The sequence below is a fragment of the Panthera uncia genome, chromosome C2 (genome assembly GCF_023721935.1).
Source record: "Panthera uncia isolate 11264 chromosome C2, Puncia_PCG_1.0, whole genome shotgun sequence".
Classification (NCBI taxonomy): Eukaryota; Metazoa; Chordata; class Mammalia; order Carnivora; family Felidae; genus Panthera; species Panthera uncia.
The window spans coordinates 6904780-7048958 of NC_064810.1; the positions used below are offsets into that span (position 1 = coordinate 6904780).

The window sequence follows — 144179 nt, forward strand, 5'->3', positions numbered from 1 at the left end:
TTGTGGTAAATTACAATACGGTAACTGCATTCATTTAAATTGTCCTGGGTGTGTGTGTGTGTGTGCGTGCACGCACGCGTTTAGCTTGTTGAGGTATAAATGACGTACAAAAACAGAACCTATTACATGCATACATCTTTGTGAGTTTGGACATGTGCACATACCCATGATTCCATCACCACAACCAAAGTTCTAAACATATGCATTATTTCAAAAAGTTTCCCGATGTTCTATTTCATGGAGTTTTCTTTCTTTGTAAGATCACTTAACATGAGATCTAAACTCTTAACGTATTGTAGATGTTAAATGTTATGATGGTGTACTGTTAGTTACATATACTAGGTCATACGGCGGATCTCTAGGACTTAGTTTTGAGGTAGATAAACTATGCACCGTCACCAAAACAAAAATTCTGAACATGTCCATCACCCCCAAGAATTTCTTCATGCCCTTTCTGTTTCTCTATCCTTGACCAGGCTGGTTAGCATCGGATTAGTTTTCTGTTAATATAGATTATTTGGAATGTTTTAGAATTTGATAGGGAATAAATCAGTATGTATTCTCTTTATGTGGTTTCGTGTGCTCATTATAACATGACTTTGAGATCCAACGATATTGTCTTCATCAGTAGATCATTGATTTCTCTTGTATGCCATTATATAGGTAGATCACATTTTGTTACCCACTCACCCATTGATGAACATTTAGGCTGTTCACGGATTTTCTGGCTATTTCAAATAAAGCTGCTATTAGCAATGATGTGTGTGTCTTTGGATATACATTTTCATTTTATTTGGGTAATGACTAAAAATGCAATGACTGGGTCTCTGCTTGCTGGTACATTAGGCATTTCACATTATCCCACAGTTCCCTGGGCTATGTTAACTTTTTTCTCTCTGTTCTTTAGTTTAGATAATTCTACTGATTTATATTCAAGTTGACCCATCCTTTCCCTTTTCACTTCCATTCCGCTATTGAACCCATTAGCAAATTTGTTATTTCAGATATTTTATTTTTTCAGTTCCAAAATTTCAGATTGGCTTGTATACAATTATGTATTCTATATCACTAGTGAGATTTCTTTATTTTTTCATTCATCACCATTGTATTCTCTCTACCTCATCGAGCAGTTTTAACGACTGTCATCTCAGGGTCAGCCTCTGTTAATTGTCTTTTCTCTTGAGTCTAGGTCACGTTTTTCTGATTCTTCATATGTTGTTTAATTTTGGACTGTATCCTGAATATTGTCAAGGGCATATAGTAGAGACTCTGAATTCTATGTTCTTCTTACGAAGTGTGCTTATGTTTTTTCTTTTAACGGGCAATAACTTGGTTAGGGTTAAACTTCCAACTTGATCTCACCTGTGTGTATGCAGTGCCCGTAATTCTCAGTTTGGACTTTGCAGTCTGTCCTGTGTGTGAACGGTTCAGTGGTCACCCACAGATTTTTCTAGAGCTTATGCACAGAATTAGGGATTCCCACTCCATGTTCCCTCCTTTCTTAGATTTTTGCCACCCTCCAGTAACCCTGGTTGCCCCGGGCACCTTCCCTTTTCTCCAGAGCCAGAATAATGGTGACTTTTCATTGGAGTTTTAGTTGACTTATGACACCACGACTGCAATTGCCTTAGGGCAAAGCTACAGAGAAGGGAGCTTCCCCCATGCTTGCTGCTTCCTGTGAGTTTCAATGCTTCTTAAGAGCTTACTTGCTTCTGTTCACTCTGTAGAATCCTTGGGAAGTTGATTTTATGCATTTTTCGCAGAAGCTATATAGCTTCTATCTGTAGGAGCTTAAAATTGTTACCTCAAACAGAACTATTGTTTGTGTATTTTTTTATTTCATTGATTTCTATCTTGTTTTTGATATTTCCTTCCTTCCATTTATTCTTTGTCTCACTTCTTGAGGCTGGAACTTAAATCACTGATTTTAGGCTTTTCTTCTCTAAAATAAAGACCTGAAGTTATAGATTTTCCTTTGAGCATTCTTATTGATCCTATGTCTTTATTTAAATTTTTGATAGTTTGTCCATCATGGATTTCTTGCATTGATTTCAATTTTAAAAAACACTGCTTCAAAATATTTGTCTTGATTACTTGGCTTTTTAGCACCCCTTACATTTAGTACCCAAGGCAAATGCCTCACTATCTTACCTCACACCCCACCTAGTTTTATCAGAAGAACCAGTGTTGAGTCAGTTACAGAAGTGAACCAAGGATGGGAACTGCTCATTTGCAAGGCCTGGCTCTGGAGATACAGCTGGGAAGGTGTGGACTGTTATCTAGAGGCGTTGTAAAGCTCAGTCATGCATCAGGGAAGCCTCTGAGAGGTGAGAACTATGCCTTATGGGAAGTCAATAGCGTGGTCAGGAGCCCTCATCTGAGATATCATAGATATTTTCAAGAAAGCCATTTGTACAAAGCTGTCAGCAGACCTAGCAGGACTTGGCCAGGGAAATCCCAGACAGAGGGGGAAGCATAACCCAAATCCTAGAGGCTGGAGAAGCATTCAGGGGTTTGCAAATGTTTCAGGATGTTTGAAGATAGAACCCAAAGCACAGGGATGACGAGGGAGAAGGTTATCAGGAGCCAGATCTCAGAAAGCCATCAATGCCATGTTAGGACACTTGGCCTTTTTGAAGAGTCAGGTTTGGTGTGAGGGCATAATCCCACCAGATCTTAATGTCATCAGTTCTAGACAACCACTCTGGGCACACCATGAGGGGTGGATTGGAAGGGAAGAAGACTAGAGACAGTACAGTCAGTGTGAAACTTTTCAGAAAAACCAGATAAGGGACAATGGCGGCCCAAGTGAAGGGCAGAGCAACAGAATGGGAGCCCCGTCAGGGGTCCTGTGGGCAGGGACTGGCAATGGATTAGATGCTGGTGGAGGGAAGGTGGGAGAAGCAAGGTTGGGTCTCAGGTTTCCAGTGCTGGGGGAGAGACGACTTGGGGATGAAAACAATATACAAGAGCCTCATTCTCATAAACATGTGATGCCACCAGATTCAGCAAAATGATGCAAGTGTGGGAACCCAGCAGGCGTCCCTCAGCATCTAAAGGGCAGTCCTTGCAGAACCTCCTCCATGAAGCATGCCTTGATTAAAAGAAGAGTTTTTCCTAACCTTTGTAGTAGGAGACACAAAACGCCAAAAATGACAGACACAGAATTATGAAATGCACCTACATGTCAAGTACTTCCAAGTCTTGGGAAATCAGCAAGCTCTTTGTGATAGCAGTTGGGATGATGGGGAGCCCAGTATATGATTAACTTGTAGAGACTACAGCTAGCCTCTGACCATTTGAAAACCAGTGTCAAAAAAGCCTTCCTTTGTATGAAGCAATGGAGAGAATTCCCAGGAAGAAGACTCTTGGTTCTCTGCACTGAGAACCAGAAACCCTCTCAGAAGGAGCGTCTAAGAGTGTCCCCTGCCATAGATTCCCAAATCACAAGGGAACATCTGATAGAGGTCTGCTTTGTCTGTCCATTCTGCAGGACTGGGAAATTCAGGACAGTCACTATTACTGAGGGGAGCCTTTACCTCTTCCAAGAAGAAGGACAGGAGGAGGGTTGAGTGTGCACAAGCTGGCAATGAAGAAGGTAGGAAAGAATAGTTGTAGGGTGAATTGTCCTGTCAAAAAGCTACGTGGAGGTCCTAACTCTTGGAAGCTCAGAATGTGACCTTATTTGAAAATAAGGTCTTTACCAAAGTAATCAAATCAAGATGAGCTCATGAAGTGGTCCCTAATTCAACACAACGTGTGTGCTTAAAAGGGAAAGACACACACTAACGTGGCAATCACAGAACTCCAGAGGATGTGGCTTGGTAATCACGTGTTTATTAAAGTGTCTGGCTTGGCTGAGTAAATATTAAGCGAAGCGAGGAACCACGTTTTCTTTCAATAAAGGACACACCATGTCTAGAAGGGTGTGCTTGCTTCCTGGCCTCCTAAGCTTTGCTTAGGGAGCCCTGAGGCAGGAGCTCTGATTTCCACCTCTGACTCCTACTCAGGGAAAGGAAAGAGGCAACGGGCCATTGGGTCCTCACCAAGTCCACCTCGACTTAGGTCCTGCTCACTGCGAACCCTTCTTCCCAGGGAGGAAGCCACGATATTTTGCCCGGTTCCATTCCTACCTTGGCCAGCCTCTTTGTGGTGGAGTTCCAACCTCAGGATGGGTTTTTTTTTTTTTTTCCTCCAGAAATAAGATTTGCCTTGCTTTTGTTCTTCACTGACTCCCTCCTAGGGACAGGGCTCTGCTTCTGATTTGGACTCCCTAGGACTGGAGGCCTACTCCCGAAACTTCACCTCTTTGATCTCATCCTCTCTTGTGGATTCATACTGCCCTTGCCTCCCATATGCCCATGAAATGGTGTCGGGACCCATCCATCAGAACCGCCTTCCACAGTCAGCTTCCAGAGATTCCCTTGTGACCTTTGTCCGTGTTTCTAGCTTTTCTTGGTGGCTGGGTCTTGATCACTTCCACTCCGTCCCTGGTCACTATCACAGCAGGGTGCAGGGGCCACTCGCTTGTCCTCAGTAGGCCCCATAAACTTAGTATCCGGTTCCAGAGAGTTCTGCTGATTCTGTGGTGTTTGCTTCTCTCTATAAAACTCTCTTTGCCTTTTGCATGACTGGCCAAGACCTTGAAGTGATCACCTACCTGAGAGTTTCACTGAAGTTCCCAGTATCAATCCTTACGACTCATGTCTTCAGAGCCCAGCCAAACAATCAGTAGGAAATGTACCGCCCCATCCCCAGCGGGCAACACTCAGGCAAAATCCATATTTGTGCTGCTGTGGCTCAGCATTAATTTTGCACTCATGGGCCAGGTCTGTGGTGACACAGCAACTCAACCATGCTTGTGTTTTCACTTGGCAAAAACACTTGAGGGCCAAGCAAATGCAGCTTTGTTTGCTCCGAGAACATCAACCACTAAATCCCTTACGCTCCTTTGGACGCCCACCCGGGATGCAGGCTAGAGCCTGGGGAAGAAGACAGACTTTCACTTGGGTCCGTCCTGGGTTTTACCCCTGGCTCTGTCACTTACTGGCTGTGTAACTTTGGACAAGTTCCTTAATTTCTCTGAGCCTCGGTTTTGTCTTCTGTAAAATGGGAAATCCTAACAATGTTTACCTGTGTTAAGGAGATACGATGCAGTCATAATGAATGTAAGGAACTTTGAACCAAACAAGGTAGATTTGCTGGGTCACCACGACCTTCCTCCAGGATTTCTTGATCCTGGCCGCCCCCCACATCTCTTCTTCGGTTGACTGCTGGTCCCTACTTAGATGAGCAACAGCGGTGTGGATTCTGCTTCCGTCTTGGTGAGTGGCATTTGTACCGCTTTGCTCTTTCCTTCCAGGATGATTGCTGAATGTCATTTCTGCCTTCTGGATCCTTATCCCGTGTGCTCAGCTCCTGAATCATAGGCCCCTTGCAACATGTTAGGGCCGTCATGGAATTCACCCAGACTCCCAGCCTCATGCTCGCCCTGGATGGTCCCATGTTGACCTAGGTCACATAGAAATCAGCTCCATAATGACATTCCATGCTGTAAATTTAGGAGCAAAAAGGAAAAGTGTAGGTTACTGTGCTGGCCTGAGAGGTCACACAGGGTGTGACACTGAACCTCAGTGAACCGTCGAGTCTTCTGGAAAGTACAAGTAACCAGACACGTGCTACCTCCTTCCCCAGGTCTGCAGCACGCTATTAAATGTTCAAAGTTGTTAAAGTATTCAGAGCCCTACAAGTGTAGGATGGTTTCTTCTCTGCAAATTCAAGGTGTGGCCAGAAGTCCTGAGGCATGTATATGTGTGGTTGTACAAGCAGAAGAAGCATGCGGGGGGCGCCTAGGTGGCGCAGTCGGTTAAGCGTCCGACTTCAGCCAGGTCACGATCTTGTGGTCCGTGAGTTCGAGCCCCGCGTCAGGCTCTGGGCTGATGGCTCGGAGCCTGGAGCCTGTTTCCGATTCTGTGTCTCCCTCTCTCTCTGCCCCTCCCCCGTTCATGCTCTGTCTCTCTCTGTCCCAAAAATAAATAAAAAACGTTGAAAAAAAATTAAAAAAAAAAAAAAAAAAAGAAGCATGCGGGCAGCATAGTAGGTCAGCCATATTCATGGTGGGGGGGGAGGGTAAAGAAAAACATGCATTATTCTGTGTTTCTGTAAAACTGTGAGGCCGTAGTTGCAGCAGACATGTGGAAGATCCTTTTAAAAATTTTTTAATGTTTATTTATTTTTGAAGGAAAGAGAGACAGAGCATGAATGGGGGAGGGTCAGAGAGAGAGGGAGACAAAGAATCCGAAGCAGGCTCCAGGCTCTGAGCTGTCAGCACAGAGCCCGATGCGGGGCTCGAACTCGTGAACCGCGAGATCACCACCTGAGCTGAAGCTGGACGCTTAACAGAATGAGCCACCCAGGCGCCCCTGTGGTAGATCTTTAAATCACACATAAACAGAGTTTATAGGAAGGTGTACCTGCCAAGGGCAAGACTTTCTGACAGACTCAGTAGAGGCAAACCAAGAAATACAGACGGTGGCCCCTGAGACTGATGAAAAGACCTTGGGACACTCAAATATACTACGCGCTGAGTCCTGCGATGGATATGTTAAATCCAAGCAAAGATATAGAAAATTTGGGGAAAAAATTTCAAATGAATACAAATCTCCTGAGAAGAATGGGGACTTTTGCACGGAAAATTAAACCATTAAACTTGTTGGCCTGACAGTTTTGAAGGCAGGTTATCAAAAGCAAGGATTTTTGAGAAGAGAGATCACAGCTGCCAGGAGGCCTTGTTTTCAGCCCAGGAGCAAGGCTTCCCGTGCTGCTGTGACAAATGTCTATCTTCACTGCCCCAGAACGTGGTGTGGTGAAGGCAAAACTATCTTATGGCTTGGACACGGATAGCTCAGTTCTTGGCCAAGGTGACCCCGCAAAGACAAGGAGATTCTTGAGACAAAGGGTTAGGGAAAAAAATACGTATCAGCGCAAATTAAAATTAATAAAATATTTCCTTCTCCTGAGCCTCATTACTGTGTTCCAAAATACTGTGCGCTTTCTGGAAAACATTTTGTTTTCTTTCCCAAACAGCCTTCTCAAAGTTGACTTCTTACTATATGCGCTAGTCTTTTTTTAATTTCTAAGTCACATTCTCACGCAACGAACAGTCTTGCCACCACCGAGAAGGTGGCAGTGAAGGAGCCAAAACTCCACAAGGGAAGGTTCCAAAAGAGACACCTGTGGCAGGCTTAGGACCGCACCTGTTCCTTCGTTGTACGTGTGCGTGGTTTCCCCAGCAAAGCGCTTCCAGGAAGATAGCTTCCGTGCACGTCTCTGCCGTGTGGACTTTAAATCGTTGTGCCTTTAAGGGTTATGTAACTATGTGTTTTCTTTCTTTTAATCCATCAAAGCAGAAGAGCAATGAAACATAAGGGACTTTGGTAAGGGTTGAGGTGCAGAAAGGATGTTGTTAAATAGTTACTTGATCTTTAATCATTGATGAAAACGAAATGATCACTAGAGCATCAAGGCAAAAGAAAGAGATGAGACAGACCCTTCATCTTCTTTTCTTTGAGTAAAAAGGAAGAAAAATACATTCTTTCAGGCCCTGGCAGATAACAACATCTTAACAAGGTCTTAGGACCCACTCACTCCCAAATTATTGTAGTTACTATCATTGGTAGCAGCTGCTGAGCTCTCCAAGGGAATACTAGGTCCCTCTCCATCAGAGCACCCCTGTAACGCTGTTTCCGTTCCAACGAAATAAAAATAATTTTTTAAAAAGCTCAAGACTATAAAATTAGCCTTATTGGATTTGCTATTGTCTCACAGACGGGAGGGATTCCACACGTAAACAGGAAGAGGAGGAGATACTTACGAAAGCAAGAAATGGCTCGACACATAGGTGTGTGGCTTTTTAGAACATAAAGGGACGCATGCCAAGAACATTTACTGATCGGTCAGAGTTTGATTGGGCTTGGTGGTCACATAGTATACCTATATTAACACCCACCAGTAGCAACTCGATCTTGGGATCGATTGGGATCTTGGGAGTCACGATGCTGCTTAGGCAAATCCAAGCACAAGAGCGGCTCCAAAGTCACTGACAAGCAAGGACAGGCGTCCTGTGGCACGGTGCAGCAGTCAGACGTAACGCTGCATGTAGCAGGACACTGAGGCCTGATCGAAATTTTGCTTTGCACACACGGCCAGGGTTTATGAGTCGTGGGACTGTTTGCTTGTAAAATCCGCAGGTCATTGGGGATTTTTGCTCTCCATAACATTCTCGTGAATTTGATTAAGCGGTGTCTTGGAATGGGTCCTTTTGGAATGGAGCTGTCTGTTTACCAGAGTGAAACACACTTTTTGTAACTTATAATTCCATGACACCCTACAGAAATAATTCTTCCAAAATAGATCCAAGTTGGCTGTTATCCTGTCTTCCTGTCCCAACTGCTATTTAATACTCTGTGTCCGCACACAAACACAGCTTCCTCTTGCGATCTGGAAGTTTGTTTTTGTAAAAAGTCCCTGATACAGTCATACTTCCTGTAGTGATTTGATTTCATACAACATCCTTAATATTAAGATTTGATTAAAGATGAAAGAATAAAGTTAAATTACAGTGAATTTTTAAAAAATCCCTCTTTGAACTTCCCTATCACCTTCTTGGAAGCTTTTTACTTTTTCCATTATATTAAGGTCGTTTGCAATATCACAATAATAGTACTTACAAGCTAAGGGGTCACATTTCTTAGTTCAGAGTCAACAACTTCTGATTTTTTTTAGGCGATAAGTACCCTTTAATCAATTGTGGTAGCTTCCTTCGAGTCTAATATTTTAAAAATTTTTTAACGTTTTATTTATTTTTGAAAGACATAGAGTGAATAGGGGAGCGGCAGAGAGAGAGGGAGACACAGAGTCTGAAGCCGGCTCCAGGCTCCGAGCTGTCAGCACAGAGCCGGACGCGGGGCTCGAGCTCATGAACCATGAGATCATGATTTGAGCCGAGGTCAGATGCTTAACCAACTGAGCCACCCAGGCGCCCCCTTTGAGTCTAACTCCGGGCGGGTTCTACCTTTACTTGAATATTTTTGAGAGATGAAATTGGGTGTCCTCAGGGTGTGGGTGTGCCTGGATGCTAGACACGGTTTGGCCTTGAATGAAGAGGAGACCATGGTGAGTGGAGACCATCATCAGGTGGGCCTGCTGAGAAAAAGCTTGGAGATGGCCTTTGATGCCGACTTCCATGTCTTTGGCTTTGCCTCCCCTCCTCCGTACCCTGCCCCCCCCAGTGCTTGTGGAGAATCCACCCTAACCATAGGCCTGATTCTCTGGCACGGGCTTGGGAACTAGGATTCCTGTCCACCATGTGGCAGAGGACTTTGAAGCCATCATCCTAGGCCCTTCCTTGATAGCCTCGAAGAACATGCTGTTCTGCGCCACACGGAATGTATCGCTGACCCTTTGTGTTTTGCTGAAATGTACTCTTACTAAGGGGGCAAGCCAGGAAAATACCCTTCTGGAACACTCCCTTTCTTTACCGCCCGCTGTATGAAAACCATAGCTTCTAAGTGAAGGGCTCTTCTAGAGATGGGCATAGTTTGGGATTATGTGAATACTCTCTGCAGGACTGTCAAATTTAGCAAATAAATATGCAAGACATCCAGTTGAGTTTGAAATGCTTTTCTAATTGGTTGTGTGATTTTGTAAGTTTTTTGGAAAAAAGTGAATACAGGACTCTTAGAGCATCGTTTTTAAAAGTTATTATTTATTTATTTATTTATTTTGAGAGAAAGAGAGAGAGAGCATGAGTGAGGGAGGGCAGACAGAGAGGGATGGAGAGAATCCCAAGCGGGCTCTGGGCTGTCAGCACAGAGCCGCATTTGGGGCTTGAAAGCATGTACTTTGAGATCATGACCTGAATGGAAATCAAGAGTCAGATGCTTAAGTGACTGAGCTACCCAGGTGCCCCTGGACACTTCGAGCATCTTAATAAAGTCCATGCAGGATGTAGGACAAAAAGAAATCATTGAATACAAGACATGTTCTGTAGACACAGCATGCCTAGCATTCCTCACTCTGGTATGATTATTACTACTCACAGTTCTATGGCATTTACCTATCCATACGATACCTTTGGCTTTTGTACTCCTATATCAATTATGTCCATTGACTTCCACAATCAATTATTGTAATTTAATTAGGAATTAACTATCAACTGCAATTATCAGCTATTCCTTGGTCTTCTATTTTTTTTTTAAGTTTTATTTATGTATTTTGAGACAGAAAGAGACAGCATGAGTGGGGGAGGGGTAAAGGGCGAGGGAGAGAGAGAGTCCCAAGCAGTCTCCACACTGTCAGCACAGAGCGCGACGTGGGGCTTGAACTCATAAAACCGTGAGATCATGACCTAAGCTGAAACCGAGGGTCAGACGCTTAACTGAGTCCCCCGGGCATCCCAGTCTTCTATTTTTTATACACCAGCAAATGCCAACAGAAAAATAAAAATTCCTGTTCCCAAATTTTGGCCGTCGAAATGTTCACAAATTACTAATTTGAATCAATTATTAAAAAATAATTTTTTTTAATGTTTATTTTTGAGAGAGAGAAACAGAGACAGAGCATGAGCAGGGGAGGGGGCAGAGAGAGAGGAGACAGAGAACGTGAAACAGGCTCCAGGCTCCAAGATGTCAGCACGGAGCCGTATGCAGGGTTTGAACTCACGAACTGTGAGATCATGACCTGAGAGCCGAAGTCCGATGCTCAACTGACTGAGCCACCCAGGTGCCTCCCGAATCAATTCTTTTTAACCCACAGAATAAGTGGACTTGATAGAGTAGATAGCAAAGATGAAAAACAGCCAGTGAAGCACAAATTAAGTGGAAAGCAAACTGAGCTCAGCAGAACTGACAGAGGAGGAAGATGAAGTCAAGTGGCTAACACCTCATTTCCGCCTTCCGTTTCTTCTTCAGTAAGTATTTAGTGGAAAGCTTCAGGAAAGAGTTGGACTTCATTCATCAGTGTCTCTTAAAGGCTAGGAAAATCACTGCCCGCAGGCCCAAGTTGGGGTGGGCAACGCATTCTGATTCAAGATAAACTGAAGTTCACAGAGGGTTAAATGCAAATAATCAAGGAGGAGTGTGAGATGTCAAACTTTAGTCTTTCAAGTGTGTCTTCCAGGAGGAAGAAAATGAAGTGCATCTTGACTGTATCCAGAGTCAAATGCTGCAATTCAAGTGCGCACCACAGAACGTGGAAATCAAGACTCGAAATGCTAACATTTCATTTTAAAAAACACCATCCCAGAAAACTTTGAGAAAATAACCTGCATTCAGAATACATGTTTCAAATATGTAACAGGCGAAGAAAAATTCTGACAAGAGTGAAAACCAAGACTGTCGACCACACGGTCAAATGTCAACACTTTGACCACAGTGACAAACCCAAGCCTGAGGATGATGACCTTTGACTGAGCTACCAAAGCAAAGACCTACGGTCTTCTATGTTTTTTGTCTCTCTTTCCTTCTTTCTCCAGATGACATAAGTTCAAAGGATCCAGGCAAGGACAAAAGAATAATACAGGAGTAGAAGTGTCACTTTTTTAATATTTCTTAATTTGCATTTAATGGCATCAAAATCGCCATCAATTGAAATTGAAAATTTAATTAATTAATTAATTTATTTATTTGTTTATTTTATTTATTTTTGGGACAGAGAGAGACAGAGCATGAACGGGGGAGGGTCAGAGAGAGGGAGACACAAAATCGGAAACAGGCTCCAGGCTCTGAGCCATCAGCCCAGAGCCTGACGCGGGGCTCGAACTCACGGACCGCGAGATCGTGACCTGGCTGAAGTCGGACGCTTAACCGACTGCGCCACCGAGGCGCCCCGAAAATTTGATTTAAAGAAAAAGCAAATGAATCATCGTTTAATTTCATCTCAATACCTGATCCCCTTATTCATGGCATTTTTCACTTTTAGCCAGTTATTTTAGATTTCTGAAGTCTCATCTGGTGCTGTGATTTCCCCCTGAATGGGAAAGCAAACCAATGTGTGTCTCTACCCCGTCTCCAAAAGTGGCTTCTGAGGAGGGTCAGTGAGTGAATCTCGGCTCTGCTGTCTGGGACCATTGGCTACCAGGTACCAAGCAAGTACACTATATTTTCTTACTGAAATAAATCAGATTACACTGATTTGCCGCTATTGACTTTGTGGTTTTTCAAAGGGAACGTGACAGTTTGGAATGGTCTCACCGAGAAGGCCTGATGCATTGGACATGTTCCAGAACGCAGAAGGCTTTTTGGGTCAAAAACGTTGCATTAGCTGGATTTCTTCTCAGTTGGGTGTTGAGCATGAATCTGTTTCAGTCAAAAGACCGTCCAGATATAATCAAATAAGTTTGCCACCTACATCTTTGGTTAGTTTGTTAACACCAGAGTGCTGTGCACCAAGTGATAATAAGTAAGTATGCTTGGGAAATGCTAAGTTTCAACCAGATATAAGTATAGAACTATTTACAAAATATCGTATGATTATTTTGATTTGTCAAAATATTGTATGACTATATGATTTATCGACTTGAACAAGTATTGGCTTTTGGGATGCTGCTTCGGGTAGTGCAAAAGATCAGATGACCAAGTCTTCCAGATTTGGCTGAAATAGATAAGCTCAATGGACACACAAAAGATTTCTCCATCTCATGCTCCATCAATATACCAAATACTACGCAAGTATGCAGGATTCCTCATCTTAATCACATTTAAATTAGCACTGATGTAAATACCATGAAGAGAATTTAATAGTGCAGTAGAAAACCTGTAAACATGCCCGTGGCATTATTTTCCTGTCGATTACACCGCAATATACAATAAAAAAAACCCCATAAAATAACTAAAAGGGCTCATGTCTGTATATGCAATTTCGTTAAGAGAATAAAGATCTAAAACAATCTGCCATTAAATTATCAACAGAAAGAGAAAAAACAATTCCTGAATAATAAAAGAAAAGCCTCTTGTACATTGAGATTGTTCTTTAAACCCCCTCTATCACTAACTTTACCCCCGTTATTCTTACATCTGCATTAAGTGTTCAGCCCCCAGTCAGATGTGTGAGCCACATCTTCTCTTATGTGGAAGGACATTTGAAAATGTGGTAGCCTGAAGATAGGGCCGGATTTGCTGTAATCCGTGTCGTCATTTCCCTGATAACCCGAATCCAGATTGCTTTCCCTTTTTCTTCTGAGCCCCAGTGTCCCCATCTTTATAGAATAAAACATCTATGAGCATATTTGTTGAGGACTGGCTCTCTTCATTGCAAACATCTTTCATTGATCGTTTCCACAATTATGCTTGAAAAGCCAGGATGTGCGTGCGTGCGTGCGTGCGTGTGTCCGTGTGTGTACATATATGTGGGTTCGTGTGTATGTCTACACAGTGCCTCCCCACTTACAGTCACATTCTTCTTGAGTGAATACACAAACTGACCCCAGTTTGAATGAAATGAGAATTCACTTGTGGCACATTTAGCTAGTCCCGGCCCCACGTATATTCTTTGCCCCAAAGAAATGTGGTTCCTGGCCCCTAGATTCTTCCAAGAGCAAAATGTTACCCCTGTAAGACTCAGTTGTATGAGATTTATTTAAATGCTGGGGGCATTCTTTACACGTTATAAGATTACCAAAGTTCATGCCCCAAGGAGTCATCTGTATACAAATTCATTATCCTCACCCCTTGTGTTCTTCATGGCCCCATCCAACCCTGTGGACTTCAACATCTGACCAAGTTTCCGATTGTAATGTGGCTTCATTTTCTTTTGTGCTAACTAGGGTCAACAAGCATGTGCTTTAGCATGACAGCCGTTCCTCTCAAGTAACTTTTTCAATCTTGGAATATCAGTGGCACTTCCTTTGCAGACGAGGAAGGAGATGGCTGACAAAAATATTGGCCCATGATAACAAGCTGAAGAAAGAAGGATGGGTCCGGGGGCCAAATGGGTTTGGGACCCATGGGGTCCCGTGGCTTCAGAAAGTTCCCTTGAAAACTTTCAGAGTGGACATTTTTCAGACTTTCGTTTGTATACAAATCACTTGGAGGTCTTGTTAAGGGACAGCCTCTGATTCTCTAAGTCCGGATGGGGTCTGAGAGTCTATATTGCTAATAAGCTCCCAGATGGTGCTGATGTTGCTGGTGTTGAATAGAAAATAGCAGTACATTCCGACCAAAAAATTAATAGCATCAAGTCCATTTGTGTATGTTTTCTCAACTGTTTACCCCTGGTTTGATCAATTTCACTCCTACAATTCAATCCAACGAAGAAAGGCAAAAACGGAACTATGATTTTTGTGAGCACAGAGTCCCTTGCCCCTTTTTATGTATTACCAGTAGCTTCCATTGTATATATAGCATTTTCTTTCCTTGAAAAGAAGAGGGTGCTTTAAAGCAATGGTATAAAGGAATACCGAACCACATTTCAACTCTCGGCCATAACGTCTTTGATAATTGTTTTGAATAAATACCTTATATGATGGCTGATATCCTGTATAGAAATGCACTTCCTTTCAATACCAGCATTGCTAACTGTCTGTCCACCCGGCAGGACATTATTTCAATTGCCCTACATCAAGTTTGTGGAAATGTAGCCCCATTTTAGGAAATACGAATTTTGAGAGTTCGCGGCAGACAAAGCATTGGAAAAGGAACTCCTCAAACGTGGCGATGCTTGCTTAGGCACTAGATCCAAGGGGCGGGGGGTGATTTTGTATGTGTGTGCAGCTTTTTAGGGTGAATCCACACCTTCACGTTTTCACGGTGACCTCTGCATTCTAAGGGAGCTCGGACGCGGAAAGGGCTCCCAGGGTTCAACCCGGGGCGTTCACTGACATCAGACGTTGCTCTGTTGTAACAAAAGAGTTCTCAGCTCCCTTTCCCTCTGCTCCTCCTGCCTGTACTTCTCCTCAAGTTTCTGCTTCTCAGAATCCGCACAGTAAAAGGTGCAGTCTGGGCTCTTTCGGATCTGTTCGAACTGACTGAAATCAGCCACGTACTTTCCGTTCTTGGAGAGAGAAACTACAGGCACAAATTCAAAGCCCCAGTAGATCTCCTCTGGGATATAAGACGTGCGGCTCTGGCAGACCGCGCTGGTGGATTCCACGGTGGCATTGAGGAGGACGACGAGCTCAAACTCCTTTTCCTTCAGGTTTTGGGGCGTGAGGTCTCTCAGGGGGCTCGTCTCATCCAGCACGTGGTAGAATGTCATGGGCAAAATGAGGAAGGGGCTCTCCGAAGAGGAGTCCACGTGGAATTTGACGGTGGCTTGGTTGAGCAGGATCCGCTCCCCCTCCTTGGTGACGTGGGTCTGCAGGAGCTTGCCAGAGAGCTGGCATTGGATCAGGAGGCTCTTCCTCATGTTGGCCACCTGGATCACCAAACACAGCTTCCCGTTCTGCTTGGTGATGACCGCGCAGTGGCTGAACTTGATGGTCTCCGCCCGCTTTTTGGGTCTGGCAATCTTGGCCAGGAAGGTGCCTGTGATGAAGATCTCAATCAAGGTTGTGATGACCAGCTGAGCGACCAACAGGAAAATGGCATGAGGGCATTCCTCCGTGATGGAACGGACTCCGTAGCCAATGGTCGTCTGGGACTCCAGGGAAAAGAGAAACGCCCCAGTGAGAGAGTCCACCTTCATGATGCAGGGGGTGTGATTCGAAACGTCCTCGCTCGGCTCTAAGTCCCCATGAATGAACGCGATGGCGTAGTAGATCACTCCAAAAAGGAACCACGTCATCACAAACGTGGCGGCAAACAGGGTGAGCTTGTATCTCCACTTCATGTCGATGACGGTGGTCCACAAGTCTTGAAGGTAGAGTAAGTATATGCCATCCACTTTGTCAATTCGCACATTGCTGTGCCCGCTCTTGGACATGACTCGGGGCCTGTTGGTCTTGAGTCCAGCTCCTGAAGGTTGCCTCACGAGGGGAGCGCTGGACATGCTGAGGTGAACGGCGTCCATTGTCAGGCTCTTGGGACCACCTAAGGAGATGACGAAGAAAGATGTTCCATTATTGTCACGGGTGGTAGGACGCCCAGAAAACAGACACAGGATAATCAGGTGAAATATGTAGGAGTATATACGGACGTATATGAGAAAGGAGAATTTGGAAGGCAAGACTCGTCTGCTAGTTCTGGAGGAAGGCAGTAGGGTGGAGTGAGGGGCATGGAATCTGGAGATAAGCAAACCTGGGCTGAATGCTGACTCTCCAATTTATTTGCTGTGTGACCTGGGACAAGCTATGCAGTCTCTCTGGATCTCAGCTCCCTAATCTGTAAGATGGGAATACAACCTACTCCTCAGAGTTTGTGTGATGGTTAAATGAGATAATGACCAGAAAGTTTGCCAAAACGAAGCCTCACCCTCAAAAACGACGCTGAGCTTCTCGTTGTGAAATGACACACACATGTGTCTACCCCACAGAGTATGACGAATGTTTGTGTATACTCAGCTACCACAGATTTCCGATTCTGGAAAATTTAAAAATAAGTTGACCGAGCATAGGGTCGGTACTGATATAACTAAAACATACCATCTATAAGATAGTGTTGATGCAGCAATAGAGAATATTACTCCATATTTTTAAAACTTGGGTAATATCAATAAACTTTTTAAAAACTTACCCTTTCGTGTGGCATTCTCTGCAACAGAAATTCACTCCCCCCCCCCAGTGAATAATCTATCATCTATCACCTCTCCTACTTCTTGATTACATGGGAAAGCATTAAATTATCAAACAACCAACACCAACCACATAGTGAATAATTACACTTTCTTAATAGCTCAGTCGATACGCTGGTTATTCTTGGGAAAATGCTGTAAAATCCCACGTTAGACATGACATTTAGGTATGGCCCAAAATTTCTGCATTACTCCTTTAGAACCAACTAGAACCATCACAGGAACCTCTTTTCAAAAATTAAACAACAAGTAAGCAAGGGCAGGCATCCGACGCTGTGGCAGAACAGTCCCACCTAGAAGACACGTCAGGCTCCCGCGCTAAGTCCCAGGGAACGCTCCCCTCTGCATCAACAGACAGGAACAGACTGGGTGTGAGGCCACACGGCGTCTTATACTACCTGCCTGGTGACGGGAATAAATCACCCCTACCTTCCTTGAAAAAGATGTGAGGGAGTACGGGAGAACACCACCTGGTCGGCATGGGTTTTTCCCACCTCACTGGTATTTGGAGGATAAAGGAACCCTCCCCCTGTCTAAAAAGGAACTGAATACAGTGGTCTGTGATTCATGCAGGAATCTTTGCCGTTAGAGCAGCACTGTCTCCATAGAAGTTTTGGAAGCAATCTTCTGGGCAAACCCCTTCAAGGAAAGTGAAACCATCCATTAGCAGCTAACACTTGTTGGGGATTCAGTAAGTGGTTGCACTTTTTAATTTTCCTGTTTCATGAAGAGCGTGTCATTTCCAGAGCTGCCCTCGAAATGTTTCTTTCCCCCCCTTGGGAAGGAAAGCTACTTTTTCATTTTCACTGCAGAGAAGGGCCCTACGCTATTCAGAATGTCTTGTTCTTGCTGCAGCCTCTTCCTCGTATTTGGAGGTCGATTTAGAAGGAAAACACAGGATGAGCTTCGGCTTTATCAGCCCCTCAGCGGCATTTCTCAGTCAACTAAGAGGAAAGTGACCCCAACGAAAGTTTGGAAACAAAACGCCATGCTGCCATGCCGGGAGGCATAGCCACACTCAAAACACGAGCACCAGTAACACAAATGCAGCTTATGTGGAAGTAGACACATGCACCCCATGAGAGAGAGAGAGAGAGAGAGAGAGAGAGAGAGAGAGACTGCCAGGGGAAAGTGCATGCCATTCCATCCACTGGAATAAAAACAGAGGCTTAAGTTTTCAAGAGTGAGTGACACCCGAGTGTCCTGCGGGCATGAGCGGCGCTCCAAGCTCAAGCTCAGCTGTCTGCCAGATTCTGGAGAAGTTGGCCCCTGTGTACGTGAAGGCAGTGCCATGAAGCTTCTGTTTTAACCTCCCTTTAAAAGGGGCAACGGGCCAGGCTTGGGATGAGCTGGATCTTTTCCCTCTTTCTGCTGAGAGCTCTTTTCTGTCGCACTGCTGCCCATCTAGTGTTGGAGGTGACGACACCAAGAGCCATCGGAGATCGGTGGTCTTAAAAGGGAGAACGCGACCGACGGCCTCTGGGGGAGGGGTGGGGGTCTTGGGTTCAGCACCTCTCTGTGGGAAAGAGCCGCTGGGGGGGGCCACACTCACGGGGTGAACGCGTTTTCCCTCCCTCTCAATCTGCCCTCAGACTGTTTACTACCTGGTCACTCCCTCAGCAGGTCAGAAGGCGTCTTCTTCGAGGCAGGTGGAACGTGCTCGCTCCCCTTCGCCCACCTGGCTACCAGGGGATGCTGCTTCTGCCTGAAAGAGAGAGAGACGCGTGGCGTTCACAGGTGTTTACAAAGAGACTGACCCGGTGAGACTGACCCTTAACCATCGCCCCCCCCCCCCGCCCCAGGGCTAGGGCCCTAGCGTTCACCTTCCAATCCCTGGTATTCTGGCAAGGTGCCCAGAGTAGACCAAAGGCTGAAGGAGTGGTTTAAGAATTAAACCGAAGGCCCAACCACAGCCCTTCCTACAGAATTCCCACCCTGTGGAGGGAGCTCAATAGTAAAACACCCTGGAAAGAGTGGGTTAACTCACCCCCATTGAGGCCCACTCTCAACTGACCAGCAAACAGGGAGGCAGGAAGGGGAAGTGCAGAGGAAGTAAACACCGAGCACTGGAAGGGAAGAGTCTAGAATATTTTTACCGCCTGTGGAAATGCATTATTACTGTTGAGTCACAGAACATCAGAGCTGAAAAGATTGTCAAACCCAAGGCGTCTGACACACATTTTTCAAACGAGGAGACCGACCCGGGAGGTCAGAGCGACTGGTCTTCATCACACAGCTGGCTCACGGCGGAGAAAGAACAAAGCCCAAAGCCTTTAAAAACTAGACCGGAGCCCTTGTCCATACACCACACGTGCCCCTTCAACCTCCAAAGTGTAACGTAATCTGTTCGCACTTCGAAAGGCTCTTTTGCATCCTTCTCTTCTGGATTGCTTCTTCCGAAGGTAGCTATCTGCAGACCTCCCCACCTTTCTGTCCGTCTTACACGCAGGGGCACCCGTATGCCTCCCACTTCCTCTCTGGGCCGCCGGGTACTGTGAACAGTTACCAGACGTACCCTGTCCTCACGTCAGTGGCCCCGGTTATCGACCCGTACGGCCCTTTGCACACTCGATTCTCGCTGTGTGTCCGCGGGGCTCGGCAAACGCTCTCTTCATCACTGCCCCTATTGTCACCCGTAACCATCATCTGTGAAGATCCTGCGTCTCCTCCTTTGCACCCACCCATCTGACCCGTATGCTTCACCATTCGTGTTTCGTCACGCGCGCCCAACTGACAGCATTGCATTCTGCAGCAGACGTCGTCCTCGAAACTGACTCCGGGGTCCATACACACACTCGTTCCACATAATTTTATGTCACGGACTTAGGTATTCTTCCCCTAGTGGTTCTGCAATCTACCCGGCTTCACTTCTGACGCGTTAAGAAACAACAGCGGTTTCCAAAAGCTAAGGATGGAAAGAGCGATACAAGATACGCTCCCCTAACGTCCCCTCTTCTCATCCCACAAACAGGCAATATTCCATACAAACCATTAGAGTCTTCTTTAGTCTCTGGAAATCGTATATATTTCTCCGGTTTTCATTATCTTGTTCCGACATGTGGGCTGGGAATGTAATCTTAGCAGGGTGATATCTTTATAAAGTGTAGTCCTTGAAACTACTGAACGGAGAGGTCAACCTCCCTCTCTACTTCAAGCCAATAACGCACACATGGAATGAAGTCATTTATTGCTTATGGTGTGTAGCGTTTGTTTTCTGGAGATAAAGGAAAGAAAAACATATTTTTGAGACAGAACTAGACAGCGGGCACATTGAAAAAGGTATGTAGTGATATGACGAACTACACTTCCAGTCTTGAGGACGAAACAGTGAGAATGGAAAAAACTAAAGGGAGTTCCCATCACCTCCCCAGAGAGGAGAAAGTGCCAGCAGAGAAAGAGGGTCTTATAAGAATGGGTGATCAGGGGCGCCTGGGTGGCTCGGTCGGTTAAGCGTCCGACTTCAGCTCAGGCCATGATCTCACGGTCCGTGGGTTCGAGCCCCGCGTCGGGCTCTGTGCTGACAGCTCAGAGCCTGGAGCCCGTTTCGGATTCTGTGTCTCCCTCTCTCTCTGCCCCTCCCCTGTTCATGCTCTGTCTCTCTCTGTCTCAAAAATAAATAAACGTTAAAAAAAAAATTAAAAAAAAAAAGAATGGGTGATCAAAGAAATCAGCCACGGTGAGCTGGAACACTCTGTCCTATCAGAGAGAAGTCAGTCTATAAATGACCAGAAAGCCATCGACCAAGTAGAAGACATAGGTATGCATGTAATAAGCACGAAGAGAGTCCGAATAGAGTTAGAAGTGGTCCAACGTGGGAAAGATCCAGATGAATAATAACAAGGGCAATAATAAAACAAAGTTGCAGATAAATTATAGACATCGTCATCAACATAGATAACAGTACGGAGCCATGTGCCAGCCATCGTTCTCAGTGTTTTCCACGCGTGTACTCAACCGTCACACCAAGCCCACGAGGCAGGCGCCGTCATTAGTCCCACGAGGAGGAAACGGAGGCACAAAGAGGTTGAGCGACTCGCCCAAGTTCCCAACAGCTGACATGAGGCAGTAGTGGCCCTGTGAAGCTCCCGTGCCTGCCCTCTCTGCCACCTTGACGAAAGTGCTCCAGCTTTAGCTGCATCAGAATCACCTGGAGGGGTCAGAGTTTCCGGTTTCAGTAGCTTTGGGATGGAGCCCGAGAATCTGTGCATCCAACAATCTCCCAGGTGACGCTGCTGTTCCAGGAATGCACGGTTGAAAACGACCACACTGCGATAGGCGGGTGGAATGAGAGCGATGGCTTCTCCCTCTTGATGAAGACCCTTATCCCCTCACTCTCCCTGAACGTTCTGAAATAACACTTGCACACAGGCGCGGAGAACATCAGGTTGTTAGTTTCCAGAGATGTCCAGTCTCCACCGTGCTCGTAGATGAATGCCATCCACCTCGTGGGCCGGTGATAAGTACTGATTTTTTAAAGCATGAAAGAATGATTTTCCCCCTCCTACGTAGCACGCCACTGATTCCTTCTAAAAACTTAGCACTCCGTTGAGTCCAGCTTTGAGAGTTTTCAATTTGTCCGTCCTGATACTTCATTCTGTATTCCCTGGTGGGCAGAAAAAGAACTGATTTTCAGCCACAGAAAAGCAGCTGATAACAAAACAAGGAGGCAGCAGGGATCCCTCAACCAAAACTCAAGTGATGTCGCATACCTTCAAGGGGAATGGGCCCCAAATCAAACCATGACTTCGGATTTCCAGACGAAAACTGCAATTGGAGGGGATCTGACCTTAAGTTCTATCAAAACAGGTTCCTGTTTATAGGAAAAGTTGCTTTGAAAGCTTTCTTGGATATCAAATATTTCCAACAAAACATTTCTTGGACGATCTGTCTCCTCGCTATGAATCCAAAATACCTGGATTAAATTTCACTTTCAGGAACCACGGTTTTAACTAGTAACTAGAAAAAGACATGCTCGACAAGAATGTGCTTGGGGTTCACTGAACTCAAAAGGTTTAAAAATAATTGAAAATAAAATCAGTGAGGCTTGGCTTTCCTCTCTTTGGATCCTGTGACTGTGGCCACTCAAATTCATGTGCTGGGACCTTTGGCTTTGGCCTCATGCCATATTCTTCCCCGCTCTCCAAAGCAGCCTAGGACTCGCAATTCTCAACTCCATCCGTGTCAGCTGAGGACACACATGGCTTTTCCCAGGTGGTCTCAGCAATGGACATGTCTACCGAGAAAGAAGAAGGTGGACAAAGTTGACTCCCAGCAGATCCCAATGGGTGGCTCTTTGGTTCTTATCTGCCGAGGAAATGACTCTTCATTCTGAAAGCCCATTTTTCCCCTCAGGCCCTTGAGAACTGAGCTTGATTAGGAAGAATGATTGGTCTTTCTCCTCCATAAAAATCTGAAGGATCCGAAGGGCAGTGACGGTTGAGACTATGGGAAGTTTTCACCGAGTTTCCTCTGTCTTGATCTATATTTTGAGCATAAGAACTTGGATCCTAATCGACAAAGCTGTGGTTGACTACTGGTTGTTGTAGCTGATTGTGGCTTCCAGTTATGTGCTGTCCCTTTCGGCTGGGTCCGTCGAGAACGAATCTTTCCCTGGGTCTGTCCCTGGGAGTAGGAAATGGAGACTCCGTTTCCATCCTTTTGTGTCAGATGCGGTCATGTGACTGCATCAGCCAATGGAGTGTGAGCCTCAGTGACTCCTGCCCGAACAGAGGCAGCCGGCGGACTCCTGGCAGGGTCTCTGGTGGGTCTCGGATGGGGCAGCTCCTTCTTCTGGAGAATGGGAGAAGGGAGACACCAGTGGCTCAGCTACAGCTACAGCTACAGCTGAGCCAAGGCTAACTTGCAACAAGGGTGAGAAAAAAAAAAACTCTTGTAGCCTAAGTCACTGGATTCTTGGAACTGATTGGTACTGAAGCAAAGTCTAGTGAAAGCCTGACCACAGGGACACAGCTAGTGTAAGTTTTTGTCTTAGTATGACAGGAGGAGACAGGATTCAGTAGGCCGAGAGGGAAAGACTAGGACCTGAGGTCCCCGGGTGGGCAAAAACACCTGTTTTGGAACCATGCTGGGAGTGTCTGATCACTTCCCCTCAGGAGTAAGGTTCCTCTTAAGAATGGAACAGACCCCACCTACTCCCCCTCAGGTTTCCCTCAGGGATTTGACCAAAGACCTAAGTATGGCCATAGACCACCCCTCGTACAATGAGAGCCAATCAGGAACGGACACCCCAGCACCTAGAGCTATCAGGCCAATGAGGGAAGAATCTGAGAAGGAACCAGGGGGAAGAACGGGGGGAGGGCTGACCAGAACCTTACAAAACAAGGACCCTGGCCTCTAGTCCTCACACACTTTCGAATGTCGCCTCTCTGTAAAGACAGCTTTCCTACTATTCTTCTTTCTGATCTTACATTCTAATAAACTTTTGTCCGCTGCTCATTTTGTGGCCACCTCTTTGTTCTTCAAAGCCTCATGAGGCTTTGAATAATCTGTGATGAGAGACACACGTTATCATTACAGACAGCTTTCATTTGGGAAAGGGACTACTTAAAAGGAACCAGGAACCTTCCAAAGTAATGACAGACAGTATTGTATGCAATCCTTCCCTTTCCCTCATGAAGAAAGTATTTTCTTGATTTTCTAAAGGAGGAAACGAAGCTTAGTTGAAGTAATTGACACGTGTTCACAGAGTTCATTCATGGCGGACCTTGTTGGCAAACTAGACCTGTCTCCAGAGCTATGTTCCCACGTGGCCACTGTGGCCCTCGGTCATCAAATTCAACTCACAAAGAGCATCTCTACTCATGATGAACATTCATGGAGCATAATGGAAGTTCCTGCTCACTACATGTGAGCATCCATTACAGAATACATAGCTATGGTTGATTTATTGCTGATACCCTGTCAGACCGTATAGAGGTGTCACATATTAATTTGAATTCTGTCATTGATTCTGAAAGAGGGACTGCTATTATTTGAGGGTTCCAGGTTAGGAAACTGGGATACAGCACGTGGTTTGCTTGAGCCTGTGCTCCAAGCCTCTCGTCTCTACGCCATGACGTCTCTAGCTCCCGTGGGCCTCAGATCACCCAGAGGTCTGGAAACATGGCTGCGTCCCACCCCAAGCTCCTGATTCAGCGGGTCTAGAGTGGAACCTGAGAATCTGCATTTCTAATAAGTTGCCAGGTGATGCTGGCCCTGCTCCTCTTGAGACTACGCTTTGAGAGCGTGACCTACACTATGCACGGCCTAATGAATTGCATAAAATATGTAGGAAATTCCCAAGCACATAAATTGGGTTGTCTCAAACGTTCGTCGCTTTCAAACAAAGGAATGGGCCCTTTGGTGTAAGAACGAAGAGAAAGTTAGTGGGGTTAAATATACAATTATGGTAGCTGCCCAGTAGAGTTTTCAATCACCAGGAGAAGGGCCCCAGGGGATGGAAGTTCAGGTACATTGTCTTGGGGGAGGGGTGGGAATGAGAATCTGGGGGGAAAGGAAAGCAACTGATTGAAAGTTTCCCCGAAGTCTCCTCCCCGAATGGTGGGTGTCATTCTGTTCGTTGGCCAAGAATGTCGTGGGCCTAAGGAGGGAACCTAGACTCTATGGTCGAAAGAGTTGGAGCTGAAAGTTCTTAGCAGTCTTTTGTTAAGCCTTCCCCCAAGCACGTGGTGCAGGCGTGCCACACATAAAGGGGTTTGTGCTCAGATAACGAGGGGGAAGTTTTGCCTACCAAACAGCCAAACAGCTCACAATCTCTACCCCCTGGAGACGGACCCCTCATGTTTGTGTGTTACAGGGTCTGAGAAGTCCTGCTGAGCTATGCCCGGCATTTCTAGCACAGTCCGAGGAGTGCGGACTCAGTTTAAACTCTGCACTTTGTATCTGGGGGGAAACAGGATGGAAGCAAGCAAGGCTTTGTGCCTGTCCATCCATCTTACGGGCAGGTGTCTGTCTGTGTTGCCATGAGATCGGTACCGTAGAAGGGGGTGAATCCGCAACCCCCCCCAAAAGCTGCAGCATCAGTATCGCTTCGAAGTTCATTTGAAATATCAATTAAGCGACGAATGGATAAAGAAATTGTGGTTCATATACACAATGGAATACTACTTGGCAACGAGAAAGAATGAAATCCGGCCATTTGTAGCAACGCGGGATGGAACCGGAGGGTGTTATGCTAAGTGAAATCAGTCAGGCCGGGAAAAACAGATACCATATGTTTTCACTCTTATGTGGATCCTGAGAAACTTAACAGAGAACCATGGGGGAAGGGAAGAGGGGGGAAAAAGTTATAAACAGAGAGGGAGGGAAGCAAACCGTAAGAGACTTAAATACTGAGAACAAACTAAGGGTTGTTGGGGGTGGGGGAGAGGGGAAAGTGGGGGATGGGCATTGAGGAGGGCACCTCGTGGGATGAGCACTGGGTGTTGTATGGAAACCGATCTGACAATAAATTATATTTAATAAAAAAATAAAAAATAAATGAAATGTCAATTAAGTTTCACACTTCAGCTGCTGAATCACAATCTCTCAGGCGCTGCCCCCAAAACCTGGGTCTTAAGAAGAATCCAACTTCCCAAAGGATTATATGGCCAGAGCTTGTCAGCAATGGCTTGGTGGGTTGACGAGGTCTTTCTTGTGCCCTATTATCCATTGGAAAAGCAACAAGTACTCCTTCAAAGACAAATCCTGCATTTTGCATTGCATGTGAGTGTCTAATGATCCAATTTGCCGCTGTGGTCAAATACTTAGACTTTTCCCTATGTTTCCATTCCATTATTATTGTTTCAAATTCCATAAGTACTAAAAAAAATCCTTTTCCATCTCTAAATGTGGTTTGCATAGTTATACACTTTACCCCTCAATGCAGATTCTTTTTTTAATTTTTTTCATTCCATAGAACATCAACCTTTCTCTGCTCGGCAAAAACAAGTTTAAACAGACACAGGGTTCAACAGGAGACTCATTTTCCATTTTCCATGGCAAAGAATCTGAGCACTGGAATAAGGCAGAGGTATCATTTGCAGAATATTTTTGCAAAGACAGTTTAATTTCCAGCCCTTTATTTGTGAAAGAGCTGGCTAACCTAAATAAAACATTATACATCTGTCTGTTGTTACAAGTGACCAACTTAGCTGAACGTTATTACTTAATAACAGCTAACTTTCCTATAGAGTAAGAGAGTGCAGCAGCTAAAAAGCAAATGGAAATTTCCTTTGGTTTACCACCGTTCGTCTCTCCGTGCTCCGACATGTGAAGAACTTGGGTAATAGGCATACGCTCCCCTCTAATCACAGCATGGCTTGGATGTGCATTGTTGTGGAATGACTGGTAAAACAGGAAAATTTATGTCTGGGGGGAAAAAAAAACAACCAACCAAGACGAATTGTATTGCGTTAGCCTCCCTAACGCACTGCCCCCGGTTTTCTCTTCGGGGAAGAGATTTCTTTAACTCGTGGATTCTCACTCTTCTTGTCTGGATGAGCTCAAATGTAACACAGAGAAGGCGGCTCAACAGGGTCCCATTCAGATTTTAGCCAAAGAGAATAGAATGCCGAGCGTTTGGGTTTGTCTGACCGTAACCTGGAACACATTAGAATGAATGCGTCTGCTTTTGCCGACAGTACTCGTAGAGAAACAAATATTTTATTTGGTGTATTCTGTTTAATAAAACTCAAGCTGAGCATGGCTGGAGCATTAAAAGTGGAAGGAAAAAAAATGGGAAGCCAGCCAGGACGGTTCGTTTTCCGTAACCTTCATCTCAGCACTGTTTGCAGAGCACCTCAGTGTTGTTACAATGCATCATTACATAGTTGGCAAAATTTCACGTTGATTTGCCCCTTAATGAGTCTCTCACTCCCTCAGACTCTGAATTCACCACCTTTAACCCCTCCCATTTTCCTTGCCTCACACACATAATATTTTTACTATAATAAAGGCATAGAGATATAAAAAAGCGTATCACGTTATAAATCTACATACCGATTTCAGGCTGCCTTGTTTTTCTGGCTGCACGCGGACTACTTTTTCTTCTGTTTAGAATAAATTTGGAATTGTTGGTCTCTATCAATTGATGATTAATGGCCTCGGGGGTGATTCACCTGGACACAAGAGTGGAATTCTTCTCCTTGTTGTTTTCCACGCACACCATTATCATAATTGGAATCTCGTCCCAGACAAAGGAAATTAGGGCTTTTGCTTGATTTGGAACCTAGTTACTTAACAATGGGATCAGTGTCAAAAGATTTTGAAATTCAGTCTCACTGTCGGCTTAAACTTTGACCACGTTTCTCTGATAGAGAAACTGGATATCACAGGATCTCAGGGGAACACAGTTTATACCCAAATTCTTGGATTGTGGTCAAATGACTTGAAGGAATGGTCATATTTCTGAGCTGTCTGCCTGTTGCAAAGTTGAAAACATAGGAGCTTATGGTGACTGAGTGATCATAAGAAAATCTCAAACTTCAAAATCCCTTTCCATCCAAAGTCTGAGACCCTTGGCAGTTAAGTAATCTCCATCAGTAAACAGTATAAGAAGACACTTTCTAACCATCTATAGTTAATTAGCTGGAGGACTATCAGCCCAATTTTGGTGATTTTAGGGGTTGCCAGGTAGAATAGGAGATTCCCGGTCAAAAATGAATTTCAGGCAAACCACCAATGATTTTCTACTATAACTATGTCCCATGCAATATTTGATATATACTTACACTAAAATTATTTGTTGTGTATCTGAAATCCATAAATATGTACTATATAGATATAGTACAAAGGAGACCTATATTTTTTTTAAAAAAATTAATGTTTATTTTTGAGAGACAGAGAGACAGAGCACGAGCCGGGGAGGGGCAGAGAGAGAAAGACACAGAATCGGAAGCAGGCTCCAGGCTCCGAGCTGCCAGCACAGAGCCTGACACGGTGCTCGAACTCACAGACCGTGAGATCATGATCAGAGCTGAAGTCAGATACTCAACCGACTGAGCCACCCAGGTGCACCAAGAGACCTATATTTTTATTTTCTGAATCTGGCATCTCTAGGGAAGAACAAATGTATGCTCGTGGGTAGCTCAGAAGGTCAAAAAATGTAAAGACAAGTTTACTGCACAGACGACATTCTTAGAAGAGCAGCCGGTACTGGGAACCCTGCTGACTAATGTGACCATTGTAGGATGACAGAGAGTGGGGTCATTTCATGCCTGGTTCACCAGAAAGTATCAGAAAGTCTAGCTAGCCGGTCTCAGTTTTCATCTTTTAGCTCGGGGGTCCTTAACCACTTCTGCGTTAGGATCCTGGTGGTCAAACTGCCTTCCCAGAATGGGTTTACGCAGATGAAAATGATAGAAATATGATTACAGGGGCGCCTGGATGGCTCGGTCAGTTAAACGCCTGACTCTTGGTTTCAGCTCAGGTCATGATCTCACAGTTCATCAACTTGAGCCTCATGTCGGGCTTGACTCTGACAGCACAGAGCCTGCTTGGGATTTTCTCTCTCTCTCTCTCTCTGCCCCTCCCAAGCTTGTTCCCTCTCTCACTCTCAAAAAAGAAATAAACATTAAGAAAAAAAAGAAATATGATTACAAATGACACCGGTGACAGTAAAAGGCACTCATTAAAGCATTTACAAAAACAAAATTGGGCTTCTTTTTCAAGCATTATTTAATAAGCGCTAATGTTTTGAAAGTGCAGTGAGCAGAAATGGCGTTTCGAATCTTGGAAACAACTGTACATAAAGCGGAAATACTACGATTCCCCCTGTGAACGAATCCCAGTTGGGGGTAGAAGGGTTGCAAAAAAAGTATACATTTTGCTTACAGGTGATTGAGGGCGAACCGTGCCTCCCCCACGGACACTCTACCCCTAGCCTCCCCAGACTCCATGGACCTGGGTTTAAACCCTGCTGTGCATGAGGCCCCACGTGCTGGTCCTGTGGCAGAAATTAAGCCAATGTATTAAATCCTCCCCGACTGATTTCCCCAGTGACGCCCCTGACCCTTGTAACTGGATTTGCCTCTTCTAGAAGAGTAGCTGGGATACCGAACAACCAGAAGCACAGTCCATTCCTTATCCGGCGGGACATCACCGCACGGCCCGGGGTTGGCAGCGACCGGAACGATTCGTGTGACGGTCCCCGTGGGGAGACACCCCCCTCACCCCTTACTAGGAAGCAACCCTACGGTATCTTCTGACGAGGAAACAAAGGGGGAAATGACAGCTCAGAAACACACAGGAGCCGCTGTCTTCAGAGCCTGACACATTGCATTTCCCAGAATTGTGAAGCTGGATTTTTACAGTAAATGTACTATTCGGGCACATGCAACTTTATGTTACCATGATTTCATCATAACTCTTGCCAGGAAGAAAGAAAGCTTACTCATGCACAGAGTAGCTGTTCTGACAACACTCCTCTTTATAAATCCTCCCTACGGCTGCCAGGATAAGTCTTGCTCACCTTTGCAAAGCTAAAGTCTCCAGCTCTGCTCCCGCTTTACCTTTCTTCCCTTCAGGATGTAGCCTGGGTGCATCGTGGCCTCTTCCCCCGAGTTCAGTGCCCTCGGGGCTCCTGTCTCCCGCCTGCCACTCCTTCCTGAAGGTTCTCATTCTCCCCTTCTCGGGTTAATTTCCGCCTGTTCTTTAAAAGTCAGGTTGAACATTACCTCCTCTGGGCTTAAAAAAAAAAAAAAGCCTTTCTTCATAAACAGCATAAAGGTTAAGAGTACAGGGTCCTGCTTCTGTTAATAGTAGCTGTGTGACTTTCGACAGCTTACTTAACCCCTCTGGGCTCAGTTTCTCATGTGCGGAATAGTGACACTGAAAATTCTTACACATGATGGGGCCGTGTGAGGTTATAGTACATAAAGCACCATAGCGTGCTGCCTGCTCACACTAATTAATTATATAAGAGCTATTATCATTAGGTGCTTACAATAAACAAAATGTATGGAATATGAGGTACCAAAAGGAAATTCTGGTTCACACAGACGACTGCGGAGGGTTCTTACTTTGATTATAGCAAGTTCTTGTCAATGAATAAAAAACCATTGCTCCCCCCCGCCCCAAACAGCAACCTTTATAGACATACACTTCAAAAACATTTAAAAGGTGGAAAGTCTGAAGGTATTTCATTACTCGTTCCTTCATCTGAACGCCAAGAGATCACTGAGCACCTGTTATGTGCTAGGCTCGGCACCGGGTGCCGGAGCTCCAGCAGGGAATCAGAGACCAGCGTGGTTCTTGCTTTCAGGCAGTTGATGATAGAGCAGGGAAGGGAGGGATTAGATAAACCAGGAGAGGAATGTTTAAAGGTATTTGTGGGAAGCCTTAGGGAGAAATTCAGGACCGGATGGGAGAATCGAACCCGGGCTGTGTCATACATCCTAGTCTGGGGTCCCGGGAAGGCTTCCCTGGCGTTAAGGGGGAGACGTAAAGACTGAGGAGCACTCGGCAGGTAGGTAAGCGGGCTTGGAGTGAGAGGAGCGTTCCGGCCAGAGGGACACACGGTGTCTGCAAAGGCCCCGGGTGGCACGGAGCTTGCACCTTCCAGGGAGTAGGGGACTGGAGCAGAGTCAGGCAGGAGCTCGGGGCAGAGCCACGCCTCGCAGGACTTGGGGGCTCCTTGAGGACATCGCCTTCATCCTAGGGGAACGAGAAGCATCTCAGGGTTTCAGTCAAGGAAGAGAGGACCACCCTGGCTTTTAAAGTCACCGTGTTTGACACAACATGCAGAATCAGTTGGGAGAGGCTAGCATAGATGCTGGAAGGCTGGAGAGCTGGTGCTTTCGGTAATCCAAGCTATAAATACCGGTGCGTGGACAAGGACAGCGTCAGCTGACTGAGAGGAGCGGGGGGCTCTGAGTTACCTCTTCCAGACAGGGTCAATAGGCACTTGTAACAGGTGGGGGGCAGGGAGCAGGCGAGGTCTCCAAAATGACTCCTGACCTCCGGGCATGAAGATAAGGGGGATGGGATGTGGGGGGGAGGGGTGTTAAAATGAACATACTCATTCAGAGGAGACTGGATCTTCCACCAGAATTTAAAAATCATTCATAGATTCTCAGACACCCGTGCTGTTCAAACACTTGGATGGTATATGTGTGCGGAGCTCACCCCTGGTGACCCAGCCCCTGCAGGGGTGAGGTCTGGGGGAGCGCTCCGGGGTATGGGCAGGACAGACCTAAGCAGAGGTAAGACCTGGGGTCTGGGCTGATGTTCACAAGAGAGGGCTGGGCAGGAGGGATGCCTTTAATGTTTCATCCTGCAAATGGAATTTGAAACGTGTAAGTGGATGAGATTCTCCCGGACACGGAGTGTGGGAGAAGCAGTCCCCGTCTGAGCCTTGGGCAGCCCTGGGGACTGGCAGAGTTGGAGGCATTGGCAAAAGAGACCTAGAAGCCACTGGTCCAAGAAAAGTCATCACAGATTTTTAGAGACATGTCAGCCCATCTTGTCGCCCATGCAGAGATGAACGGCTTCATAGACGACTTCAGACAGGTCACTCGCCGTGGCTTTTTCTGGTGGAAACTGACAAAGTTACACCCAAAGTTTAAAATCTTTACTTAGGGGCGCCTGGGTGGCTCAGTCGGTTAAGCCTCCGACTTTGGCTCAGGTCATGACCTCACGGCTTGTGAGTTCGAGCCCCTCGTCGGGCTCTGGGCTGACGGCTCAGAGCCAGGAGCCCGCTTCGGATTCTGTGTCTCCCTCACTCTCTGCCCCTCCCCTGCTCGTGCTCTGTCTCTCACTCCTTCCAAAATAAATAAACATTAAATTTGTTTTTTAAACTCTTTATTTCTACCCTTTGACCCAGTGACTTTCTGTCTAAGAATTAATAAGAAGTACGAATTGGGATTAGGTACAAGAATGTCTTCTGCATTAGTCACAATATTGAAACATTCAGATCGAGCCGCATCACCAAAAAGAAAGAAACGATTTTACACGTGTAAAATATGTATAAGCTAAAACAGTGTGCAGTCTTTAAAAACCATGGCAAAACACTAAACGTGTCCCGTTGAAAACAGGAAGCTGATAAAGCTGGACGGACAGTGTGTTTGCTCCGTGTCTCCCTCTCTAGGTAAGATTAAAATGGAAATGCAGCTAACGTGTTAATAGCAGTTATCTCTTCAAAGGAGAACAAAATTAGGAGGGTTTGTCAACCAGACTTTCCATTTTATGGAGTTAATCTGAAAATTCAATTTCCCTAGTACAGACCTTTCCCAAACATTCCAGGTTTTACTGTAAATGAGAAGTACTCACTGTGCCCTACCGAGAAACTTTCCACATGCTGTGGTGGCCAAACCATACGAAATAATTTACTTTCAGAGACGTTTAGATTGTACCACCCCAAGGACCCAGTGTTCAGCAAGTGTCCAGGCTTATTATTCCACATCAGCTTCGGGCCTCATTTAATTGACTGGGTGGGAAGAGTTTGCATTCCACCCAACAGGTTTCCTGCCCCACGCCTTTGTTCAGGCGGGTCCCTTTGCCCCGAATTCCTTTCCTGTGCCCTATGTCTGGCAAACTCCTATTCATCCCTCAAAGCCCCGCTCAAACGCCACCTCCTTCAACTTCCAGGGAGAGTTCCCCTTGTTCCTTTCTGCTGCCTTTTGTAAGTCATTCACACCTCACAGTAACACTTAAGTGTGGCTGTACTGTTGTGTTTGGGACCCCTCTTTCTCCTTAAACCAGGCTCGGCGAGGGGGTGTTGCATTTAACTTTTTTTTTAATTTGATGTTTATGTATATTTTGAGAGTGAGACAGAGAGACAGAGAGACAGAGCATGAGCGGGGAAGGGGCAGAGAGAGAGGGAGACACAGAATCAGAATCAGGCTCCGGGCTGTGAGCCATCAGCACAGAGCCCCATGTGGGGCTCGAACTCATGAACCGTGAGATCGTGATCTGAGCCGAGGTCGGACGCTCAACCGACTGAGCCACCTAGGCACCCCATGGGTATTTCATTTAACTTTTAACCCCAAGGCCAACACAAGGACTGCCACATGGCAGGCACGTAATGTTGGAGGAAGAGTGGGGTGGCCGAAGATATCATGCAAGTGAACTCCCGGCCGTCCAGACTTAGTATCTGCTGAAGCTCATTTAAAGATATGCTGTCTGATATTGTGGGTCAGAGGGGAGGCCAGTCCAAGGCCTGGCATGTCAGAGAGAAGAGGGTACAAATATGCCAGTGACCTTGAATCACTGAACTACCAGTGAAGATTTAGACTTGAGTCATAGCTCAAAGAATAGCCTACAAGATCGATCCTGCCTTAAAGAGAAAATGGGTCTTAGGTTTCTCACGCTGATAAAATTGACAAGCATGAGGGCATAAATATATTCAGTTGAGCCTAACCAATTATTTCCTGTTCTGCACACTGGCCATCAGCGGTTAAATGTTTAAGACACCTTTGAGCGCTAGCCCTCTGTTTGAGTTCTCAGAGCAGGAGTCTCTGACGTTTTGTGCCTCAGGGATCCAAGAGCAAGGACAGAATTGAAGTATTCAAACTGAGTTTGTACTTTATTGTTTTCAACGTTTGTTTATATGTTGTGCATTTTAAAAAATGTGCATAATATATTAGTACCTACTTGTATATGTGTATTAGTACATATATGTACAAAAGTGTATGTGTTGTGCCTGTAAGTCCAAAGTGTTAGTGTGTGTGTGTGTGTGTGTGTGTGTGTGTGTATGCAGTGGGGGTGGGGGACTGTACATTTTTGAATCCAGTGCTTTATTATTATTTTTTCCTGTTTATTTATTCTTGAGAGAGAGACACAGAGAGACAGAGAGAGAGGGAGACAGAGGACCCAAAGTGGGTTCTGTGCTGACAGCAAAGAGCCCGATGCGGGGCTTGAACTCAGAAAGCAGAAGATCATGAGCTAAACCGAAGTTGGACGCTCAGGACCTCAAGACTGAGCCCTTCAGGCACCCAGAATCCGATGCTGTGGACGAGTGCTTATTAAACCTTCATGTGCAGACAGATGTCCTGGGGATCCTGTTAAAATGCAGATTCTGATTCAGAAGCTGTGTGCTGAGGTCTGAGAACGTGCATTTCCGCCAGGCTCCCGGTGACGAGGCCGGCCACTAGCTTTGGTTTGCAATCAGCATTTTGCAACCCGAGTTCCTCATCGAAACTACACAACACAGAACACAGAGCAATCTGAAACGGTTTCAGTGACCCTTTTCTCTCCCATGGGTGGCCGTCACCAGCTGATTTCGCTCGCAGAACTCTATGGAGAAGGAAGCTTTACCTCTGGGAGAAAGTTCAAAGTCACTAGCCTTTTTTTTTTAAAACCCTGCTTATAAATCACTGCGCAGCATCACACGTCAGTCCGGTGTTTAATAATTTTTTTCCAATGTTGGTTCTCCTTTACGAGAAGCAGAGCTAGAAACCAACGTTTTGACCACTCCTGATCATCCAGGCTCCCGTGGTACTGGTGTTAAGCAGAAGAAAGCTCAGTGGGAAGTTTCTGACTAGGAAGGGCTACCTCCGTGCACCCTCACCCTGATGGGAGGCTGGTGTTGAAAGTCAGTGGGTTGCAAACGTTCTTTGTCCAAAGGAAGAGGAGAAAAAGAACCCACCCACATCTGTAGCGCTCAGTGAAGATTTGTGAGTGAAAACACACGTGCACAGATGCACACGATATTGACATAATGATTCTCTTAATTCACAGAGTCTACCCGGCCATTCACGTTCGCGTGAATTTTCAAATATCTGCGTCTTCTCGGCTGCGGGGCTGGTATCCGAGTATTTCCATTCCCTGCGGAAAAGTGAAGTGTGATTGAATTGGAACAGCGCTTCCTCCGAATCTAGGCCCACGTCCCACACAAACACAACGCAACCCACAGGATTCAGACTCAGTGCCTGAGAGCACGTGTTCAGGATTAGCGAGGACAGTGGAGTGGACGAAGGAGAAGTCCTAAAGGGCCATTCCATTGGCCGTTTGACATGAGTTGGCCCCCAAATGACATCTGGTCGGCCAATTCTCAATGCTCTATCTTGGATCTGTCTTCAGCCCTGATTTCAGTCAAGAGATCCCGGTTTCAGAGGGTGGAATTGGGAGCCAGACCCTGGCTGCAAAAGTTGGACAATGCCCTTTTGACTTTCCTGCATGCCACCTCTTGTTCCTGTTTGGTCATAGGTAAATAAACCTCATGGAACAAGAAAGGCCAAATGACTGTCTTCGGGTGGTAAGGACAAAAGGTTCAGCTGAGAAGAATGTCTTGCATCACACAGCCTCGAGGACCCCTGGTTTACGTCAATATCCCTTGAAGCTGCCCCTCCCCTTCTCAGCCCCACTGCCTTGGTTTAGAGGCACATACTCTCTTTCTTCGGTGACCCCAGGAGGCTCATAACCAGGTGCCTGTCCCCAGTGACCATCCGTGTGAGGCATTCCCCACGGTGCAGCCTTGCCGATCTCCCGAAATCTCTCCTCCACTGCCCAGCTCAGCGGCCCCAGTTATCTACAAACCAAGGCCTGATCCCTTGACCTTATGACCATGGCGTGTGAGTCCTTTAGGAGCCGCCCCTCCTACCCCTGCCTTGGTGCCAGCTTTTCCGCGGCCTGTGCGAGCCATGCCGAATGACTCACGGTTGCCCAAATGGGTTGGTCCTCTGTTGACTGATTCGATACCTTCAAACATGTCAGGCCATCTACTAGAAAGCTCTCTCCCTTTCTTCACTCGCTTCCTCCTGTCTACCTTTGAGACCTGGCTCATTCTGGGGATGTGCTTTCCTTGTTCTCACAGGTTAGGCGCTTTCCCTACCTGCCCCCCTGTCCCTGTGCTTCTGTCTCTCGGAATATTTATCTCAGTGTGGTGGAACTGTTGGTGGACTTCTGAATATCTAATTGCAGTAACAATGATCAGATTAACAATAGCCATTAGCCGCGAGCATACACATGGCCAGAACTGTGTTGACAGCTCGTATTCCTGAACTCCAAACTTCAGAGCCACTCTGGCAAAACTCTGGTAAAAATAAGGGGCTCGGATGAGTCAGACAGTTCGCCTGAGGCCACACAAGTGGCCAGTAGTGGTGACAATATTTAGATCCTGGACTGACTCAAATTCCAGCTCGTGCATCACCCTCCATTGCCTCCTGTTGGAACATAAACTCTCATACCTTATGTTGCATGTGCCAATGTCGAGGTTCCAACAGGCCCTTAATGTTTATGAATGAATGAATGAATGAATGGGTTAATGAACAGAAGCAAAGGCATTTTGGAGTCTTCCGGTGCTGAGAAAAGCAGCCAAGGGTCTCAAAATGAGTGCTCCCATATATTGGTGTATTGATGAGCGAAGCAGAGAAAGAGTACTTTGCCTCTCTCGGTCCGCTCACTGCTGAAAGATGCAGGGGGGACCATGCCTATGAAGCCAGCGTTCCCTGCAAGGTCACGGTGCTGCCCTGCACCTGCCTGAAGCTGCTGCTATGCCTCTCTTCTTTCTTTCTGTGAGTGACTCCGGCCACCCAACCTGATGCCCGTCCGCCTCTCTCTCCCCACCTCCTTTACAATTAAAACACATCGTCTTCGGTTCTGCCTGCAGCTAAGTCTTGTTTCCATCCCCTGCTTCTCTCCCCTTTCAAGGCTCCACTCTGCTCACTGTCCCTGACCTCCTTTCGGCCCCTCTTTACTCCGACTCCCCTTTAGAGCCACTCTCCCTTTCAAAAATGATGACGTGTCTATGTCCGTCCCCTGAGTCAGCCCTCAACCTGGTTTTCATGTCTTACGTGATATAAAGTCTAAACTTTTTACCCGATGTCTGAGTTTTCTAGGTGAGACCCCCTGGCTGCCATTCTGGGCACATCTCTGGACGTTCACTCTGTCATCCATGCTTCAGTGATGGCGAAATGCACTTCTCCGCACACTGCGTGCTGCCCCACATCTTTCTACCTGCCTTTGCTCCCAGTGTGTCCACTGCCTGAAAGGCCCATGTTCGCACAGATCCCCCAGCCGAAAGCCCGTGATTCCCCTGCTAACTCCTCCCACCACAGGTTCATTTAAGACCTGCCTCTCCTTTACCGCTCTAAGGTATAGTTCTCTCACTTCTGTATCATGAATTCCTCTGAATGTATCTGTCTCCCCTTCTGGAAGGTGAGTTCTCTGAGAGCAGGGATTGGGCCATGTTCATCTCTGTAGCCACAGAAACACCGTCCCTGGCATATAGTAGGTGCTCAAAAAAAAAAACACAAACTTTTGATGGCTCATACTCAGGACTCTATAAATGAGTCAATAAATAGATTAATAAGCAATCCATAAATTAAAGGATGAATGAAGGTCAAAGACATGGCCCAAAACATATGAATGGTTTCAACATACTTATCATTACATGTGAAGCTTTCTAAATTCTTCCTTTGAAGGGACTTACAGTCACATATTGTCCTATCTCTGCGTGAAGTGAGTTTCCACTGTGCTACAGTTCACCGGGTTAAGGAATGCTTCCTTTCGTCTGTCCTGACTCAGACGCTCCCGGAAGCTGGGAGCTTCCTCCGTTGATGACCCTTCCTTGGTGATTCACTGATGTCCTCAAAGAGTACATACACGGATGTTCAGATACGGCTCTTCTCCCCAAGGATGGCTTGCTTTTTTCGGGAATGATTAATCATACCTGTAGTTACTTGAAGCGTTGGAGCTTTCCACTAAAGAAGTCTAATTACGTTCGCATGTGCTTTGTTTCCTTCCTTGTTTACCCCGCTCCCCGTACACACACATACACAAAATCAGCCTGGAAACTGTGGCAGAATCCTATTCTGCCTTTATTCACTTGGTGGCCTTTTTTGCAGCTTTCTCGACAACATCTTTCAAAATCCCAAGGATTTCACTGGAAGATCATGGTTAAGGTCAGAAGGAAAGGAGGGAAGGTTCATGAATCTACACGGCGGGTAGGGGTTTCTTCCAATCTCTCCCCTCGGCCCCCAGTCCTTCCTTCCATCCATCAAACCATCGCATTTGATTCCCAGGATTTACTTACTAAAATCAAAGGGGCTAAGCCTTATTTTGAGCAGCCCATCACCGCCTTCTCAGTCGTGAGAAATGGGACCTAGTTTTTAATGCTATTTCTATTACCATTCTGTAAAATATGCAATGAATGATTGAGGAAAACTAAAACCACACATAGCCTAGGATTAAAAATGGTGCCATGGCCTTCAAACTCCAGTGGGACAACCCCTCGCTCTGGGTCATTATTTCCTAGAAGCTGTGAGTATTCCTCAGTGTCTCCTAATCACCAATATATCATTCATTCACTTACTCACTCACTCACTCACTCACTCATTCAGCAAGTATTTAACACTATTATAAGAAAAATACAGTCTTATGCCTGGTCCTGGTCCTCAAGTTTTACCATCTAATAGAGGAGATGACATATACATGAAATGTTATAACACCAGGCAGAGTAGGATCCTTTCCGGCTAACTCTTAGGGACATGTAAAAACTCCTATAATACAACTTATGATGTTTACTGGTTCATGTGTTTCTCCCATCCCACAAGTCTGCAAGCTGCATAAATACAAGGACTGTGTCTTATTCTAAAGCTCTGTATTGTCCTGATCTAACAGTGTCTTCCCAGCTGACGTGAACGAATGTACTATATAGAAACATAGGGAAAACATCCAAGAAAGGATCGATTCTTTCCAACTGGAAGAATCACAGAAGTCTTCGTGCATTTTCTGTAGGAAGAGGAAATAGGAGAAAGGGAATTGTCTGTGAGGGGAACTTCCCAGGCAAAAAAAAAGGATGATGTGATGGCAAAATACTTTCTTGAGTAGGTTCATTTGATTGGACCATAGGTTATATCAATAATTCCAATTGTGGCTGCATATAAGAAACATCTGGAGAAGTTTTTAAATGTCTTAATCCCTTGGCTTCTCCACACATCAGCTGAATCAGAATCTCTCATCGGGGAGAGGAAAGGAGGGACATATTATCAGGAGCCTGAGTTTTGGTACTTTTTCAAAATTTGCCATTTGCTTCTAGTGTGTCCTGATGGTTGAGAATCACTGTGGTGCCTTAAGAGATTAAATATGAGGACGGATTAAAAGCTCGCGTGGCAATAGATTTTAAAGAGCTTTAAAACAGAAGAGTTTGATCTGTCGACAGGTAAAAAAAAGCCAGGCTCATGTAGCAAGACAGATTGAGATGAAGAGAGTAGATATAGAGAGATGAGATAAGATGCCGTTAATGCAATAAAAATGAAGCAATACACGAACTCCAGGGCATCACCACCTTGGCTTACCAACAGGTAACACTCACACACCTGTTAGATGTGAGGTGATGACAGGGGAACAGGAGCTGCTTTGTCCCTGGATGAAGAAGAAGGCTTGAACGACAGAGTATTGAAGGCAACGCCATGAGATTGGCTCTCCTCAAGTTTGCTTTGAAGCGTTCTTCTCTAGGAAGTAAATTTGGGGCTGGTGATGAAGATTTGGGAATCGCCGCCCGGGAGCAGACGTGAACCGCATGAGTCAATGAGATCTGTACCAAGGAAAAATACCAACGGCAGAAGGAAGCTGAGGGCTGAAGCTAGGAGACGGGCCACACTGGGGAGGACTGGAGGACTTTTCGGAAATGCGGCTGGGCAAGAGCAGCCAGACGGTTGGGCAACTGTGTAGCTCATCAGAGTGGACAACCAGGGAAATGAGATTTCAGGAAATAGGACATGATCTAGGAGTCGAAGATTTGAGGGTGGACAGGAGGCACTGCCGCTCCCAGGGGTGAGTCCTGGAAAGGAGGGGGGACCCCTGTTTCCCTAAGAAAGAAGGGAAAGAGGAAAGGTTACACCCACTGCTCGTGTACTTATTGAGCACCTACTATTTTCCGGACTCTTTCAAACACTGGGGACACCACGGTACAAGCAGATGCTTGTTCTCATGAAGCTTATGTTCCAGCTGAGGGGGAGGGGAAGGAAGGTAGGAAACGTTATGGGAAAATACTGAGCGGTAGAAGATGAACACTGCTGAACTGTGCCCTTGGTCCAGGGAACGGACTAAGTATGGTCCTTTGGGGAAATGTGAGCAGGGCAGAAAGATGTGGAAGAAACTGGGGCTAGCTCTCGAGAAGCCAGGAGACGAGACGAGAGAGGAAGGAGTCTAAACAGCCGCAGGACCCAGTCTCTTGGCTACACCTGCTGTGACTTCGCAGATGTCGATGCTGAGTACCCGGGAGCCCCGGCCGAGTACGGAAGAGGAGAGGTGCCCGGAGCTGGGGACCGGCGAGGCCTCAGCGGTAAAAGGTGACCGGGACTTGGGATTACAATAAACATAGAAACATAAACATCGAAAACCCGCAGAATGTAAATTCTCAAGGTCACGGCGCGCTCATCGGCTCGTGGAATCCATACGGTAATTGAGCACATTAAGAAGCCTACTAACTCTGCTATTGAGTTTTAGAAGGGCTATAATTTAGTATCGCCAGCTATCAATTAGGCCTGTTTTCCTCATCTGTAAAATGAAAGGGTTGGGCAAAATGGCCTCCAAGCTCTCTCCGGTATGGGCAGCCAGTGAACATCAGAGAAAACGCGAAAATCTGAAACTCGGTTTACTTCTTTAACGTGTACATTGAATGTGTGACTCTCGTGTCAGCTGCACAGCTAACACGGCTCTGGGCTGACTAGGCCCTTGGTCTCCAGGACCATCGTGGTTTTAAAGATTAATCGCCCTGTGAACATACACAGCCTAAGTTCTGCTGGGAGAAATCTCAGGTGTCACGGGTAATTGACAAGTTGTTGATAGGACATTGGAACAGACTGACAAGAAAATTCTTAGAGACCAAGGGGTTCTAGTTATTTGCAAGCTGGGGAAATTGATTTGTCAATATCGGGGGAAAGGGGGAGACACTGGTTAAAAGACGCCAAGGAAAGAAGGAAGGAAGGAAGGAAGGAAGAAAGGAAGGAAGGAAGGAAGGAAAGAAAAGGAAGGGATGGAAAGGAAGGGAAGGGAAGAAGCTTTGCAAATATTAGAATGAATAGCTAGGTATATGAAATAGAGTTATACACATATGAGTCATCTCTCAGAGCTAAGATGAATTTACAGCAGTCTATGTAGGATCTTTCTCACGCCCAAAAATTGTGAGTTAGAGTTAACCAGGCCTTAAGCAGATCCTAAAAGCCTAAGGTAGAATGCTGCCAATTGGACAGTCGGTAAGGAGAACTAGACTACTAGCTAGCTATCATCACTTAATATTTTAAATACCTTCCCCCTCTTCACAAGCCATGCGGTTTGTGGATAATACAATACACAACATTGGAAGAAGTAAGCCTCCGTATGTGCTTGTTCAAACAGCTGCATTTGTTAGACACCTTGTCGTTGAAATCGAGGTCTTTAAGGCTCAAACATCAGTGCTAATGCTGCAAGTTATTTATTTGTGAATTTAATCTGAATTAAGAGCTAATTGCTATTTTTAGAAGCATGCCTGTTCTTTACTAATAGTTGTATACCCAAAGCCTTCGTTCAGGAAAATAAACTGGGGCTTCAGTCTCTACAGCATAGGGTACAAGAATTCATCACTCTTTTCCCTCACGAGGTTAAATACTGTCTTTTATTTGCAGTCCCATAGCGTAGTGCCTACTCACATTTAAGCACTAGAAGTTTCAAACACGGGAGTTTTCTTCAAATCAGGAAGATACATATTAGTTGAAATGAAAAAGAGTGGAGAGTAGGGGAAAAAAAATCATGCCTGAGGTCACGATGAATCATTTTGGTTGGACCTTCCAGAAATTCCCTAGTCTTTTGAGGTTTGGATGTTTTACTTTTCCCTTCCCTCCGTGGCACCCTGGGTGGCCAGCGGGAAGCACTCTGGGGGCCTTACCTTGAGTCCAGGTGCTGGGACCCAGCTCAATCGAAGGTCCTGGAGATCTGGGGCAGTGACCAGGGGGCCCGGCTCTGCAGGAAGGACCTGGGACGGGGGGTGCAGTCCAACCTTGGGCCGCATGCTCACGGGATGGCCAAAGCTGGGTAATGGAGCCTTCCTCACCCACTGCCATGGTGGATGAACAGCAGAGCCTTGGCCCACAAGAAATTCCAGCCCGGGACTTTGGATTTTATGGGTGAACGACAGCCCCCTTGCAAAAAAAAGAAAAAAAGGTACTTGTATCTGACCTGGCTCCAGATTCTTTTATATGCTATTTGAGGGGTGCCTGGGTGGCTCAGTCGGTTGAGCGGCCGACTTCGGCTCAGGTCATGATCTCACGGTCCGTGAGTTCGAGCCCCGCATCGGGCTCTGTGCTGACAGCTCAGAGCCTGGAGCCTACTTCAGGTTCTGTGTCTCCCTCTCTCTGACCCTCCCCTGTTCATGCTCTGTCTCTCCCTGTCTCAAAAATAAATGTTAAAAAAAAAAATTATATGCTGTTTGACAACAGAAACTGCCAAGCAGAACCACCGCCTGGAAGGAGGCACAGCATTTTCTCATGCTTCATGGGTCCTGGGGATGCTAGCAATTCTCCCTCTCGCCTGGATTCTCTCCCACGGGGCTCTGGAGCCTTTGGAGGTTATCTGATCAAGAATCACATTTCAATCACTCTCAAAGCTGTCGTGGGCCTCACACTCTCGGTCACGGGCCCGATCGCGGTGCTAAGTCACAGGTTGCGCGGTTGGTTTTCAAGACACCCAGCTACTGGGGCGCCTGGGGGGCTCAGTCAGTTAAGCGTCTGACTTCGGCTCAGGTCCTGATCTTGTGGTTTGTGAGTTCGAGCCCCGCCTTGGGCTCTGTGCTGACAGCTCAGAGCCTGGAGCCTGCTTCAGAGTCTGTGTCTCCCTCACTCCCTGCCCCTCCCCCAATCTCTCTCTCTCTCTCTCAAAAATAAACATTAAAACACCAAGCTACCAAGCAGCCCCTAGTGGTGGAGAATTATTGTAAACAGATGAGAACACACTAGAAATTTCCCGTGACTTTGGATGGCTCTCATGTGCCATCATTTTCGATGACCTCCATATGCATTTCTCCAGATGTTTCTTCTCTGCCAGTCTGTTCCCATAATGACCTCTGGACAGGATGTGGAGTACCTGCCCGGAATAATAACGACCAGGCCCGCAGCCAGGTTGTGGACAGTTGTATTGGGGAAGCATTCTAGTGCACAGGCTCACTACTTCCTGACTAGAAAATACTGACATGGTGTTCAGCTCAGTCCTCAGAACATTCTTTATAGGACCATCCTTGGGAATGACAGTGTTCAGGGAAGAACTATTAACAAATGTCAACATTTTAGGGACAGCAGGGATTGTTTTCCTGTGTTCAACCTGTCTTCTCTTTCTCTGTCTCTCTCTCTGTCTCCCCCCACCCCGCCCCGCCCATACACACACCCTGGTCCAATTTACAGTTTTTGACAAAATCGGGTGAATCATCACATATTCAGTCAATATTATTCCATGCTTAGCTTTGTCTCGAGCATTTTGGTGATAGAGATGCAACATGAAATAGTGAAAAAATATGGGGTTGGAGCCAGACAGACTTGGGTTCAAATGTCAGGTCTTCTGATATGACAGTGTGGGGAGAGGGGAGGCCCTTAAAGTCTGGAAGCTTGTGCCAAGCTCAGGAGGGACTCATCCCGAGGACAAAGGGAGATGCCTTGTGGAAAGTACTTGGGAAAGTGACCTTGGACAAGTATTCAGTCTCCCTGATTGTCAGATTCCTCCTTTCAAAAAAGGGGCGCCTGGGTGGCTCAGTCAGTCAGTAGAGTGTCAGACTCTTGATTTCGGCTCAGGTCACGGACCCAGGGTCATGGGACCGAGCCCTGTATTTGACTCTGTGCTTAATGTAGAGCCGGCTGAAAAGTCTCTCTCTTTTCCTTTGCCCCTCTCCCCTGCTCACACTCTCTAAATAAATAAATAAATAAATAAATAAGGGAGATAATAAGGCTCACCTCGCATTAGGATCACAAACAGCCAGTTGAATGCACCCAACACGGTGCAAAGCAGGACCCTGAGAAGCATGGCTGGCTGTCACTCGGTCAAGGGCGAGAGGCCCCCAGCCATCAAGGGCTTGTCATCTGATTGGGGTGGGAGGCAGCACCTGTGCCCAACAAACACCCACTCGGGGACCCAACATATGAAAAGGGCTTAATTGCCCAGAGACATTCTGGGTTGGGTTCAGCCCAGAGAGAAGGAAATTCAGGGAGTCCAGAAGTGATGAGGCCCCTGTGGGAGGGACAACCGAGCCTCATGGGCCTTGAAGGGAGGGTGTTGAAGGCGGATAACAAGACCGGAAGCATAAGGAAAGAACGGCGGCCTTGGGGAAAGCGGCCACACCGGCAAAGCCAACAAGGTGAGGTTGAATGCAGAGCAACTGAACAGGGGGCCTGGGTGAGGAGGGGAGCTTGGGAAACGGAGGTCAAGTGACAGCGTTGGCGATAAGCAGGTCGGCTAACGGATGCCCTGGTCTGCGCTCGTGACCATCCGATTCCGGAAATCTGGGTAAGACGGCTGCCAACCGCACACGTCCCCAAGTCCTAGGGACACCTGGTGTTTCGGTGCCAACCTTCCTCTCTGTCTCCTTTCCCCTGATTTTAGAGAGCACTGTGGTTTCTTTCCCGACCAGCCTGTGCAGTATGTACTCAATTTATAGTTTACAGGGATTTCTCACACACCCATGTATGTTTTCCACTGAAGTCTGTACTTTTTCCTAGACCCGCCCGAATTCCAGAGCATGGCTCATTTGTACGCCAAGTTCATAGTATTTCTCTTTGTCACTCTCCTCTTCTTCTAAAACCTAGGAGAAAGTTACCTTTTTAATGTTCCTGCGTGTTTTTAACAGCAAAAAAAAAAAAAAAAAAAATGAAGGATGTCAAAAAAATAATTACAAGGGTAATTTCTGATTCAATCTGCCTTGAAAACAACCCCGTCAACGGGCTTCTGCCAAGTCTAAAATCTTGTTCATCAGAGTTTGAGTAGCTACAGGGGCATGATCCCGTTTATAAGTAAAAGAATAATAAAAAAAAAAAAATCTGGTTGAAGATTTTGTAAGAGTGATGACCTAGCCTCTGGAATTCTGGGCTCCTTTACAAAGTAAGGAAAACAGAACCATATAAAAAGGGAATTAGGTCCCCGGGGAGGAAAGTCAGCTCACGTGGGTCATTTTGAGAGTGGTTCTCTCTACTGATGCCTAGAAGACAGAAGAGCCTTCCCTGCCACGTTCGTCCAAAGCGTCTTCTCTGACTCCCTGGTGTCTCTATGGCAGGCATTCCTCCAAGTTCACGGACGAGAAACAGGGAAGTTGGGGACGAGGCAGAGGCTCACACAGCCCGGAGGTGGGGGCTCCAGCCCAGGATTTTCACCTCCTTTCACTACCCTTCTTCTTGCCAGCCATCCTAAGGAAGTGTGCTCACCTCGGGCTGGGCGGAAGGGGGTGCTGAAGAATCTGTTCGGGAAGTGGGGCCCTGGGGTGGAGACAGAAGGAACCAGTCTCTGTTGTTCGATGGCTTCCCGTGTGCCCCAAATATGCGAAGACACCGGGGCTCATAACACCAGTGCACGTTACCCTGGGGCTCCGTGGCTGGGAGTTCACACACTTGGATTTCACATCCGGAATGTCTGCTTCCAGAATCCAAAGTCTCTCGTCGTGAGAGCATCCTGCCTCTTTCTTTTTGAAAAATTTGTTTTTAATGTGTATTTATTTTTGACAGAGAGACAGAGCGTGAGTGGGGGAGGGGCAGAGAGAGAGGGAGACGCAGAATCCGAAACAGGCTCCAGGCTCTGAGCTGTCAGCACAGAGCCCGATGCAGGGCTCGAACTCACAAACCTCGAGATCACGACCTGAGCCGAAGTCGGACGCTCAACCGACTGAGCCACCCAGGCGCCCCTTGCCTCTTTCTTAACAGAGTGAACTTCTTTTTGTCAAGCTTCCACCATTACCTGCCAGGGGCTTTTTCTCTCTCATCTTTTGTTTCTTTCAGGCTTCAAGAATTCTTATCACATATGTATATTCTCCTCTCCAGAAGTTTCTGAAATATTACTCATTTGACTTTTGCTGAGAAAAATTAAGGCCTCCACTCTTTGAATCCACGTATCCATTTTTCAAAAGGGCTATAATACTGCACTTTGTGTTTTGCTGAAGTTTTGTTTAATCACAGCACAGCACCAAAAACCCAGAAGGTATTCCCCGCAAAATAAACTTCAAGCTGTAGGTTCAGTGCCAACAACAGCTAATTGTTCTGAGGGAACTGGCATTGCTTGCTCGTTCTCTCTCCCTCGTTATGACTGTCTTTGTCAGATCCTGCTTGTGTTCACGAGGTCGCTGATCTTAAGAAAGAATAAACTTGAAAAGTCTTGCTTTAATCATTGCAGTAATTAGCAAATTTGGACACTGCATTATCTTTCCCTTTTTACTGGAAACACATTCAAGCATGGGCTTGTCGCTTTTCCAGGGCGTCTCGGGAAGACTGAAGCTCATAACTTGCAAAAACCAGGTATCCGTCCAGGTACGAAGGAGCCTGAGCTGCTGGAAACTTCCTTCAGGAGCCCATGTCAGTGCCCCTCCCCGCTAAACCTATACGTTTATAATCGTGATAGAGGTCGATTTATCGGATCACTTGGTTGACTTTCAGGAGGGGAAGGACCGGGCTCACCACCCTTAGAACGCAGAATGGAAGAGAAGAGACTTTCGCCATCGACGGGCTCAGAAGGGGCCATCCTGCGCCCCTGAGGACTCCGATTTGCCAGCCGCAATAATCTCTCGGTCCTCTGAGCTTTTACCTGGAGTGTGAGTTGGGAAGAGTCTACCGAGCCCTCTCCACCCCCTTGTCTTGTTGGCATTGTCAGGCCACCTGCTGCTTCTTTTCCTCTCGTCTGCGTCCGCCCCCGCCCCCCACTGGTCCCCAAGGTCCTACGCTCACCCTCCTGTACTGCTCTTTATAGCACGTCTCGTGTCCTCTACCTGACGCTCTTGACCGCGCCTGGTCCCGTTACGTTAACTGTTGTTGACCGACAGCACCTCCTCTGAGAACAACTCTGTCTTTCCCTGGGACGCCCCTCCTAGGGAAGTGCCCAGAACTGACTTGTCCCAAACAGAAATCATATTATTTATCTTCCCCAAATGCAGTTACTCTTCCTGGTGTTTGGTCCCAACAACGGCGTCCTCGTTCTGCCACCTGTGAAATCCTTCCCTCCTGCCTAATGTAGTGCGAGCCCTTCTAATGGACCCTGCCAGTGCCTCCCTTTCCCCTTCTATTACCGCGCCGGGCCCCAGGTCTTCAGGCTCTCTACTGGCCTCTCAACACCCCGTTCCGGCAAGTCACGTGGCCTGCACGGCCGGCCTGATATCCCTAGAGTGCAGCTCAGAACCCCCAAAACCAAAGCGTTCGGTGACCCCTCACTGCTTACCAAACCGGACCCCAGACAGTCCTTGGCAACCCGCCTGCCCCTGAGTCTCATCTCCGGAGGCTCGGCCCTTAAGGCTCTGGCCACTAGAGGCCCATGACCTTGCATCAGAGCTGGCTTCACCCCTTCTGAAGCAAGCCGCACACCCTCTGCACCCTGTTTTCCTCCTCTCGAAAACAAGGCTGATAGCAAAGCCCGCCAGGTAGGAGAGACAGTTGTTGTGAAGATTCAGGAGGACCTAGAACCAAGTTGTCTTTAGTGAGCTCTCAGCATCGCCTTGACCGTTGCCATCACTCCCCACCCCCACCCCCCTCCTCCCTGGTGCACCTGCCATTCTGCTCGCTCTGATGGCTCCTCCCATCCTGACTTTCAAAGTCCTGTCCACTCGCCTACGCTCTCTCAGATTCCCCAAGGCCTTTCCCGACCGTCCCAAACAGATCTGGTCTCTCTCTTGACTATCCCCGACCGCCAGCCTGGCTCCTTGTGCAATTCTGTTCTGCCTGATGCCACAGACATTCTGCTGCACGAGTGGTTTCTACTATTTCTTCTCTTCTGTTCCCACCCACACATCATCACAGAAGCCGACTGGGGGGATCCCTGCGATCAAGGACCGCATCTTCTCCCGCGACCACCCAGCCTCCTGCCCAGTTAGCCAGCAGCACACACTCACTGGGCAAAGGGGCTTGGGGCCGGAGCCCAACTCTCCCAACTCCTAATAGGAGTTGATTAAAAACTCATTCAATATACATTCCCCCCAACTTTGGGCTAGTGCCTCATAGACCATTTCTTCAGCTATCGAAAATTAAACAAAGGGTGCTGCAAAAAAGCAAAGTTTAGAGAACATTCCCAGGAGGCTGGGCTAGACAGGCCAATATCCATCATTATAAAATTTATTTTTAAATTTTTTCATGTTTAGTTTTGAGAGACACACAGAGAGAGAGTGAGAGAGAGAGAGAGAGAGAGAGAGAGAGAGAGTCTGGGAGGGAGGGAGAGGGGTAGAGAGAGAGGGAGACACAGAATCCAAAGCAGGCTCCAGGCTCCGAGCCGTCAGCACAGAGCCCGACGCGGGGCTCGAACTCACGGACCGCGAGATCATGACCTGAGCCGAAGCCAGATGCTTAGCCAACTGGAGCTACCCAGGTGCCCCTACAAAATTTAGTTTTTTCAATACACATACCCTCACACAGCCTCACACTCCAAAATGCCATGTACTGGCATAGGCTGCTTCCAGTCGGAGTGAGATGCATTTGACCACAATCACAGCAAAGAGGCTCTTCTAAGGTTTAGTCCCGTAATATTTCATCCTCAAAATGGAGAAATCTTAGAAAATTCTCTTCGACTTAAAATTTAAAACACACTGAGAGCCAAATACCCTGATTGCCACAGGTACACTAACACAGGCCTTAACTAAACATAGCACTTGACGGAGACTAGAAACGACGTGACGCCTGGGCCTTGCCCCCTGGATTGGCCGCACCCTGGGTCAAATCCCCCTCTGCCTCCCGGGATTGCAGCGACTTCCTCCTCCTGTTTCTTTCCCTTGTTTCCATCCCCAGGATCCAACTTTCAGTGCACGCTCCCATGCCAAAGCCATGGAGTTTTATTTCAGTGTCCTTCTTTCCAAAATACTCTGCGTGCTGCTCGCTTTCCCCGCATGGGGTTTATTCAGCTACTTTGTGGTAGGTGCGTGCTGCCCCATTTAACCACTTCTAGCAGCCGGCCTATCACGTCGAAACGTTCACCGAGGGAAAAAAATGCACCAGTTAGTAGTTTTCAGATACATGCTATTTCAAAACACTGGATAAAAAGTTCTCTGTTGGCGTAAATGCAGGCCACGGTTCGGGTGAGGATGTAATTATAGCAAAAATCCCACCTTCGTGTCAATGCCTGTTGACTCAATGAGGATCGCCCAAGGAATGATCCGGACCAAGCTCTGGGAGCGCCGAGAAAGCATCAGGTAAGTCTCCATTGTCCCAGAGCTTACAACTAGTCGGTAGGTGAGACAGACACATAGGTTGCCTTGTAACGTAGGGTTGAGTGGGGTGAGCCAGCTCGTCCGGGAGGGGGGAGGGACGTCTACAGAGGGTTCCTAGCCCAGGCGTGGCCGGTCATAGATGGCCTCCTGGCAATGGTGCCAGACCCGAGTCTAAACCGGTGGAGAACATTTATCACCTCACTTATGGACAAGCAAATTATACACATAGTGACAATTAAATTATAGACAGTGATTTTAAAAAGAAAGATCTGAAGAGCCAGAATAGACATTATCTTTCAAAAGAATCATAAAAAACGATGCTTGTAAAACTCAGCACTACAAGGGCCTGATTGATTCCCAGTTTCAAACACGAAGTGTATTTAAAACTCACATTGGGGGCGCCTGGGTGGCTCAGTCGGTTGAGCGTCCGACTTCGGCTCAGGTCATGATCTCACGGTCCGTGAGTTCAAGCCCCACGTCGGGCTATGTGCTGCCAGCTCAGAGCCTGGAGCCTGCTTCTGATTCTGTGTCTCCCTCTCTCTCTGACCCTCCCCCACTCATGCTCTGTCTCTCTCTGCCTCAGAAATAAATAAACATTAAAAAAAATTAAAATAAAATAAATAAAATAAAACACACATTTAATTCTGAGGCCCCAGACGAGATTCTGCCACTGTGAGCCTGCCTACGTTTAGTTTGCGGTTTTCAAAAAGCAGATAAAACTCGGGGCCAAATCAGGTCGATCAGGTGAGCATCTGACTCTTGGTTTCGGCTCCGGTCATGATCTCACGGTTTGTGAGTTTGGGATCCTCTGTCTTCCTCTCTCTCTGCCCGTCAAAACTCATATAAAGTGAGCAAGTGATTTACTCTAACTACCTGTTTGAGGCATACTCCTATTTTCCCTTCGCATCTACTTTTTATGTCATGTTACATTTTACGTGAGGGGCTGTGAAAGTCTTTGGAAACTCACTTAAATCCTTAGGGAATAAGATGGAGAGAGAGAGAGAGAGAGAGAGAGAGATAAAGAAACAAAGAGGCAAAAAGTAAACACATTCTTAGGAGCTGACTATCTGTAGCCAGTTCCCGGTCCCAAAGGCCGGCCAGTCACCTGTAGGGATAGCGCAGGTCCCGAAGGTATAACTCAGAGCCAGGAAGAACACGAACACTGTAACATGTTCTTGGAGCGAATGACACCTTGCCACCCCACGCCAACAGTAGTCTGCAGAGGTGGCCCCAGTGCGGCCAGATGACATATTCATTGGAGGAGCGAACGATAGCTATAAGGAAGCGGGAGGTGGGAGGCAGTTCTGTCGCCCAACATGGTCGTACAACACGCGACTCCCAGTTAAAGCCTGGCTCTGCCGCAGGACTTCTCAGAGCTTTAGGATGCTGACGATGACTGTGGAGTTCCAAGAAGGGGCCTATAGACCGCGGTAGCTTCCTATCTAAGCGTAAACCTTCTTTTTGCAGGGCAAGAGTTATGTGGAACCCTCTTCAGGACTCTGCTTGCCACAGAACTTCCCAGGACGGACGATGCTTTACTGTCTAGCTTGACTGAGGTTCAGGATACGCCCTCCTGCCTTTGGGCTGGGAGAACCGCTCTTGCCCCAGAAGCCGGAGCCAGGAAGTGTAGGGCCAACGACTAGGTGGTCTCCCCCAGTTCCCAGGAGATCGAGTTATGGAGGTCCTGGAGTGGCACCTTCGCTGCCCCCCCTCTTACCTCCTGCTGCAGCTCTGGCCTGCCTGGGAGAAGCCAGTTCTGCCCATAGGGGCCAGGTGGGTTGTGGTATCAGGAACTAGAACCCTGAGCATTTCTTGATCAGATCATCCCCGCATTCGTATTGATAAGAATCGAATCATGCGACCTAACACCCAACTCCTTTGTTAAAGACTGTTGTTAAGACCAACATCCCTATGATGGCACTTGTTTGGGGTTTTTTTTTGACACTGTTTAGAGGGCAATTTGAGGGGATGTTTCATCTTTAATATGGACCTCGGGTGGAAATGATGGATTTGAAACTTATGAAACAAGACAAGATGTCGAAAATAAAGCCCCACTGTATGTTGTCAGCATTGGAATACTCTCTCTACACCTGCAGTTTCATTATTAATGTTTGGGCTGCATACACACCCATGTGGCGTTTGTGACCTCACTTATATGTCTGTGCATCATGTCGCTCACAGTTTGTTATATAAAGATCCCTTCCATGGACTTTTGAAGATACAAAGAAGACAGGGCAGATCCTCATTCTTTAGCATTTAAAGAATTCTAGACAAAGGAACCAGGCGCTCCAAGGCTTGTCCATTTCCTTCAGTTCCTGGCGGGTATGTGGGGAGGGCGTTTTTAGGAAGAGTACAGATGATGTCAAAGGTCGAGGTGCTTCAAAACAAAGGATAAAGTTTTCCAACGTGTTCTCCAAAGGGAGGAATAAAGGGCACCTCAGGAAGTGAGAAAGCCAGAACTGGGGAGCTGATCTTGTATTCTTTGGCACGGCGGAGTAGGATCGAGCAAGATACGGATGTGCCAACATTTGCAGGCACAAACATCGCTGAGTGGGAGCGTTATCTGCCTGGTAGGCATGGGTTTTGCAAGCATTCATACGGAGAAATGGCACTGTTCACTTCTGGCAGAACCGGGAACAGCATTAACAGAAACCGAGGGAAGAGGCTTTCCCTTGCCGGACACGGAGACATTTCATGGCCATTTCGGGAGGGACACCCCCCAGCCTGTTTGAAGAGAAGCACCTTTTTTTTTTTTTAAGTTTATTTATTTATTTATTTAGAGAGACAGAGAGAGAAAGGGAAAGCAAGAGCACGAGTGGGGTTGCGGTAGAGAGAGAGAAGTAGAGAGAGAGCATCCCAAGCAGGCTCATGCTGTCAGGACAGAGCCCCCTGCGGGGCTTGAACTCACGAACTGTGTGATCGTGATCTGAGCCAAAATCAAGAGTCAGACGCTTAACCGACCGAGCCACCCAGGCGCCCCGACAGGCACACTCTTGATGCCTTTAACATCATGCTAGGTCCTAGGCTCACGACTAGCATGGTATTCTTTGAGTTTTGACGTGAGCACAGCATGAATCTCAGCGCCCACACACTCTGCTGTAGGAAAAGCAGCATTTTGATAGCAGCTTGCCCTTGGGCCTAGTTATGGCCTAAAGGTTTGGCCATGGCACAAGGATCTACATTTCACGGCAACCCGCCAGTGACATGAGGAACATTCTACAGATCGCCCGGATCAATTTTCCATACATCACCGATCATTAGATATGCGTAAGCACGATGGTATTTTCGCTTATCTTTTTCCAGTTACTTAGAGGGCAGCCAGCAGTTAAAATTTACATAAGCGAATGCAACCGATCCCTCAGAGATACTAAGTATCAGGCCTTTATTATGTATGACAGGGTGGATTTATCCTGAAGGTAATGACATTAGCTTCAAGATGCCTCACTTGTGCTGAACCTTTGTACCTAGTTTTCTAGTCACGTTTTTCCTTAAAGAGGGCCCCGACATTGAACATTCTTCAAGCTCCATATGACCTTGATGAGCCTCTGGTGCCGGTACTCGAGAAAACACACAAGAATTTCATAGTCATCAGCCCGACACTAGGAAGCAACTTCAGCTGAAAGACAATGTGGATTGAAACCCAAATCTGACTACCTGGGTCCTCCAAACAGCCTGAGAACTGGATCCCAACTCAGAAGCGTTCCCTGTGTCCCCCATCGGCCCCATGCTGATCTGTGATCCCAGGGGCATGGTCAGGTTGAGAACCCAGACCCTGGGGGTTGATGGGGGTTGGTCAGCGGCCAGGGCGGGCACACTGGCTCTTGGCCAGCGCCACAGCCCCCGCCCCACAAGGAACTGCTTACTTCTCCTTTTACTGTGGATCAACACGTATCCAGATTGCTCTGAATTTGAGCCACCGGAGTGGTGGGAAAGAACGAAACGAAACTGTTGCTAAATCTTTGCAACATTTCCTCCTGGCCTCAGCCCCCAGGCAGCACAGACGTGCTTTTCCACTATAATTGCCAATTGCTTCCTGCGGACATGTGTGTTTTTGTATCAAATATCAACACCTTGTCCTTCTCGTGTCCCGCCCGTCTGATGCTGTGAGCATGATCAGGCATCCCTGGTTCATGACCATATCATGACTAAAACACCTGGCATTTTGCGCTCTAGAATTTTAGGTCTAGAACCACAGACTGTATTCTGGAATCAGGCTGTATGTGACCTTCTAGAGTCAAATTGGATGGTGCTATGGGTTTATCGATCTTTCCACCTGTTAAGGCATCCTGCCCACTGAAGGGAACACAGGTACACAGACCCCTCACGAGCTCTGATGACCTTTCTTTAGGAGAGGCATTTTGGGCTAAAATGCCCTGGGAATATGGTCAGCATTTCCACGTGGACTCCAGCTGCACCCTGCTGAGTGGAGAAGCCCTCACCACTGTCTGCATTAAACCCACAGAACATTTTGTGACATTCGTCAGATTCCAGTTTCTTGCCTTGTTTTACGCAGGAATGTGGATTTTGCTCATTTCCCCCCCTTTCATCTCAACAAAGTAACACTTACAAGATAAAACTTTTTTTTCCCCCAGAACATATTTTTTAGATTATAAATTATTTCCTTCCTTCTCTGCCCTCAACCCTCCCTGTCAAGGTGGGGAAGCAGGATGTCCTCTTGTCCTTTAGTTGAGGGAAGGCTTGGCATTTCTAGAACTGCTCACTTCTGGCCACACGGTTCCCTTCACCTGCCTGTAAAAGGAGCGACGGGGGAAAGCTACCTGAACGGCAGCAGAGGGCCAGGCGTGCTGGGTCAGAGCTGTCTGCTTCCCGGGCACTGCATCCTTGAGGGGCACAGAGCAAGGCTATCCCACCACCCAGGGCGGCCGCACCCCACTCTCCAGCTGCCCCCACAGCCCCACGGCCAAGGTGGATCCATGACACGGAGGCGAAGGGCAGAGGAAACCGAAGGATGGATAATAACCTCAGTCTGATATGCCCCTCGCATCTGTCCATGAATACGCAACACCTTCTTCTTTGCAAGCATCCAAACTAACGTTAACTCTCGCCATAGCTTCCTAATTATTTTTGAAGTCGAGCTACTTTGACTTGAAGGGCGAATTCAAACACATTTGGAGATACCCGATTTTGTCCAGTGTGCGGTGCTTAATAAAATTTCCGCGGGCAGGGGGAGTGGGGAGGGGCGCGTGGGTGGCTCAGTCGGCTGAGCGTCCGACTTCGGCTCAGGTCATGATCTCACAGTCCGTGAGTTCGAGCCCTGCCTCGGGCTCTGTGCTGACAGCTCGGGGCCTGGAGCCTGCTTCAGAGTCTGTGTCTCCCTCTCTCTCTCTGCCCCTCTCCTGCTTGCACGCTCTCTCTCTCTCTCTCTAAAGTAACATTAAAAAAATTAAAAAAAAAACTTGCAAAAAGACAGTAGCTGAATCACCTATATATTAAAGACTGCAAGAAATGATTAGGGAAGTTTATATGCCTTGAACAGGGGATAGTCGTCTGTGCCCTCTCATGCTTACGGCTCTGTCTGTGGACTGCTTGTGTCGCTTCTAAGGTTCTGATGCGGCCAGCAGGCAAATACAGTCCACAAGCAGCTCAGGACTCTGACGTGAGGCATGCGAGAAAGTCAGCGGATGACTCCGTGCCTCTATCCGGGGAGGGGGTGCGGCAGGAAAGGCAATTTCAAGTGTCTGATGTTCACCGATTAGGTCTGAAAAGGTTTGCCTCTGTGCAGTCGCTGCCCCACATGGGTGGGTTTTCTTGTGCTGAGCGTGTTGCTGTCTTTCAGGTATATAATTACACACACATGCGCGCACACACGCACACACCGAAACAAGAAAGCGCAGCCCTTTGGAGATCTCCTGCACGCCAGGGCAGAGCCGGGGTGTGCTGAGCCCTGTGTGAAGAAACCCGCAGACCCGATTTTACTGGCTCTCACGGCCGCTGGCGTGGGAAGCCTGGGGTCTCGCTCTCCTTCCCTGCAAACACGGGCCGTCTGCACTGGCTTGAAGTGTGATGAGAGGAAATCGGGGAAACAGCACTTTCCGTAAAATGACCACAACTGCTGGTGGAGGAAGGAGTGGTAAGAGGGTGGGAGGGCTTTTTAAAAATGTGTTTTCCGGGGCGCCTGGGAGGCGCAGTCGGTTGGGCGTCCGACTTCAGCCAGGTCACGATCTCGCAGTCCGTGAGTTCGAGCCCCGAGTCAGGCTCTGGGCTGATGGCTCGGAGCCTGGAGCCGGTTTCCGATTCTGTGTCTCCCTCTCTCTCTGCCCCTCCCCCATTCATGCTCTGTCTCTCTCTGTCCCCAAAATAAAAAAAATAAAATAAAATAAAAAAAAGTTGAAAAAAAAAATTAAAAAAAAAAATGTGTTTTCCTTAAGCTTCCAGAATCACAACATTCAACCTAGTCTGTTCCTGCAAACCCCCAACGATTTATGTGTTTATTTAACTCGGTGAAGACCCTTCAGCTCCGTTATTGGATTGGCATTTCTGGGATACGGATGACCCCGGTCTGGTTAAAGTCTTCTAATTTGCAACCTTTAGGGGACACTTGCCATGTTACCTCTGGGTGGCTCCCGGCATGCTCATTGATTACATTTGCAGCTAGAAAAGAAGGAAAACTGCTCAAAACAAAAACAAAAACAAACCAACAAACCCCCCAGGAAGGAAGAGCGGAGGAGGGAGCCCTGCATGAGGTAAGTGCTGACTTGCATGGCCAGCGTCCTGATACTTTCCACCAGCGGCTGGTGTTTGAATTGAACACGAGTGGTGGCTGCATGTGACTCTCTCCTTTGGATCCTTAGGACAAGTTTAAATCGAGAGAATCCGTCACCTCAGGCTACGGCTGCTCGTTACACAGTTGTGTAAACATTTACAAAGACAGGACCCAATAGGGTAAGATCGGGGTTGGCAGTCGACTGTGCGTGAGTGTGAGTGGGGTTCTGAGGTTTCAAAGAAAGGACTTGACCAATCCTTTGTCAGTTTCTTTTTTTTTCAAAACGCTTCCTTTAGGTAAACACACACACACACACACACACACACACAAGAAACAAAACAAAGATTAAACTATTTTCCGCTCGGAAGAAATAAACCCGCGCACGTGTGAACCGAGCGGGGCACACAGTTCGGGTCTTGAATTCTGTCCGGTTGAACATCGCGTTGTGGGGTCAGTTTCCCGACCCGCGACACAGAGAAGCTGGGAGGTCAAGAAACACCTCCTCGGACGGCAGGTTCTCATATCCTCCAGGCGACCCAACACGGAAGTACAGGCAGGAGATACAACACCGGTTTCACGGGAGCCGGGTGGAAATTTCACGCCGAGTGACATTGCTCAGCTGAGAGCAGCGTGAACTCACAGGAAATCACACACGGGTTCTAAGGCAGACGCCTTCCCCTGCCGGGCTGTGAACAGGGTTCCTAATGTTTCCGAAGCCAGAATTGTTTACCTACCGTGGAAAACTTACGTAACTTTCTCCCTCTCTCTCCCTCTCTCTCTCTCTCTCTCTCTCGTGAGGATAGGTAACAGATTTTAAACCATTCCGGTGAGGTTTCGCCTTACGGCAGCCCACCCTGACTTCTCCCCGGACAAAGGAAGCTCACGGCCAGAGAGCCACCCAAGAACTATCTCATCCCTGCAAATCAGTACCAAACCCGCTCCGACAGACACCGTGAGAGAAAACACTAGCAAGGAGAAGCCGGAGTCATTCCGTCCCTCCACCTAGATCACTTACACCCACAGCAAACAAGACCACATCTGGATATGGTTTCCCAGGCAGGAATAAAGCGCTTTTTTTTTTCCTTTTTGCCCCATCATTAAGTAAAAACCCGCTTTCCACATGCAAACGGCACTTGTAAATCTCCCCCAGATAAGCTAGGAAGTTTTGAATGATTTAAGTGAGTTTTAAGAGACTCACCAACCCCCTTCATTGCCTTGGAGTAAAGTTTTCCAGAAAACCCTGCAGCCGGCTGAGGGCTCCGGCATTGACCGAGGCGCGTACCTCTTACCTGCGGGGATGCACCGGGCTCCTGGCTAGAAGGCAGGCGGTGACCTGGCAAAGAAATGGTCCTGGTGATACAGGTCGCCTTGGGAAAGATCGGTGTTTGGGTTGGTTCTCTCAGAGTGAAGAAAAGTCTCTCGCTGCTCGCTGTCAGTCAAAAACTAGTTGGTACAAGTTTCAGGAGGATTTACCTGAAGGAACTGAAGAGAGGAGGAAAGAGATTGGGAGAGATTGAGCGGAGGGAGGAGGGACCTGGAGGGAGGAGGGCGGGGGGGGGGGGGGGGGGGGGGAGGGAGAGAGAGGGAGAGAGAGAGAGGGAGAGGGAGAGAGGGCTCCATGATGTCAGCAGTGTGCCTTAAGGAAACCTACAGACCAGCAAAACATTCTAGTGGACACCAGCCCTGAGGTCCCTGAACACCTGTAGGAGAGAAAGCTGATGTCCTTTTCAAGAAAAGGGCCATTTAGCCGTTGAGGACACTCGGGCCTCTCAAAGCCTGTTTTTAGGCCCTTTTGCCTGAATAAACCATAAATAAATAACCAGACGCTCTCTTCTAGCCAGCTCCCCTATACCTCCTGTCCCCTCCTCCTCACCCTGTCCCCACGGCAGCTGAATGTTAACAGAAACTCCTGCCTCTTGGGAAAAGCAGAGGGAACCTGTACCGATGACTCACATGGTGACTATATACATAAAAGCAAAATATCACCGAGAAAAACTGTGTGCTTTCCGCTCGATCCCCTTACGGCCATGTTGATTTTTCCTACAGCCTCTGTGTTCTCTGATCAGGAAGCATAAAGACGTTGGACGGATATGGGTAAAATCAGGTTCTTCTGGATCGCGGAAGCTGGGGTTGAGGTTCCCTGTTGGAATCTGGTTTCCAGCATTTGTGTGCAGAGTCTGGTGCCCTTATGACTTCCGTCCTCGAAGCAGAAGGCTAAGGGGGAAGCCTCAGTCTCTGGAAATGGAGGCAGAGTTTGTTTCTGGGGCACAGTGGTAAGTCCTCCCTCCACCAAGCCATTTCTTGCGGCCATGGCCCATCCAAGGGAGGCCCGTCCAAGGCCTGTGCGGGTCTCCAGGCTCCCCGTGGCCAGAGTGCACAGGGGCCCCAGCAAACTCCGAGGCGATGACTTTCCCACAGGCGCCTGCCCCAGTGAGACCTCCTGCATGGGCCCAAAGGCAAGGCCAAGGGAAGCGAAGGCCGTCTGTCACAAAGGTGACGACGGCACCCTCACACCCACCCTGTGCAGGCACCTCGGAGGGCTCAGGGCTCTGCGGCTGCTTTATGCTGAATGATTTGTTGGAAGCAAATGATACATCCCCTCCCCTGATTTTTGGGGTCCGCGCTGCTGTGCATTATCCCCTCGGCTCCACGCTGGGCGCCGCTGTGGCTTTTCAGGCGGCCGGAACTCAATGGGGGCAGGAAGGGGTGAGGGGTTATTCTCCTTTTTAAGGGGGGATGTCTGAAAGTCCCTATTTTGTCCCACCCCCTCCCTTGACTCCAAGGACTGGCGTCAATCATTCCCTTTTTTCCGGTTCCCCAGGGGGAACAGTGCACCCTTCCCTTTTGCCCTTCTCTTTCCCGGGAAGCAAGGGCTTCCTCTTCTGCCCGCGAGAGTACGGTGGCCCCTCTGGGAAGATGCTGGGCTCCCCGGGGGGCTCAGGGCTTGAGAGGATGAAGACGACACGGAAGGTGCAGACACCTTCCAGCTGGTGATCTTACTCCAGATCGTAGAATCGGACGGACATCATAGGAGGCTCGTAAGGAAGCCCCATATAAAATAGGTAGGGGCACCTGGGTGGCTCAGTCAGTTGAACATCCGACTTCAGCTCGGGTCATGATCTCACGGTTCATGGGTTCGAGCCCCGCGTCGGGCTCTGTGCTGACAGCTCAGAGCCTGGAGCCTGCTTCCGATTCTGTGTCTCTCTCTCTCTCTCTGCCCCTCCCCGCTCATGCTCTCTCTCTCTGTCTCAAATAAACATTAAAAAATTAAAAAAGAAATAAAACAGGTAAACACAGAGGTGGAGAATAACAAGAAAGGGGAAACCCAACTTCAAGGTCTGTCTATATCCTACCTCAGGTGATTGGCACAGGCTGTCCTACCAGCCCGGAAGGTTCTCCATCAGATCTGCATTTACCCAATTGACCCCATTGAGGACTCAGCCCACTGGCACCTGCTCAGGGGGGCTGGGCCCCTCATCTCATGGGACCCCAACCCAACTGGCTTCCTAGTTCTCCCTTTTACTCTGCATGTCCCTGAGCACTGCCTGAATTGTGCTGGTTCTTTATCGTTTCTCGCTGGTTTCATTTAGACTCAACCGCACCAGCCTTGTTCACTGGGTGCCCCTGGCACATCGGAGTCCCTAAAATAATCAATTGTCACGTAGATTTGTAAACGGACACTACAGTTTGTTACAATTGAAATTTAATTCTTATTTTCTTACTTTTGATGAATATTTCCAGTCTCCGCTTTAATTAATAAACTAACATTTGAATACTCATTCTCAACTTATTCTCAGGTTCTTTCAGGGATGTTATCAATTTGATACTCAGGCTAAAAGGGCACGATTAGCTACATTGAAGGGCGAGGGAGCCAGAGAGGTTAAGTGATTTGCTCAGAATCATAGAGCTGGAAGGGGGTCAGGGGTGAGGCTCAAAACAGTTCTCTCTCTCAGCCCATGCATTTTTCATTAGGCTACATTTTTCTCAAATTAGTCTATTGTGGGCATACATATGCATGTGTCGATTCCTTTGAATATACTACATGAATATGTAGTCATACACTACATGAATGATAATCACGGTCTAGTATTCTGGCTTTCGTTCTTGCAGGGCCATACAAAGTAGAGCCCATGTTCACTCATCACACACTCTTAAACGTGATGAAAGAAGAGAATGAGCTCGAAATAGTGTGAATACATGAGATACTTTAGAGGTTAAGACAATTAGGTGCTGAGGTTGTAGGTAAACAAAAGGTGGCGAGGCATTAAAAATGCAAGGCCAAGTGTGGAGAGGTGAGTAGGAAAGTTCTAGAAAAGTATCTATATGAGATTTCGGTCCCACGGGGACAGACTTTCCTTAGCATGTTTTAATAACCGAATGAGCTAATTATTTCGGATGCTAAGTGAGGAAACCAGGGTAAATTATTAATCTTGACTGAAAACATTTTGTGTCACCCAATCTCTCTCCTATCCAGTGAATGAAATCTGCTTTACAAGCCACTTCTAAAGAGGAGGATCTGGAATCTACAATCAGATTTCTTCAAAACACATAGCATATCATCTTGTAATTGAAGAGGGTTAATGTTATTAGTCTATTAGCTTAAATTAAAAAATAAACATGAATGAGTATTCAGTAAATCTTTCTTTCTCCCTTCTTTCCTTCCTTCCTTCCTTCCTTCCTTCCTTCCTTCCCTCCTTCCTTCCCTCCTTCCCTCCCTCCCTCCCTCCTTCCTTCCTTCCTTCCTTCCTTCCTGATTAATTGAAAGCAAGACTCTTACATGTGTCAAATTTGAATAGAGTACACATCTAAAGTCTGCATTTTTATGCAAAGTTCTAAAATGATGTCTTAAAACTGGACAGAAAAGATCACAGGACCTAGGTCTTTCAGGAGAGCCATTTCCCAAGAATAATTTCCAAAAAAAGAAAATGCTGTCGTGCTTCCAATTCTCATCTTGGCTTGAATGGAGACATAAAAAAACCTTCATTCTCTCAAACACCTTAAGTGTTTTAAGAGGAAAAAAGTACATTTTTACCTTTGAGCAGATCTATTTAAGTTGCTTCAGATATGGGACTGTTGATGGAGTGTTATGTCAGTGTTATGTTAAAACTTCCTGGAAGCTGCCTATGACCCCACCGCTCCAAGTCCCTGCACAGGCTCAGCAGGATGTGGCCGGGTGCCTCATTTGCTCCCACAGCTCCTGTCCCGGAGGCCTGTAGAACACTCCTCCTTCCCCCGAATGTAGGTGAGCCGTGGGGAATGAAGAATGTCCGTTTCAATCCTCACAAGACTCTGCAGACCAGAGCTGGGGCGCTGCTTGCCTTTGACCTGGTCAAAGCCTTCCTGAGGCTTGCCCCAGGAAGTCACAGAGCTGAACTCGTCTGGGAGTGGCTTTCTAGAAGCAGGTGTTGCGACAAGGATGCACTTGAGATTGATTCAAGTGCTCCTGGAATCGCTCTGACGGAGAGAAAGGGAGGCAGGCAGGGGAGGGATGAAGTTAAGGAAGGGACAATTTTAGGCTCAGGCCCGAATCTGGAGAGGGTTCTGGAGTGAAAGCAGCATCGTAGAGAAGGGATCTGGACTTTCCTGCTCTTGCCCCGGCCACTATTACTAAGAGAAGGGCTGATGGGACATCCAACCTCCCCGGTGCTCTGGCTTTCTGCCTCTGCCAGGAAGTGGCCAAGGGTGGCCTTAAGGAGGTGGTGGACGGGGAAGAAATATTCACACCGAGAAGCAGGGAAGGAGGTCCGAGGGGATCTGGGCAGGCCACCAGGGGCATGGGCTCATCCTGTGAATGCTGGAAGTGATCCCTTCCACTGGTACAGGCCCCCGCCTTACGGTGAACCCTCACCCCCTCAGCATCCGCCACCCCCCTCCTCTGCTACATCAATTTCCCAATCAAAATAAAATTGGGGATGTCAGCACTAAAATTTGGAACTTCCCTTCAGACGCACATGGTCAGTTCCTCAAAGTGCCAGGCAGATCCCAGCAGGGCCTAGCACCAATGGAACACTTTGCTATTAAGGCCGTGTCAATTTAACTTGATTAATAACTGAACTGGGTGTCTTCTCTTTGCTGGGTGACAACGACCCCACGGTCCCAGGCCTGGAGGAAAGTGCAAGATCGGGAAATAGCTGAGTATAAACTGGGTGATAAATGCTACATGACCAAAATATTCTAGAAGCCCATAGGAAGGGCAATGGACTGTGCCCTGGGAGTTTGAAGGTAGGCTTCCAGAGGAGGGGACGATCGAGTTCAACTGGTAAGTTTTTCATAGGCAGGGATACTGAAGGGCTGTAGGCATTATAGAAAAAATAAATAGAACGAATGATGGTGAACATGGGAAGAGCCAAGCGATCTCACCTGTGGGACAACTCGCCAAGGTGGCTCTAACCTGAGCCTTACGGGATCTTGTTTCCATGGCAAGAATCACAACAACAAAAATGGATCCAGCTATAGAACCATTAAGGGTATTTCATTAAGTATGAAAGTATATAGGTCACACTGGCCTTAGCATGAACTTCAAGAGCCTGAAAGGTGCCCTTCTCTTAGTAACACCAGAAGAACATAGAGGCTGGGGCGCCTGGGTGGCTCCATTGGTTAAGCATCTGACTTCAGCTCAGGTCATGATCTCGCAATTCATGAGTTTGAGCCCCACATTGGGCTCTGTGCTGACCGCGCAGAGCCTGCTTGGGATTCTCTCCCTCTCTGTCCTTCCCCCACTTCCCCTCTCTCAAAATAAATAAACTTAAAAAAAAAAAATAAAGACCACATTTTTATTTATTAATGTTTACACTTTATGAATATTAACTTTGTAACGAAGAGATCAAAGCTCATATTTGTTCTCTATCATTTCTGCCTTTCATTTAGACATTCCAGTCACCAAGCAGAAGTGAGCTTGCCCCAAACCCCCAAGAACGCCATTTTATCAGGGCATCTCGCCAGCTCTCCAAGCCATCCCGTTCATGTAAACACCTCATCTCCCACTTTTGCCATCCTGCCTCTCCCACCAGACACCTCTCCCTGGAGTGGCTCTGAGGGAGAGGGAATCACTTACTGATGGTTACGTCCCAGAAAGGAAGCAAGGAGAAGAATCAGCAAGGCTTAGTCATAGCTCGAGGGAGCCTACAGGTCATTCTGTCCAGTTTCTTGATATTTTGAGTTAGACTCCAAAGACCGGAGAGTTTCCTTCACAGCGTCCGCAGAGCTTGAAACCCAGGATCTACACCAGCATCCCATTGTAGCTTCTCATACCCTGAGCTGTACTATGTTAGTCCCTACTTTTACACGTTTGTACCCATATAATTTATTCGAATGGCAGAAACCCATGTCAAAGCTCGAATTGGTGTAAAAAGAGCTGTGGGTCTCAGTGTGAGGCTGTCAGGACACGAGGACACGCTATTGGACTCATTCTCTCTCCAGATTTGCCGGATGGGCTTGGAGCTTGAAGCTGATAAAGTGTTAATAGAACAATAAGACTAATTTCTCCAAAGGCTCAGCCTTCGGAGGAGGCTCTCCCGGTGGATACTACACCAGATCAGGCTAGAAACAAAATGGCGTCCCCAGGCATCGAACTCAATGTGGAAGCAGGCACCAGCCCACATCCCCAGAGCTCGCCCTTCGCTTTTGGAGTTTCAGTGACTGATCGTTGACAATACGTTCAACATCTCTGTAGACCACAGGGGTCTCTCAGAACAGTATCGTGTTGCCTTTCAAGGATTGTGACCAGTTCTAGCGTTCTCTCTCTCTTTGCTCCTCCTTCCCATAACATGGCGTATGGTCCAAACAAGATCCCTGTTGCATTAACTTCTTGCCGCCAGCTTGCCTCAACCCAGAACTCACAAGCCACTCCATTTTTTTTTTTTTCTTGATTGAGGTTGAGACCGATGGGGAAACAGATAAATACATGTTTGGGCCTCTTCTGTTGAAAACAATCATGATCCAACACGCCAAGTTTGAGGGCATCATTTAGGGTGAGGAGTGTGGCTGTTTTGTGTTCCATGAAGGACCTGAGAGAATTTTCGAAATTATCAACAGCAGCAAATTCTGAAAAGGAGCTAAACAAGCCAACTACTCAAGGCCTAGGGGCTACCAACTGAAAGAGTAGGTAAGGTGAAGTAACGGTATTTCTATAAACCTAATAGAAAAGCTGGCCTCGCAGGTAAGCTCGCCCAACTTTTGTCACAAGGCCAGTTACACCTGAACACTGTGAAGGATGATCTCTTGCACAGAACGGGTGAACGGCCCTCACTGAATTACTTACAAGGTCATCTGTTCTTGAACTTGATTTCATCTATTGGTTTTTAAACCATCCCGTAGGACACAGCCCCTGGACTAGTACTAAATTTTCAAAACTTAATTTGGAAATAAAAGTGTTAGCATAGGCAGGCTATCCTAATTTTTTAGCGCCAAACAGACCTTTGCTAGGGCATTTGTATGATACAATGTTGTCAAGTGGGAAAATGTAGGCTTAAAAAGTTAGACACAGGAAATGATCACCACTCTTCATGGGGGGTGGACACCTTCCTTTAAACCTCTGCTGGAGCTAGTTGTTGATTCCAGGTCCCCACCTGCAGCACGGCTCGGGTGTCGGTGACGTACGAAGCACCACTGACGTGAGCCCAATGGTGATCCAGTTTCCCCTTGCCTTTTTCAAGTCGGACTTCGTTGCTTTAGCTAGTGTTGGTGCCACCTTATATCTCATGTTAAATACGCACAATTTGTTTCCGGTTCACCTGACATCCACTCTTGCTAGGTGAATGGTGGCGAGTCCCATCAATGAAAGGTAGACGGTAGTGTCTGCTTTTCAGTGTTGACAGTGTGGGCTGGGAAGCAGGAAAGCAACATCCACAGGGTAGAGTTCTCATTTCCAGGTCATCGCAACCAGTGGGATGCCACCTTCCTTTCAGAGCCCGGCCATATCGCTGATCCGGCAACGTGTTACAGGAATCGACTCACATCTTCTGTTGCCATCTTACTGTTTAACCTTGAACCAACTGTATAGGTAATAGGCTGGGCCAGACAGTGAACTATCGGTGGCCACGGACCCTATCTCTACCAGATGGGCAAATGCAGTATTTTGCACCCAGTAGACTGAGTCTGTGTTGGAGAATCCAAGATTTACATTTAGACTATTTAAAATGGAGTCGTACAGAAAATGGTATTATCACCCTGAATAATTTCAATGATCACTTGGGGAAGACAAAAGCAGTGAATATTTTAGTGCTTGCTCCTTGGAGAGTGATAAAAAGTCACCAAGTCGGAGTGCCCGGGTGGTTCAGTCAGTGGAGCGTCCAACTCTTCATTTTGGCTCAGGTCATGATCCCAGGGTTGCGGGACTGAGTCCCACATTGGGCTCTATGCTGAGCGTTATGCCTGCTTGGGACTCTCTCTCCCTTTTTCTCCTTCCTTCTCTCTCTCTCTTCTCTCTCTCTCTCTGCCTCTGACTCTCTCCCCTCCTTGCATACTTATGCTCTAAAATAAAATAAAATAAAATGAATCACCAAGTCAACGGGGCATCTTTCTTTTTAGGCTGGAAATATCAAAGGGCAAGCAAGGTGTGTGATCCCATCTGGTGACGTGGACACTATCCTTCATCAGCACATCGCATCAAACGGTCCCCTCCCTCCCTACAGGCCTCGCTTGTTCTGACACTTGTTGCCCTGAGGTTTTGGTTCCTGAACATACACAGAGCCTCTTGTCCACTTCTCCCAAGTTCAGCCCCTGGCCTCTGGCACAGCCCACTGGGTGCGCATTGCATGTTTTCCGGCTCTTTTTATTTTGATTTACCAGTTATTGAAATGATTAGGCTGTAACTCTTTCTTTTGTAGCATCCTGAATCACTTCCCTATGAGCCCATATAGCTCCTATCTCTGATAGCCACAAGGAAGAATGTCATAAAACATCCCGATTCTCCATCAGTACCCCTATTTCTACAGGACGTAAATGCACCTAGGACTCATTTCAGACATTTGCTATTAGCAAAATTGGGTAAACAACTGGGGTTTTTGCTTTTGGATCTTTCCCATTGCGGGATTGTGCCTGTGGCCAAATATTCTAGTTATTGTGGAAAAACTGAGTGATGCAATTTGGCTTAAATTGTGCAAAGTGAAAGATCCCAGCCGAGTTGTCACAAACCCTAAAGGACTTCACACCGAAGATGGAGCAGGAGTGCAGAAAGAGGGTACCAGGCACTCTTAAAATACCAGCCGTAAACCCCTTCTATTCCTTGTCAACCTAAGCAGAGGGTCCACACTGCTTAGGGAAACACTGCCTCACGCCGATCTACCCAAAGGTACACACACATGTGTTAAACGAAAAATGGGCTCAAGGGGAAGACTGTCCATGGTCACTCTTGTCCTCGCACGGCATTTCCCCTTATCAAGGGCACTTGTAGACGCTGCCGAGTCATCAGCAGGGCAAAGAGATGATAAAGAATGCCAGTAAAAGGACGCCTTTTTCTTTCTTTGTTCTCCTTGACAGTCCAGCCCGAATAAGAGGATCTGGAGAATTCCGAGGCAAGCTTGGGCTCCTGAAAGCCAGGCTGTGCCTCCTTCAACTCCCTCGGTGGCTGACAGCACGTATCCAGGCTGGAAACGGCATACTGGATTGGCTTTACTCCCCCACTAAGAAATATCCCTCAGGTTACTCCCCCTTTGTGCATTTATTTTTGGCCACGTGCTGGAGGACATTTTCTTTTTTTTTTTCCTTTTTTTCTTCTTATTATTTTTAATTTCTTTCATATTTATTTTTTTTAGAGAGAGAGACAGACAGAGTGCAAGCAGGGGAGGGGCAGAGAGAGAGGGAGACACAGAATCCGAAGCAGGCTCCAGGTTCCGAGCTGTCAGCACAGAGCCCGACGCGGGGCTCGAACCCACGAGCTGTGAGATCGTGACCTGAGCCGAAGTTGGACGCTTAACCTACTGAGCCACCCAGGTGCCCCAACATTTTCTATCTCCATCATCTGTTGTGTCCCAACTGCTTTGGTTCACCACTGTGGGTCACCCCCGTCCGGAGCGAGCGTTGACTGACTAACAACTTGTACGTTGTCACCCTACTCCCATTGTCGAATTTCTGCTAATCACTGAACACTTGCCTTCGCTCACTTCCCTTCTGAAATCTGTGTGTACTTACTAGGCGGCGGTGATTCCAAAGGCACGGCATTACGGTTTATCAGTCAATAAATAGCCCTTATCCCCCAGTGGAGCATGTGCACCAACAGGAACCCTCGGGTTATCGGCTTAGACTCGCAGCGATCTCTTGGGCAAACAGCGTCATGTTTTGCTTTTCAAATTGTTTAATGGTATATCTTATCTCACCCGTCAGCTCTCGCTCCGTAGTGTGGAGACCAACAGAGAAAAAAAAAAAATGAACCCAAAATGTAATCCTTGCCTCGGAATGCTGAACTGTGATATGATTTCTTTCTGGCAAAACAGCTGGAACGGGGGGGGGGGGGGGAACGTATAGGTTTAGTCTCAGATAGGCATGGAGTTGATTCTAGAATGTACTGACTGCATGACCGGGGGGAAGTTCACTGGATCCCCTGAGCTGGTTTGTGCGCTAGTGAACTAAGGGAAGGAAATTTATCTCCCGGGTTCTCGCGCAGTTTAGACGAGGACGAGGGATGTGTCTGGTTCCATGAGCGCTGTGTCAGGGGACCCCGGCGAGCAGGGTTCTGTGGGGAAGGGGGCTGGTGCCAAGACACTCTTCCTGCCCATGGCGCTCGGCCACTGTGACGGGACACTCGCTTGTTTTGCCTGAACCCACAGCCCCCACTAATGGTCCCGTGCAAAGCCCACTAATGGTCCCGTGCAAAGCCCACTAATGGTCCCGTGCAAAGCCCCGTTCTAATACCTAGATGCTCTTTTCTTCTGTGTTTGCAATGAATTGTGGGACAGCTCAATTGTGGGAGACTTGGATTCCTCCAAGATCTGCTGTTTTTACCGGTCCTCACACAGAGACCGTGAGCCGGCCTAAAATATCTCCAATGATTTCATTCCCCAGAAGTCCTGCTTCTTCTTCCAAGGACGGCAACATAGGGCTAAGGGCTTCCGAGGGTTTTCTGAGTATCGCTCTATTTTTTTCTTTATCGAAAACCACTTGGGTAGTCAGAGTTCAGATTACTTGAATAAATAGGACCTAATTAGCTCGTTCCTAGGAAACGAGTTTGATCGTGCCAGTTTTCCTGAAGTGCCTTGCATTGCAGTGATAAGCTAGAAGGTTTATACCACTGAGTTAAGCATTATTTCTTGACTTTTATGGGACATTAGCATTCCCAGAAATCAAGCTTGACAATCTATCTCCAATCTTGGTGATAGAACCTAAAACAATATTTGACGTTGCACAAACACCCCTCCGGTTTCTTGTTTGCTACTGACGTGTTGACTCTGCCTGATACTGAATCAAATACAGATACAACTAACTTGGTTATGTGTGCGAACAGAGATACGGGGTGGGAGTGCGCTGACGGTTCACGGTTCCTGGTGAGGCAATGCACTCCTGCCACCAGTAAGTATACAGTGAAAACCTGGGGGTGTGGAAACCACTTGGGCAGGGTCAGCAGGGGCCAAATGTGGAAGCAGCGACGCTGGTCAGTTCACTGCATCCCAGAGATGGAATTTCAGTTAAGAGAGAAGCCTGCGTCAGCAAGGTCCCGTCTGGTTTTGTTAGGGGAGCGGCGAGGAGTGGAAAGCTTGTCTACAGTGGTACACGCAAAACCGTGTGTGTGTGTGTGTGTGTGTGTGTGTGTGTGTGTGTTCCTGGTGCACACGGGGAAGCCTGGGGGGAAACCGGCACGGGATGAAACACGCAGGGGAGATGCAGGGGCCGGCTTTGCTATGTGCAAACAGGGTCGTTGGACCTTGAGTTTTGAAAATTGTTTTCTGCTTTTTAGGTTTGTTTTCTGAGGACCTGTGATGAACAAATGTCAGGATGCCCAATGCCAGATAGTGATGTTATGTTTATTTTTTCAAAAGGGGCACCTCGGGGCACCTGGGTGGCTCAGTCGGTTAAGCGTCCGACTTCAGCTCAGGTCATCTCAAGGTATGTGGGTTCGAGCCCCGCGTCGGCCTCTGTGCTGACAGTTCAGAACCTGAAGCCTGCTTCGGATTCTGTGTCTCTGCCCCTGCCTCTCTCTCTGCCCCGCCCCCACTCATGGTCTGTCTCTCTCTGTGTCTCAAAAATAAATAAAACATTTTTAAAAAGGGCGGGGGGGCACTTGGGTGGCTCAGTCGGTTGAGGGCCCGACTCTTGATTTCAGCTCAGGTCGTGATCTCACGGTCTTGGAATCAAACCCTGTGTCAGGCTCTGTGCTGACAGCACAGAGCCTGCTTGGGTTTCTCTCTCTCACCCTCTCTCTCTCCCTGTCTCTCTCTGCCCCTCCCCCACTCTCTCTAAATAAATAAACATTAAAAAAACTCATTTATTTAAAAAAAAAACTCTGTCACCAACCTGACAACAGTGATACCATCTTTCTGCCTGGAGGCTAAGTGTGGAGAGGCCTTGGGAGCTTTGGGGTACAGAATAACAGGCATTTCTTCTCATTCCAGGGCTTTATTAAATCTATCATCTGTCTATCTATCTACCCATCCATCCACCCACCTGTCCTTCATTTTCTGACTTTCTGGTGGAACTTTCTGTTTTTCTTTGAATTGAAGGTCAGGATAGCCTCCAATTTAAAATGTCTCCTGTCACGGGGCGCCTGGGTGGCTCAGTCGGTTGGGTGGCCGACTTCAGCTCAGGTCATGATCTCGCGGTCCGTGAGTTCGAGCCCCGCGTCGGGCTCTGTGCTGACAGCTCAGAGCCTGGAGCCTGTTTCAGATTCTGTGTCTCCCTCTCTCTGACCCTCCCCCGTTCATGCTCTGTCTCTCTCTGTCTGAAAAATAAATAAAACGTTAAAAAAAAATTAAAAAAAAAATAAAATGTCTCCTGTCAGAAAGACGAGGTTCAAGTTTGGTTCTCAAACATGCATTTATACTATTGTGAAGAGCAAGTTCTAGAAATTTTGTGGAGTAGGACTGGTTCTACCAGTCTGATAGACAACTAGGTAAATACTTGGCCCTTACACACACACACACACCATATTGGCCAGGTAGCCAATATTGTGGTCACAAGGTAGGGCGACATGAAACATAATTTACCTCCTAAAGATTATGTTGGAACTTTACTTGCTTTGTGGTATATTTCTACTTTTTTTTTTTTAATTGAAATCAAGCACTGGGGATGTTCATACTTCGCCTAAATGATTAACACTCATTTCAACCATGATTATAGAAACACTCCCTTCAGGTTACTATACGTCATCTCTTAACCTCCAGCAGATAGTAGGGAATATGGAAATATCCTCATCCCTCACATGAGTTTCTGTGCATTCAAAGAAAATCAAAGGCAGCCCTGGAATTTTTATTTTTGGCCTGTATTCTGCAGAAAGTTTCCTCCAAAAGTTTGTCCTCATTGTATGCCGACAGTAACCAATACCCTTGGATCTGATTGTACTTGGCAACATAAGAAAACTTTAGTGAGCTCACTGCTCAAGAAAAATCAAGAGTTTCTTCATGGGCTCGAGTCTTATTCTTGAACCATTATCCCTTGAGAGAAGAAATTGAGACTCTGGCCCAGACACACCATTCATTTTGGTTTTAATGATAAAAACCATCATTGGTTGAAGTCTTACCATGGAGCAGGAATTTGACTTAGGTGTATTATATCCACTGCCTTGTTTAATTATTATTATCTATCAAGTTATTTATTCTAATAGTGCACTTATTATCATATTAACAAATCAGGGGTGCCTGGGTGGCTCAGTCGGTTAAGCATCTGTCTCTTGGTTTTGGCTCAGGTCATGACCTCACAGTTTGTGAGTTCAAGCTCTGTGTCAGGTTCCGTGCTGATGGTGCAGAGCCTGCTTAGGATTCTCTCTCTCCCTCTCTCTCTGCCTCTCCCCTCTGCAAACAAATCTTTGAGATAAGGATTATTCTTTCCACTTTATAGATGAGAAAACTAGGCTTTAGGTTAAGTCATGTGCCCAAGACCAAAGAGCTAGTAATTTGAGGCACAGAGATTCAAACCCAGGTCTCACTTCAAAGCTCACACTCTGAATCACTGTATTTTACAGCCACCCATGTGGGTCACCTCAGGGTTAACTGAGCTGCAGTAACAGGTCACGCCATGAGGGAGAGAAATGGCCAAAACTGAACACATGACATCAGACTGGAGTCCCGTTTGATTTCTAGTTGTAGACATCCTTCATCTTTTAAGTTTTATTTTATTTATTTTTTATGGTTTATTTTTGAGACAGAAACAGACAGCCAGACAGACAGAGCACCAGTGGGGACGGGGCAGAGAGAGAGGGAGATGCAGAATCCGAAGCAGGCTCCAGGCTCTGAGCCATCAGCACAGAGCCCGACGCGGGGCTCAAACCCACCGACCCCGAGATCATGACCTCAGCTGAAGTCAGATGCTTAACCTACTGAGCCACCCAGGTGCCCCTATTTACTTATTTTTTAAGTTTATTTATTTACTTTGTGAGAGAGAGAGGGAGGGAGAGAGAGAGAGAGAGAGAGAGAGAGAGAGAGAGAGAGAGAATCCCAAACAGGCTTTACGCTATCAGTGCCGAAACCAACGTGGGGTTCAAACTCACGAACGGTGAGATCATGACCTGAGCTGAAATCAAGAGTCAGGCTCTTAACCAACTTGAGCTACCCAGATGCCCCCTCCTTCATCTTTGGAGAAGAATATATATGTGGAATCATTTACAAGGTGACCTCACAGCCTAGTTTCAGATGAGGAGGATCTCAAGGGAGGGACCGGTGGGGCGACTGGTAACGTTTAGTAACTTCCTTCCGATAGTGTTTTCAGCACTGTGACAGTAATGAAGTGGAATGGAGTTCCCCAACCCCAACTACACATTAGAATCACCCAGAGAAACTTTGTAAACAGCCAAGGGATTGTGATTTAGTTGGTCTGGGGTGAGGCCTGGACGTCAATATTGTGTTTCCCATCCTGAGATGATGGGTTTGAAACCAAGGCTGAGAACCCCTTCCGTGGCCACAGAGAGGGCTGGCTGTACCTTTCCCCATCCTGAAAAGAGCATCTTGGACCCACCGTGTCCATGCGGTCATCTGCCTTTGGTTGTGTCCACGGCCCCTGGTTGGCCCTTTGCTCTGTTCCCAGTCCAGCCCTCTGGTGACTTCGACGACCTCTTCTTAAGAAGAAAAGAGGCTGTTCTCAGTCTGGAGCACCTACTGGTTCCCATTAGCTCTGCAGACTAAATACTTTAAAGTTTACAAGACAAATCCCCACTGTCTCATTAGCCACCAGTGCCATTGTCCCTAGGGCCTGGGATAAGACACAACTTTTCCAGGAGTCAAAAGAAAAAGTTCACTCTCTCCCACTTCCCTAGGTCATTTTGAACTCTGGGTTGTGTGGGAATGAGGTGGAACCAGAGATAAAGATTTTTTTTTTGGCTGGGCTTAGATATCTTTAGAGGGGGCACTTGGAGACCCGGGGGCCCGGGAAGTCAAAAGTTCTACAGACAATCTCCAATCTGTTCCAGATCAGACAGAGGCAAAGTGGAAGGCACAGCTATGCAGAGGGGGTTTTGGTAACCACCAGATGAAGAAAGGCAGTGGTCCACGGTCAGTTCCTAGGGCTCGGTTCCGTTTGGGTTTCTGTACCAAGCCTGGAATGTCAACACATCTCTGCTTTCCTGGCATTTTTAGGGTCGCAACTAAGGGACCAAAGCCCATCCCTTTGTCCTCCCTTGTGGAGGACATATACAATTTGTATATGGGAATTAGCTGTTGTTAGACCCAGGGAGAATGAAGGAGGTACAGTCTGGTGTATATTACATATTGATCCCTCCTCAAAACACATCTAATCTGGTACAGTCCTCTCTTTCTCTCTCCCGGAGTCTGGTGGGTGAGAAACCAGTTTGACCACAAAGAGCTTAGTGAGCCAGCGCTAGGAGCTTTGTCTCAGGTTCAGTTTGTGTCAACAGGATAGTCACAAAAATGAGGTATTATTTAAAAGAAAAAGGAAGAAAAAAAAAGAAGGCAGTGCCTCGGTACTTTTCTTAAGTGGGTCAAGTTTCATACCTTCTGAAAAGGGAATAAAGAAGGACTCAAGCTTGGGAGTCACTGAGCAAGTCTTTATTCAAGTAACAAATGAATAACACTAGAAATGCAAATGAAAATGATCTCACATAGTTTACGTCCAATTCAACACGAGAGAACCAAACAGTTCACTTTAGGAATGGTTATTTTATGGTAAGAATAGTCTAGCACAGGAGAAAGCAAACTATAGCCCAAAGGTCAAATGCGGCCCACAACCTGTTTTTATAAATAAAGATTTATTGCAACGCAGCCATGCCCATTTGTGTACGAGATTGTTTATGGCTACTTTCATGCTAAAACGGTGGTGTGACAGAATCGTGACAAGGAAGTATGGCTCGCAAAATGCGTAATGTTTACTGTCTGGTCTTTTTGAGAAAAAAAGAAATTGCCGATCCTCAATTCAACAGATCAAACAGTATGAAGTGTATCGTTCAAAACAGACTTCCTGGTCACAAGACGTACAGGAAGTCTCCAGAAATAAAGGGGTTCTTTCCAATAAGGAATTACCGAGCTCCAAGCGCAAGGTTTGTCCTGGGAATATAAGAGAATGAAAAGATGTTCACTTTATAACCCTGCCCTTCAGAAGATTACAGCCCAGTAGAAAAAGTCAGGAAGAAGATAAATACTCCCCAAACGTTGTAGCTTGAAAACCCATTCAAAATCTTAACTTCCGAAAAATCTAGCCCAAGTCTCACTGATGGCGCAGACAAGGGCGAGAGGCGTTCAGTGCTTCGGAATTAGACGTAAGCTATGTCCCATCTTTTAGCCACATTTCCATTGTTGGCCATTTGTTACTTAAATAAAGACTTGCTCGGTGACTCTCAGGCTTGGGTCCTTCTCTCTTTCTAGACCGTGCTGAGGTCACAGCGCCGGGTGGAGAGGCAGGGAGTCGAACCTCCACCATTTGTTTCCTCCTTGTACACCGCACCATTTGGCTTGACAACTTTGTTTATTTGACGTTCACCAAGTTGAACCAAGTGCGATGGGTCAGGTGCCTTCCTACCAGCTAGGAAGACAGCAATAAACAGAGCAGACCCTCCGCGCAGTCCCACTTTCTTTCCTCTTCACCATCAGCTTCTAAGTAAACATACAAAAGCCTCATTCGTCGGGAGGTGAAGAAAACAAGGAGGGCAGTCATGGGGGTCATGGGAGTCATGGGAGTCATGACGGGGGTCATGGGGGTCATGGGGGTCAGTGAGGTGGCCGGAAGGCCGGGCATGTGCCGTTGAAGAGACTCGTCTGGCGCTGAGATGGGGGGAATCGGCCGAGCAGGTCGAGTCCTAGAGGGGAGGCCGGAGAAGGGAGGGTTTGGGGGTGTGCGGGGGAACAAGGGTGCCAGTGCGGTAGGCGAGGCGTGGGGCGGGCTGGGGAGGAAACCTTGCAGAGCTTGCGGGCATGGTAAGAATTTGAAACAAAGCTCCTTGGGCATCGATAACAAATATTGCACGGGCCTCCGTCTTTAAACTCCTTGCCCTGGGTGTTTGTTCAGTTTGGCTCAAAGGGCGCATGTTTGTGTGTGTATGTGTGCGTTCGTGTGTTTGCAGGGCAGGGATCTTTTCTGCGTGGAGACCCGCATGAAACCCTGGTGCTCGGGCATCCCCAGAGCGCTGTCGGTGGGGCAGAAATAAGCAGCAGAGAAGCAGCAGAGGGAACGGCATGTATCTAGAAGCAACTTTGGGTCGATCCGGGAAGCTCATAACCACAGTAGGCCCGGCTCCCTGACTATGTTTTCTGTTTGGGTAAAGAACCAAGAAAGAGCATGAAAAATGCACCATTTGGGTCTTGCCTGAACAAAACAAGATGACCTGGGAGCACAGCGTCGGGTAGAGATGCCCAGAGCCCAGGGAGGGAGGCAGCCACGACGGCCGGTACTCTTGCATCTGTTGAGGATAATCCCTCCCTGGACAGAAGAAAGCGGTTTTGGGGTGCCTAGGGGGCTCAGTTAAGTGTCCGACTTCGGCTCAGGTCATGATCTCACGGTCCGTGAGCTCGAGCCCCGCGTCGGGCTCTGCGCTGACAGCTCGGAGCCTGGAGCCTGCTTGGGATTCTGGGTCTCCCTCTCTCTCTGCCCCTCCCCCACTTGTTCTCTCTCTCTCTCTCTCTCTCTCTCTCTCTCTCTCATAAAGAAATAAAATTTTTTGGGGCGCCTGGGTGGCTCAGTTGGTTAGGCGTCCGACTTCGACTCAGGTCACAATCTCGCGGTCCCTGAGTTCAAGCCCCGCATCGGGCTCTGGGCTTATGGCTCGGAGCCTGGAGCCTGGAGCCTGCTTCCGATTCTGTGTCTCCCTCTCTCTCTGCCCCTCCCCCGTTCATGCTCTGTCTCTCTCTGTCTCAAAAATAAATAAACGTTAAAATTAAAAAAAAAAAAGAAATAAAATTTTTTTAATTAAAAAAGAAAGAAAGAAAAGAGCAAGTCATTCTTGAAAAGTTTAGGCTAAAAAAACCCTAGGATAATCCACGGAGGGTGAAAATCTCATATCGCTTTGCCCAGATTGACTTCGGTAGTTGCCTCAACTGCACACATTGTCATGAATTTGCTGTTTGTAGCACAGAGTCTGGATCTGGAGAGCGAGTGCCTTTGTACACGTTGGAAATGCCGGTGGGTCACCCCCATCCTTGCCGCTTGCCAGGGACAGGGAGGTGACCGGCCGGCCTCACCACAGAGGCTGTAGGTTCCTGGGGTCCACCGGTGATCTGAGCTCCCGTACCCCAGCCTTCGATGAGACACCCGGCACGAAGGCAGTGCCCCAGCGCACAGGAAGGTGACCTAGCTGCCTTGCACTTAGGGAAGCTGCAGACCTGAAAATTCTCAGCAAGAAAAACATGTCTCACCAAAACGCAAACCAGTCACTTGGCATCCAGTCTCTGACGCAGGGCTCCCCGACCGGCAGGAAAACCACAATAAAGAACTGATTAGGCTGCTAGAACACTTTCCACGGGCTGTCCAAGGCTATTTTTATTTTACAATAAGGTACAATATGTTCCATTATGCTGTCTCTCCTGGTTTTTTTTTTTTATTATTATTATATTTGCATACTCATCGAATCCAGTAAATCACAGAGAATCTTTCAATAATTTGAACAAATTAGCAATTTGGGGGTGTGTTTATTCGATTCAACAGCAATAATAATGCCCACGTGCCACTTTTATTGTGAGTAATACACTGATGGCTGGTACCACCTGTTGACCACAGAAGCCTTTCATGGGAGGTGGGCCTTTCTAGAAACTAAGCCCCAGGAGGGGCGCCTGGGTGGCTCAGTCAGTTGGGCGTCTGACTTCGGCTCAGGTCATGATCTCACGGTTTGTGAGTTCGAGCCCCGAGTCGGGCTCTGGGCTGACAGCTTGGAGCCTAAAGACTGCTTTGGATTCTATGTCTCTCTCTCTCTCTCTCTCTCTCTCTCTCTCTCTCCTCTCTTTCTCTAAAAATAAATAAACATTTAAAAAAATTAATAAACAAATATAAATGAAATAAAATAAAATAAAATAAAATAACGAAACTGAGCCCCAGGAAAACTCTGGAGTTTCACAGACCAAACGCTTGCATTGTTAAATCCTTTTGGGGGGTGGGGGGGGCACTCCTGGGTGGCTCAGTCGGTTAAGCATCCAACTTCAGCTCAGGTCATGATCTCACGGTTCGTGGGTTCGAGCCCCGTGTCGGGCTCTGTGCTGACAGCTCAGGGCCTGGAGCCTGTTTTGGATTCTGTGTCTCCCTCTTTCTCTGCCCCTCCCCTGCTCACGCTCTGTCTCTCTCTGTCTCAAAAATAAATAAAAACATTTAAAAAAATAAATCTTTTTTTTTCTTTTAAGAGAAGTCAATTGTGAAAGCAATGTCTGGTTAAGTGTTATTTGGTCAAGAAATGTACTCACTCCTTGTCATATTCCAAGAACTTTACCCCTAAGAAAGCAAATGTTCCTGTTTTCACTTAGACTCCATAAAAATTAGCATTGTTTTGGAAGAAGGAATAGGCCCCTGTAACATAATGGATATTCAACAACCCAGATGCATTGGGGGAACGACTTCCCACCCGCCTCTGAAAGGAAAACAGACAACCGGTGTAAGATTACTGGCAAAGCCCAGACCACGCATCAAGACTCACACTCAAGAAAAACTTCCTTGCTAATGCTTAACTTGTTATCGTAACCGCGGTTGATTTTTCAGAACTTCCTAGCGACTTTTTAACCGTTTTCAATCGGGAAACTGGACAGAGTGCCTCCGATCCAGCCATCGGGCTCTCTGAAGACGGTCTCGTCTCGATGACCTTTGAGAACTCCCCATTGTTTTAACTTGTTGCCGACTTTGGAAAGTCTAGAGGCCGCAAGAGGTTGACATCCGCAGTGCCATGGTGGGAGTCTACATTTCTTGATGGTCGTCAAAAAAGAGGGTGGGAAACAGCCATCACTGCGATGAAGTGTATTTTACTACAGTGGTCCCTGGCGCTACAAGGGTGAGGGGAGATAGAAATGACTAGTAAACCCGAGGGCTGTATCTAGTTTTTCATAACGAGCGGAAAGACTAGGGAAGGGACCCCAGAACTCGAAGCCCCGCAAGGGGGTGGCAGTTAAATCGGTGCCTGTGTGTGCAAATTTGCACCTCATAGGAAAGCATACGTAAACCAAGACTCTTGTTCTAACGTTTCAGTGTCAATTTTGCTGACAAGATCAGGAGACGGGAGCCAAACTCCTGCACGAAATGATACAGTCGTGGCAAAAATGTCCTTTTTCTGCTGTCGGGCCGTCACAGCAAAGCAGATGCGCAGGATGTTTGCTGTTCCCGTTTCAAGGTGAGGTGAGAAGCCGGGGATGCTCCTGTGCCCTGGGCGGAGGTGCTGGTCTTTCCCCCGTGACTCTAATTTGTATTTTGAGATAAGGTTGGAGGAGCTGATGGGTTTTTTTCCCCCTATCTTTGGTTTGCTCATGAGCCTGCCAAGATCTTGCACATCTATGCAGTACCTCGTCCATTGTTGAACTGTTATTTTTTATTTAGCTTTTATAGGGTACCAAAAATGTGGCTGGAGTTAAGTACCTTTTCTACTTTTCCAGCTACAGTGGAAATTATTTTTGTTTGAAGCTCTTCAAAAGAAGAAAGGCGGGGCCGGTCGGGGGGTGGGGGGTGGGGCACATGAAAATGAATCAGGACCCAGCAGAGGTTTTTCAGAACTCCTGTGTTCAGATTCCCTGCCAAGGGAGTCCTGTGAGTTGCCCATGGGTTCTCTGGGGAAGCAGGATAAGTGCCCTAGGTGGCTATTAAATTTGGTGTATTTTCTGGCTTGGCTCTGTGACCTTGGGCCGTTCAGATAGCAATCTTGTGGGAACTGAGGATTGGTTACAAATATCAAAGTTGTAACGTAAATGTGACATCAAAGAGATTTCTGGTTGAATTCTTAGCGGCAAGTGTGAACATGCCTCCAGGAACATCTGGCTCCTTGAAGTATCGAAAATGTGCAAAACAAAAAAAGGAAATAAAAACGAGTTCTGAATCCTTCTCCATCCATCTATGCCATGTGGATAGACCTTCTCTTCCTCCTGTATCAGCAAGCCGGGCACCATAGCTTCTATGGTTCAGTGGGAAATGGCTTATTTCTTCAAGTTCACCTCCATCCGGAAACACCCTAGATGTCCATTGTCACGGCTGCCAACCTACTGGTAGGATTTGAACTTACAGACCTTCCCAATGGACCTGCCTTCCAATTGCAGGGCTGTCTTTAACCAGGGAGTGAGCTCTGGGTCCAAAAATGCTTTGTAAGGGAAGGACAGGTAAAGGGATTTAGAGAGCCCAAGGGAGAAACGTTCTTCTCCTACACTCTTGCTTTTCCATGCCAAACCCTGGACAATGTAGTATTGGAAAATACTTTTATCTAATTATTCTATTTTTGTCCTCTTGTCCTTCCACTGGGAAAAATTTCTTCCTTTTATGAATAATCTTTCAGAGGACTTCTCTCCCAGGTTTAAAGCATTACAGCCTTCGACCTGGAAGTCAGAATTAGGCTGGTTTTTAAATAATGTGCGTTCGTTTTGTCTTTGCAATTAACAAGAGGTGTCGCGGTGATCGAGCTTTAAGACGCCTGCATTCGCGTGCTTGTGTTTATATCGAGCACACACTGTGGGTCCTGCTCTGGCCCAAAGGGTGGTGCTAGCCCCTTCTCGGAGTTGCCTTGTTGATCCTCTGAGCCCTGGGAAAGCTCACATTGCTACAGTTCGCTGGACCCCGTCACCTGCCCAAAACGAACAGAGCGCCTGAACGCCACTGATCTTGATGGACAGCCAAGATCACTTTTCACGTCCAAATGAGGAACACCAGGAGGGACTATTGCAATAGTTGCTGAGTGAGGACAGTACGAAGGAAGAGGCTGGGACTTGCCTAACTCACCAGCACGAACTCTTTCTGCGCGAACAGTCAGGCCTCCTCCGTGGCAGTTAAACCCTACACTTCTCAGCCGCTTACGAGAGATAAGCAGGAGACTACAAGACGGTGTGATAGAGTCTGACTCCATTTCTGATCTCTGACTGCTTGTAAGCCCCACCTCCCTCCCTCTTTTGCCCCACATCTAGGAAGCTGAGAACCAAGCCTGGGTGCTCCTTCCTTTGCCGGTGGTGGAAAGTTTCGACCCCACAAGCTCCGACCCACATGTAGCAACTCTCCCCCTGGCCTCCTCTCCTACTCTCAGTAAAGTACAAGCAGGCTCCTTTCTCTGCTGTCTTAAGATATTTGGGGATCATCTTGGGATGATCTGCCCTGCTCACCCCATAAAGCCTCACTATATCGGTAGCAAACCTTTCCATGCCCTCTGGGTGAATGCAAGTACGGTATCAGCATCAACACCCGAACTCAATTTTGGGCAAGGGGTCCCCCGCCTCTGGAAGACATCTTCACGGGAGTTGACTTAACTGGCCGTGTCAATGTCACCCTTCACCTTTTCCCTATTCCTGCTGGTGGCATAACAACCGCCCCCCTTGCGGTGTGGAGACTCAAACCTGTACTGAGTAGAAAGAAAGAGGGAACCTGCGTCCCTGTGACGTTGTGAGTTGCCCCCGCCCCCAATCCCTACACCACCTGCTTCTGGGTCTCTCGAGGCTTGAAAAACAAGCCGAATTTATTCCGCTGCTTCTGGCTCAAGACAGCTCCAAGTATAGAACTGTGACTGAGTTGTGTCTTGACCTCATAAGTAGAATTTAGTGCCGGGATGTGAACAGGTGAACATCAAAATACTGGAGACACGCCTAGGACTAAGTCATGAAGTCCCTGGATATTTTCTGGGCCAGACTCCTTTGGGGAGAAGCGAGCCGACATAAGTCCCCAGACAGAGCCTGCTTTCACAGCTGGAAAATGGTCCGGAGATTGGTCTCCAGTAGAATTTGGAGAGAGGTTCAGAACCAAGCATTTTGGGTGGGGAGCCACGCATATATCTAAGTCATACTGCGAAGGTGCCTGAGAGAAACGACGTGTCAGGAAGAAGGGGGACTGTTAACTGAGCACGATTCTTCCATTGGTAACGTGCTAGATGTGCAGAGAGAAGAGAATATAGGCTTCCTTCCCTTAACACCTGGTGGAGGAGTGAGCGCAAGGATGCTAAGAAGTCATGAAGGGAGTGACAACGGGCTTCTTCAAATATAATTAGAATTTTATTTGCATAAATTGACACTAGAAGCCAGTGCAAGCCATGATGAAGGAAATCGTGTTAGCCAGGTACAGGCAACTGACCAAAGCTAAAACCCCCATCACTGCCCTCAGTAAGCTGAACAGGAGGTCCCATCCTGACCTGGAAGATAATGCAGAAAGTGGGGAGAGCTGGAAGCAGGCCCCCTGATGGTGTGGCCTTTCCATACAAGCACTTGGATGAAACGACATGGTATTTGTTTTATTTTTTATTTAAAAAATTTTTTAGTGTTTATTTTTGAGAAAGAGAGAGAGAGAGACAGAGCATGAGCAGGGGAGAGGCAGAGAGAGAGGGAGACCCAGAATCCAAAACAGGCTCCAGGCCCTGAGCTGTCAGCACAGAGCCCGACACGGGGCTCGAACCCACGAACCGTGAGATCATGACCTGAGTGACGAAGGATGCTTAAACAACTGAGCCGCCCAGGTGCCCCCACAGTTATTTATTTTTTGAAGAAATGAATGAGTACAAAGGAAAGCAAAAGGAAGTAACAACACAATTGCAGAACAGAAATGTTAGCATAGTCTAAATGGCCTATGTTTAGAAAAACTACATACTTATTCTAGAGAAATCATCTCTGACTGGAGCTCATCAGAGATCCAAGTATTTTACCTCCACATTTCTCTTTGTTGTTGGTAGAAGTTAACAGACAACTTCCAGAGGCCTTCACAGACCAACAGACGCTGACTTGAAGCGGTTTTTTAGAGTAGTTGTAAGTACTCAGTATCTTAGTATTTTTAATAGTCCATACGTCAAAGACAAAATGCTAAACATTCATGCTGTTGAGTGAGCACACAGTCAGAGAGAAGACGGAGGACAAATCCCCCTCACGGGGCTCCCATCACAGCCCTGCGTGGGGTCATAGTGGGAGCGTCTACACCTTCTTTTCGAGGAGTAACAAATATGCTCAAATTCCAGCTCAACTCTTTGGGCAAAAGAAGAGAGAGTTTAGTCAAAACCGGAAGCAGTTTGGTGACAGATTTTCTAACAAACAAAGGCAAAAGGAAAAGGGAAGAAACTTCTTAAACTACTTCAAGAAGAGCTCCAGGGGCACGTGGGTGGCTCAGTTGGTTAAGCGTCCAGCTTCAGCTCAGGTCATGATCTCACAGCTCATGAGTTTGAGCCCCGCGTCAGGCTCTGTGCTGACAACTCAGAATCCGGAGTCTGCTTCAGATTCTGTGTCTCCCTCTCTCTCTCTGCCCTTCCCCTGCTCACACACACACTCTCTCTCCTTCAAAAATAAATAAACATTGAAAGAAAGAAAGAAAGAAAGAAAGAAAGAAAGAAAGAAAGACAGACAAGACCCAAACCAGAGTCTCCGTGTCCAAAAACCTGTTAAATCTACTGAAACCGTTCACTGACCATATTGATTTTTTGGGAAAGCGAAGTTCTCAGCTGAACTCCCAGCATTTCTTGATTTTAGAGGGAACTACTTTATGTGGGTGTCTGGACATCACCCTCCACTGAAGCATGGAGAAAGTGATCTAGTAACACACCCAACCTGCCCGACAGGTATTGCCTCTACCTGGATGGCTAATTCATGAGTCAGAAAACACCTCTGTTGCCAGCCTGGCCTTTCATTTCATTCTTGAACTTGTCAGACTTGGGATGCTGAACAAATTTTAAAATTCAGAAATATGGAACATCGCAAAAACAAGTCCCTCACTACTCAGCTTTCCAAAAGAGCAGATGTCTTTGTGCATAAACTCGTATGTATTGAAATGTTTATATAGGCAAGAAGGAACTCTATAATAATATGACACCACTCAAGCTGGGTCTGTATAACCACAGGAAAATCAGACACTGAAGCAGCTGTGAGGGTTTCAGAGCATCATTGGCCAGTTCAAAACAAGTTCCCAGTTGTGAAGTACTCTTTCATGAATTAGAGATCGTTAGACCCAGCCTTAGTCAGTCTGTCAAAGAGATCACAAAGTCAGGATGTCCCTTAAGCTTGCCATTGTTATATCTTGCTGAAAATAAGTCGTTTCATTTGCGTATTTCTCTTTGGTCTACATGAAACCCAGGACTACAATAACTAATCACTTCACACCATATTGTGTAGAACTGTTAGTCAAAATATGGTTCAGGGCTTATAACGTATGTGAATGTAATATATATGACCATGATAGCATAAAGGAGGTGGAAAGGAACGAAGCTATGGTCACCCAGATGGTAACTGGAATCTACAGGAACAAATGTAGCAAACAAGAAATGAAACATTAAAAAAAAAAATCGATGACAACAAAGCCTTGAAATATACAGTCTCTGTCCTTTCTGATCTTAGCTTCCTTAAAACAGATGAAATTATATAAAGTCAAAATTACAGCAGTTTACTGTTGGGCTTACAGAAAATAATATGTATAACAATAATATTACAAAACAAGGGAAGAGGTTGGAGCTTTGTAAGAGAAAAGTTACTATATCTCACTGTTATTAAGTTAGCATGTCTAAAGTCGATTTCAGTAAGTTAAGGCATGTACCATAAACTCTAGACAATAACTTACTCTAAGCCTAAGAAAATTACTCAAAAACAAAGGAAAAAAGTCACTGGAGAAATTAAAGTCTTACACTAAAAATATGCATTTAATGCAAAGGAAAGTAGTGAAGAGAAACAGAGGAACGAAATGTGACACGAGATATGTAGAAAGCAAAAAGTCCAATGGAAGCTACACATCCAACCATACCAATAACAATATTAAATGTGAAAGGATTAAACAGTCTAATCAAAAGGCAGAAATGGTTAGATCAGAGAAGAAAACATGATTCAGCTCTACACTGTCCACAGGATGCGAACTTGAGATCCAATAATACAAATAGGTTGATGGGGCGCCTGGGTGGTTCAGTCAGTTAAGCGTCCAACTCTTGATTTTGGCTCAGGTCATGTTCTTACAGTTGTGAGATCAAGCCCCCTGTCAGGCACTGGGTGTGGAGCCTGCTTAAGATTCTCCCTCTCCCTCTGCTCCTCCCCAGCTCACGCATGTGCATGCATGCATGCTTTCTCTCCCTCTCTCTCTTTCTCTAAAAACAAAACAAAACAAGGCAAAACAAATAGGTTGAAAATCAGAAGGCTGGAAAAAGATATGCCATCCTAACAGCAACCAGAAAAGAAACTACCAATATCAGGCAAGGTAGATTTTAAGAACACCCCCCCCAAAAAAAATGTTACTAGAGATAAACAGGATATTTTATAATGATGAAAAGCATCAACTGATCAGAAAAATATAGTTGAAAACATATAGGCAACTAAAAACAGTGGCCCAAAACAGATAAAGCAAAAAACTGACAGAATCGAAGAAGAAATAGGCAATTCAACAATAACAGCTGAAGACTTCCATATCCCACTTTCCATAATGTATAGAACAATTAGGAAGTAGGTTAAAAGGATATAAGACTTGAAAAACACTACAAACAAACAAGAACAAACAAACATTTATAAACCACTCTACTCAACAATAGAACAGATATTTTTCTCAAGTGTACATGGAACGTTTCTCCAGATAGACCATATGCTAGGCTTAGTAAACTTCAAAGGTTTGAAATCATGTAAAGTATATTCTCTGAACCACAATGGAGTGAGATTAGACATCTGTAATAAAAAGTAGTTTGGGAAATTAGCAAATATGTGGAAATACACAGTACATTCTTAAATAACCAATCAAAGAATACATCACAAAGGAAATTAGGCAATACTCTGAGATGAATAACAACTAAACACAACATATCAAAACATATAGGATACGAGTAAAGCAATGGTTCTAAGGAAATGCACATCCATAAACACCTACATTAAAAAGGAAAAATGATCTCAAATCAATAACCCAAACTTCCACCTTAAGACACTGGAAAAGTAAGAGAAAACTAAAGCTAAAGTAATCATAGGGAGTAAATATTAAAAACTTCAGCAGAAATTAATGAAACAGAGATCAGAAAGACCATGTAAGAAATTAATTAAATCAAAAGTTTATCCCTTGAAAAGATCAACGAAATTGACAAGCTTTGGCTAGACCAAGAAAAAAAATAGAAAACTCAAGTTATTAAAATCAATAATAAAAGAGCAGAGCAGTCATCACTGCTAATCTTATAGAAATAAAAAAAGAATAATAAGGGAATAGTATGAACAGCCTTGTGCCATGGACACACATTACATGGACAAGTTCTTAGAAAGACGCAAACTATCGCGAGGGTGCCTCGGTGGCTCAGTCAGTTGAGCATCCGACTTGATTTCAGCTCAGGTTCATGATCCCAAGTAAAAAGATTAAATTACTAACTTAAAAACTTCTTGTAAAGAAAAACCCAGGCCCAGATGACTCAATGATTACATTTGACCAAACATTTAAACATAAATTAATAGCAACTATTCACAAAGCATTTGAATAGAAAAGGAAGGAACAATTCTCAGCTCATTCTATGAGGCCAACATCACACAGACACAAAAAGCAAACAAATACATCGTAAGAAAACTCTCCAAACTACAGACCAATATCTTTTCTGAATATAGACCCAAAAATCCCTCAGCTAAATACTAGCAAACTGAATCCAGCAATATATAAAAAGGATTATCCACTATGACCAAGTTGAATATATCCCCAAAATGTAAGGCTGGTTTAACATCCAACAATCAATTAATGTAATACACCATATCAATAGAATAAGGGCAAAACCACACATCATTTTAAAAGAACAGAAAAGGCATTTGAGAAAATCTAACACCCATTCATGATAAAAAATATATTCAACAAACTAGGAAGAAAATAAACTCTCTTCAACCTGGTAAAGGACATCTACAAAAATATCCAGACAACATTATACTTAACGACGAAAGAGTGAATGCTTCTTCCCTAAGATGGGGAACAATACAAACATGTCCACTCTTTTTTAAAAATGTTTTTAGGGGCGCCTGGGTGGCTCAGTCGGTTAAGCGTCCGACTTCAGCTCAGGTCACGATCTCGCGGTCGTGAGTTCGAGCCCCGCGTCGGGCTCTGGGCTGATGGCTCGGAGCCTGGAGCCTGCTTCCGATTCTGTGTCTCCCTCTCTCTCTGCCCCTCCCCCGTTCATGCTCTGTCTCTCTCTGTCTCAAAAATAAATAAATGTTAAAAAAATAAATAAATAAATAAATAAATAATAAAAAAAAATAAAAATGTTTTTAAATGTTTATTTATTTTTGAGAGAGAGAGAGAATCAGAGCATGAGTGGGGGATGGACAGAGAGAGAGGGAGACGCGGAATCCGAGGCAGGCTCTGGGCTCTGAGCTGTCAGCACAGAGCCCAAGGCGGGGCTTGAACTCACAGACAGTGAGATCATGACCTGAGTTGACATCCGATGCTTAACCGACTGAGCCACCCGGGCCCCCCAAACATGTCCATTCTTGATACATGTATTTAACACTATGTTGGAAGGTCTAGCCTGGGAAATTAGGGAAATAAAAGGAAGAAAATCCAGCTAGATTATAAAGGAAGAAGGAAAATTATCTCTATTTGCGTATGGCATTGTCTTATTTATAGGAAACCCTAACGAATCCACTAAAAAATTACAAGTTCAGCAAGATTGCAGGATATGAGACCAATTTACAAAAATCAATTATATTGCTATATGTTAGCAATGAACAATCTGAAAGTGACATTAAGAAAACAATTCCATTTATAACGAGATCCCAAAAATGTTTGGGAGTAAACTTGACAAAAGTAATGTAAGACCTGTACACTGAAAACTGCAAAAAGTTGTCGAAAGGAATGAAAGGAAAGCAAAATAAACGAGAAAGCATTTCATGTTTGTGGACTGGAAGACTTAATATTGTTAAAATGGCAATATTCTTCAAACTGATCTACAGATTCAATGCAATGTCTATTAAAATCTCAGTTGGAGGGGGTCCCTGGGGGGCCCAGTCAGTTAAGTGTCCGACTTGGGCTCAGGTCATGATCTCGCGGTCCGTGGGTTCGAGCCCCGCATCCGGGTCTGTGCTGACAGCTCAGAGCCTGGAGCCTGCTTCCGATTCTGTGTCTCCCTCTCTCTCTGCCCCTCCCCTGCTCATGTGCTCTCTCTCTCTCTCTCTCTCTCTCTCAAAATTAACATGAAAAAGAAAAGCTCAGCTAGCTGTTTTTCAGAAATTGTCAGTTTCTATGAAAGTCCAAAGGATCCAAATAGCTGAAACAAGATTGAAAAAGAATAAAGCTGAGCAGCTCAGGCTTCCTGATTTCAAAACTTATTACAAAACTACAATAAACAAGAACATGTAGAACTGGCATAAGGACAGACAGATCAATAAAATAGAATTGAGGCCCCAAATAAACTTTCACATTTGTGATCAATTAATTTCAACAAGGGTGCCAAGACAATTCAATGGGGACAGAAAAGTCTTCTCAATAAGTGAGGCCGGCACAACTGGATGCCCGCTTGCGGAAGAACGAAGTTGGATGCCTTCGTTACATTATACAAAAAAATTAACTCACAATAGACTATAGAGCTAAATGTAGGAGCTAAAATTATACAGCTCCTGAGAGGAAACATGAAAGCAATCCTTTGCGACCTAGGGTTAGGCAAAGCCACGAATATGACTTTAAAAACACAAGTAATAAAAGGACAAAAAATAGATACATTGGAGCCTAATCAAAATTGAAAACTTTTAAGTTGTAAACCACACTGCCAACAGAGTGAACAGCCAACACACAAAATGGGAGAAAACATTTGCAAATCATATACCTGCTAAGGGACTTGCGTCTATATAAAGTCTTTTTAACAACTTAATAATAAAAATTTTTTTTTAAAAATTCCTGATTGATCTGAATGGACATTTCTTCAAAGATAAGCAGCTGGTCAACCAGCACATTGAAAAGATGCTCACTGTCATTAGTCATTAGAGAAATGCAAATCAAAACCACAATAAGATGCTACCTGCCACCCACGAGGATAATTATAATGAAAAAGACACGGAAGGGAGAAATTGGAACCTCATACATTACTAGGAGTGATGCAAAGTGGTTGCACTAGTTCAGAAAACAGTTTGGCTGTTCCCCGAAACGGGAAACATGGAGGTAGATGATCGAGTAATTCTACTCCTGGGTCTGTGCCCAAGAGAACAAAAACATACATTCCCACAAAAACTTGTACATGAATGTTCAAGCAACACTATTCAAAATAGCTGAATGCCATCTACTGATGAATGCATAAGGAGATATAGTTTATTTACACACCACACCATTCGTCAATAAAAAGGGATGAGGTCTTGATACGTGCTACAACATGTATGAACCTTGGTAACATGATGCTGAAAGAAACCAGGCACAAAAGGTGGCCTCTCGTATAATCGCGTGGATATGAAAGCCACACAGTAAGGACAATTCTATACAGATAGCAGGCATATCTGTGGCTGTCGAGGGCTTGGGGGGCAGAGACGGTGGGGGCGAAATGACTAAAGTGGATTAAAATGTGACATTTGGAGGGTGAGAAAAGTGTAAACTTGATTGTGGTGATTGCACAAGCTCGAACACACTAGAAGTCATTTCATTACACTCTCCAAAGAGGTGCATTTTTTTTTGTATGTGAATTACACCTCAATAAAGGGGCTAAAAAGTCGAATCCATGTAAATCAGTCGTGTAGTATGAGTTTTGGTTTCCTTGGAGGAATCATTCATTATGGTAGCGTTTTTCAGTGTTTCCACTTGTGATATTTTGAGCTAAATCATTATTTGTTGTTGGGGAGTGTCCCTTTGTCCTGTGCATCCCGGGATGTTTAGCGGTATCTTTTGCCTCTACGCACTAGAAGACAGCAGCGTCCCTTCCCCCCAGTTACGACAACCGAAACGATCTCCAGACATTGACCAATGTCCCTTGGGGGTGCAAAACAGCTCCCGGTTGAACCACTGTATACAGTGCTTAGTAGCAGTAATTGTACAAAATCAACACTTCAGCTTTTATTAATCCGTTAGGCTGATAGAAGCTTACATACTTGCCCCTTGTTTCTTACAATAAAACTAAGGAATAGAATGTTTTTGCTACTTTCAACTTTTGTCCTGGAGCTCCAGGGGCATCCAGTTAGGAAAACAGTCTAGGTGCAAAATTATAACTTGCCACAGAGGAGTGCCCGCACCGTGCCTCTATTTAACTACCATACTCGGTATTGTAATTTAGCAGGGTCTAATGAAGTGTTGAATTTGCTTGCCACCCATTTAATAGACAGTCTTCTTAAAGAAGAAAGGATCTGGAGAAGTGAAATGCCTTTGTTTTTATGCTATTACTGGTAATAGAATAAATATCATTGCTATCTATGCAGAGTAAGAAAAAAACCAAGCAGGACTCCGTGGAGATTTTACTTAAAATGTTTCACTTGAATTTACTTGTTTTTGGTAACTTAGCCAAGGGAACCTCTCAATCGGTATTCAAGGAGTTCCACCAAAAGCCCAGTGATCGGAAAACATGAAAGTTGATTTCCAAGGGACGCCACAAGGCATGTGATCGATTCTACGGCTGCTTCACACAAAGCTAAAAAGGAACGGATGAGATGGGGCGCCTGAGTGGCTCAGTCGGTTAAGCAGCCGACTTCGGCTCAGGTCATGATCTCGCCGTCCGTGAGTTCGAGCCCCGCGTCGGGCTCTGTGCCGACAGCTGAGAGCCTGCAGCCTGTTTCAGATTCTGTAGCTCCCTCTCTCTGACCCTCCCCCGTTCATGCTTTGTCTCTGTCTCAAAAATAAATAAACGTTAAAAAAAAATTAAAAAAAAAAAAAAAGGAACAGATGAGAAAAATAACTATCTTGAAACCCCAGGAGAGGCCAGAAGCAGAACTGTGAGTCCTGGAGAAAAAAAAAAATGAGAAAAGTGTGATGAATGTGACAAGAGAGTGTTGAATCAGTCACCAAGAAAAGGGAACGTGTCACTTTCTCACAGAGTTGCAGCAATAGAAGCAAACAAGGAAAGCCGTGAGCCCATGCGATGGGGAAACGTCCCGGGTTTTATGCTCACATCCTCATAAACACATTATTCGCCACTGAGGAGCACTGCCATTGTCATGTACTCACTTTATGCTATGAAAATCGGAGGTCTCACATTGGCTGACTTTCCCTCCACAGCAAAATCATGTAGTCTTTCCATAACTGAGCCCTATGCTAATGCAAGACCTCCCCCCGCCCCGCCCCCACCACCGAGTCCTCTGGAACATCTACAAAGGACGTTAAGATGGGGGGTGGGGTGGGAGGTGGTCTGAGAATCGCGTTCCGCCTTTCCACGTTGCCCCAGATCAGCCGGGAGCACAGCCAGGATTTTCCAGCTCGTTTGTTTCATAGGGATTTCTCTCTTATCCTGTGCTTACTTCTTTCAGTCTAAACAATTCAAAGAAATGGACAGCACCAAAGTCACGCTCCTGTCCTTCCCTCGACACTCACAGTCTGATCTGAATATTTGGCAACACTTTTAACCTCTCTTGTGACTAAATCCTACCCTGGGCTTTTCACCTTCAAGTTCTGCCCGGTGTCTCCTGCCGTGAGCCTCCAGTTCCAAAACTCCAGACGATCTTGGCCACGTGTTAGGAGAACAGGAGGCATCCAGCCACCAAGCTACCTGTTGCGAAAAGCCATTCTGCACCCTTTTCTGCTTGGACACTTACCACTCCCACTGGTCCTGTTCTGTTCTTCTGGGAAGTCCCGGACTCCGGTGCTGAGGGAAGGACAGGATGAGGAAGGCTTCCACGAAGAGTGTGTGTGCACGCTGGATGTGTGTGCGCTTCACCTGGCCGTGTGGCTCTCTGTCACTACGTGTGGAGTGTGACGTAGAATGAGAACTTAGATTCGTCTAAGTGAAGGCACCAGGGTCCTGGGTTTTAAACATCTCCGCAGACTAGCTCGTCTCACACGAAATTTCTTCCACATCCTTGGAGTTGACAGGAATTGGACAAGCCTTGGTCTTACCACAACCCAGCGCATTGGGCAATCCAAGGGCGGGACTCTCTCTCCCTCAACATGGGGTTGCCAGTTCAGTAGGGCCTGAAGTTCCTTTTCTGAAAAGGAAAGTCCATGCTGTGGCAAAAGCCAGTGAACATGGTTTTTCGTTTCTTATGTTTTGTATTTGGGGGGGGGGGGGAAGAGGGAGGGTCACTTTTAATCAACCCAAGTGAGCAAAGAAAAAAAAATAGGGTTTTACCATCAAAGAAAGAACCACCTGGTGAAAAGGTCCCATAAAACGTAGGCTTTGCCCCACTTTGGATATCTCCCTGTCTTTGTCCTCTTTTCTTTTGTTCGGACAATCACTTTTCCTTTTTCTTTTCTCTTTTTTCTTGTTTTGCTTTTGAGAAAGTTGAACAAAATTTAAATAGAGTCGTGTTGGCAGACATTTTCCGATGTCGTTTGGGAGAGATTAAGGTATCAGCTTCCCTGACCGTCTCAAACTTGAGACAGCCCCACCTCTCCGTCAAAACTCTCCTTTTAATGAGAAATGGTTCTTCTCTTCCTTCTGATTCTGTGCCACACTCAGGCCATTCTCTGGAACCTGGTTGTATTTACGCCATCTACTGGGTGTTGGTGGAACTGCATTTGCTGGACACAGTATCCTGGTTCTGTACCCATAGCTTCCAAGAAAATAAAGGTCTCGGCCATGAGGAACGCTTTAGGAGACACAAATACGTAATTCATCATTTAAAACATCAAGAGGGACACCTGAGATGTTCATTGTTTTAAGTTTATTTATTTTGAGAGAAACAGAGACAGTGTGAGTGGGGGAGGGGCAGAGAGCAAGGGAGCCCGAGAGAATCTGAAGCAGGTTCCATGCTGTCAGCACAGAGCCTGATGTGGGGCTGGGGCTCATGAAACTGTGAGATCATGACCTGAGCCGAAACCAAGAGTCCGACGCTTAACCGGCTGAACCACCTGGGCGCCCCGAGATGTTAATTTGATTTTTAGCAGTATTTTTTCAGAAGAGGATGTGTTCCGTATTTTAACACGTTAGTTCTTCTTAGTGTCGAATCAAAGGAAACATCCCTGAGATCAGCGTGGATAATAACGTAGGTCAGCTTTTAAATGTGGGTCTTAAAATATCAGGGTGTGTGGCCAGCACAGTGACAGTCTGGATAACCGGAAAAGCCTTGGGCTACAAATATTTAAAAACACTGCATAGCGTTAAAACGAAAGAAGAAGACGCGAGTAGAGGTACGAGAAGCATGTGACCTGATGCTAAAGCAGTTGGGCATAGAATGGATTTTAGTTTTGGAAATGTAGGAGGCTAAGGTTTCAATACCCAGACAGGGACAGACGTTGAGGTCCTGGAGCCAGACAAAGCAAGAGTGGGAACTGAGACTACCCCCCATTTGGGCCGGATCCTGAAAGCTGACCAGAAAATCACCTACCCATTAGTACAGGGTTACAACAAGGGTTACAACTATCTCCTTCCACCCGGATTTGGGTGTAAAGGTAGAAATACCCTTAAGAATCCAGTAGCATAGCCCTTTCCTATCACAAAGTTAGGGATCCAATTTGCATCCCACTTTGTCCAGGAATTCCCTGGCAAGAAATAAGCATAAAATGTGTTCCAAACCAGTGTGCCCCTCTGGAATCTTAGGAGATAAACAAAGATCAAAACCTCTTTTGAGAAACACTCTGACAACCCAGACCACATAGAAAGAAAGGAAATTCCAGGGACACCTGGATGGCTGAGTTGGTTGAGTATCCAACTTCGGCTCAGGTCATGATCTCACAGTTCATGGATTCAAGCCCCATGTCAGGCTCTGTGCTGACAGCTCAGAGTCTGGAGCCTGCTCTGGATTCTGTATCTCCCTCTCTCTCTGCCCCTCCCCTGATCCTGCTCTGTCTCTCTCTCCCTCTCTCTCAAAAATAAATAAACATTAAAATTTTTTTTTAAAAAAGAAAAAAGAAAGCAAACTCCAATGAAGATTAATTCCTATTAAAAAAATTAAAATATACAAAGACATCATACACTCCACAAGAGGGCCAGAAGGCACATAGTAAATAGGAAATTAGAATTCCATTACCTGGGATATAAGAAAACAATTGAAAGAGAATATAAAATGAATGTGTTTAAAGTGATGAAAGATACAGGTTTAAAAATGCTAGTAAAAAGGAATAAAAAGATTTAATGTTTATTTATTTTTGAGAGGAAGGGAGGGAGGGAGACAGAGAGAGAGAGAGAGAGAGAGAGAGAGAGAGAGAGAGAGACAGCATGAGTACCAGTGAGCAAAAATGCAGGAGGGTCAGAGAGAGAGGGAGACAGAGGATCTGAAGTAGGCTCCACGCTGTCCGCACAAAGTCCCACATGGGGCTTGAATCCATGAGCCATGAGATCATGACCTGAGCCAAAGTCGGACACTTAACCGACTGAGCCCCCCAGACACCCCAGAAAAAGACCATTTAAAAAACAAGTTATATCTTTGAGAAATAAAATATAATTCCTGAATTTAAAATCTTAATTGGCAGGCAGCACAACAGAAGAGATATGGCTGAAGAAAATATTCGTGAACTGGAAGACAGATAGGAGAAAATTACGAACAATGCAGCAGAGACATAAAGAAATGGAAAATGTGAGAAGATAAACAACTGTAACATATGTTCTACAGGTGTTCCAGAAAGAAAATAGAAAAAATAGGGAAGATGCAAAATTCGAGGAAATAACTACCGAGAATTTTCTAAAGCAGAAGAGAAAGACAAATACCATCAGGTTTCACTTATTGTGGAATCCAACCAAACAACCACACAAACACAAACAGAATCAAACACAAAGAACAAACTGGTGGATGCCAGTTCAGAAAAGCCCCAAAGTGGAAACAACCCAAATGTCCAACCAACCCGGATGTATTGATGAATGGATCAATAAAATGTGGTCTACTCATGCAACGGAATCTTATTTAGTCTTAAAAACGGACGCAGTACCACTACATGACGTGATGTGGATGAACTTGGAGAACATTACACTAAGTGGAAGAAGCCAGTCACAAAAAGCTACACGACGTACGGTTCCATTTGTATGAAATGTCCAGAATAGGCAAATCCAGAGGAACAGAAAGCAGATTCGTGTTGTTCTAGGGGGGGAGGGGAGGGGAAAATGGGGAGTGACTGCTAACGGCGTCAGAGTTTTGGGGAGAGATGAAAATGTCCTAAAATTAAATAGTGCAACAGATGGCTGTACAACTCTGTGAATGTAATAGAAACCACAAAAGCATATGCTTTAAAAGGGTGAATTTTATGGTATGTGAATAAAGTTCAATAAAGCTGTCATTTTGTTTTTTTTTATTTTTTATTTTTTTAATTTTTTGAAATTTTATTTATTTTTGAGAGACAGAGAGAGTGCAAGCAGGGGAGGGGCAGAGAGAGAGGGAGACACAGAATCCGAAGCTGGTTCCAGGCTCCGAGCTGTCAGCACAGAGCCCGGCACGGGGCTCGAACCCACGAACCGTGAGATCATGACCTGAGCCGAAATCAGACTCTCAACGGACTGAGCCACCCAGACACCCCAAAGCCGTCATTTTAAACAATCTGGAAAGGTAGACAAACTTTCCCTACATTTTCAGGTTTCCAAGTTGCTCATCTGGGATTCACCTGTAACTTTCTGACATTTCTCCTCCTCTAGTTGATTTGAGGTTGTTTACTTACCACCTGGTGGAGCGAATATTAACGCCCCTCCCTCTTCTGGCCTCTGCTCTTTTGCTCTCCTCCTTCCTCTATAAAACGGTCTTGATAATTCCTGATCTCGCCCAAAGGAACATAGAGACCAGCTTGCCATTTTCCACAAAAAAAAAATAAATAAATAAAAATAAGCCCTGGTTGGATTTTGTCTGAAATTAGATTAAATTCATAGATCAACACGAGAATGCTCACCTTTGAGAAATGAAGTCTTGCCATTTGTGAACATGACATGTGTCCCCACCCAGAACTCCTGTGTACAGCGTCGGTAGTTTCTTGTTTGTTTTTTACTTTTTCCACAAGGACCTGCATGCTTCGATGTCTTTTATCGCATACATATATTCTATCTATACATATACATATATTATACATACTGTGTTTGTATGTATAGGTATATGTAGGCACATGTATATGCATATATACAGAATTGATTCTCATTATTCACAGATGCCATATTTGTAAAATTTCCTACTTTCTAAAATGTATTTGTCACCCCAAATCTAGACTGGTGATGCTTTGTCTGTCATTTGCAGACACGCACGCACAAATTGGTGAAAATTTTGGGACGTCCGGTTTCGATCTTCTCAGGGGAGGTTAAGGGGGGTAACACCCTGCCTTTTTGCCTCAGCTTTTGCACTATAAACAAGTGTCCCTCTTTCAGTCTATTTAGTGTGACATTTCCCACACTCTCGTACTTTTCGTGGGCGATGTCACTGTTTAAAACACCTCCCACCCCCAGCATGGTGCCGAAGTGCCCGCGGTGTTCCTACGCACAAGAAGGCCATAACGTGCCTTACAGGGAGAGTATGTGAGTCAGATAAACTTGGTTCAGATAAGAGTTATGGCGCTGTTGGCCATGAGTCAATGTTTAATGAAATGATATATGCTAAACAAATATGAAATCGTGTATCTTTAAACAGAAACGCACATGAAACAAGTTTATGCATTCACCTACTGATGACATCATTGTGACCACAGGCTTGTGGGACTCACCTCGTATTTCTCTAGAAGCAATGGCTCAGGATGCACTAATTTAGTTCATGGTGATTTCGCAGGACATGAGTACTGTGAACAACTAGAATCAAGTGTGTGGGAGTATACTTAAATACGTACATATGTATAATTTGAAATATATATAATAAAAAACAGGGGAATCTTACCGTTTTGTAAAAGGAATATTTTGATTCATTGAAATGAAATCTTTTAGGGGCACCTGGGTGGCTCAGTGGGTTAAGCGTCCAACTTCAGCTCAGGTCATGATCTCATGGTTCGTGGGTTCGAACCCAGCATCAGGCTCTGTGTTGACAGCTCAGAGCCTGGAGCCTGCTTCCGATTCTGTGTCTCCCTGTCTCTCTATTCCTCCCCCACTCACACTCAGTTTCTCTCTCAAAAATACGGAAACATTAAAAAAATAATAAATGAAATCTTTTAATTATTTCTTGTAATTTTTGTTTTCTCTGTAAAGGGATGTAATTTACTTTTTTGTAGGAGTCTTCTCCCCGGCAAGATTGCTGAGATACATTTTCTCTAAAATCTTCCATGGAATAATTGAACAGAAGAGTCAGAACCCTTCCTGGTTTTATAGGAAATGCCTACGAAATTTCACTACGAAGTATCATATTTGCTTATGATCAGTATCAGATACCTGTTAGATACATCCTATCACTTCAACTTCATTAGTAGATTTTCTTATGAAGGAGCACTAGATTTTTTGTTGAATTAATTTTCTACATCTATTAAATGATCATGTTTTTCTTCCTAAATCTGATAATGTGGTGAAAAGATAATAGATTTTCTTTTTTTTTTAATTTTTTAATGTTTATTTATATTTGAGAGAGAGAGAGAGGCAGTGCAGTGTCGGGGGGGGGGGGGGGTTGTGGAGGGGCAGAGAGAGAGGGAGACACAGAATCCGAAGCAGGCTCCAGGCTCCGAGCTGTCAGCACAGAGCCCTAAGCAGGGCTCGAACCCATGAACCGTGAGATCATGACCTGAGCCAAAGTGGAACGCTTAACCCACTGAGCCACCCAGGCACCCAGAGATAATAGAGTTTCTAAAGCTAAACCGCTGATACAGTCCTGTGATAAATCCTACTTCACTATGATATATTTATATATAAGTTCTATTTGGTTTGCTAACTTTATTTGGATTTTCATATGTAATATCGCTTGTTTCTGTTAGTTATCCGAGCCTTCTCGTTTCCTTCCATGTACTTCTCTGGCTTTGTTATCCAGGTGTTTTTTTGTTTCTGTTTTTGTTCTTGCCTCATAGAGTAAGTGGTCAGACTTACCCTATCCGTTACTCTTCTGGAAAAGTGGTATGGAAGACGAGTATCCCTTTCTAAACCATGTGATGATGTGCCTTTCTCACATAGAGACAATCAGTTGCATTTCTTTCATTGTTCTGGGTCTATCTGCATTTTCTCTTCAGTCAATTTTGGTAACTTATTTACAAAAATACTACACTGTGACCTCCTTACGGTGAGTCGTGAAAGACACCTCTGTGGCTTTCTTCTTACTTACTCTCGGGTCCCTCGCTCTGGGCGAAGTCACCTGTCGGATCATGAGGACACTCAAGCAAACGGATGTATGAAGAGGCCCACACGGTAGCGAACTGAGGCCTCCTGCCAACAGCTGAGTGAGTGAAGCATGTGGAAACAGACCGCCCAGCCCCCCTCGCACCTTCAGCCGCCTCTGTGCCGGCCGGCACCTTGACCGCAGCTCCACTGAGATCCGAACTAGAACCGAACAGCCGAGCTTCTCCGGAATTTGTTTTGGTTTTAATGTTTATTTATGTATTTTTGAGAGACAGAGAGACAGAGAGAGACAGAGAAGCCCAAGCAGGCTGTCCGCACTGTCAGCACAGACTGTGCGGGGGCTCGATCTCACGAACCGTGAGATCATGACCTGAGCCAAAATCAAGAGTTGGACGCTCAACCGGCTGAGCCGCCCAGGTGCCCCTGGAATTTCTGGCGCGCAGAACTTGTGAAATAATAAATGTTTGTTGATTCGTGTCCCTATTTGGGGGGGGGGGTAATTTGTTATGAAGCAATAGATAACTAATAGAATCATATCATTGTGAAATGAACCCAAGAAAGCATTTATACCAAAATACACATATGCTCAGCATTCCGAAAAACTCAAAGAAGTATAAGTAAGAAAAGCTACGTTACAATTTTTACCCACCAAATTAGCAAAGATTTAAACAACCTATTTCATGTAGTATTTTTGAACTCTCCCTCGGTGATCACAGGGCCACAAATCAGCACAATATTTCTAAAAAGAAAGTGAGCAGGTACCCCAAAAACTTAAAACCGATCTTGAAACTGATCTCTTCAGGAAGTTCCCCTTAGGAAATTGTGAAATCACTCAATCGATTCATTTATTTATCAATAATTTAAAAATTAAAGATAACGCCGAGAGGAAATACATCTCAACACAAACGGTGATTTTTACAAGGTGGTTCAGGGGCTGTGTCTTTAGAAATTTCTGCCTTTTCCCAGTTCTGCTATAATGTTATTTCATGAACAGAAAAAGAAGCAAGTATTCATTTTCAGTGAAAACAGAAAATGGTCTGTATACAAGCATGAAATGTGAAATTGTCAGGCTGTTATGAAGTCAAGAAACATTCAAGTCAGGCACAAATGCACAGGGCCCCCACCCCCTTCCTGGCTTTTTAAAGGTACACCCTTCTAGTCATCTCAAGGCTCAACAAATAAAAGCTCAACTCAAGGGAAAATGAATTATGTGCTTCATCTGTGCAAGGAACTTGGACAGGAGGGAGCCACTCCCCTCCCATGGGGGAGATTTTATTTTCCCGGGTTTCAGATTAGGAAAAGGGAACTCGGCAAAGGCCTGTAGTTATCTCAAGATTAGGTAGAACTGGGAGTGACCTTGGAAACTCTAAAGACGGGGGTGGAGCCCTTTCCAAGACCCACAGACCCGCCCGGGGCCCTAAATCCTGCAGGAACGCCTCCTTTCCTAACTGCTGGTGGCCGAGGGCTGCCTCAGGACAAGGGGAAACTTGAACCAAGTGGGCCTGAGGCCCCTTCCTGGCAACTTGCAGGTGTCCGTCACCCTACCATCACTCGACTTTATGCTCCAACATCATGGGCTTCTAACGCTGCTTCGTGCAGATTCCCATTCCTGACCCCCAACTTGCGCCTGGATTTATAGGACGTATTTTGCCTTCCTGCTTTGACTCTGAGCATGCCATTAGGCACAGGCAGCACACACAGTGACTCTTCACCCCCTGGTCCCTTCGGGCTGCCTGCCCAGCTCGGGTCCCTCTCTCCAAGCTTCCCCCAAGCCCGCCAAGGGGGCTTGTTTCTAAGATTTAGAGAGTCTGAAGGAACAATAAGTGAACATTGTTTGCAGGCACATTTAGGTGGTGCCCAGGGCTGTCCCCTTCCATCAGTGTACATGCACGTGCATGCACACAGGTGCACGTGCACACACACACACACACACACACACACAGGGAGTCCAGACAAGAAGCCCTGTGTTACTCCGCAGGCAGAATAAATGGGCATGACTTCTTGGGAATGAGTCTTTCCAGTAAACCTCCGTGTTTCAAGCGAAGAGAGCGCACCCAGAGTGGAGAGGATCACATTGAAATGTGTGCCCTTGAGAAAATCTCTAACGCCCCTGATTTGGGGCAGGGTTTCCTAGTATTTGGGTAACAGTAACCACGTAGTCACATGTTAGAATCCCAAGCCTAATATCTGTTGCTTTAATGGCTTGCTACCAAATCTGTTCCAGCAATGCCCTGGAGCAGTGAGAACACCCCACCCTTCCTCAGGCTACTGGGAGTTGAGCTGTGGTTTTGCAGGACCAGGCGAGGTCCATCATGGTGCCAGTACTGACCTGAGGCCGAAGGAGCCAATGGCTTCATCAACTGGTCACACTGGGAAAAACTTTGAATGAAGGGTGCTCAGTATCTCTGGACGTGAAGAGGGACAGTCACAGGAAATAGATCAGGTACCTTACGATAGGTGGGAAATTTCACCTCCTAGTGAGGGCTAAGAATGATATTTCTTTTGGTTTCCTCTGAGGTGACAAGGAGATTTCTTTTTTGGGGGGTGGGTATCGGCAAATGTTTGAAAAATTAAATCATGGCCTCTTAAGGATGATTGCTGTTGTCACTGGTATCATATTCTTAGGTTAAGATGGTTCAATGGGGAAAGTGAACTCTTTGATCATTTGGTAATTGAATTTTAACCTTTTATCGGACAAGACCCAGAGGCAAGATCTAAATATCCCTCCAGAGATAGGGTTATAATTTGTTTCCAAGCTCAGACACAAGAATAATATAATTATTTTTTTTCAATTTTTTTAACGTTTATTTATTTTTGAGAGAGAGAGACAGAGCATGCGTGGGGGAGGGGCAGAGAGAGAGGGAGACACAGAATCCGAAGCAGGCTCCAGGCTCCGAGCTGTCAGCACAGAGCCCGACGAGGGGCTTGAACTGACAGACCGAGAGATCATGACCTGAGCCAAAGTCGGACGCTCAACCGACTGAGCCACCCAGGCGCCCCAAGAATAATATAATTATTATTAAGTAATGATTTAATAAGAGTCACACTAAGGAGAAAGCTGGTGAAATCAGACTCTGAAAGACCATCTGGGGCTCGCCTGTCGATTTCTTAGTTTGTTGCAAACATCCGGGTTGAGCTTCAGTTTCTTTGTGACCCTGTTGGGATAAGCTGCCTTTACTGGAACCCCATAAGTCGCTAAGGAGTTGTGGGGATCCTTCACGGGGCTGTGGGGACACTGATGAGAGCTGCTTGTTCAGCCACTCAAGACAAAGAGGAGACACAGGTACAGGACCAGGTGCCATCCCCAGCCACCAAAGGCACAGGGAGGCACGGCTGAGACAGACCCAGGGAGAAAGACAGAGGCGTTATGGGCTGAATTGTGTCCCCAAAAGATGTTGAGGTCCTCAGTACCCATGAATGTGAACTTACTTGGGCACCGAGTCATTTGGGTGCACAAGATGAAGTTAAGATGAGGCCATTATGGTGTCCCTAATCCAATATGACTGATGTCCTCATAAAAAGGGGACATTTGGGCACAGAGACCAGGACACAAGGAGGGAAGACAGCGTAAGACAATGTGAAGATGCAAGGACAAGATGGACAAGGACAAGGAATGCCTGAGGCCATCAGAAGCCAGGGAAGAGGCCTGGAGCAGATCTTCGAGGCCCTCAGAAGGAACCCCTCTGATACGCTTCATCTCTAACTTCCGGAACTGTCAGATGGTAAACTTACTGTTCAAGTGACCCAGTTTGTGGGCACTTTGTTACGGAGGCCAGTAGCTCCCCCACCAGAGGCCTCTGGCCGGGTAGATGAGGTCCGCTGATGCGCCCTGGGAGTCCGCTTACAAACAGCTGGTGTCCCGGCCACTGTGCTGGGGCTCATGCCTGAACGAAGGACGGAACCTCGGGAGGAGTGGGGGTGCTTTATTTGTGTCACGTAAGCTCCTTCCTAGATGAACAGAGCGGGGCACAAAGGCACACGTATTTGTTTTTGTCATTTTATCGTGTATTTATCCAAGGTACACCATTATTGTACCCTGTCTGAGAAAGCACTTAATAGATGACCTTCCAGGAAAAATCGGGCTCGTTCAGTGCCCTGTGCAGGCATCCCCTTAGTGATGGTCACTGAATCACCCCCAGAGATCATTAAGTATCTTCTCTGCTCTCAAGAAAGGATTCATAATGTATTCATTTCAGGATATAAAGAGCTCCAGAATCACATCTCTGGGGGTGAGCCTAGAAATCTCTAACCTCTAACCGTGCTCCCTTCTCTCCCCCCCTTCGCCTAGGTTACTGTTATAGACAATTCGATCCCTCCTCCTGGAGAAACACTGTTGCAAATGACTGCTGAAAGTGTATGGCTTTACCTCCGTGACATCAGCACTTTTGTAAGCCATGCAACCTCAATAGGCTAAAGCCAATGATATGAATGTCTAACTGTGGAACGCTGGGCTTTGGTGAGTTGGATGATGGGGACATCTCAAATAGTTCCTCTGCTGGGCTGGGCTCATTTGTCAGTTGCTGGGTAGGAGTTGTTTTTGCATCTTTCAGTCTGTGTGTTCTTCTGATGCCCAAATATACCAGGTGGTCCCCACAATGGTGACTGTCCGTCCAGATCAGGGGGCACGGTGGGGAGAGACGACACTCTGTGCAATGAGTCATGAAATACTGACATTTAATTCCATGTAGCAAAGCCACGCCTGTGTCTGCGGAGAATGTAACCTTATCACGTGCAATATAATGTAACAATCTGGGGGATATTGAAGAAAGCAAACAGCCCTGCTAAGCATGAGTGACGCCTTCGTGGCTGATCTTTTGCCACATGGTGACTCATTTCTTCACAGGCAAGTAGTGAAAGCCCAAACCGCAATGACATTCAGCGGAGAAAAATGTTAATTAAAATGTTGCGACCCATTGATTTCTCTTTTCTGTAAATCGATCAGTCTATGTGGAGCAAAGGGGCACCTCAGACCAACTCTAGAATTGGGTTGGAGATTCATTTTTCTTGAGGAAATCCCCTTCCTCCAAGCCTTGAAATTATGGCCAAGGAGTCCATCAATGAATATTCGTTTTTCCACGTGTGTGCGTGTGTGTGTGTGTGTGTGTGTGTGTGCTGTGGGGTGGGTGGTGTTATGCACAAAAATTACCAGTGAGTTTTTTCCAGTAACCTAGAATATTTTAAAGATGCTACCCAGGGTGCCTGGGCGGCTTAGTCAGCCAAGCATCTAACTTTGGCTGAAGTTATGATCTCGTGAGTTCGAGCCTCACATTGGGCTCTGTGCTGATGGCTCAGAGCCTGCTTGGGATTCTCTCTCTCCCTCTGTCTCTGCCCCTCCCCCACTTGCACTGTCTCTCTCAAAATAAATAATTAAACTTAAAAAAGAATTTTAAAGATGCTACCTAAAATCGAGCAAAAAAAATTTCTTGGAGGTGCGGGCCATAGCAGTGTTTAAATGACATAAACTAAAATGTCAAAGGGTATGAAGGAACAGCACTTCCACTTATGTAGAGCGAAGCATATTTCATTTTTATATCTTTTACATATTATATGTTTTATAATGTTATGTTTTACCAAACATATTGCACTTTATATTTTATTATATTTACCTATAATAAAGCTTACATTTTATATTTGTGTCCTGCATATTTTATATGAAAACAAATATAAGTATGTTTCAGAGCAGGCCGCAAAGTTCATATAAATATTTTAGAAAAAAACTCTAAGTTTCAAAGAAGTATGTTTGCGATGGGTGTCCTAGGCATTCAGCCCCTCGGATAGTACAACATAAGAATACAATCGAATTAAGTGGAAAAGCATAAGACAAATATATAGAGAGCAAAACACAATTTTGTAGAAAAAGAAAAAAATATATATATATAGATAGATATAGATATAGATATATAGATATCAGAAAATGGTTATTTTTCATGGAGAATTGAGTCCTTTGGGTGATTTTATTTTCTTCTATATGCCATGTTTTCATTTCTCCTCTTTTCCACTAAGAACATGTATATTACTTACATAATCAGAAAAACAAATAATTCCCTGACAAATTTTCCATGCAGTTTCCTATTTAACTGCTTCTGTAAATCTGTTTTCTACATGATGTTATGAGCTCCTGGTAAAACCAGGAGCAGAGGTTTTCAGGATGCAGCAACACGGATTGCCAGGGACCATCATTTCCCGCCTCCAGAGCTGCTGTCCTGCTCCCCCTGACGATCTGGCTCCCCAGCTCTGTTTGCATTATTCCCAGCAAACACTCCTCTAGCTAGCAGAACATTCGCGTACGCATGGCTTTTCTCGTCGTAGAGTGAGCCATGTTAATTCCATGGGACTTGATGAGACCGTCTTGGAAATACTTGCTCTGGTGTTTCAAAATAACAGTGTTTGATCTCTTTTAAGGTTTCCCACCGGACGACGGGACTGCAGAGTTCAGGGCACGTCTCCCTTTGGCAAGGTGTAAAATGTGAGCTTGCCTGGTGAGTTAGTGGGAACCCTCCGGATTCTGGTGCCTGTTAGTCATGCCAGGTGCCACATCCTGACTCTCTGCACCCAGGGAACTTGCTAGAAGAAGCGGCAGTGGTCCTCTTTGACTGAGGCGTTTGTTATAAGGAAGGTACACCAGGGACAGCCTCCTACTTTAGAAAAGACGGTTAAAATCGGTTGGAAAAACAACTTCTTTTCTTGCCTCCTCTTGAGATTTCCATGAAGAGTGTTTATTCTTGGAGGATGGGGATGAAGGGAAAAGATGTTTCAGATGTTGGTGTGGGGCTGGATGCTGAGATTGCTGGTGTTCAGCTTGCGATGAAATTGTACAAGGCACACTTTTGGAAGAGCTGTTTAATCCCTCCTAGGTAGGGATCTTGGTACCAAAAACAGGCTTCCTCATTGGTATTTGTGACTAATGCTTTGGTAGTCACCACTTAACTTTTTTCATCTCCAAACTTTTTTAGAATGACTGTTTCCAACGATTCTTTAGAGCGGGACACTGACAGAGATGATTCCCTTTCATTTGGAGGGGATGAGCCCAAGCACAAAAAAGAAGGGGAGTTTCTGGGCGGACTTGACCACTTAGATCACAGCCCACCCCTTCTCTTCCCAGGTGATTCATAGGGTTGCGCCCCCACCTCCCCCCAGGATGGCTGAGCACAGAGCCTACGCACTGGCCTGAAGTTCGCAGCGACGTCGGCCCTGGCATTGCAGCCTGGGGCCAACCCTGTTTCAAGAGCAGAGTCTCCCAAGAGTAGAGAGGAAGCCTGACACCTCCAGGTACATCTTTCTCCACGAGAGGCTGCAAGCCTGCTGCACGATGCACATTATTTCTTCGGTCTTCTCAACCTGACTTTGAAGTTGACATTACAGGTGAGTAAACTGAGGCTCGAGAGACTAAAGGAAGAACCTGAAGTCACGTTGGTAGGTGACAAAGGGGATTCAACCTAGGGCTGTTCTGGAGCCTGGCTATTCTCCACATATCCTGCTACCTTGTTGTTGTTGTTGTTAATTTGCTTTATAAAAAGAAATAAAAGGAAACAGTCAAGGACCAAGGCAAGAGAGGAGCTAACTGGGCAAGAGAGTTGGTTTTCTTTTACGTAAAGATTAAATTCTGAAGATTCTTCTTTGTCCTTTGAAAGTTAAGAGCTTTCTTTTTTTTTTTTAACTTTTCAATGTTTTTATTTTTGAAAGAGACAGCATGAGCAGGGGAGGGGCAGAGAGAGAGGGAGACACAGAATCAAAGCAGGCTCCAGGCTCTGAGCTGTCAGCACAGGTCTCAATGCGGGGCTCGAACCTGCGAACTCTGAGATCATGACCTGAGCTGAAGCCTGAGCCACCCTGGCGACCCTGGCAGTTAAGAGCTTTAAACAAAGGTATGAACAAATTATTCGTACCTGTGCCCCAACCAAGTGCATACAGGACCAGAGCAAGAAGAAAAACAACGGGCTGTTTCCTCACCTGTACGGGAAGCTGCCCATCCATGTCTCGCAGAGCAAAGCTCTCCCGAGACCAAGCCTGGAAGAGATTCGCTGCTTACCAAGCACCCAAGTTACTATTTTCATCGCTGCTGTTTTCACAAACTCTGGCCCTTGCATAGGTGCATCGAGAAAGGCAGCCAGAATTTCTTCTACGTGACTTGAAAGTGAAAACCGTTCACTTGGTTCCTCTGGGCAAGTTGTCCTAATGGATCAAGACTGAAAATATACAGTCTGGAGGTTTTGTTTTTTTCAGTTGATCAAATACGCAAGTAATTAACTTTTCCTTATCTTAGAGCCAAAATAACTAGAATGAGGTTGAACAGAAAAATTCAGTGATTCCGAATAACTCGGCAGGCAACAGTCCTCCGTGAGCAACAGGGAACCTGGGAGCCGGCTGCCCAACGTACCCAGCATGGCGATCCTGTAGCCCCCATGAACAGGGCAGCGCAAACCTTTCTTTTTTCAGGATCCTGCGTAGAAGCTGTACATACGACGGGCGCTATGTTCAGTACACTAAGGCCATGGGAGCCAGGGGTGGGACGGGCGTATCTGTGGAATAGAGAACAAAGAAGCCGAAACAGCAATGCGGGGGTGGGGTCTCCCTGGGTGGAGGCAGCCTCTGAGAGGTAGGTGGGGAGAAAGAGCCCTATGTGAAGGTAAAATCTAGAATCAAGAAGAGACAAGACTAACTCTTTCTTTTGACAAAGTTGAAGCCACGTAACCCCTGTTCCCCGAGGCCTCCTAGTACACCCCCACGATGGTGCGATGACCGATACTGGCATCTAACGTTGGACACAGTGCTTGTCTAATCCACTGTTCGCATTCACATTGTCTTCGTCTTCTCAAATGCTATTGCCTCTAACTGTTTCTTTCCTGTGGCCCAGGATCGAACCCAGGACCATGTTCTGCACTGAGTGGTCCTGTCCGGTGAGTTTTCCTTGACTATGACACAATTTCTCAGGCTTTCTTGGTTTTAACGACCTTTAGAGGTTTGAAGCATACGGGCCAGTTCCTTCCGTCGAATGCCCCCCATCTCAGGTCTGTCTGGAATTTCTTCGTAATCCGATTCCAGTTATGCACTTCTGGCCGGGGAACCACAGGGGAAATGCTGTGTTCTCTTCGGTGCATCACATCAGGAGGCTAGTGACGTTGGCCTGTGCCGATATTATTTCTATTAACTTATATCATTTGATTAGGAAGGTGTGGACTGGTACCTTCTAAGTTATTATGTTTCTGTCTGCTTAGAGATCAAGAAGAAACCTCCCAGTGTGTGCAGAAATACCAGCTCCATACGTGAGATGTGCAACCTGTACGAGAAGATGGCCCGGGACGTGGGCCCAGAGCTGGAGAGAAACTCCCGCTACTGTCACCAGGAGGTCCTCGCCCATTGGGACAAAACCCAAAAGAGCTGGGCGGCAACTGTGTCCACCAAGAGGAAGCTCGAGGCGCTAAGGGCAGAAAACGACCACATCAGGCAGCTGCTGGCCCGCCGGGAGTCCAGCTGCCAGCCTTTCCCGAGGGGCCCTTTCGCTCCCGCTGCTCCCCCCACAGCCCAGAGAGGCCGGGAAGGGTCAGGGGGGTCCCCTGGGTCACTAGGGCCCCCACTGTGAGGGCTCAGGGATCCGGGGTCGCCTATGGGATTGACTCAGCTCAGGGCAGCGGGGCCCTGAACACCCACACCCCCACGCACACCTGCACGCATTTCTGCGACAAATTTCTGATCGTCCTCACTTTCCTTATGCTGCTGTCACTACGCTCACGCTATACTTGTCTTCCTAGGGGAGCAGCATAGCTTTACCGCGGCATCATATTAATAGAGCTGCGTGAATGTTCTCACGAATACATGATTTCCCCCTCAGACGCTTTAGAAACATGGAAGTATTGCATTTTGATTTAAATTGACATCACTCGTCCTTCAAACATTCCCTAAGGTTGACATAGAATAAGGTCGGACATAAAAATGTCCAAAACAAGACCACTTCTGCGCCCTAGGACTAGGGTCACAAATCTGCAGAAGTCACCTAATATTTACATGAATAACATTCGGTTGGTTTTAAAAACAATGAGAAAAAAAACGTAAACCACATCCCACTCAAACTTGCACAAAATTGTTATTAGCGTAGTCCCACGTTTATATTTTAGCCCTACATTTATATTTTCATCCTAAATTCATAGGATTAGTTTAGTCCTAAATTTATAGATGGGAAAACTTAAGAATTTGCAACCGTTTCTTTCTTGTTCTGTCATTTTTTTCTTAATCTTTGTGGTTTTAAGATGTTGTTGTTGAACATTTATAAATTTTATGCAGTCAAAAAAGTTTTCTCTCGATGGCAAACACACACTCACATGCACCTGTGCACGCACACACACATGCACACACACACACACACACACGCACACACACGTGCACATGTGTAGAATCTAGGCTCTTTTAGTTCTTTCTTGAGTACCTTTCTTGAGTACCTTTCTCTTTAGTTCCATGATGCACAATCTAGGCTTTTAGTTCTTTCTTGAGTACCTGAAAATGTAAAAATAGAATTGAAAATTTTAAAAATTGTTTTTAGATAAATAAATAACCGAAAAGCAAAAACGTGTGTGTGCGATGTGTAAACAGAGGAAAGACCCCTTGATCTCATCCCCAGAAAGCAGGTGCCCTGTGTATCAGCCAGGGTCCCAGCCAGGAGCACTTCTCCCCCAGGGTGCAGAGGAGGACGAGGCGAGGAGATAGTCCCCAGCTCCAACACGGATGAGGGCAGGCCATAGGAGGCGGGCTCCCAGGCACCAGCACCAGGGGAACCTGGTCCGGAGGGAGGAGAGGGATGTGACCTCAGCTGAGCCCAGTGGAGGCTGTCGAGGGAACAGGGAAATGCCCCCTCTGTCCTCCGGTCCCCCTTGGACTGCTGGAGAGGGACGGCCCCCCGGGGGGCTGGGAATGCAGGCAGAGGGGTCAGCCTCGGGCACAGAGCAGGCAGACAGGGTCCAGACGCAATTCGGAGAAGGACCAGCACCCTTGACTCTATTTGATGCAAAGTGTGTGTGTGTGTTACTTCCTTCATTCTGTTTATTTAGTAAATGTCTGTGCAGCTTCTATGATGTGTGTTCCAGCGCATGGGAGGCAGTGATGGAAAGGACACCCCAGTGAGCCCGTGGACCCCGGAGCTTAGGTTGTAGGAGGGGCAAGGCCAGGTGATAAAGACCAAAGGGACAAAGGATGGTAATCTCTGCTCTGTAGACGGTTCCAATAGGGTGATGGCTAACCAGGGTCAGAGATCACACCCGGAGGTGACATTCAGGCTGAGAGTAAAGCTAACAGGAGGTAGCCTGGGAGGGGAGGGGGCAGAACGTTCCAGGCAGAGAGAACAAGAGTATAAAGGCCTGAGGGCTGTGCTTCTGGGGCAGGGGAACTGGGGCAAAGGTGACAGGGAAGGGGATGGGGGGGGCAGGGCAATTGCACAGACGTCTCTGTGGTGCAGGGGGGGATGCCAGGGGCAGGGGTAGGCCTGGAGGGAGAGGGTGGCCGCTGGGGACGTGTGTGATGTGTGTCCTGCGCAGATCTCCGAGGCTGTGAGGACAGGGGACGTGGTGTGGGGGAGGGGGCTCACGGGGTCGCATGGAGCACTGGGTGCTCATCATGGTGATGGGGGAGGACAGACTGGGGCTGTGTCTGGGCAGCTGGGGGTGCTCAGAGGAGAGCCAGGAAGAAGGCCTCGCATCTTTCCTGAGAACCCCGAGGGCTGTCCGCACGTCCCCGGGGAGCCCTTAGAAGAATCTCTACGGGGAGCCCTGAACACTCAGGAGGGCGCGGACCGTTCCAGCAGGAAGCCAGCTTTCCGAGGAGGGGAGTCCGCAGCAGGCACGTCGGTCTGGGCTCCCACCACGCTCCCACCGCACCCGAAGCCCTCGCGAGCAGGTGGTCTCCCCTCCCAGGGGCTCCCACAACAGGGACCCCAAGCACGGCTACAGGAGGGGCCTGAGTGCAGGGGGAGGATTCCCAAGCGGGCGCTCAGACCCCCGAGTGCCGACCCGGTAGAACCACGACAGACGATACGCGTCCTTCAGCAGGGTCACGGGCACAGAAGACAGACGCTCGGGGACGCAAAGTGCTGGCGAAGGTGGCCTGTGCGCCTGTTGCCGGGCCACCCCGGCTCTCCAACTGCCCCCGCTGCAGGCTGGGGGCGGGGAGCAGGCCGGGAGGGCTCTCTGGAGGAGGTGGCCTCTGAGCCGAACACTGACGATCAGGAGTCACTGATGGTGCTTCCGCGCTTCAAGGGGCGTCTGAATCACTTGAAGACCTTGTCACAGAAGGTTCTGACTCATCAGGTGGTGGGGGGAGCTGAGACCCTGCGCTCCCCCCATGTGCTCTCGATGCCGGGACCAGACATGGAGGGCCAAGGACCTTTAGGTGACTGTGGGGTAGGAGTGGGAAGAAGTGAAGGGGGAGGGGCGTTTCCGGCAGAAGACAGGGCACAGGCGAAAACACAGGGCACCAAACAGCCTCGACTGGGTGAGCCAGGCAAGTCGTGTAGTTAGCTTTCCGGACCCCGGAAGCTCAAAGCTGGGAGGGCAGGAGGAGGAGGCAGAACGGATGCATACTCTGCACACACACACTGTTCCCCTTACCTTGTCCGGGGCTCTTATCCTACAACGGCCATCTTGTCCCCCTAGGGGACTCCTTTCCTGAAATCACAAGCACCTCGAATCCTGTAATCCAGGGGTGTCAATGGCCATCATGTCCCTTTTGGAGATCCTCTGTTTGAGAACCAAACTATCACAGAGAAAGTGGTAAAGCCAAAAGACAGAGAGAGCCAGAGTCCTGACACCTGGACCCTTGATCCAGCTGTTCCTGAAGCCTCGGTCTTAGTCTCATAAAGGACCTAAGCTGAGTCCCCTCTGAGGCTTAAGCAGTTTGAGATGAGTTTCTGCCACTTGCACGTGAAAGAATCCTATTGTTTGTAATAATTCTGATGGCAAATGCTGTCTTAAGTAGAAGTGCTCTGTCCAGAGTCAGAGTCCAGCAGAACAGACAAGGTGAGGTGGCTCGCAGTTCAGGTGGCCACACCCGGGCTCACACCTGACAAGTTCGAGGACGGTCACAAGCTTCCCCGTTGCTGAGACTGCAGGACGTCTTCCCTCTGGGCCCCCCACTGTCCATTACAGTTGCCCCCTCCCTGGGGGTCAGGGGGGCGTTGTTTTCCTCTGCGTCCGAACATCTTCAGGGGCCACGGCAGGGACGGCAAGTTGAGGGCTCGGCCTTGGCCGCTGACCCATCCCGCCCACAGCGGGCTCCTCCTGGGAGCAGCGCCTGGGCCTGGGGGCTCCCAGCTCCTGTGTGTGCCGGAGGGCACCCCCCCTCCCGGGTCAGCCTCTGGGGAAGGGGGAGGCCTCAGGGGCAGGACCCGGGCCATTCTGTCCCCAGCAATGCCTCTCCACGCCTTTCGGACGGACGGCTCCTCCCGGGCCTCCGAAACCCGGACCCGAGGCCACGCCCGCCCTGAGCGACCGAAGGGGCGGATATGACCGCGCATGCCCAGTAGTCCTCCGCTGGAGCCTGGAGGGAAAAGGGAAGGAGGTCCGGATTGGCGCCCGGGTCCTCAGACCCCCGGAAATGCTACCCATGCCGGAAGGAGAGGAGCCGAATACGGGGGATCCGTGGAGCCGTGGCGCCCGTGTTGGTCCGAAAGGGTGAGACGGGAAGGCCGCTCGTCTCCCGTCTGTTAAGATTTATAAGGACGAGGCCGGAGACAGATCCCCCCCGCAGAGCTGCTGCCGGTCTCTATCGGCTGACTTTCCGAGGGAGACAGAGCTCACGGGGGCGAGTATTTGTGCATCTGAGACGGGCAAGAGGGTCCCGGCTCCCAGACGCAGCCCAGACTGCTCCCGCCTCACCCCTGCCGGGGACGCCCAGGAGATCCCCGGGTGTGGTTCTCAAAGCCAAAGCCCACGGAACCCTCCTGACGTGATGGGGGGGGGGGGTACTGACCCCCGAAGGCTCTGCCGCCGGCTGACATAAACCCCCCAGAACTCTTGCCTTCGCACCGAAGGCCAACCCCCGGGCAGCTGTGTGAATCACTGCCCTGGGTTAGGCTTTGGAGGGTCCTCCGTCCGTTGCTGGGGTGACAAGTCCTGGGCTGCCTCGCCCGGGACTCACGGGCAGCACACCCCCCCAGAAGGACAGGCCGCTCCTACCTCCTCCCAGAGCCATGAGGCCGCTCCAAGGCTCCGTCATGGACCCCAGACTCGCGGGTGAGGAGGAAAGGCCACCGGCCACCCACAGGCCCCGTGTGGAGGGTGCACCGACAGACCCAGGGGGGTAGGACAGGACCCGGCGGGAGCTAGGGGGCCGTGATGGACCCCAGACACAATCACCGTGGCAACCTGCTCTCCAGCCTTGGCCTCCCCACCTTCCAGACGTGTGTCCTGTTCTCCAGCATGTGGTCACGGGCGGGTCTTGCTGCCACATGCAGAGCGAGGTGACAGACATACCCTGTTGGTGCTTGGTGCCCGTGCTGGCTTGATTAGTGTCCCCCCAAATTCGTGTCCACCTGGAACCTCGGAACATGAGCTTATTTGGAAATAGGGTCTTTGCAGATGTAGTTAGTTGAGATGAGGTCACAGGGGCCAGAGCAGACCCCCGATCTGACGTGACCGGTGTCCTTGAAGGCACAGGAAGGAGACCCAGGCCCACAGCGGGGAAGGCAGGCGAGCCCCCGGCAGGGACTGCAGGAACACCCAGCTTAGCAGCAGCCCAGAAGCGGGACAGAGGCACCAAACGGATCTCCCTTGGGGCCTCCAGAAGGGACCAGCCCGGGTGGACCGGCCTGGAGAACAGGGAGAGGATCCAGTCCTGCAGTTCGAAGCCCCTTGGTCTGCTGTGTTCTGTTACCGCAGCCACATTCCACATTCCCCTTTGAGTGAAGAAGAAGGCTCTTGATTGTTACTGGCCCATGGGGCAAGCGTCTGCCCGGGCCCCTGGTGCCCTCAGAAGGTGCCTTAAAACATGTCCCCATCAGAGATCAGGCTGAAGGGTCAGGTGACCCCCCCCCCCCGTTAGTCCTCTCAACTTTGGAGAAAGGGGACAGGGAGGGAATGGGGAGGGGAGGGTATGGAGAGGGTATGGGGAGGGTATGGGGAGGGAAGAGAACGGGTTACTATGGAGGACTTTAGCACCGATGCACAGCTACATTCTGAAATTTTACTTTTTCTGATGGCAAAACCTAAAAGGTATGATAGTTTGAATTCTAGTTAAAACTTAACTCTGCAAAAGATAAATTAAGAAAGAGTCCCATTTACAGTTGCACCAAAAAAGAATGAAATACCTCAGAATACACTCAACCAAGGAGGTGAAAGACCTGTACTCTGAAAACAATAAAATATTGCGGAAAGAAATTGAAGATGATACCAGCAAATGGAAAGATACTCCACGCTCATGGATTGGGAGAAAAAATATTACAACGTCCATATTACCCAAAGCAATCTACAGATTTAGGGCAATCCCTATCAAAATACCAACAGCATTTTCACAGAACTAGAAGAAGGAATCCTAAAAATGTGTATGGAACCACCAAAAAAAAAAATCGGACTAGCCAAAGCGATCCTGAAGAAGAAAAACAAAACTGGGGGTATCACAATCCCAGATTTCAAGATAAACTAGAAAGTGTAGTAATCAAAATAACATGATACTGGTACAAAAATAGACACAAAGATCGATGGAACAGAACAGGGAGCCCAGAAAGAAACACACATTTATACGGTCGATTAATTTGCAGCAAAGCAGGAAAGAATATCCAATGGGGAAAAGACGGTATCTTCAACACATAGTATTGAAAAAAACTGGACAGCAATATGCAAAAGAATGAAACTGGACCACTTTCTTACAGCATACACAAACTAAACTCATGTTTCCACCATGAGGCCCCTAAGGGATGAAATGATGGTTGTTGCAGGGAGCCTCCCTGTCGACACAGGTACCCAGGAGACCTGTCCGCTGCCGTATCACCCGAGTGCCACACAGTGTCCCACACAAACCCAGAGCCCTGTGTCCCTCTGTGCCTCTTGCGGTGACTCATCATGTCAGGACAGGCTGCCTTAAAAACGGCCCTGACTTGTTAAAATGCACACATCTCCCAAGAGGAACAGTAACCTTGTGTGGATAATGAATGTACATGCCACCGGGACTTTTCTCCGTTTGGAGGAAAGTTTCCAGTCCTTCAGACCGAAGATGGTCAGAGTGGGGAAGCTGGGAGGGACCCCTTTCCATCGTTAACCAAACGCATTACAGGCTGGGCATCTGCTGACAGAGGGATAGAGGGGAAAATGGCCCTCATTCAAAGATGGGGCTGGAAGGGCTGCTCCTGGAAATCTGGACGAGACCTTGAGGTCCGGGGGTGGTCAGGGGACTCCTCACTCAGGCCCCAACCAGCCAGCTGCAAAGCTGGCATGAGAGCCCAGATTTTCCAAAGTCTTCCTCACATCTTCTCTTTATTTAAATAACTTTGACTTTACCATATGCACCATAATGTGAGCTGCATAAAAGCTGCAGTGTATTTTGTCTTTCTCTCCACGGCACCTGCAGCAGTGAGAGCATAGAACCACTGAGGTGCCCCATTTGTTGAACAAACAGGTCATCATAGCTGGATTCATCCTGCAGAGATATTTTGGGTCTCATCCCACCATGGCTCCCTCTCAAGCGTCCCCTCAAGACGAAGAGGGTGGCTGGATGTGCAGCAGCAGACAGGACCTGAGGCCAAGAGGAGACTCGTGGTATCAGGCCTCGTCTTGTAGGTTCCTAACGTTGGGAACTCACCACAGTCTGGGTCCTTCACGGATGCTCTCCTCACAAAGAGATATTCCAAAATATGGGAACTTCTGGTCTCATCCTACCTGGACTTAGATGGCCAACTACTCTTACTTTCAGTTTTACCTGATTCCAAACAGACAGCCCCTTAGGAACATAAGAAAGCTGTTCCCAGCCCCTGAACGTGGGGTCTATCAACCGAGTATTGTTTCTTCTTGCGCAAGGAGTGACATCATTTCTGGAAAAGGACTTTCAGGACTGGATAGATCTGTGCCATTTTCCTAGCACTGATTCTGCTTCTTCAGGCAGGCCCTCCTTTCAACGACCAAACTTGGGTTATGGGCAGTTTGGGTAAACAAAGCTCTTATGAGTAATTAGTATCCAATTAGGCCACGGTTTCATGTCTGTGGGAGTCAAGGCCTCTTTTTCTGACCTCTGGGAAGAATTAAGCAGGTCAGACCTTTGTTTACAGAGCAAGACCCATGCTGACTGCCCGGCCATTTACAGGTTGTTGTTAGTGGCTACACATCTACAGAAAGCTACTCACTATTTTTGTTGGCCCTCGCTACTGATGGAAGGGCAAGCCTGGCCTCCAGTGACCTAGGTCCTTCCTGTCTGTGTCCATCTGGTAGGAGGCTCCAGCACCACTGAGAAGCCTCATCCTGACCCAGAGGGAGGGTTGTGACAGTGCTCTCTGGGTGAAAGGTCATGACACGGTCCTTCCTGTCATCAGCCTGTTTAAAATGACGAACCTGGAGTGAGAGTCTCTCCACTGACAAGATTTTGTGCCTTGTTTCTGTTTCCCAACTTCGTATTATGAAAATGTTCAAATATACAGAAAAAAGTAAAGGAAGAACACAATGAATATTTATATTCCCTGCCCTTGGATTCACCAATTGTCCAAATTTGGCTGAGCCATTTGAAAATGAGTCGCACCTTAAATATTTCTGCATGTATCTCCTAAGAACAAGTACATTTTGCATGTTTTCTGCCCATTTTTTAACCGGGTTATTTGTTTTTTGGGTGTCGAGTTTGATAAGTTCTTCATAGATTTCGGATAATAACCCTTTATGAGACATGTTGTTTACAGATATCTTTTCCCATTCCTAGGCTGCCTTTTAGTTTTGCTGATTGTCTCCTTTGCGGTGCAGAAGCTTTTTATCTTGATGAGGTCCCAACAGTTCATTTTTGCTTTTGTTTCTCTTGCCTCTGGAGACATGTCTAATAAGAAGTTGCTACAGCCTAGGTTCAAAGAGGTTGCTCCCTGTGCTGTCCTCTAGGATTTTGATGGTTTTCTGTCTCACATTTTGGGGTCTCATCCATTTTGAATTTATTTTTGTGTATGCTGTAAAGAAGTGGTCCAGTTTCATTCTTCTGCACATTGCCATCCAGTGTTCCCAGCGCCATTTGTTGAAGAGACTGTCTTTTTTCCATTGGCTATTCTTTCCTGCTTTGTCAAAGATTGGTTGACCACATTGTTGTGGGTCCATTTCTGGGTTTCCTATTCTGTTCCATTGATCTATGTGTCTATCTTTGTGCTAGTACCATATTGTCTCGATGACTACAGCTTTGTAATTAATATCGCTTGAAATCCAGAAACATGGTGCCTCCAGTATGTTTTTAATTTTCAGGATTGCTTCGGCTATTCAGGGTCTTTGGTAGTGCCGTACAAATTTTAGGATTGTTTGTTCTAGTTCTGCGAAAATTGCTTGTCGTATTTTGATAGGGATTGCTTTAAATGTGTAGACTGCTTTGGGCAGTATAGACATTTCAACAATGTTTGTGCTTCCTATCCATGAGCATGGAATGCTTTCTCATTTCTTTGTGTCTTCTCCAATTTCTTTCATAAATATTCTATAGTTTCCAGAGTAGAGATCTTTCACTTCTTTAGTTAGTTTTATTCCTAGGTATCGTATTGTTTTGTGTGCAGTTGTAAATGGGATATATTCCTTGATTTCTTTTTCTGCTCCTTTGTTATTGGTGTATAGAAATGCAACAGATTTCTGCACATTGATTTTATATCCTGTGACTTTGCTGAATTTGTGTATGAGTTCTAGCAATTTTTTGGTGGAGTCTTTCAGGTTTTCTACATCGAGTATCGTGTCATCTGCAAATAGTGAAAGTTTGACTTCTTCCTTCCTTGCTGATTTGGATGCCTTTTATTTCTTTTTGTTGTCTGATTGCTGAGGCTGACTTCCAGTGCTATGTTAAATAGTAATGGTAACAGTGGACATCTTTGTCTTGTTACTGATCATAGGGGGAAAGCTCTCAGTTTTTCCTCATTGAGGATAATATTACCTATGAGTCTTTCCTATATGGACTTTATGATGTTGAGGTATGTCCCACATACCCCTACTTTGTTGAGGGTTTCTGTCAAGAATGATGCTGTATTTTTGTAAACACTTTTCCAAAGAAGACATCCAGAAGGCTAATAAATACATGAAAAGATGCTCGACACCACTTATCATCAGGGAAATACAAATGAAAACCATCAGGAGATACCACCTCACACCTGTCAGAATGGCTACAATTAACAACACAAGAAAAAACAGGTGTCAGCGAGGATGTGGAGAAAGGGGATCTCTTTTGCACTGTTGGTGGGAATGTAAACTGGTGCAACCACTCTGGAGAACAGTATGGAAGTTCCTAAAAAAAACTAAAAATAGAACTACCTTATGATCCAGCAACTGCACTATTAGGTATTTACCCCAAAGATACAAAAATACAGATTGGAAGAGGTACATGCACCCCAATGTTTGCAGCAACAACAACATTATCAACAGTACCTATGGAGAGAGCCCAAATGTCCATAAACTAGTGAATGGATAAAGAAGATGTAATATGTATATACAATGGAATACTACTCAGCCATCAAAAAAAAATGAATGAAATCTTGCCATTTTCAATGACTTGGATGGAGCTAGAATGTATTATCCTAAATGAAATAAGTCAATCAGAGAAAGACAAATACTATATGATTTCACTCATATGTGGGATTTAAGAAACAAAGCAAATGAATATATGAGAAGGTGGGGGAAGAGAAGAGAGGGAAACAAACCACAAGAGACTCTTAATGATAGCAAACAAACTATGGGCTGATGGAGGGAGGTGGTGGGGGGGATAGAGATGATCTAGATGAGTGATGGGTATTAAGGAGGACACTTGTTTTGATGAGCACTGGGTGTTGTGTGTAAGTGATATATCAGTCACTTCTACTCTTGAAATCAATATAACACTGCATGTTGGGTAACTAAAATTAAAAAAAAACAATAAATACATTCTTTAATACAACCAAAGTGACATTATGTCAAATAATTTACTTTATTTAAGTTATTGAAGCAACTGGAGTAAAATTGCTCATAATGTTTCCTTCTTATCCTTTTTTTTTTACTACTTATTCGTTTTTGAGAGATGGAGAGAGACATGAATCAGGGAGGGGCAGAGAGAGAGAGGGAGACACAGAATCTAAAGCAGGCTGTCAGCACAGAGCCTTATGTGGGGCTAGAACTCACAAGCCATGAGATCATGACCTGAACTGAAGTTGACACTTAACCGACTGAGGCCCCCAGGCCCCCCTGTTTCTTATCCTTTTAATGGCTGTGGGATCTGTAGTGATGCTTCTATTTCATTATTGGTGTGGTATATGTTTTCTCTTTTTTCTGGATGGGTTTAATTAGAGGTTTATCAATTTCATGGATTTTTTTTTCTCTGAAACAACCAGGTGTGGGATTCTTTTTCTTTTTTCCAAGTTTTGTATTTCATCGATTGATTCTTTTATGTTTACTATTCCATTCGGGGGGGGGGGGGGGTAGTTTCTTTTTTTTTTTTTTCATTTCTAACATCTTAAGGTAGTAGTTCAGATTTTTTAAAACTGTATCCTGAAATTTTTAATACGTGTGTTTTATTTTTTTACTTAGTTCTAAATATTCTTAGTTCCCTTGTCATTTCTTCTCTGACCCATGGTTCTCTAGAAGTATGTTGTTTAACTTTAAAATATTTGGTTTTTTTTTTTTTTAACTATTTCACCATATCCTTGTCAACACTTGTCATTGTCTTCTATTTCATGTGAAGTACTACTTTATGGTGGGTTTGATTTGCATCTCCTGAAAGACTAATGAGGCTTAGTGTGTTTTCAGGTGTTTATTCCAATTCGTGTATTTTTTTTATTTTGCAGAAATGCCTATTCAAATCTTTTGTCCACTTTTAATTGAATTATGTGTTGCTCTGCTGTTGACTTGGACGTGTTCTTTGTATATTCTGGATGCAAGTCTCTTATCAGATATATGATTTGCAAGTATTTCCTTCCATTCTGTGGGTTATCTGTCACTTTCTTGCTTTTGCCCTTTGAAGCACAAAAATTTTTAATTTTGATGAAGTCCAATTTATCTGTTTTGTTCTTTTTTTCTCTTGTGTCTGTGTGTGTGTGTGTGTGTGTGTGTGTGTGTGTGTGTTTTCATATTGTATCTCAAAAACTATTACCTGACTCAAAGTTACAAAACTGGCTTATTTCTTTCTAAGAGTTTTACAATTTTAACTTACATTTAGGTCTTGAATACATTTTGAGTCCATTTTGGTGTTTAGTACCAGGAAAAGTTCCACCTTTACTCTCTTGCATGTAGACATCCAGCTGCTCCATTGATCATGCATCATTATGCAAGAAAAAAATTTCTCCTAATATGTAAATGAAAAGCTGTCTAATTTTGTGAAGTCATAAGACATTATCTACAGAATTCTGCTTACAGGTACTGAGTCAAAATGCCCTCAAACAGGTCAACTGATTCATCCAAGACCATCCATGCACCATATCTGGTCTCAGCTTATGCACCCGGGATCTGCACCAACCCTGATCCTCAACGTGGTGCCATTTGGAGATGGGACCTTTGGGAGACAATTAGGTCAGGAGAGTGGAGCCCTTGTGAATGGAATTAGTGTTCTTATAAAAAGACACAGCACAGATCTCGCTTCTTCTCTCTCTCTACCACGTGACGGCATAGCAAGGAGGCCCCACGTATAAATCAGGAAGAGAGTTCTCCCCCCGAATCCGACTATGTTAGCATCCTAGTCTCAGACTTTCAGCCTCCAGAATGATGACAAATAAATATTTGTTGTTTACACCACTCACTCTATGGTCATTTGTTACAGCAGCCTAAACTAAGAGCTGGCTACGTAAAATGGCTTTGCTTCTCCTGTAGACTTTATCCTTATCGGTAAAATGGGGTAGCCACATTTTCCCAGAGTTTGGAGAGGATTAAATGAGATGAAACAATCAAGCCCTGAGTACCCTGATGTGGTTGGTCAGTGGAGCATAACCCTGGCATGACCCACGGGTGGGGACCTTGCTCATGAGCCGGATGACAGACCTTCACTGAGTACTTAGCTTGGGGGTGGGGTGGGGAGGGGGCTCCTCCTTGAAGCATTCCCAGCCCCCCAGGGGCTCTGTAAAATCGGCAGGATCCCAGTCTTGGATGATAAAGCTTCAACCTTCCTAAGTCACACTCCCTGCCTCCTGAGGACATAGGCAAATAACCCTGACACGTGTCGTTTTAACCCTTCTTCTGCTCTTCCTGCCAGAGGGGCAGCCTGGTCAGTCTCACCAGGGGCCATCATCCATTCTGTAAGCTTTCTTTTGCTCCTCCATTCGGGCCTCCATCCAGCTCTGCCACGTGCAGACACAGCCCTCCGATCTGTCCCGACTCCCTTACTCCTGTGGCTGAGACCAGGCCTAAATCATTAGCCACGTAATCTACTGCAGTCGCCTCCTGGCTGGTGGCCTCGCTCCCAGGTCCTCCCCAGTTTCTAACCCCTTGTGATGCTTCCACTTGAGCAACCTTCCAAAAGTTTGTGTGAAGCGTGATCCCAGTGGCTTCTGCTCTCAGAAGTTTCTGCTCTCTGTTTCTACCACCGGAGATCATTATGAAGCCATCATTCTGAGAGACAGAAATGTGACAAGTCTGCCAGGAGCTCCCTTTTCCTTCCCGTCCAAACTCCGAGCTCCATGGTAGGTCCTCCAGGCCACTGGTGAAAGACCTTCTCGGGACCCTAGAAGACTCCAATGCCCCCCTCATGTCCCTATGGCACATGAAGGACAAGAGAGCCCTCAATAGGTCCTCTAGCCCTCAACAGGTCCTTTCTAGCCGGTCAACTTCCTTATCAGACAGCAAACTTCTTGTGCATTACTGCTCACTGCAGCCTTAAACTTAGCACCCCTGTCACAGTTAAGCACAACTCTTCTTAAATGTTTGTCAGTCGACAGGGGAATCTCAGTTTGGGAACTGGCTGGGTAGTGGGCAGGTGTGCCCGCCGTGTCCAAAGAACCGGTGAGGGGGAAGGAAGGCGGCCAGCGGGACAGATCAAAGGGTCACCCAGGAGAAAGCTCCAACTGTGGGAGAGTCTCCAGCTGCAAGTTGTTTTATGCTACTGTTTGTTGAATTGGTCACCTTCTACTTTCCAGAAATCTCAGATAAGAGGCTGGAGGTTGGGTGGGGGACAGCACTGGGAGGAAAGCCGGGGGGATGGAAAAGCACGGCGTAGCTCCCAAGGTCTCTGAGGATAAAGGCTTTCCTGCTGGGTCACGTGGCCCACACCACACAAACCACACTTCCCCCCTGCCCCCCCCCACACACACACGCAGGCAGGCACCCTCGATTCCAGCATGCTCCTAGCCAGGTTACCCAACTTCTCCAAGCCTCATTTTCTTGACGAACGTGGAGTGACCAGCAGAGAGCACAGCAAGCCCTCATCGAACAGCATTGTTGTTCTCTTTATTACATCACCTTCCTTCGAGGAGTCAAAGGCACCGATGCTCACGTGATGAGGCTGATTGTTTATTATGCCACAGTGGAAGCAGGTGGTTAATGTACGTGCACAGATATGCCCAGCTACTTGGTGTAACTGTGGAGAAAGGAACACCGAGACCACACCGAGGAAAGATCATTTGCGGGCACCTGCAGCAGTAAAAGCGGCCTCTCCTCCCTCTCCAGGGGGCTGCTGTTGTGATACGGTGTCCTTTTATCCGGGTCAGTGCAAAATCCAATCCCCATCGATCTCTTCATGACAGCCCTCTGGGGAAGGCAGGGGTCACTGCTGCCCCACTGTCAAAGGCCACAACTCTCCGTCTCCACCATTAGGGATTATACTTGGAGCTGTCAGTCGGAGAGTGAACACTTAAGAGGCTCTAAGAATAAGAAATAGTGCCATCGCAATGCCAAAAATGGTGTTCTATTTCCTCGTCAACATTCCCGTCATTGGATTAGCCAATTCAAAGGCAATTCCTGGCTGAAAGTGTGATTCTTGTCCTCACTTTGCAAATTGTAATCTATTTCACAGAAAATCCTCCTTAAGGTAACTTGAGGAATTTCATCAAAAGAATTTTTTTAATTAAGTTATGCTGCAGAGGGAGAAAGAACACTCTACCCCCTCGAGACAATGGAAATAAAATTATTGCCCACATTTTCATTTTCCGATGGCACTTTGCTCTGTTATTTCATAGTTGTTTGAGATCAGAAAAATCGCCCTTACTTAAAATTTCAGGCAACTTCTTTGCCTCTACAAAAATCCAGGGATGGATTCAAAACAACTTAAAGATAGTTTTCTAATGGTTTGTTTGATTCAGCCGTCTGTCAAAGAGATTATAATTTTTAATTAAGGGGCCACACGGTCTTTGCGTTAAAGTTTAAGGCTGGTCATTTTATTGCATCATATTACCTTAATAAATATAAGTATTGATTTATATTTCCTGGTTTATTGATTAATGAAATCACAAATGGTTACTTTCTAAAACACGAGACATAACATTATTTGAATGAATTCCTGCCAATAATCTACAAACTCTAATTGAATGACAACACAGAAGTCCTTGCCAGATTATGTCACGAGAAGGGAATAAAAGTATTAGTAGTTACTATTTGAAATCAAAAAATTTAACATTCTTGGCTATTATATGCTAATTAGGGAAGGCCAGGCTTTATAAAACAGTGACATTTGAAAGACAGGAAGGAACCTTGCAGGATGAGCAGGAGGGAAAAAAAATTTCAGACAAGGAAAGCCATGTGTAATGCCTTTAGAAACCTTATGAGATACAAATTATTATTCCCTCTGCAAAGAAAAATGGATGCTCAGATATATTAAAATCTCCAAAGTTAAAATTTGAAACCATTATCCTGGAGCATTGACATCCATCATGGGCATGTGTAATTCTAAAGTGTTGTTTTGCCATAATACAAAACTACTGCCCATTTCACTGATTTGAGGATATCACACTCATACACACACACACACACACACACACACACACACACATGCTTCACAAATGAAGTGTACCCAGAAAGGGGTTAGCCACCCGGATATAGTTGTGTCTGCATGGGTACATGTGTTTACTTGTATCTGTAGAAGCTAACAGATGCTTGGTTCTGTGATACGAATATTTGTGAAACTTTTAACCACTCTTTACCTTACATATATTCAAGTGCTTGACTGCCTCTTGGAGAAAATATCATGCGTAGATAGAGCAGAAGATGCCGACACGGCTGGAGCTATTAATAAAAGGAATTTGTAAAGGAACAGCAAGTTAGCGATAAAAGAATTTACCTACAAATACCGACCTTCACCTTCTTGGTAAGTCTTTTATTTTACAAACAAAAAAATAGTGTAGCGCTCGGTCACTTGCTTAAATATTTGTTTCTTGAGAGGAAATGCCTAAATCATTAGCTAGAGGAGGAATAGTTCGCTTCTCTTTGAGAAAAACAAAGCAACAGACCGTTGGTATGCTCCTGGAGTGAGGACTTGAGGAAGGCTGGTCTGAAAGCATAAGGTATGAAACTAGGCATGGCCATTCGGGGACACAGTCATCACAAGGGCTTTGACAAACACTGTATGAAGCATCACTTATTTTTGTTAGGTCTGTGGATTTTTTTCACAAGCGGATTTTGGCTGCCTGCAACAACCAGGCATTTTACATGGAATTCTGCCTGTTGTTCTGTTTTGTCTGGAAAAATCTTTCCTGTCCTTCTATTTTCCTTTCGGCTTATACCGAACATCTGTAGGAAGGGAAAAAAGCCAAGGTGTGCTGGTTCTCCTCTGTGAAGGATGTTTTAATTCCCTAAATTTTTTTTTTTTCAAAATCCAATCTGGGTCAAGATTTATCATCTGCATTTAGCATTTATACTTCTAAAGTTTGGGGGGTTCAGAGCAATGCATATATAAAAGAAAATACAACCGAAAATGACCTCACCGGTTTATTGTTGTTGTTAATATTTTTACAGTAATTTAAGGTGCCTGGATAGATTGACAGGAAGGTGCCAAGACTTCCCATGGACCCCCTGGCACCACACGTGCATAATCTTTCCCGTGATCAACCTCCCCCACCAGAATGATACACTTGTTACAGTTGATGAATCTACAAGACGTCATTATCACCCAAAGTCCACAGCTTGTATTAGAATACACTCTCAGTGTTGTACTGAGAGTTGTACCCATTACATGGGTTTTGGAAAAATGTATGATGCCACGTATCCATCATTATAGTATCGTGCACAAGAGTTTCACTGCCTTAAAAATCCTCTGCTTGCCTCCTATGTATCCTCAACCTCCAGCAACCACCAATCTTTCCCTGGTTTCCATAGTTGTGTCTTTTCCATAATGTCATATAGTTGGAATCATACGTCATGTAGCCGTTCTAGATTGGTTTTCTTCACTCAGCGATGTGCGTGCAAGGTTCCTCCATGTCTTGTCTCATTTATTTAAGTGTTGAGCAATATCCCATTCGTCTACTCACCTACGGAAGGACTTCTCGGTTGCTTCCGAGTTGGGGCAATTAGGAATAAGACTGCTACGAACATTTCTGTGCAGATTTTTGTGTAGACATGAAATTTTCACCAGTTTGTTTTCAAAGGCGGGTTGTATCGTTATTCTGGGGCCAATCACATCAGGAGGGGACTTTTGCAAAGATAGGTGTTATTTTCAGTCTCTAAGAAGTGAGGGCATGCCGTGCCGTGTGGGGCCACGTGAGGAAGCATCAGAATCTGTCAGGAGGCAGAGAGAATGAGGGGAAAACATGGACAGAAGACTTTATTGTGGCTTTTATGGGGAAAGAAATAGGTGAGGCAAGGTAGGCTGGTTTGGATAACTTCACTGGGCTCTGGGGTAGAGGGACTATCTCTAGTTGTCTGGTATCTGGCCCTGGGATGATTAAGGAAGAATATTGCCTCCTCAAATGTAGGAGACAGACTGAGCAGGTGTTTGGAGCATGGGCTGTGCTCTGAATTGGTTAGTTTGCATATGAAAGGCACACTCCCAGGCAAATGTTTTGTTATCTGTAAGAATTACCTAGCCCTGGGAGGGGCAGTCTCTTCCCAATCAACAAGGTCCCATATGCCAGAACACAAGAATACAGAAAATAAGGACCTATGACACATAAATTAGCAGCAAATTAAATGAAAGGGTATTTGCTTTCTATTGCTCTAGCACAAATTACCATAGACTCAGGGACTTACAAGAATCATCATTCCACATGGTCATGGTTAGGTGCTCAGGTGCAGAGCAGGTGGGTCCTCTGTTCAGAGTCTCAAGTGCTGTGTTCTCATATGAGGCTTGGGGTCCTCTTCCAAATCCACTGGTTTTTCACAGAACTTAGTTCTGTGGGGACTGAGGTCCCCATCTTCTTGCTGGTTGTTGGTGTAGGGTTGTTCTCAGCCCCCACAGGCCACCCTCGGGTGCTAGCTACATGGACCCCCCTCAACAGGACAGACAACTCAAACATGCATGATTGCTTTTTGCAGGCCAGCAAGAGCATGTCTTTCTTTGACTTCTGTCTCAGACCTTATAACACTAAGAACTCACCTGCGTAGACAAAGCCCACCCAAAGGTATAGCCTTTTCATTAACTCAGCTGTTTAGGGACCATCATTACATCCGCAAAGATCCTTTTGGCCATGTATTGTCACACAATCACCGATTTGATATCCCCTCCTATCCACAGGTTTTACCCACACTCAGATTCAAGGATGTGGGTCATTGTGGGCCATCTTAGAATTCTGCCTGCTACCTAAGAAAATTACTCCTTTGGAGGCAGAACTAAAAATGAGCCGTCAGAGATGTCCTCTTTTCCATTTGGGATCTATTCTGTATTTGAAATGGATTTGTCTACTGAAAATGAGGACCAAGTAATATATAGTCTCCCAGTAGAGAAATTGGACATTCCCTTTGAAGGGCCACCCAATTCCCATGATTCATCTTTGGGTCTAGCCTTAAGACCACCAAAGATCCAAACACCCCAGCGGGTTGGTGATGGCCCTCTAGAAAGTTTACCAATGGCTTTGGTACATCTGTATCTAAACAGCAGATTAAATGTTCTCCCTTAAGAGCGTTGGGTGCTGCTATGAGCCGAATGTTTGTGTCCCCCTCAAATTCATATGTTGAAACCTAGGACTCCAGTGTGATAGCATTGGGAGGTGAGAAATTTTGGGCAGTGATTAGGTCATGAGGTCCTTCTCTGCCATTTGAGACTTATAGACCAGGAAGCAGGCCCTCACCAGACACTGGATCTGCTGATGCCTTCCTCTTGGACTTCTAGCCTCCAGAACAGTAAGAAATAATATTTGCTGTTTAAGCCACACAGGCTACGGTATTCTGCTACAGTAGCCTGAGCTGACTAAGATAGGTGTTAAGGGTGGACTTAAAGGGACAGACATTGGATGGTACGTGGAAATGTGATCTGAGCAAGGTGGTTGTTTTCCCTCTCTGGGGTTCCCAAACATGCATTCTCAAACTCCCTAAATTATCCAAGCTCTGGGATAATTTGATGGTCAATCACCAGGGTGACTGCTGTTAAGAATACCTTGGAGGTGGTAAAAAAGGAAATAAGGAAGGAATTGGCGGGGGCTGGGGGGTGCAGTCTTTGCATGTCCACATTTGTTGTATAGGAGATTTAGAATTTTACTCTTTCTCAGCTTTGTTTCCAGCCTTGCTGTGACTGTTGTATTCAAAACATGGCACGCTATTGTCGACCATTTCTGAAACCTATGAAGAATACTGGATGAGCTAGAGAAAAGCTGTGTTTACTTCCTAGGCATGTCTGAAAGGCATTGTTCCCCTCCCCCCATCCTTGAGCCAATATGAGAGGCCAGTTCATGACAAATCTTAGATAACTAGGGAATTAGGTCAGTGCTGGGTCCAATCCAGAGGGCTAGGAGGCTTGAATTCGATTTCAAAAGTTTTTAGTGGTTCTGGAGTTATCAGACTAAACCAGTGGTTCTCAATAAGGGATAATTTTGCCCCCAAGGGGACATTTGGCATTGTCTGGAGAGGGGTGCCACAACTAAGGAGGCACTCCTGGCATTCGGGGCAAAAGTCAGAGTGCTTCTAACATCGTACAGTGTATGGGATGGCCCTAGAGAGCAAGAATTATCTAGTCCAAAATGTCAATAGTGCCAAGTTTGGGAAGCCTTGGGGTAAACCAAACCACTGGGCCTTCCCAACACTGTGTTACTCTCACTAAGGCAAAGCATGTCCCGTGATACAAGAACATGGGGAGGCTGAGTTTCCAGAGTTGTGGACATTGCTGTCCTTCCTCACACCCTTTCCCCAAGGAGGAAAAAATGTTCCGTGCTCCCCAGTGTTGGCTGCCTAGAGGTCTGCCTGGTAGGAAGCTCAAGACCCTCTACCTAGAACCCAGGCTGCCATAGGAGCTCCAGGCAGGACACAGACAAGGCTGAGCAGGGGATGCCGTTGCTACTGTCACCCTGGGTCTCTTGACCTCTCAGGGCAGGTGGGAAAGAAGCAGCAGTCCAGAAGTTGAACTGATTATTATCTTTTTCAGGACTGCATTTCCTGTCTCTTGGCAAGTCCCCCATAAAGGAGGTACGTGTTCCCAATTTGTCCTTTTGGGGGAAAAAAGACAGATCAGTCAAATGAATGGATAGAAGGGATTCTATGAAAGGAAAGAAAATGTACTTCTAGCTTATGACAGAAGCAAGTCAATGCAGGAAGCCTAAACTTGAACCCAACATGGCTTACAAACGCTATTCTGTGCAGTTGTGTTAGGCAAGTTCCAGGAAAAAAAGAAAAAGAAAAGAAATAGATAATATTTAACATTTTTCGGGGGAGGGGGAGGGAGGTTGTAGACAGTGAAATCACAGATCCTGAGTATTTGTATTCGTGTACATCCCTGGGTAGGGGAAAGGCTCCTAGCTGTGTGACCTTAGGTGTGGTGTAGCGGCTTGTGTGATTCCTTATCAGCTGTGTGCCTCGACATGTTGCATAACCTTTCTGTGTGTCAATTTCCTTGTCTGTCAATCGGAGATAATGATAGTATCTATGCATGGGGTCATTGGAGAATGAAGTAAAGAAATATTTATAAGGTGCTTAGAACAGAGCCTGGCCTCTAGTTGGTGCTATGTCAACGTCTGGGTTGTTTTTGTTTTTGTTTTTGTTTTCAGCTGTAACACCCTGTGAGTCAATGATCCCTATCTGTTGCTCTACAATACTATGTCATAAAAATTCTGGCCCCAAGTGTTGACCTAGAGGCAGTGCCTCGTTCAGAACCAGAAGACGCTATGCTGATACATTCCCTTTGCTGCGCTTTCTAAGCAGCCCACACCTGTAAAGGTTTTCATCAACAAGGATGAAACACAGAGGCCTTTGATTAGGCTGAACTTTGCCAGAAATTCAATTCATTGGACTCTGGTCCAGCAGCTGCATTTTGGATGAGATATTTCTTCAACGCTCTCACAGTTCCCAATAGATGGCGTGTCACTTTCTTGAGTTTCTGCTTCTTCCTGTTGTTTCTCTTGGGTGTAGATTCATGCTCTTGCTTTATTTGGGGGAGGGCTGGTGCTAGAGAAGGTTCTAGAAGGAGTGTGGAGACAGTGATAACCAAAGCCCCATTTAGCCCTAGGGAGACGGAAGCCTGGGGCGGTGAGGCATTTGTCCAAGGACTGGCCGGCCTGGGGTGGTGAGTGCAAGGCCCTCCACTCACAGGCCAGCTAAACTCTGGACCACACAGAAATGACAGGCTGATGGTGACCAGCCATTGTGCCTGCCCCCTTCTTGGTGAGAAGAAAGTAGCCCCATGGCAATTGCTGAAGATGCTGTGGGCAGTGGGAAGAAAGCACAAACACAATTGCTTTCCCACCCATCTCGTTCTGCAGGAAAGATGCCTGCTGGGACTGAGGACTGTCAGCTTCCACCTTCCCCACCACATGGATCTGGGTTCTGATCTGTCTCCCTTAAAAATACTTGGTGCCTTCCCCCTTTCTTCTATGTCTCATGGTCTCATAGCCTCCTCTGCTGGTGGGAGGTGACGGGAGTTCTTCCAACAAAGATGATGTATGTCCAGTTTCCACCTGTTGTCCTGGCACAGTTATTAACAACACCCCTTTACTCTCAAAAGTGCCCCAGTTTGGAGGATGTTAAATGATTCATCGTTCGCTTAGCATCTCCTGAAGTTCTGCAGCTGGGAAGCGTACTCATGTATCTTGGAGAATGGACTTTGGGGATGTCAGGTGTGGCCACGGGGGGGGCACGCTGACCTGGATGTCCCTACCTGAGTAAAGTCGCAGACAGCCTGTCTCTGCTCAGAATGCCCCATGAGAGCCTAACTGTGGAACAGCACCCGACACCCCCGACCTTCTCTCCCCACCCAGCACCAATCCACCGGTGTAGCCAGAGGTGGGCACACACAAGGCATGGCCAGTGGGTTTCCCCAGGACAGGATGGAAGGCAGGGCTGGGCACCGGGTATCATTCAGAATATGATGACGAAAATTCCTTGAGAAAAGGAAAAGGATGTGAGCTCTGCCTCCAGGCAGATGTGGTAGGGGTGGGGGGGGGGGGACCTGATAGATCCCTGTGGTGTTTGGGGGAAGACTAAGGATGAGGTTTATGTATCATGATTTGCAGATTCAACAGCTCAGCACCTTAGTGGATTTACTGCGAGGCAGCCTGTATTAACATCATTGCACCATTAATATCCTTGCATGGCTCCAACTGGGCTCTAAATCTTTGAGATGTTGGTGGGGCTTCAGGGGGTCCCTACATAGAAGCAGCACAAACCAGCTCCTGGAGCAGCCAGCTTCCTGTCCAGCAAGAGAGGGGCTTACATGGGCATTAGAATGGTCTCTACCCAAATGGGTCATCAGATTGCATGCGTGTGGAACAAACACTTCCTCCCAAATGCCCACTCCTATTAAGTCCTTTCCTGGGGCTGATGAGACTCCGTGGGATGAAAAGCTTTAAGCCCATGTTACCTTTCGGATTCGCATCAACCTGTCTGAATGGTGGGAAATGTCCACAAAAACATTCGGTAGGACGGACAGACATGAGGAAAGGCAGGGTTTGAGACAGAAATGGCCAGGGAGGAGTGAGGAGTCAGGCAAGCTTCTCCAAAGCCAGGGCCAAGCCCTAAGAACTGGAAACAAATGCACTTGTGGGGATGAGCACTGGGTGTTGTACGGAAACCAGTCGGACAACAAATTATATTATAAAAATAAATACATAAATAATTTTTTTAAAAAAGAACTGGAAACAAATGATTTTTCCCCAGCTAGATATAATGTAGCCCTGTCCTCAGTTGTTAGTAATTAAGGGGTATTTTGGTTACAGTCCTACCTCTACCTTCTTCCCCAGCCAGACGCAAGCTCCATGGGGAGCAGGGACCCTGTCTTCTTTATCACACAATGTCCCTCACCTAGTTAAGGGCCTGGCACCTGGTGGGCAGTGATGAGCACCTTGGGATGGCTGGGTGGGCCCTACATGGGGGCAGGAACTGACAACTTTCACCTGCCTCCCTGGCCAGGTGTGTTGGCCCCAGTGGAGTGGCTGTGGGGGGCAAAGTCAGAGGGCCAGTGTCCCACTGGGTGCAGAGTACAAAGGGAACGTCTGGGGCCACGACAGCACGCTGGGCTGAGGAGAGGGTGAGTTCCACACCACCAGTCCCAGATGGCCGAGGGATCGGTGCGGGCTGGGGTAGGAACTGCCCTTTGGGGAACTGTCAACCATTTGTGCGACCAGATCGTCTAGCCGCAGGTGACAACTAGCACTGAGCAAGAGTTTTAGAATGGTTGGCTCTGAAAAGGATGAGGTTCCCTTTAGTAGCAGTGTGACGCGAGATGTGATAATCATATAATATATTGTGTTGTTAATGTAATGTGTAATGTGTGCTACTGTGACATATTATCCGTGAATATGTCATGTAATCATGTGATGTGTTATTAATATAATATTAATGTGTATAAATGTAATGTAATGTGCTAACTACGCAAGGTGGAGGGTGTTAGTACGATACGCGACATGCATCACTGAGATACGCAACGGGTATTAGTAAAATGGGTAATGGGCTATTAATGGAATGCAAAACGTACTAATAATGTTATACGTAATGTGTTAATGTACGATGTAATGTGTATTAACAGAATGTGTACCGTGGGTTGATGTAATATTGTGCGTTGATGTAACATGCAATGCGTATCAACGTGATGTGTAACCTATAAATAACGGAATGTGTAACATGTTAATGCAATATGGAAAAGGTAATAGTCTACTCTGTAACGTGTATTGGTGTGATATGCAGTGTGGTTATTAACAGGATGGTAATTGACAGGGTGGGTAATGGAAGTCGGATGTAGTTAGAATGAGCGGGAGGACATGGCATATCCCAGTGGGGACAAAGTGACACCTACAAGGTCTCAGGGAAAGGCCTGGACTTTCCATAGCCAAGGGAAAGTCCACAGGAACAGAAGTGGGAGCCAACCACACACACATACACACACATATGCACGCGCGCGCGCGCACACACACACACACACACACACACTGTATTTTCAAGGAACAACAACTTGTCACATACTTTTTTCTCTCTTTGATAAAAACTATTTTTCAAGGTTTTCGAAATAATCAATACTTTAAAAACCCTTTCAAAAGACTAGAATTTCCAGTTGTCTTCTAAAAGAGAGGGAGGACATAGACGGATGATGGATAGATAGATGATAGATAGATAGATAGATAGATAGATAATAAGATAGGTTGATTGATTGATAGAAAGATGATTGATAGATAGATAGATAGATAGATTGATAGACAGATGATGGATAGGTAGATGATGGATAGATTGATTGATAGATGATAGAGATGGATAGATCAATAGATTGATAGATGGACAGATAGATAGATGATAGACAGATAGATACCCTATTTATGTGTCTGTGACATATATGTGTCCTGTGATTCCTCTTTGGTAGGTTCTCAATGTCAGCACTCCTGACATTTTGGGGCAGGTGGCTCTCTGCTGTGGGGGCGTTCTGTGCACTGTAAGGTGTTTAGCAGCATCGCTGGCCTCCGCCTCCTAGATGCCACTCGTGCCCCAACAGCTGAGACCAACAAAAGTGTCTCTAAACAGTGCCACGTATCCCTTGTCAACTGCAAAGTCAGGACCAGCTGAGAACCCCTGCTCTGCCTTCTCAGGGAGAGCAGAGTGACACGTTTAGGGGCACAGATTCCAGAACTGGATGACGTCCTCGTTCAGGAAGTTCAGGTGACTTCTTGTCCCTGTGGAGCAGCTCGGGACCTTGGGCAAATGAACCCTTCTGTGCTTCGATGTCCTCGTCTGTGAAACGGGGATGATGATACAGCAGCTCCAACACCATGCCCTTGCTCTGAGCACTACGTGGGTTAAAAATGTGTAAAACATGTGCTACAGACCCTGGCACAAAGTCAGAGCTCAGCTCTTGTGATTCTAAATCCCCAAGGAAACAGAACGGAGAGGAGAGGCGAGTGTGTGCTGTGCCCATAAACAACCAAGAATAAGGAACAAGAGAACGCGAAGATCCGGGCACGTGCTTTGATTCTTGGCCAGAAAGCCCTCGCATCTGCAGTCTGCTGGAGTTCATGTGAAATGACATCTTCCTTGAATTAGAACAGGATTTATGGAAAACACCAGTATTTCAGTAACGAGAGAGTGCCTAGCAGACAACAGAGGTACAGCGCTTGGCAAATAGCTGGTTCTGTTTATGTCACGTCTTTTGATCATTTTTTTATAATTACTGGCGTGGCATTTATTGCAAGGTCTGTCTTTACCCAGACACACCCCCCCCACCCCCTCTGGCCAAGGGTCTCCATCACCCCCTCCCCTGATAACTGCTGGCAGAGTCGGACATTGAGAAGGGCCATACTCAGCCACGGGATGGCTTCTCCACTTCATTTTCAGTGGAAAATTGGAGAAGTCTGGTAAGATAAGAATGTGGGTTCCGTTTCAAGGTCACGGCTCTCTTTTAAGTGCTGCAATCTCGTGACTTTGCGAGGGGAAAGCCAGCATTTGGTGGATCCTGAGCGATAAGGAAAGTATCCCCAAGCCTTTGAGGTGGCCGGACAGTCACAGAATCCAGGTTTCCGTGAGATGTTCTCAGAGGTCCCCTTGGTGCGGAAGTGACTTCTCTGGCTCCACCGGCATCCGAACGTGAAGGGAAGAGAGGGGCGCTGTGCCTGCCTTGCCTCTGGGGATGGTGAGTGGCAGAAGCCTAAAGGATTGCCTTCCTACATGGAGCTTTTACTTTTCATCGGGTACAAAATTACAACACTCATCATTATCATTAGAGAAGAGTAAGCAGGCTGTTGCAGGCTGTGTGTGTGTGTGTGTGTGTGTGTGTGTGTGTGCATGTGCACATATGATTTAAAAAAAAAAATCCAAGTTCCCCAATTAGGGTTAAGCAGCTTGACTTTTCCTCGAATATACAATTCCTAGGAAGAATGAGAAACTCATTGAAGGTCAATATCACCATCTGGGCTCTGAAGGACTTGGCGAACAAAAGATAAAGAGCGCTGGTCTTTAATATAGTCGATCGCTTTGGTGCGTAGGTGAAAATTAATGAACAGGGTCCAAAATGTCTAATTGCTGGTAAATCTGTTGATGATCAACTTTGAGACTTCTGCGGCTCCTTTCTTTCTATTTATCACCATTTGTCATATTCCGCTTCCCATGTTTTTGGAAAGGTGACCAGATGGAGAGCAGGCCGCAGCCATCAGGCAGGTGAGAAACAGATGGTCCAGGAGGGAGAGAAACCAGAAAGCCCGCGGGCGAGGAGCCTGCCTGGTCCAGGCGCCAGCACCCAGGTGGCTCCAGAGGACTGTCCCTCTGCTGGCGGGAGCTCCACTTTGTCCCTGTCACATTATCAAGGACGGGGCACGTGTCACCTATAGCTAGGGAGAAGTGTGCCAGGGCCTTCAGAAAAGGGGGCGCTGCGAGGTAGGGTGGGACTTCTGGGAGAGCTTCCAGCTAAATAAAGGGGAACACGGCCATCCTGGTCAGACCTTTGAACCCTTTGCGTGCCCTTTCCATCTTGTCTACCTATGGTCTTGTGTCTGTTCTGAAGTGTTTATTTTTTTTAAGAGAGAGAGAGAAAAAACACAAGTGGGGGAGGGGCAGAGAGACAGGGAGACACAGAATCCGAGGCAGGATCCAGGCTCCGAGCTGCCAGCACAGAGCCCGATGCGGGGCTTGAACCCAGAAACCGGGAGATCACGACCTGAGCCGAAGTTGGACGCTTACCTGACTGAGCCACCCAGGCGCCCCTGTCTTTTGTCCATTCTAGAAAGAGAAACAGCGTTCTCTGTATCCCCACCTCTTTCCCAAGTGCCCTGATGGTCAATTCAGAGGCACCTGCCCAGTCCTAGCAAGGCAGACGTCAACGGTGTTCGTCACCTCTCTCAGTACCGGAAGCCCACCGAGATCACTCCTCCCAAGGAGAGCTCGCGGGCGTAGCAGGCTGCATCTTGCCTCGCTCTCGGTGGGTCCCCGGCAAAGTTTTCTGGATTTGACATCATTACTTACCGACATCCCATCGGGAAGAATTGACTGATGAAACTGGGACATTGTCTCCCAGGAAGAGTATTCCTGAAACGCAAAACTGAAACTCCACGTCTCCTGCGCTGCCCTGTTTCCCTCTCTCTTTATCGAGGGGCCGGATGCTCAGTGAGCTTGCATGTGGTGGCTCAGACACAGTCCCCTCTCCCGCGGTAAGTTACGTGTTTTTCTTGGGGTCATTTGCTTCCTGCGGGTGGGGCAAGAGGTGCTTTCACATCTCCAGTGACTGCGGGGTGGCGGGACTGGGGGCTTGGAGAGCACTGCTGGGGATGAGGCAAGGGACCAGGGACGAGGGAGGGCGGTCAGAGCAGCAGCCCGAGGACAGGAGGGGAGAGAGGACGAGGTGGACGGTGGGGGCAGGAGAGGCGGCCGTGGGGTCACAGCAGCTTGTTCCCCACGCTTCCTATCTGCAGGGACAGCTTTGGACTCTGAAAGCCTCTGTGCAAACGCCAGCTCCGTCCTTTTGAATTGTGGGCTCTTTGGCGAGGGAGTCTCCTAAACCTCAGGTTTGGGCGCAGGGCACTCCCAGGACCAGAGAAGATCACAGCAGCCGTGGCCACAGTGTCGTTACTGCTATGTGTGAACCGGGCGACCCTGGGCGGCAAGAAACGGAAGCCGGCTAATCCCAGCTGGCTAATACCGATGATCCCCTTGTCCTTAGAAACAAATCGACTTTGAAGAATTCGAGGGGCAACATTCTCCGCTTTAGGTTTCTGTCACATTGACAGTTGGTACCTCGTGGCCAGAGCGGGACCATGAACCTGTTCTAGGAGGATAGATCTTGGAACCATGAAGTAAAAAAGGGGTGGGGAGGAGGAGGAGGAGAGAGGAGATTAAGACAAAGAAGAAGGAAAAAACAAGACGAAGGAAAGTCGCTACGGCCGTCCATCTGGGGTCAATGGCTCTGCCTCCAGATTCACTCAGCCTGCAGACGACTGTGCCGAGATGCCCCAAGGAGGCCGGTCGTTCCATGGAGAGCCAGAGAAGAGTCAGATGGCCTCCTCCCTCAGATCCGCTCCCTGCTGCTCATCTGGGGAGAGCGGGCAGAGAGGCCAGAGCAGATGTGTGAGCACTGAGCGCTGAGCCCGATGAGCCAGCACAGGCCCGGGGCCAGGTGAGGGCCCGTCTCTTCCAGTGCGTGCCCTGCAAGACGCTGGTCCCTCGGGGAGCTCCGCGGGGAAAGATTCTGCACAGCTGTGTTTGGGAAACGAGTCCCACTGGTGCTTCTTAGCACATTAAAGGCCCTGGGAAGTCCTGAGGTTAAAAGAGATCAGCTCAGGTCATGATCTCGCGGTTGGCGAGTTCGAGCCCCGTGTTGGGCTCTGTGCTGACCGCTCAGAGCCTGGAACCTGCTTCAGAGTCTGTGTCTCCCTCTCTCTCTGCCCCCTTACAGCCCACACGCTGTCTCTTTCTCTCTCTGTGTCTCTCAAAAATAAATGAACACTAAAAAGAGAGAGAGAGAGATACAGAGGAGGATGGTCTCAGTGCCCCTGCAGGACGGGGATTCCCTAGTCACAGTTGGGGAAACCACCGGCTGGACTGTGCAGAAAGATAGCTGGCGTATTCTACTTTAGAGTGTACAAGTTTCCACCTTTTAACAGGTGAAAGTCTTCCTTCCCGTCCTAGGGAGGAGGCTTTATGACCTTCGGAGGTCCCGTTTTACAAATAAAGAGACTGAAGTTCAGAGGTAAGTGAAGTTCGAGTTTAAGCAGCTTGTCAAGCTCTCCAGTGAGTCGGAAAGCCCAGCGAAGGGCTCCGTCTTCTACCCCTTTGGGCTGTTAGAAGAACACGCACAGGTGGATGCAACGTGCCGTTAATGCGTCTGTCCCCAAGGGGTCCTTCTGTTCCCTTGTTCCTTTGTCCAAGGCTCACCGCTCTTGGATGTTAGCAGACAGGGCCCGGCTCTGAGCCTGCAGACGCTGTAAAAGGGGATCCAGCTTCACAATGAGAAATGCCTCGTGGGTCTCGGCTGAGTCTCACTCAATCGGCCTCCCCAGAGTTATCACTGAGCAAAGATAACGTGTGTAAACGCGGACTTTGGAGTGGTGCGTGTGAGAGTCACTCAAGAAACGCATTTTTTCTCTTGTTCGATTACATACGCCATGTATTTCAAGCACCGGGTCCCATCTCCCCACGCTGATCTTGGTGCAAGTGACCCGCATGGATTGAGCTGCCACCAGGACGAAGCCCAGGTGAGAATATGCTGGATGGACTGTCTCAGCCTCTACCACAATCCCATCAGGAAGGTTTGGCAATTCTCCGCGTCGTAGATGGGAGAACTCGGGCTGCGGGGATGTTAGCGTTTGCCCAAGACGACGCAGTTATGAATCAGAATTTGATCCCGGCCCGCCTGATTTCTGCCTCTGCTTTTCACACCCGACCATGCAGTCAGTCAGCCCACAAGGACTGGCACAGCCATTCGGGGAGGCGGAAGCCCAGAGCAAAATGAAAACGCAGGACCCCTCGTCCAAAAGGATTTAAGAATTTCAAGGTGGTGACGGCAGAGCGTTGAACCAAGCGCAAGGCCCTTCCGAATGTGGAGTCCTCGTACAATTGTGCAGGTTGCGCACTGACGAAGCCTGCCCTGCATCCTATCAAATCCTACACCTCAGATAAGTTATTTTCCTTACGAGGGCAGTGAGTTCATTGTAAGGAGAGCCTCACCCTGATGGCGCATCGCAGAAGGCAGGTTCTTCAGCGTTCATTCACAATTTTGTCAAATCTGTGACTGATTTCTTCTCAATAAGAAATAAAGTTGAGCACCTGGTAGGCACAGGAAGAGAAACTTTCTCAAGGGGCTCCTGGGTGGCTCAGTCAGGTAAGCATCCGACTCTCGATTCTGGCTCAGGTCATGATCTCACAGTCGTGAGATCGAGCCCCGGGTCAGGCTCCACGCTGAGTGGAGGAGCCTCCTCGGGATTCTCTCTCTGCCCCTCCCTCTCAGTCCCTCCCAAAATAAAGAAAGAAACTTTAAAAAGTGACTTTTCTTTCTCCCACACACAGAGAATACTGTCTCTTTCCATTGGAGCATAAATACCAAAAAAAAAAAGGGACAAAGTCAAAGAGGCTGATTTTTTTAGGTGTGCAGCATTTACAAGAGCAATCTAGGAAAACTTTCTTCAAAAGACGTCTAAAGGGTAACCACCTTCCCCGGCAGAAATATTCCGCGCTTTTCTGTATCGGCCATTTCCAAACTTTGCTCCAAAAAATTACATTAGTTAAATGGTACTTATCACAAGGCAACGGACTGAGCCTGTGAAATTCAACCCTTTCTTTTCCGTGTCATTGGTGCCCCCTAGTGGCCGAGAGGATTTTCCCTCACCCACGAGGTGGACGGGCCCCGAAACAGATCCCATCTACTAACTCTGTCCCTTAAATTCGGGTTTTCCAGTTGTGCCCCTAGTACTCATGAGACCGCCGGGGACGGAGGACTGAGTTCGGGGGTGGAAGACACTTTGCTGGCCTGTGGACACACTATGCGCAAAGCGTTTCCCGCCAACTGGTCTCATTAAATCCTTCAAATCAGCAAGTGGTCTGAAGTCACTCTACTGGTGATTGGCAAAGCCAGGGTTCGAAGGAGGGTTGGCCTGACTCCCAGGCTTCTACAGTGTAGAAGAGCCGGAAGGGAGGGGATGGGACGGGCCTGCTGCCATTAGTAAGAGAAGCTGTACCACCTGGGCCTCTGCAGGTAACTTTCGGCCAAATCCATCTGCAATGCAGGGTGTTCCCCCCTTTGCCGAAGGCTCCTGATGCTTTTTCCGACCCCTTCCTGAAATGTGCTGCAGCCTGCACCAGAGAAGCTGTGAATGGTGAACCCTCAGGACTCAGTTTCCCCTGAAGCGAATATTCTCGGCAGGATTTTGTTTTCGGCACCTGCTAACTTGACATGGTTATTTTCCCCTCCTAGAAAAGACAACACCACCCAGGGGGAGATTTTCTCCCCCTCTTTTCCTTCCCACACCGCTGGTAACATACAATGAGTTATTTCTCCAATCCTACAGGAACCCCTTTGGTGGTTTATGTCTGTATGGAAACGGATTTTCACAATGAAACATATGCTCAGTCTTTCCCGTGGATGCTGGAGGCCACATGTTATCGGACTTGAACTGTTGCATTGTAATTGGAACACATTGGGAATCTGGTAAAACACTTCACTCAATCCATCAGGAGAGAAGGGGTTAGGACCAAGGTGTTCACTCAATAATGTGCAAACTGGAGAATAAGTACCATGAGAGCCTTAAACAATCGGAAGAAAGTCCAAAGCTAAATGGCCCGTGTAAAACCCTGGGGATTGTTTGAAAGTCTTCGTAAATCTACCTCCATGAGTAAATTTAGTTTCAGAGGGAAAATGCTAGAAAGTGAGCCAGTGTCCCCGTATTTTGATGAGCCAGGGATATTGAGGCAGAGGACATCTGGGTACTTGCTGGGCTGGATTCCACCTCGAAAGATGCCAAGGAAAGCTGGCTAAACCTCTCTGCTCCAAGATGGGTGGAAGTCACGGACGCCGAGGACACGCAGCTGCTACCTTCCCGAGTCCCAGAGCAGCCACAGGATAGAGTTCTGCCTCGGGAAGCTACAGTGAAATCACAGACATGCATGGAACTGTTACTCCTTTCAACAACAGAAGACGTAGCTTTGCTGTGGGTGGAATTGTCTTGAGAAAGATGCTGGTTTCTCAACAGAGACCAAACCCCAAACCAAATTCCATACCTGGTCCTAAGCCACAGATAGAACCAGCATGAAGGACAAGTAAAGAGAAGTCATTACATCGACAGTAATGACAAATCAAAAGGACCCACCGCAACCACCCGTGGATACGTTAGCTGGAACCCAAACTCAAAACTCTGTCGTTTCTAAATCACCGGACAGGGAATAAAATTGCAGCATTAAAACGTTCCTAGAACGGAGCAGGCAGCGGTGTGAGCTCATTTGGAACAAGTGCTCAGCACACAGAAGCTCAGAATATGTTGCCCTAAAGATCCCCAAGTTTGGTAAGACATCATCAGGGCACAGTAGCTGAATACCCACAAGAATCGGAACTGCCATTCATTACAGGGACTAACCCTTCCCTTGAAGCCAACAGAATTAGCCTTGCAGAGCTCCGTGTGCTGGGATTTACAGACTCCAGCTTGCTTTGGTGCTTTCAAACAAGATGTGCGTATATGTGCTCATCGTCCGTATGGGATTCTCCAACCTCCCCCTGAAGCAGTTTTTATTTCTGTCCGCTGAGTGTGCATTGTAGGTTCTCTGGATGGCCACCCACCATCGCGCCAAAATAAGTTTCCAGGAAACCTCATCCTCCAAGAAGCCTAAAGAATGATGACTGTTTCACAACACGAAATGCCGCAGGATGAGGGAGTCACTGTCCACTACGGGCACACCTCGAAAATCTTGTGGCTCTGTTCCAGACCATCCCAGTAAAGTGAATATTGCAAGAAAATGAGTCCAAGGAATATTTTGGTTTCCCAGTGCATAAAAAGTTACATTCACATCATGCTGTAGTCTATTTGGTGTGCAATGGCATTATGTCTACAAAAATGCACACAGGTTAATTAAAAATATATTTTATTGCTAAGAAATGCTAACCATCATCTGAGCTTTCGGTGATTCGTAATCTTTTTGCTGGTGGAGGGTCCTTGCCCTGATGTTGATGGCTGCTGACCAATCAGGGCAGTGGTTACTGAAGGTGGGGGTGGGCATGGCTACTTCTTAAAATAAGACAATGACAGTTGCCACAGGGATTGACTCTCCCTCATGAATGATTGCTTTGTATGTAGCACGTGATGCTGTTTGATAGCATTTTACCTGCAGAAGAACTTCTTTGAATATTGGAGTCAATCCTCTCAAACCCCGCTGCTGCTTTATCAACTAAGCTTATCTAATATTCTATTCTTTAAAATTTTTTAATGTTTATTTATTTTTGACAGAGAGAGAGAGAGAAAGCATGAGCAGGGGAGGGGCAGAGAGAGAGGGAGACACAGAATCCAAAGTAGGTTCCAGGCTCTGAGCTGTCAGCACAGAGCCTTACGTGGGGCTCAAACTCGTGAACCATGAGATCATGACCTGAGTCAAAGTTGGGCGTTCAATTTGACTGAGCCACCCAGGTGCCCCAGTTTCTGTAATATTCTAAATCCTTTGCTGTCATTTCAACAAGCTTCACAACATCTTCACCAGGAGCAGATGCCATCTCAAGAAACCACTTCCTAGCTCATCCATAAGAAGCGACTCCTCATCTGGTCAAGTTTTATCATGAGACGACGGCAACTGAGTTCCATCTTCAGGTTCCATTTCTAATTCTGGTTCTCTTGCTATTTTCACCACATCTGCAGTTACTGCCTCCACTGACGTCTTGAACCCCGCAAGGTCATCCACGAGGGATGGAATCAGCTTCTTCCAATTCCTGTGAATGGGGATATTTCGAGGTCTTCCCAAGAATCACAACTGTTTGTAATGGCACCTAGAATGGTGAATCCTTTCCAGAAGGCTTTCAACTTACTTTGCCCAGATCCATCGGAGGAATCACTATGCTAGCTATTGCTTTATGAAACATATTATATGAAACATATTACTTTCTTTTTTAAAAATGTTTTTGTTTGTTTGTTTATTTATTTATTTATTTATTTATTTATTTATTTATTTTGAGAGAGAGAGAGAGCAAGCAGGGGAGGGGCAGAGAGAGAAGGAGACAGACTCCCAAGCAAGCTCCACACCATCAGCATGGAGCCCCACATGGGGCTCAAACTCAGGAATCATGAGATCATGATGTAGGCTGAATGGATATTGTATCCGCTGACATGAAAACATTCGTCTTGCTACATAGCTCCATCAGAACTCTTGGGTGACCAGGTGTATTGACAATGAGCAGTAGGTCTCAACAGTGGGTTTAAGATATTCAGTAAACCACGTTGCAAACACAGGAGCTGTCGTCTAGGCTTTGCTGTCCCTTTATAGAGCACAGGCAGAGTAGATTGAGCATAACTTCTAAGGGTCCCAGGATTTGGGGGGTGGTCTGTGTGCATTGGCTTCCACTTAAAGTCACCAGTTGCATTAGGCCCTCGTGAGATAGTCAGCCCGTCTTTTGAGGCTTTGAGGCCAGACACTGACTTCTCCTCTTCAGCTATGGAAGTCTTAGGCGGTTCTTCGAGTAGAATTTTTTGGTCTACACTAAAAATCTGTTGTTTAATGTAACCACCTTTATAAATGATCTCAACTAGATCTCCAGGATACCTTGCTGCGGCTTCTACAATAGCACTCGCTGCTTCACCTTGCACTTGTCTGCCACGGAGATGGTTTCTTCCTTTAAACTTCATGAGCCAAAAAAAAAAAAAATAAAAAAAAAAAAATGGGGCGCCTGGGTGGTTCAGTCGGTTAAGCGGCCGACTTCAGCCAGGTCACAATCTCCCGGTCCGTGAGTTCGAGCCCCGCGTCGGGCTCTGTGCTGACAGCTCGGAGCCTGGAGCCTGTTTCCGATTCTGTGTCTCCCTCTCTCTCTGCCCCTCCCCCGTTCATGCTCTGTCTCTCTCTGTCCCAAAAATAAATAAAAAACGTTGAAAAAAAAATTAAAAAAAAAAAAACTTCATGAGCCATCCTCTGCAAGCTTCAAACTTTTCTTCTACAGCCTCCTCACCTCTCTCAGCCATCACAGAAGTGAAGAGAGTTGGGGCCTTGCTCCGGCTTACTTTGTGGCTTAGGGGAATGTTACGGCTGCCTTGATCTTCTATCCAGATCACCAAAGCTTTCTCCGTGTCAGCAGTAAGGCTGTTTTGCTCTCTTATCATTTGTGTGTTCACTGCAATCGCAGTCTTATTTCCCTCAAGAACCTTTCCTGTGCATTCACAAGTTGGATAACTGGGGCAAGAGGCTTAGCTTTCATTCTGTCTCAGTTGCCGAGACGTTTTCCTCACTAAGCGGAATCATTTCCAGCTCTTGATGAAGAAGTGAGAGACATGTGACCCTTCCTTTCGCTTGATCACTCTGAGGCCATTGTAGGGTTCCTAACTGGTGCATTTCCGCGATTTGTGCATTTCAGAAAATAGGGGGCCCAAGGTGAGGGTGGGAGACAAGGGAACGGTGATCAGAGAGCAGTCAGAACACACACAACCTTTGTCAATGAAGTTCGCCATCTCCTATGGACACAGTTTGTGGCACCCCAAAACAATTCCAGGAGTAACATCAAAGATCACTGCTCACCATAACAAATGCAATAAAAATGAAAAAGTTAGAAATATTTCAAGAATTGCCAAAATATGACACAGACACACAAAGTGAGCAAATGCTTTGAAAAAACAGCACGAATAGACTTGTGCAACCCAGGGTTGCCACAAACCTTCAATTTGTTAAAAAAAAAAAAAAAAAAAAAAGCAATATGTACAATAAAGAAAGTACAATAAAACGAGATAAACTTTTACCTTACAAAAAACAAGAAGGGACAAGCATCAGTGACTTTCTCATTGAGTCCTTCAAAGTGCTGCACACTTTCCTCTCTCTAAAGTCGCTGCTTGTTCACTAACTCACACAGAGTGATGTCTCTGCGTGAAATGGGCTGATGAATCTGGAGCACGAGTCTGTTGGAGGTTCCCAGGATGGTAGGAAATGGAGTCAAAGGGTTCTATACCACACTAGTGAAGATTCACCAGAGAATGTTGCTGGTACAGCGACGCGATCTACGAAGCTCAGACAGGAATGTGTGAGCCATTCCTTTACGGTGGCCTTAAGTCTCAGCTTCAACCTTCTCAATCCTAGAGGCATTTCCCATCCCCATCACCCCAACAAAATGTCCCAGTTCTCTCCAGAGAACATAGAGAAGAGTTTCTGGAAACTTAGAAGGGAGATTCTCACTATGTAGCTGCAACAATTATCAAGTTCTTGAAGTTCTTAAGTTCTGTGTTGGTGGGCAGTTTGGCCAATGCTCTCTTTGTTTAAATAAGATCATGCAAATCAGATGCAGAAATTTTAAGCCTTTGGAAATGTCTAGCATGCACGAGAGATGTCTGTGCAGTGAGGCACTATAAGAATTTTTATGGACAGCAGCTTTGCAATTAAGTGTGTGTTCACTAAATATGGAAGCAGATGAGAACTAACAATAAAAATTATCTCACAGGAATTGCCACGACACAAATTGAGTGGATCATACTGGGCCGGTGCTTTAGATTTTGGTATGGGCATCTTTATCATTCCAGAAGAACTTCCTTGATCTCCAAGGTAGGTCTGAAGAAACAAAAATATTGCTTTGGATCAGATGATTTATGGATCCCCTGATATGGGCAAAATATGTCGTTAGAACACCCCATTCTATGAGTGTCTACTCTATGAGTATCTACCACTCATTAATTGGATTTTTATGGTCCACTAGGTGAAAGCCAAGATTCTCACTCAGGTCCCCCAACTGAAGCCCCTCTGCTGTAGCCATCCCAATTCTCTTGATATTTCCAACATGCTTTGCTGACTACGTGCTCTGCACCGTTTTTATTAAGCCATATTTCCCCTTCCCTAAAGAATACTCCCCTGCCAACTCTCCACAAATTCATTTCTTGACTTTCTTTAAGATCAGATAGAAAGGAGGCTTCATAAAGTATTCCTCTGTCTTCCCCGTCATAATTTGACAATTCATTATTTATTTACTGCCTCCAGAACTTACAGCAATAATTTATAAAATAAAATATTGACCTTGTTTACATTTTATTAGAAATTGCTCTTCAATGTTGACATATGTGTGTATTTTAACTATCTAGTACCTTCTTTGGGGACAATGTCTGTGTCTTCCTTTAAAAATATCTGTGCCTGGTATAATCTGGAATCGGAATAGAGATTCCTATCAGGTTGGACGTGACCTGCCAATTAATTTGAGTCTTGAATGCTCCACTGTCACACCGACTTCCACAATCATGCCTCCTTCTCAACAACACACAAACAGGCTTTAAAATCGCCTCTCTTAAAAAAAAACCCTTCCTAGACTCTACATCATCTCCAGTTGCTGGTCTATACCTCTGCTATCATTATGCTACATCGCAACTACTCTGAGGAGTTGCGTGAGTTCACTCTTTGTTTCCTCACTGCAAGTGCTCCCTCCAAATTACTCCATTTGGGATTTTAGAAACTATACCTCCAACTTCCGTCTCAGCAAGTCCAATGTTGAATTCTCCTACTGTAGATCATTAAAACCCTTCCTGGGATGGGATGCAATAATCACGGCCTCCTCTTTCACCTGACGTTCAGAGGACCACACTCTCTGGTTTCCTCGCCATTTTAGTTTCACTGGCGAGTACCCTCTCTTCTTCCTGACATCTGAGCGCTCATAGTCTTGACTACATGATTCAGGCTGTCCCTTTGAGCCTCCATAAGGTTCTAATTTCAATCCTCTTAATCCTAGAAGTGACTCTCAATGGCCCCAATATCCCAGTTTTCCTAAGAACACGTAGGTCTTTGTTCCTGGAACTCACCTCCATCTACACTTATTCGCTAGGTAACATTTTCTAGTTGCATACCTTTAATTACCATCTATATGTTGACGGCTCCCCAATTTAAATTTCCACCTTCAACCTTTGCCCCAAATGCTAGACTTGAATACGCAACCACCTACTTGAAACCTCCAACTTGGATGTGTCTGCGTACACAGGCAAACTCATGACAAAACAATCTGAAGATGTTTCATTATGTCCCCTTTAGCTTACAAGGTTCTATTTGTCCCCCTCTTTCCTGTGCTGCTTCTTGGCAAGCAAAAAAGCTGAAAGGCTGGGAACTTTATCTGCCAGGCTCATCTGCCTTTCAGTTTCTGGTTGCAGCTGTGTTCTGCTAATAAAGAGCCCTGGTGGGAAATTTTGAAGGTGGAAGAGAACTAGAATATGTTTTTCTTCCCCACGCACCAACAGTAGATATGAAAGCTTTAGCAGACATAAGTTTTTGCAGTAGCTTCTGGGTGGCCCCTGGCGATAACTC

General features: G+C 46.5%; 1 protein-coding gene and 1 long non-coding RNA gene across 9 annotated transcripts; one reads left to right on the forward strand and one right to left on the reverse strand.

Moving 5' to 3' along the window:
- Positions 1-13171: 13171 nt before the first annotated feature.
- On the reverse strand, positions 13172-90432 carry KCNJ15 (potassium inwardly rectifying channel subfamily J member 15). 8 transcript variants are annotated; one of them, XM_049629245.1, is made up of 6 exons: positions 90083-90432; positions 57020-57212; positions 19715-19939; positions 18330-18430; positions 16407-16514; positions 13172-16025 (listed from the first exon to the last, which is right to left on the reverse strand). In XM_049629245.1, the coding sequence occupies exons 5-6, from the start codon at positions 16450-16452 to the stop codon at positions 14878-14880; spliced, it is 1194 nt and encodes a 397-aa protein (XP_049485202.1). In that variant the 5' UTR covers positions 16453-16514; positions 18330-18430; positions 19715-19939; positions 57020-57212; positions 90083-90432; the 3' UTR covers positions 13172-14877. The 8 variants fall into 8 exon arrangements, with proteins under 8 accessions (XP_049485202.1, XP_049485201.1, XP_049485206.1 ...); XM_049629244.1 differs by having other exon boundaries at positions 18713-19939; XM_049629249.1 differs by lacking the exon at positions 57020-57212 and having other exon boundaries at positions 18713-19939.
- On the forward strand, positions 55382-56067 carry LOC125921693 (uncharacterized). Its single transcript, XR_007457459.1, has 2 exons — positions 55382-55710; positions 55819-56067. It is a non-coding gene; the product is annotated as an uncharacterized LOC125921693 (long non-coding RNA).
- Positions 90433-144179: the final 53747 nt, after the last annotated feature.

Coding starts and splice junctions, on each gene's coding strand:
- KCNJ15 (XM_049629248.1), bottom strand. CDS start 16,452: ATGTGTGTGTCATTTCACAACGAGAAGCTCAGCGTCGTTTTTGAGG. Junction 16,026..16,406: donor GCTCAGCGTCGTTTTTGAGG/GTGAGGCTTCGT, acceptor TCATCTCCTTAG/GTGGTCCCAAGAGCCTGACA.